Source organism: Mercurialis annua, linkage group LG1-X (genome assembly GCF_937616625.2).
Source record: "Mercurialis annua linkage group LG1-X, ddMerAnnu1.2, whole genome shotgun sequence".
NCBI lineage: Eukaryota > Viridiplantae > Streptophyta > Magnoliopsida > Malpighiales > Euphorbiaceae > Mercurialis > Mercurialis annua.
In genome coordinates, this window is record NC_065570.1 from 61,786,737 (window position 1) to 61,892,064 (window position 105,328).

At 33.1% G+C, this 105,328-nt stretch overlaps 13 protein-coding genes across 21 annotated transcripts; 9 read left to right on the top strand and 4 right to left on the bottom strand.

The window, feature by feature from the left end:
* Positions 1–2,319: 2,319 nt before the first annotated feature.
* Positions 2,320–7,422, top strand: LOC126660740 (pentatricopeptide repeat-containing protein At1g06710, mitochondrial). 4 transcript variants are annotated; one of them, XR_007635434.1, is made up of 4 exons: positions 2,320–4,938; positions 5,155–5,306; positions 6,105–6,307; positions 6,913–7,422. XR_007635434.1 is itself a non-coding variant. In XM_050354402.1 (2 exons), exons 1-2 carry the CDS (start codon positions 2,403–2,405, stop codon positions 6,147–6,149), a joined length of 2,949 nt encoding a protein of 982 aa, XP_050210359.1. In that variant the 5' UTR covers positions 2,320–2,402; the 3' UTR covers positions 6,150–6,454. The 4 variants fall into 4 exon arrangements, 1 of the variants encoding a protein (XP_050210359.1); XR_007635435.1 differs by having other exon boundaries at positions 2,320–4,928; XR_007635433.1 differs by having other exon boundaries at positions 2,320–5,306.
* A 4,461-nt stretch (positions 7,423–11,883) lies between these two features.
* On the top strand, positions 11,884–19,479 carry LOC126664315 (mitogen-activated protein kinase 9-like). The gene is made up of 11 exons (XM_050356657.2): positions 11,884–12,411; positions 13,444–13,852; positions 13,938–14,065; positions 14,215–14,274; positions 14,831–14,980; positions 15,847–16,002; positions 16,111–16,248; positions 16,338–16,411; positions 17,824–17,925; positions 18,006–18,228; positions 19,121–19,479. The coding sequence occupies exons 1-11, from the start codon at positions 12,112–12,114 to the stop codon at positions 19,196–19,198; spliced, it is 1,818 nt and encodes a 605-aa protein (XP_050212614.1). The 5' UTR covers positions 11,884–12,111; the 3' UTR covers positions 19,199–19,479.
* Positions 19,480–22,096: 2,617 nt separating this feature from the next.
* Positions 22,097–23,576, top strand: LOC126665801 (uncharacterized GPI-anchored protein At4g28100). Its single transcript, XM_050358719.2, has 2 exons — positions 22,097–22,758; positions 23,023–23,576. The coding sequence occupies exons 1-2, from the start codon at positions 22,144–22,146 to the stop codon at positions 23,320–23,322; spliced, it is 915 nt and encodes a 304-aa protein (XP_050214676.1). The 5' UTR covers positions 22,097–22,143; the 3' UTR covers positions 23,323–23,576.
* Positions 23,577–26,249: 2,673 nt separating this feature from the next.
* Positions 26,250–31,804, top strand: LOC126665733 (pre-mRNA-splicing factor SPF27 homolog). 2 transcript variants are annotated; one of them, XM_050358623.2, is made up of 7 exons: positions 26,250–26,559; positions 26,644–26,822; positions 27,575–27,658; positions 29,904–29,973; positions 30,068–30,201; positions 30,281–30,339; positions 30,493–30,758. In XM_050358623.2, exons 1-6 carry the CDS (start codon positions 26,305–26,307, stop codon positions 30,333–30,335), a joined length of 777 nt encoding a protein of 258 aa, XP_050214580.1. In that variant the 5' UTR covers positions 26,250–26,304; the 3' UTR covers positions 30,336–30,339; positions 30,493–30,758. The 2 variants fall into 2 exon arrangements, with proteins under 2 accessions (XP_050214580.1, XP_050214579.1); XM_050358622.2 differs by lacking the exon at positions 30,493–30,758 and adding an exon at positions 31,621–31,804 and having other exon boundaries at positions 26,251–26,559.
* Positions 31,805–33,183: 1,379 nt separating this feature from the next.
* On the bottom strand, positions 33,184–34,699 carry LOC126665645 (fatty acyl-CoA reductase 2, chloroplastic-like). Its single transcript, XM_050358494.2, has 2 exons — positions 34,245–34,699; positions 33,184–33,473 (listed from the first exon to the last, which is right to left on the bottom strand). The coding sequence occupies exons 1-2, from the start codon at positions 34,628–34,630 to the stop codon at positions 33,305–33,307; spliced, it is 555 nt and encodes a 184-aa protein (XP_050214451.1). The 5' UTR covers positions 34,631–34,699; the 3' UTR covers positions 33,184–33,304.
* Positions 34,700–38,737: 4,038 nt separating this feature from the next.
* Positions 38,738–46,011, bottom strand: LOC126665547 (peroxisome biogenesis protein 3-2-like). Its single transcript, XM_050358371.2, has 7 exons — positions 45,671–46,011; positions 45,029–45,190; positions 44,719–44,918; positions 44,455–44,585; positions 41,393–41,520; positions 40,564–40,791; positions 38,738–39,154 (listed from the first exon to the last, which is right to left on the bottom strand). The coding sequence occupies exons 1-7, from the start codon at positions 45,682–45,684 to the stop codon at positions 38,899–38,901; spliced, it is 1,119 nt and encodes a 372-aa protein (XP_050214328.1). The 5' UTR covers positions 45,685–46,011; the 3' UTR covers positions 38,738–38,898.
* A 4,063-nt stretch (positions 46,012–50,074) lies between these two features.
* Positions 50,075–50,723, top strand: LOC126674357 (uncharacterized). The gene is made up of 2 exons (XM_050368802.1): positions 50,075–50,276; positions 50,368–50,723. The coding sequence occupies exons 1-2, from the start codon at positions 50,075–50,077 to the stop codon at positions 50,721–50,723; spliced, it is 558 nt and encodes a 185-aa protein (XP_050224759.1).
* A 969-nt stretch (positions 50,724–51,692) lies between these two features.
* On the top strand, positions 51,693–53,940 carry LOC126656195 (guanine nucleotide-binding protein subunit beta-like protein). Its single transcript, XM_050350707.2, has 2 exons — positions 51,693–52,642; positions 53,671–53,940. Exons 1-2 carry the CDS (start codon positions 51,764–51,766, stop codon positions 53,770–53,772), a joined length of 981 nt encoding a protein of 326 aa, XP_050206664.1. The 5' UTR covers positions 51,693–51,763; the 3' UTR covers positions 53,773–53,940.
* A 1,833-nt stretch (positions 53,941–55,773) lies between these two features.
* Positions 55,774–64,731, top strand: LOC126659970 (uncharacterized). 2 transcript variants are annotated; one of them, XM_050353308.2, is made up of 9 exons: positions 55,774–56,316; positions 56,690–57,171; positions 57,709–57,908; positions 59,417–59,587; positions 61,060–61,374; positions 63,017–63,175; positions 63,241–63,390; positions 63,484–63,690; positions 63,999–64,731. In XM_050353308.2, exons 1-9 carry the CDS (start codon positions 55,917–55,919, stop codon positions 64,492–64,494), a joined length of 2,580 nt encoding a protein of 859 aa, XP_050209265.1. In that variant the 5' UTR covers positions 55,774–55,916; the 3' UTR covers positions 64,495–64,731. The 2 variants fall into 2 exon arrangements, with proteins under 2 accessions (XP_050209265.1, XP_050209268.1); XM_050353311.1 differs by having other exon boundaries at positions 56,217–56,316; positions 56,667–57,171.
* Positions 64,732–70,128: 5,397 nt separating this feature from the next.
* On the top strand, positions 70,129–74,759 carry LOC126665217 (alpha-dioxygenase 2). Of its 3 annotated transcripts, none has more exons than XM_050357940.2 (7): positions 70,129–70,265; positions 70,626–70,886; positions 72,618–72,892; positions 73,163–73,726; positions 73,798–74,000; positions 74,063–74,306; positions 74,390–74,759. In XM_050357940.2, the coding sequence occupies exons 1-7, from the start codon at positions 70,137–70,139 to the stop codon at positions 74,610–74,612; spliced, it is 1,899 nt and encodes a 632-aa protein (XP_050213897.1). In that variant the 5' UTR covers positions 70,129–70,136; the 3' UTR covers positions 74,613–74,759. The 3 variants fall into 3 exon arrangements, with proteins under 3 accessions (XP_050213897.1, XP_050213898.1, XP_050213899.1); XM_050357941.2 differs by having other exon boundaries at positions 72,618–72,889; XM_050357942.2 differs by lacking the exon at positions 70,626–70,886 and having other exon boundaries at positions 70,130–70,265.
* Positions 74,760–76,950: 2,191 nt separating this feature from the next.
* LOC126662784 (chaperone protein dnaJ A6, chloroplastic-like) lies at positions 76,951–82,883 on the top strand. Of its 2 annotated transcripts, none has more exons than XM_050356375.1 (8): positions 76,951–77,111; positions 77,436–77,612; positions 78,621–78,762; positions 78,905–78,962; positions 80,239–80,281; positions 81,541–81,589; positions 81,697–81,777; positions 81,877–82,883. In XM_050356375.1, the coding sequence occupies exons 2-8, from the start codon at positions 77,506–77,508 to the stop codon at positions 82,729–82,731; spliced, it is 1,335 nt and encodes a 444-aa protein (XP_050212332.1). In that variant the 5' UTR covers positions 76,951–77,111; positions 77,436–77,505; the 3' UTR covers positions 82,732–82,883. The 2 variants fall into 2 exon arrangements, with proteins under 2 accessions (XP_050212332.1, XP_050212331.1); XM_050356374.1 differs by having other exon boundaries at positions 77,473–77,612.
* A 9,725-nt stretch (positions 82,884–92,608) lies between these two features.
* On the bottom strand, positions 92,609–93,685 carry LOC126676692 (NDR1/HIN1-like protein 1). Its single transcript, XM_050370955.2, has one exon. It carries the CDS (start codon positions 93,454–93,456, stop codon positions 92,842–92,844), a length of 615 nt encoding a protein of 204 aa, XP_050226912.1. The 5' UTR covers positions 93,457–93,685; the 3' UTR covers positions 92,609–92,841.
* Positions 93,686–96,683: 2,998 nt separating this feature from the next.
* Positions 96,684–98,465, bottom strand: LOC126660346 (probable aspartyl protease At4g16563). Its single transcript, XM_050353811.2, has one exon. The coding sequence runs from the start codon at positions 98,194–98,196 to the stop codon at positions 96,850–96,852; it is 1,347 nt and encodes a 448-aa protein (XP_050209768.1). The 5' UTR covers positions 98,197–98,465; the 3' UTR covers positions 96,684–96,849.
* Positions 98,466–105,328: the final 6,863 nt, after the last annotated feature.

Sequence of the window (105,328 nt, forward strand, 5' to 3'; positions counted from 1 at the left end):
AACAGTTTTATTTTTTTAACTCAGTAACAATTTTATTTTGAATCACATCACATTCATAATCTCCTCCTCTTGTCTGAACGTTTTTTTTACTACATAAATGTGCAAACGTTTTATTTTATATAAGTTACATAATAGCTATGTTTTTCATTTAATATTGTACAACATCTCTTTTATTTTTCCCTATAAATTGAGCTTCCAATTTCATTTATAAGAACACATAAAAATATAGAAAGTTTCAAAGAAAGAACAAACAATGCATAGAGTGTTTCAGAGCTGTTGTCGCAATTAAGTGACAAGCAGTATTCCGGCTGTTTTATTTAAGGGGCGCCGCGGTTGATAGGCAGCTTTGCATCACCGAATTGTGCCGTAAAACGTCTAAATGAAAGCGACCTAGTCCGCGACTCACCCTCATCAAATTCAGTGATTCAGCAATTGTATCAATGATAAATTTTATTATATTGTCATTGTTAAATAAAATTGAAGAAAGTAGACTTATTCACCCTATTCTAAAATTTATTTATAAATATATTATAAACTTTTAAAAATAATACTTTCTATTTGACCAATTGAACATTTTTAATCGACTTTTATTTACAAAAATATTATCTATTTCCTTGTTCCACCATTGTAGTCGTTGCAAGCTTATTTTCATATGCTGACCCTGACTTTTGGACCTTTAATCACTAACGTCACTTAACTTCATTTTCGGCTTGTATACCTTATGAGCTTCGGTTTAACGATCAAGTAAACTCATTTTGTCTAAAAATGACTAAAATACCACGTAGACATCTATTTTCCGGATAGGTAAAAAGTGATAAACGATTGAAGCGTCCAATGATAGTTTTCAGAGAAAATATGTCCGGGTGATGAGCTATTTATTTGCTTGTTGGAATCTAAGCAAGATAAATCTGCGCATAGCTGTAAACTTAGAGGATCAAAACATAATTAGGTGTAAATAGCCCATTGAAATCCAAAAAGATTGTAGTCTAAGTCCAGAAATTGTACTAATTGCAATGTCTTAAAAGTTTATGGGCCAATTTGCAAGTTTGACGGACTGAAATTGACCATAACCAAACTTATAGAGTCATGGTAGCCTTTTTTGACACTTTCAGGCACCAAAATGCACTTTTAACACCTTTTTATTTAGCCATCAAATGTAAATCCGAATTTAATAAATTAAATTCTAATACTTAAAGGCTTATCACCTAAACAGTTTAAAACCTAGAAGACTCTAACTAAACCCTATACCTAATTCACCACTATATATTCAGCCTTAAGTCAGCTGAGTCAGAGGTCGGACCAGAAAGATAAAAATCACATATGCAAAACCCCCCTAGAAAAACCCTAAGTTGGACGAATTACACACACACACCACACATAAATCGCATTTCAATCCAGTCCTGAAAACACTAAGAACGTTTTGATTCTCCAAGAACACAGCCTCCACAGACTCGAAGCTGGATTCCGCATCCACTTTGTCAGCATACGAGCCAAGGATTCAGACAGATAATTTTGAGGACCCTTTAAATTAATCTCTTTGATTTTCCATCAATATGTATGTCATGATTGTCGTAATTATTGTAATTATGTGATTTAAGGTGTATGGTAGCTTATTTGCCAATTTTAGCCATAAAATTGTCATTTTAATTAAATTCGAAGTTTTATCAAAATCGCCATGAAACCGATGAATAAGCGTACTAATGACTGATTTAATGTGTTTAATATATTCAAATCCGAAAATCCAGTTGTGTAATTGGTTGACTTATAAAGTGGCTAAAAACTACTTCTATAATTCTCTCATTAGAAATTCTTATCATCTTATGTCGGTTTGGTTCAAAAACTTATTGTAACAGTTTCAAGGTATATCAATAAAATTACTAATTCCATAAAAAAAAAAGAATTACTCATTATATTCGGTACCCAGTTTTATAAAATATTTACAAAAATATCTCTTTTTATCCAGCGTTTACTCGCCGTAGATACACCATAAGTACACTATAAAAATATTATAAATATACCATAAATACCCTTATAACTACACCATAAAAACACCAACAAAATAAAAAAAATATACTAGAAAATGGTATTTTTGAAAATAAAAAGACAATTTAAAATATAAAAAAGGTACGCTATGTAATTATTTTAAAAAATGGAGATTGCTGTAATTAAAGTTTTAAAAAGGATGCCCTGAAAAAATTTCCACTTTAATTTTTGCGAATTTTTTGCAAATTGTTAACATAATTTTTATTTATAAAACGAAATAAAAACAATATAAAAATGTTTTTAAATTTAAACATTTCTGATTTCGGATATTTTCAATTCAATTTCGGGGCCAAATAGGGACCTAAATTCTGTCCTTCCATCCTCCTCTGGTTCTCCCAACCTTCAACCCGTCAAACAAAATGAGAAAAACATTATTATTCATTCCCGTTTCCCGCTACCATCCACTCAATAATTCTCCTCTTCGCCTTTTTTATTTAAACAAATTTCTTCTCAGTTTTAGTTCCACCGCTTCCTCTGATCATAACCTCCAAGGTCTAGTAGACGACCCGTTCGATAATTCTCCTACGAATTCTACTTCAATTCAGGAATTCTCCTTCTTACATCCTAACAATCATACAGGTAAGTCCCCCTCAACTGACCCTTTTTTAGTTGCCCAGGCCATTTTAACTAACCATGACGACTTTGGTGTCAATACCCAGAAATTTCTTAGGCAATTTAGACCAAATTTGAGCCACTCCTTTGTAGTTGATGTTTTGAATCATATGAAAAACTACCCTCATTTGGGCATCAAATTTTTCATCTGGGCCGGTAGGCAAATTGGCTATTCTCACACTCTTCAAGTCTACAATGCATTATTAGACATTATTGAAACTAGGAACAGTAGTGGTACTAGTACTGATGATAGAATTCCACACCATTTTTTGCTCGAAATTATGGACGAAGAAAGGGAAGTTCTCGGGAAGTTGCTTAACGTTTTGGTTCGCAGGTATTGTCAAAATGGTTTGTGGAATGCTGCTTTGGAAGAGTTAGGCAGGCTTAAGGATCTTGGTTATAAGGCGTCGGGGTTAACTTATAATGCTTTACTTCAAGTCTTTCTCAGAGTGGAACGGTTGGACACTGCTTATTTGGTTCACAGGGAGATGTCGGGCTTGGGATATAAAATGGACGGGTTTACTCTAGGTTTTTTTGCGCGTTCCCTTTGTAAAGCAGGCAAGTGGAGAGATGCGTTGACGTTAATTGAGAAAGATGAATATGTGCCTGATTCGGTGCTGTATACCAAGATGATATCTGGGTTATGTGAAGCTTCTCTTTTCGAAGAAGCTATGGATTTCTTAAATAGGATGCGGGCAAGTTCTTGTATTCCTAATGTTGTGACTTATAAGATTTTGCTTTGTGCGTGTTTGAATATGGGACAGCTTGGCAGGTGTAAAAGAATCTTAAATATGATGATTGGCGAAGGTTGTTATCCAAGTCCTAGAATATTTAATTCTCTTGTTCATGCTTATTGCAAATCAGGAGATTACTCTTATGCTTATAAGTTGCTTAAGAAAATGGAAAAATGTGGCTACAAGCCAGGTTATGTTGTCTACAATATATTGATTGGTGGTATTTGCGCCAATGAGCAATTGCCTAGCATGAATACCTTAGGGTTGGCTGAGAAAGCCTACGATGAAATGCTTGACATGGAAGTTGTATTGAATAAGGTCAATGTCTGCAATTTCACTCGGTGTCTCTGTTGCATTGGAAAATTTGAGAAGGCTTATAATGTAATTAAGGAAATGATGAGTAAGGGCTTTATACCTGATGCCAGCACATATTCTAAGGTCATCGGTTATCTGTGTAATTCATCTAAAGTAGAGAAGGCTTTTCAATTGTACCAAGAGATGAAAAGCAATGGTATCACTCCTGATGTTTATATATATACAACATTACTTGATTGTTTTTGTAAAGTTGGTTTAATAGAACAGGCTCGCAACTTGTTTAATGAAATGCAAAGAGATGATTGTGCTCCAACTGTGGTGACTTACACTGCTCTTATACATGCTTACCTTAAAATTAGGAAGTTATCCGATGCAAATGAAATTTTTGAGATGATGCTTACTAAAGGATGTGTGCCTAATGTTGTCACATATACGGCTTTAATTGATGGTCATTGTAAAGCTGGAGAGACTGAAAAAGCTTGCCAAATTTATGCAAGAATGAAGAATGATAAAGTGGATATTCCGGACGTTGATCTGTATTTCAGGATTGTTGATAGCGAATTCAAAGAACCAAATGTTTTTACTTATGGAGCTTTGATAGATGGTTTATGTAAAGCCCACAAAGTTAAAGAGGCGCATGACTTACTTGAAGCTATGTCAGTGGAAGGATGCGAGCCAAACCAGATCATATACGACGCTCTCATAGATGGATTCTGCAAGTTGGGCAAACTAGATGAGGCTCAAGAGGTGTTTACCAAGATGTTGGGCCATGGATATGCTCCAAATGTATATACTTACAGCTCTTTGATTGACAAGCTGTTCAAAGATAAAAGGCAAGATCTTGCAATAAAAGTGTTGTCCAAGATGCTGGAAAACTCATGTGCTCCCGATGTTGTTACTTACACTGCAATGATAGATGGTCTGTGTAAAGTTGCAAAGACAGATGAAGCCCACAAACTTATGCTTATGATGGAAGAAAAGGGGTGTTATCCCAATGTGGTGACTTATACTGCCATGATTGATGGCTTTGGCAAAGCAGGCAGAGTTGATAGATGCCTTGAGTTGTTCCAGCAAATGGCTTCTAAGGCCTGTGCTCCAAATTTTGTCACATATAAGGTTCTAATAGGCCATTGCTGTGCTGCTGGACTATTGGATGTGGCTCACCAATTTCTAGAAGAGATGAAACAAACATATTGGCCAAAGGACATTGGAATCTACAGAAAGGTCATTGAAGGTTTCAGCTATGAATTTATAGCTTCTTTTGGTCTTTTAGCTGAGATGAGTGAGAATAATTCAGTGCCAATGTTGCCTGTTTATAAACTCTTGATTGATAATTTTATCAAGGCTGGAAGATTGGAGATGGCCCTAGAGCTGCATGAAGAGCTCTCTTCATTTCCAGCTTCCTACTCTAGCACAACTATTTATTTGATTGAGAGCCTTACACTTGCAGGTAAGGTTGACAAGGCTTTTAAGTTGTATGCGGACATGGTTAGGAGGGAACATGTTCCAGAACTAAGCTTATTAGTTTGCCTTATCAAGGGGCTTCTTGGGGTCGGTAAGTGGGAAGAAGCATTGCAACTGTCAGACAGCATATGCCAAACGGTTTGTTTCTCTTGCTCTTATTTCTGTTATAAAAATCCTGGCACTGTAATTTTCTAATTCTTTTTAAAACAAGAGTGGATTTAGATAGTTAAATAAATTAACTGTTTATCTATCTATGGCACATGGAGACACATGTACGGTATATGTTTTGTGCTGTGCTTTTGATATTGCTTGTATCGGTGATCGTCACCAGTTACGGAGTCAGCAAATATTTAATTGATAATCATGTTAAAGACTAGCAATAACCAGATCAGGTTCTTGAACTAAGGGGGCTTAAGGTATGTGGGTTTTTTTAGGTCTAAGAAAGGAAATGTTTGGAGGTGCAGTATCTGTAGAATGTTTTGCTATATCCTCTCAGTATATTCAAATATTATCTGCCCTGCTCTTACTGTATCTTGCCAAGAAGTCTTTCTGACAAATATGCAAAGGACTATTATTAGGGCTTTAAGGGACATAACCTTAAGCTTAGATACCCCCTTGCCTATCTTTACATGAAGAAACAAGCTATTTCTAGTTTAAGATATGGTTTAATGATGTTGGATTTATTTATACTGCTAGTTCTGTCACGAGAACTTAGAGAAGGCTCAAATTCATAAACTAAATGATAAAACCAGGTTCAAATTCATAAACACTTTGACTACTTATGTACTAGTGATGAATTAGATTTTGTTTACTTACCCAAAGAATCAGAAGTTGGCAGTGCTGAAAGTTTAAGTTCTGTGTATAGTTTACATCTTTGTCGTCTAAAGCATCTATAATTTGGATTAACTTGTTAAATGTTATTGTGGAATGTAACAGGGTATTTATTGGGTCCAAGAAGAGCAGAAAATTGACGAAATTTAACTTTTTGCAAATTTAAGCTGTCTCAGTTTGGATAAAATAATTAATCGTGCATGACCAAGTGCTTTGGTTGAGGTTGGCTTGCATTTTTATCCAACCAGATGGATCAACACGTACATTTCAACCGCTGGATGTATAGGAGGCTACTCCTAATGCTGAATGTGAGACTATTCCTTTTTGATTGTTGACTTGGTGGACCTTGTTTGTGCTAGTATTATTAAATTTACCGTATTTGCTTTTATGATAAAACTGTTTGCTGAATTGGTTGTTTTCTTTTCTAAATTTGAAGTTGACATGACAATTACACATTGTGATTGGCTTGGGTTGGGGCTATTTTATGGGTATCTTTTTGTTTTGTGCATGGCATGCCTGATTTATCTCTGTTGCTTACATTAAGTGGTAATGTGCACGCTATTAGCTTAGGAGAAATGGTGACATTGTTCTATGGGCTTGTTCATGGATTTAAATTTTTCAGTTTGAAATTGCTTGGAGAAATGAATCACGGAAGTCGAAATATAAGACTATGATTTGTTGCTATAGCAACTGCAGTCTCAGTTTTTTTAATCTTTTTTGTTGGTTTTAAGTTACAAATAAAAACTAAGGAAACATACATATTTATAAATGAATTATCGAATGATACAATATTTGTTTTTAATGATGAAAACCCTTGTTATTCAAAATGTGATAATACTTGAACTCATATCCATGGAATTACTTGCGGATTTTTTTTAAATTTGGATGACAATTTGCAGTTTTTTCTGTTCAGGGAAACTTGGATACACATTAACATCTCAATCAACATGGTTAAGATGCTATGTAGCAGGTGGAGTGAACTAAAAGAAGATTAATAATGGAGGGTGAGTTGTTGGTGGGTTTGGAGGCATTGAAAGGAAAGAAGTATGCTTGTTCCCCACAGCTAGAAAAGCTGAGATGCTCCAGCGATTTGCTCGATGAGCAGCTAAACGCAGGCAATGAGATCGAAATAAAAGATGCTGCTCTGATTTGATGAATATCCGACAACTGCAGTCTGTACCTTAATACAGATTGCGCTGAATTTGACTGCTCTTGTTAGAGCATGTCTAAGTGCGAGTTCAGGGAAATTAAAATGAAGGATATGATGGATAGTATCATAGTAAGTTCAAGTCGGATGTTGCAGAGTAAAGATGCAACTACACGTCGACGCTCCTCACAAATTTTATCATTTGTATTTCGTGCTAATTTCCTTTGTAGCCGTTGTACCTCTTATTTTGCATTTTATCATTAGTTTCCACTGCCATCATCAGTTTTTTTTTTGTGTCTTCTACATATGGGCGACTGATTGTTTTTTTTTTTTTTCAAAGTCGAACTAAACTGCATTTATAAAAATGTAATTTTTTCAAACCAAATTTAATTGAAGTGATCAGTTTGGTTAATTTTTTTTTGGTTTGGTTTGTATTAACTTAATTGAAAACTTCTTTTGCTCAAAAGTAAATCAAGCTAAATTATCTGGATTTTCCTTTATTCTCAAATTGAATCGATCTAAATTTGCCAATTCATTTTGGTTATGCGCACCCCTATTTAGCGAAAAGATATATAAAAGTAACTTTAATATTTATACCACATCTTAATTTAATAACATTTGAATTGCAAATATGATCTTTATATTCTTGAAAGCTGAATTTCAAAAGGAAAATTTATATATTTATCTAAAATATAATTATATTAGCAAACACTAATATAACATCACCCGAAAATAATATCTTCCCCATACATGTCATCAACACTTAACCTTGCAAGAACAATGTGATTCTAAAATTTCTCATCAGCGTATAGGTGGACGGAGAATAAAACATTTTTAACATCACCCCCCATTGCCTTCCGAAAAATAATATCTTCCCCAACCGTCTGTGGTAAATCTTTGGTAGTTTGCTTCTCCAAGTAAATTTTATACATAGTTTGTATGATCATAGAAATTAGGCTTAATCACCAAAAAAACCCTCACCTTTTAGCCCCTTTTCTATTGCACCCTGACGTTGCAATTTTGTCAGTTGCACCCTAATTCGCACCTTTGGGTTTCAATTCCACCCTCAAAATTAAATTGAACTTTTTTTCACTCGGGAAAAATTCATAAAAACCCTTATAAAGTACTCGTTTGAACTCTTTTCCACATAAAAAGTTAAAAATAGATGACTTATTTTAACTTTTTTCAAATAAAAAAGAGATCAATTTAGTACTTGAGGGTGGAATTGAAAACCAAAGGTGCGAATTAGGGTGCAACTGACAAAATTGCAACGTCAGAGTGCATTTAAAAAGGGGCTAAAAGGTGGGAGTTTTTTTGGTGATTAAGCCTAGAAATTATCATATACTATTATTCATAAACAAACACTTTTCCCTTAACTATGTAAACAAAGCATTAATTAGCTGAGAAACAAACTATGATTAGTTATACTACTTTAAATGTGAAAATATCAAACTAATATGCAGTTTATTTTTAGTTTAGATAAGTTAGTTCACATTTTGTTTCTTTTCATAATTCCACACTTACATCATCCAATGTCATAACTTATCGGAACAAAGGATCACTTTACCCCCTGAACTTGGCACAAAGTATCAAAACCGTCCAAATTGCGAAAACCGGATCACTTTTACCCTGAACTTGGCAAAACCGGCTCAAAATCCCCCTCGATGCTGACGTGACAGTTAATTGGAGAGTGAATTTAATAAAAGTCATAATTAACTCTAATTAATCACACTTAAATACTAATTAATTTTAATTAAAATAAATAACATCAGAAATCTTTTTGAATCTTTTCCCCAACAAAAAATTTTCAATTTTTTTTAATTCCTTCAACAGATTGGCCGGAAATTTTTTCGGCCAATCCGTTTGAAAGAGAACAGACCCACCGGCGGGTCTGTTCATGACCCGCCGCCAACAGACCCTCCGGTGGGTCTGTTAACAACAGACCCACCAGTGGGTCTGTTTTGAACGATCCACCGCGCGATGGATCGTTAACGAGGAGCAGATCTGCTCCTCGCTTTTTCGAGGAGCAGATCTGCTCCTTGCTCCTCAGCCTGAGGAGCAATCCTCAGGCGAGGAGGAGGTATTCCTCCTCGCCAGAGGAAATTTTTAAAAAAAATTGGATTTTTTTGTAAAAATCTATATTTTTAATTAACATTAATTTGATATATAATGTTTTAAAATAAAAAGGATTTATTTGGCATTTTTTTAATTATTAGGTACTAATCTAAAATGAGTTAAAACAATTAGGATTATTTTAACTCTTTTGCTATTAAAAAACACCTAGGACTGGAGAGTGTATCTCACTCTCTTAGGTGAGAGTGGGGAGGGTGGTTTTTGTACTAAATTTGATAAGTTCAGGGTAAAAGTGATCCCGTTTTATTAATTTGGACATTTTTGATACTTTGTGCCAAGTTCAGGGGGTAAAATGATCCTTCGTTCTAACTTATCGTCAGTTAAGATTTTATAAGGGTTACGCATGCATTCATATACATTACTAAGAGTTTGTACGGCTAATAATCACCCACGGCCCCTGACTTTAGGGGTACCTTACGACAAACCCCCTGATAAAAAAAAAACGATCAGTAAACCCCCTAATCTTTATGGCGGCGCTCGCTAAACCCCCTAAACCCCAAATATGACGAAAATACCCCTGGCGCCGTTTTTTTCAGTCAACTGTCATTTTTTTGAAAAAAAAAAATCTGACGGCGCCACGTCAGCTGCCACGTCAGCAAAATACCATAAAAATTTTAAACACCCAAAATACCCCTAATTTAATTTAGAAAAAGACAAAAATAAAATAAATCAACCCAATCTAAACCATTTAATTAACCGACCCAACCACCGCCACCCGACCAACCCACCGCCCGACCACCGCCGGAAAATTTTCCGGTCATCTTCTACGAGATGACCGGAAAATTTTCCGGTCATACTCAGATCTGTTCTTGGAACAGATCCACCATGGATCTGTTCCAAGAACAGATCCGTCGCCGGATCTGTTCTTGAACAGATCCGGCGACGGATCTGTGCCGGATCTGTTCAAGAACATATCCACTCTAACCTCCATTGCCATACTGCTACCAATTTGACATATTATATAAGAATCTTCCATAGTTCTTCAAATCATTACAAGTTAAATTGACAGATTCAAGAATATTCAATACCAAAATGGATGCTAAGTCTATTATTTCTTCTTCATCTACGCTCACCAGTTCTTCATCACTTTGTCCATCTTTTAAGCCTCCTAATCTCAATAGCAGGTCTTCATCATAGAACTTATTATTAATTTCTTGTTTATCTTTTGTTTATGTTTCTTGATTTGCTAGAGTACTGATCACTTGTTATTGGGTTTTGGGTCATTACAGGAAGCTATTGGTTTTGCCTGTTAATGCTAATCCAAGGATCAGATGTAGATTTGGCGTTAATCAGACAAGTTTTAGCTTCTGGTAATAATGATCATTATTTATGCCGGATCTGTTCTTGAACAGATCCACGCCATGGATCTGTTCTTGAACAGATCCACGCCATGGATCTGTTCTTGGAACAGATCCATGGTGGATCTGTTCCAAAAACAGATCCATGGTGGATCTGTTCCAAGAACAGATCTGAGTATGGCCGGAAAATTTTCCGGTCATCTCGGAGAAGATGACCGGAAAATTTTCCGGCGGTGGTCGGGTGGCGGGTTGGTCGGGTGGCGGTGGTTGGGTCGTTTGTGTTTGGGTTGATTGAATTGTTTGGGTTAGATAAAGTTGAGTTGAGTTATTTTATTTAATTTTTAATTAAATATGGGGGTATTTTAGGTGTTTTAATTTTTTATGAATTTTCGATGACGTGTCAGCTGACGTGGCGCTGTCAGATTTTTTTTTTTTTTGAAAGTCAGTTGACCAAAAAAGACGGCGCCAGGGGTATTTTCGTCCAAAAGGGGTTTAGCGAGCGCCGCCACAAAGATTAGGGGGTTTACTGATCGTTTTTTTTATCAGGGGGTTTGTCGTAAGGTACCCCTAAAGTCAGGGGCCGTGGGTGATTATTAGCCAGTTTGTACATATATAATATAGGCTTAATCATTCAAAAACATCTTTTTTTTTTTATTTTTTTCGTTTGTGGCCAAAACTTTCAAAATCGTCAATTTTAAGCATATTTTTCCATTTTCAGTTTTAATTATATCCATTTTTCAAAATAAAGTGATTTTTTTTATATGCTCTTTATTTTTTTATATTATTTTAATTTGTCTTTTTACCGTCAATAATTTAAAATATGAAGTAATATAAAGGGTATATTTGAATTATTTTCGACTGTAATTCAAAAAAATGACTATAACTGAAAGTGAAAATTAAAAAACATATTAAAGTCGAGGGGTTTGAGAGTTTTGGTCATGCATGAAAAAAATCGAAAATATAGAATATTTTTTAAAGATTAAACTTATCACATACATTGAATATTGAAAAAAACAAGCTTTCAACTTGGTAGTAGTAGAGTATATGAATGCTCAATAAAAGATCAAAAATTCAAACCCCATGTCTAGGATTTAAACCTCAACGTACGAAAGTAAAATTATATTTTATAAATTATTTTAAAATCCGTAATCCGTAAACCGTCGGCCTCCGGCCGCCCACCTCAGAGTAAATTAGAATGAGGTAAAAAAATTAGAGTAAATTAAAATGAGGTAAAAAAATTTATTTTTGTCCAAAGTTTATGGATCCATCTGGTAAAGTTGTGAGAAGATTAAGTGTTAGAGTGCAATTTCTCCTAATTAAAATAAGAGTTAATAATCTATCCAAGTGAAGAGTAATATAAACTTTGGGAGACTTTAGATCATATGATTAAGCTGTAAGAGATCGAATCGAGACTAGAACTAAAGAATTTTATTTTTTGGTTAAGAATTAAACAAAAGAAATTGGAGGTTGACAAATGCAAGAAAAATAATATATTTTGAGTGGTTAGAATAGTTGATCGAAGAAAGCGAAATAAATGGGCGGCGGTACTCTCGTTGACGGTGTCCGTCGCTGGTTTCAACGCCGCAGCAACACTTCTGCATCATCGTCATCTTCTACTTCTCCATCTAATAACAATAACAATAATAATAATAATAATTTAATTAATAATAGTGGCGAGGCTGATATATCGGACAGTGAAAGGCAAAGCAAAGAAGTAGAGGAGAATAAGGTAACAACGGTTATTCCAGACATTGATTTATCTGCCTTAAACTCTATCAGAGTTCCTAAGAGACATACCATTTTTCCTATTGGCTCTATGGATCCTCACAAGAAGGTAATCTTTTTTTATTATTTCTCCCCATCATCTCTACTTTTTTATATCTTTATCTTATGATTTACAGTTGAAATGTTGTCATATAGTTTGAGAAAATTCTATGTAATGTACATGTATGTATGTCTTTAATTTTGAAGAATTGACTGTAAAATTTGATCTTCGAAGTTTTTTTTTTATGAGAAATGTGATTATAATATGTGGCTTTTAGCATTTCCTAAGATGCTCTGCTCTTTGTTTGAAGCAAAGGGTATACTCTAATGTTGATTTTTTGCTATGCTCACTGCTTGCTTCCCTCATCCATGACTGTTCATCATCGACGTTCTTGGTTGTTTTCCCCACTCGTATTTGTTTTATATACTTGTTTTTAGTTAAATTTTGTAGATTTTTTTTATCACTGCCGTATGTTTCAAAACGATCATAGATCTAAGTGTATTTGTTCTTCTATGGTGTTGATCGTAAAGAAAGCTTATTTTTCTTTTAAAGAAAGTATTAGTAATTCTTATCGTATGTAGTCCCGGGTGTTTATAAATTTTGAGTTGTGATGGATTATTGTTTTTATCTTTTTGAGGAGTATGTATTCATGGATTGCACTGTTTCATCTTTCGGATTCAGTTGATATTTTAGTTTTGATTTTAAATAATATCTATTTGGATCGTTATGTGTTGTATCATGTGCGTGGTGAATGAACTGCTTTTTTTTTCGGAATTAAGTTGATACTTGAGATGTTTTCCCCTGGGTTTCAAGGGGATACTGAAAACCTGTCCCTTTGTTATCCTCATATTGGGAAATTTGAAAGATCTGTCTGTGCTATGAATCCAGTTTTCGTTAGCACTAACAGAGCCTTAATGGATGATTTTTATTTTTACTTCTCTTCCAAAAATCTTTCCTTGCTGAATGTTTACTGATTGTGCAATTGGGTGAAAAATTTGGTGTCTTATTCCTTACGTGTTCTCTTTCCCCTGCATTACATATTTTTCTGCATAAGTTTGGTAGTGTAAAGTTAATTTTAAGAGACTACTGGCATTTACTCAGGGCACAGCTGAAGCAGACTTTTTCACCGAGTACGGAGAGGGAAGTCGATACCAAGTACAGGAAGTTGTTGGGAAAGGAAGTTATGGTGTTGTTGGCTCTGCAATTGATACTCACACGGGAGAAAGAGTTGCAATCAAGAAGATTAATGATGTTTTTGAACATGTTTCTGATGCCACTCGTATTTTGAGAGAAATTAAGCTCCTTCGGTTGCTACGTCATCCTGATATTGTAGAAATAAAGCATATCATGCTTCCTCCCTCACGTAGAGAATTCAGAGATATATATGTTGTTTTTGAGTTGATGGAATCTGATCTTCACCAAGTAATTAAAGCAAATGATGATCTTACTCCTGAGCATTATCAGTTTTTTTTGTACCAGCTTCTTCGTGGTCTAAAATATATACATACAGGTTGGGGTCCTTTTGTTTCCTCTTGGTACCCTTTTGCTTTTACGCCTCCAAAGATGGTCGATTCATTTTTCTTGATTCCTTGCAGCCAATGTTTTTCATCGAGATTTAAAGCCAAAAAATATTCTTGCCAATGCTGATTGCAAACTGAAGATTTGTGATTTTGGTCTTGCTCGAGTATCATTCAATGATGCCCCGTCAGCTATTTTTTGGACTGTATGTTGTCCTAACATGTTTTTTAATTGTGTTCTTTTATTGTCTTTTTTTTTATTGAAAAAAACTTAAAATCAATTAAGGAGCCTCATAAGCATAAGATACTAACTACCTTCTTTCTTTGGCCCTTTCCTTTTCCCAATTTCATGCAGGACTATGTGGCAACTAGGTGGTACCGCGCTCCTGAACTCTGTGGTTCTTTTTTCTCCAAAGTAAAGCTGCTATTTTATATTTAGCATTATAACCTTCTTACTCTCTTTTTAATTCTATTGCAATATTGCATGTATTTACTCTGATTGGGTGGGTCCTTATATCAGGGATCTCTTTGCTTTTGGTCATTTCTTCCCTTTTATTTATTAGTCTTAATTCGTTTCTCGTTGTTTAATTGAAAATTATCAAGGTAGCTCATGTGTGTTTGTTTGGTTAGAGAGAGAAAGAAGTCTGCTTATTGTTACATCTTCTTATACTTCTCCAATTTGCATAATTATAATCGTTTAAGAGGCATTTAGAAATTAGAAATATCATACTGTTATATTTATGTTATTGGATGTATCATAAGGCTTAAGAAATTGCTTCGTGTTTGATGAGCCATTGTACTCAAGCAATTTTGTTTTTTTAAGCTTGGTTATAAGAAGTCTAAGGTGTTTCAAACTCTACGACATCCATGCTGTTCCGTTCTTATCGAATTGCTTTCTTATTTATGTAAGACTTGCATTCAAATTTTGCTAGAAAAATGTGTAAATTCTGCAATATTTTCATTTTTTGCAGTATACTCCTGCTATTGATATATGGAGCATAGGATGTATATTTGCTGAAATGCTTACAGGAAAACCATTGTTTCCCGGGAAGAATGTGGTGCATCAATTGGATATCATGACTGATTTGCTTGGAACTCCTCCTCCTGAATCCACTGCAAGGGTTGGTAGTTCCTTCCTGCTAATTTCACTCTTTCATCAGCCAGTGTTTTTCTAGAATTCTTTTAGGGCCGTTAAATTTTAGTAAAAAATAACGTATCTTTTCCATTTGTTTCGTTAGTAATTGGAAAATCAGAGAATTTGATCCTTGAATAATTATGTTTGATTAATTCGAGGCTGACAAAATGTCGCTGGAATGCTTTAAGAGAAATATATACTCATGTATTGTTCAGGGGATATGTTTTGGTTCAAATCCCTTTTGTTGCCCCTATGTGATGTCACTAGTTGCTGGTTAGACAAGGGGGAGAGCGACCTCTTGTTGCATAACCTAGTTTATTTTCCTTCTCCATCAACCATGAAGATAAAATGGTGGGGGAAGTGGAGGTATTGGGATAATGCTTATGGATCTAGGGAAACTTCTGCATGGTTATAGTGCATGGTGGTGTGTAATCGTGGCTGTGTTATGCCTGTTGCAGTAGGGTGCTATTTGTGGTAGGGATTGTGGTTCTAATTGCAGTCTAAAGGAGGGGGTGCTGATAGTGGTGGTGATAGCATGTGTATCACATGATTATAAATTGTGCTAAAAGCATGTAAACTTTTTTAAAGAACAATTATTGACTATAAATTTTAGTTTTCCACTCCAAACAAATGTTCGTGTTATGGAACTGCATAAATTTTCCAGTTTTCATTTTTAAAAGGAAATATTGTTATCGCAATTGTATAGCCTTAAATTTTCTTTAGTCTTGAGTGTGTTGCGGTACTCTTTCCCATTTGTAGTCACGGGAGCATTGCTAACTGTTTTATGTTCTGCTTGTAACTTTTTTTTTTTGTGGTTTTTTGTTTATTGTTCCTCCTTTTTGTCATTCGCAGATTCGGAATGAAAAGGCAAGGAGGTACCTTAGTAGCATGCGTAAAAAACAACCAGTTCCGTTCTCACAAAAGTTCCCTAAAACAGATCCATTGGCTCTTAGACTACTTGAGCGCTTGCTTGCATTTGATCCTAAAGATCGTCCAACAGCTGAAGAAGTAAGCAAGATCCTTCAAAAATTGTGTTCTTATGATAATATATATCAGCAGAAATTCAGTAGCCCGGGAATCCTGATTCTTCCAAACATCATATGTCAATCCTTGCAGGCCCTAGCTGATTCTTACTTTCAGGGTTTGGCGAATGTTGACCGTGAGCCATCCACTAACCCTATTTCTAAACTGGAGTTTGAGTTTGAGAGAAGAAAATTGGCAAAAGATGACGTGCGGGAATTGATCTACAGAGAGGTATGGCTGTAGCACTTGATATGTGCTTTTATTGATATAATATTACTTTCGCACATCTTTTTGACCTCAATGGAATTTAATATAAGCAGATATTGGAGTACCATCCTCAGATGCTACAGGAGTACCTCCGTGGTGGGGAACAGACAAGCTTTATGTACCCAAGGTAGAGATTTGTCTATAATCGTGGAATGATATTAGATACTAACCTCAAAATTCAAATTAATTTTGAGTATTATCTGAATTTTAATTTTTTATATATTTAAATTTAAACCACCAGCGAAAAGAATTCTTCAATCTTTGGCAACCATTATCGAAAAGTCCAGAGTTCAATCTTTGGGAACCTCCATTTGGTTAATTAAAATATTTGAGCATAATGTGAGGTGTGCCTGTATGTTCGTTTGTTCATGCTTTAAGCTCAATGGGCATTTTGCATGCAGGGTGTGTTAAGATAATAAAACTATTGTTGGAGCCTCAGCCAACATATTTTGCTTTTGGGTGAATTGATTATTTGACAGTGTGAAATATACATTTTTTGTTTTTTTTCCTCTCCAAATTTTCTTTAGCTCTAGTTTTTACTTTTAGAAATGCTTGCAAGAGGAATGCTGTCCATCTGTCTGTCTGTCCCTTTCTCTTTTTATAATATATGCTGGGTTTAGCTTTTTGTTTTCACAGAGGAAGCTAACTGAAATAATATCTTTCTTTCTATTGCCAAATTTTGAATAGTTTTTGGTTTTTCAATCTTCAATATTAACAAAAGTATCTTTGGAAGGGAAATCCCGTCCTACCCTACTTTATAGGCCACATCCATACACCAATAGAGGATAAAAAGTTATTACAAATATTTGTTGGCATCTTTTATGTCCTTATGTGTAGATGGAGCGACGGACTAGATCATAGATGCTATACAGAAATGAGGCAATCATAGAATGAACTGGTAACATATATAGTTAATATAGTTGGTTATAGCCCATATTGATCATACGTAATTGAGGAGAAATTATTAGACACTTTCATCTTTAAATGTACATTCTGCATCTGCCACTGATTTCTGCAACAACATAAATAGAACAAAGAACTTGACAATTGGTTTTAATCTTACCAACTACTCCCTCCATTCCTAAATACAGGTGGTTTTAGAGTAACATACATAAATTAAGGAGATGATGAATACATAATAAAATTCTACACTGCCCTTGTTATTTGTTGCTCATTCAATTGATTATTTTTGTACATTCCAAAAAGAATTTAATTTTTTGGAAAGGAGAGAAAGAATAATGAGAAATATGGAAAGTTAAGAGAATATTGAAGCCTTGAAGGTATTCATTAAGTAATTTTTTCATAAATTAAGTGCTAGATTTAATCGAGGTTATTTTAGGTAAAAAAAATCATAATACATTAAATCACTAAAAATGTGTCATATAATATGCAATATATTAGAAACTCTAAAACAACATATAGTTAGGAATGGAGGGAGTAAGTGAGTAACTAACAATTGATTATAGTTATCAGCAAACCAAATCTTCTTCTATGTTGTGATGCAGTAATATTTTTGTTCCTATGTTATGTCAACTACAGTGGCGTCGATCGATTTAAGAGACAATTTGCACATCTTGAAGAGCTTAATGGAAAAGGTGAAAGAAGCACTCCTCTTCAAAGGCAGCACGCTTCCTTGCCTAGGTATGTTTTCCTCTGTAACACGGGGGGAAGTCGATACGAAAATTATTTTGAATCATGGATGACATTAAGGTTCTGTTCAGGGAACGTGTTCCTGCTCCCAAGGTGACTGCTGAGGAGAATAATGATTTTGAGCAGCGAACTGGATCTGTTGCAATAACTCTTCAAAGTCCTCAACAAACTAATGGTTCTGATACAGTGGCAGAGAATGGCCCTTCTAAACCTAACCCCAATAGAAGCCTGTTGAAGAGTGCAAGCATTAGCGCATCCAAATGTATCGGTGTGCAACCAAAAACAAATTTAGAGGTAATATACATCCATCTTATTTTCACAATTCTTATAGCTGCTAATTTCTGCCATTGGAACACCAATGGATTGCAGTTACATAATTTTCCTTTTTTCTTAAGAATTTGACGACTATAACCCTAATGTTGTATTAGGAAAATGAGATGACACGTCTCTGATTTGCATGCTAATCTCCCTCCGTCCACAAAAGACCTGCTTATTTGACTTGTACAGTTGGACACATATTAAGAAATTTAATTTATTTAATCAAAATTATACTAATTACCTATAGCACTCTTATTAAATAATTAATGCAATCGTCTTCCCAATGCATGTTTATTAAATAGTAATTCAAAATGATTCATAAAATACTCGTATAAATTTATTTTTAATATTGAAATTGTCAAAAATTATTAATTATTATTGTTATCAAACTCATAATTAATTTAATTTTGTAGACTAAAACTAACTCAATTGAGGTATTTTAGATATTTATCCTAATTTCAAACAATAGAAACAAACCTGTAATTTGAGACGCCTAAAATAGAAATCAGCCTATCTATTGTGGACGGAGGGCGTATTAGGTAAAATATCGGATTGTTGGATTGTATGAAAGTCCTGGTAGAGCATTTATTATTATGTATATATACCTCTATTTATTGCTTTGTGATAGCGAGCAAAAAAACGTAGTTATGCTAAACATCCAACCTTCATAAATTTTAATAAAAATTTGCTTTCATAAGCAAATTTAGCAACTATTCTGCAAACTGCAGACCCCAGGTGATTCAATTTTGGTACAAACCAAACTGACTGAATGTACACCCCTAGCTGTAAGAGCTTGTTGAATAAATGGAACTAAAATGTTAATATTATTCTTGCGGCGTTGTTTTACATTCTAGTTTTTTGTTTGCAGGAAGAGACGATTACTGAGTATGATGATGAGTCTGTGGATGAATTGTCGGAGAAAGTTGCAAATGTCCATACTGGATAGCTGATATTCGCGAGATTCAAATGGCATATTCTGTTAATTTATTCTTATTATTCATTCTACCATCTCAGGTAGAAGCTAAATCAAGAAGAAGAAGAGATTCTCTCTTGTTAATGCAACTCCAACTCTATTCTTTTGATACCTTTGGAGTCATTATGTTGCTTAATCATCCCTAGTTTTTGATCTTATTGTTTTTTCTATCATGTTATTGTAAATTAGTGAATGTGGAGGAATATCATATAATTATTGTAGTAAGCTTTAATAGGAGATCAAGACTTGTCTTATCTGGGTTTCTACAAATTATGCATTTTTCTTGTTAATTTGTTTTGGGGGAAGTTGCATATTCCGATTTGGAACAAGAATGACATTTCAGTTCTAATTTTTTGGTTTGGTATCTAAATATAAAAATTTAGTAATGACATAGGTTGCCATTAGGAATCGTTTTTAAGAAACAGATTGAATCCCAATACTTTAAAAAATTGGTATTTGGATTTTTGTTTTCTTTTTTATTATCCCTTATGAATATTAAAACTAAACTAACATTAATTTTTTATTTTTTAATGATATAAAATTAGATTAAATGTAATTAACGGGTTGGGACTTGGAATTAGGATGAGGACTTTGATCGGGATCGGGATTCAGGGTTGAGACTCTAATCAAGACTTGGGGTCGAAACTCGATTTGAAACTTTGGGTCGGAGTTAGAAATCGGGTCAAGTCAGGTTGATAATTGATTTGAGACTCGAGAATATAACTTCATACTCAGGATCGAGATTGGGAGTTGGGTTAGGTTTGTGACTCAATATTAGGACTTGGATCGATTTGGGGTTGAGACTTGGTTCGCTTCGGTTTGAGTTGAGACTCGATTTGATCTGGGTCATTTTTGGATGGGTCGGGATGCAGTTCGGTTTGGAGTCGGGACTTAGTTCGGTTTGGGTCAAGTGGGTTCGAATTTAAACTTAAATTGGAGTTATGGTCGGGGTTTGGAGAATTGGATCCATAGTTGAAACTCTAGTAAAAGTTAGTAATTTTTTAGTAATTAAATTCTATTTTTATATATAATAAACCATTTCTAAGACACCTCTTTTTTGGATAACAGAAAAGAAATAAAGGATTGAAGTGTCCAATGATAATTTTTAAAGACATTCGTCTAGACGATGAGCTAGTGATATGTTTGACAGTATCCAAGAGGACGAAATTGACATGTATAGGGGTGAGCATGGTTCGGTTCGGTTCGGTTTACTAAACTCCAAAACCAAACCATATTTTAAGGGAAAATATAAAAACCAAACCACGCCAAATATTTACGTAAAATTTCGGTTCGGTTAACCAAACGTTAGCATCGGTTTCGGTTCGGTTTGGTTCGGTTTGATTAATATAGATTTAGATAAATATTATATATAATTCTACGTAAAAATTAAAATTATACGTAATAATTTTTACTTATATGTGTGTATTAGTTTATATATTTTATTGTCATATATGTATCTATATACACATATTATATTTATACATAAATATTTCAATAAATAAATTTTATATTTATTTATCCATATATAAATATTAATAAAAATAATACTATTGTAAACTTCGGTTTTTCGGTCGGTTCGGTTAACCACTAGTTGAAACCAAACCAAAACCAAAAACCATACTTTTTTATAATTTGAAACCAAACCAATCCATTTTAACCAAACCAAAATTAATTTCGGGTTGGTTTGGATCGGATTAATGGTTTGGTTCGGTTTTTACTCACCCCTAGACATGTAGCCAAATTTGAAGGATTGAATCGCAGTTTGTCGCAAATAACTTATATAAATTCAAAAGAATTGTGGATAGAGATCTGAGAAATCAGACTAATCCCAATACATCCGATTTAGATTTTATACGAGTAAAACTAATAAAATAAAATTTATTTGTTATTTGTTATAAATTCAGGATTAGATGTCTGTTTATAACAATGATATTTGATGGTGAGGCAATCCAGATCTTTCCTTTGCAATGTATGTTTTCTTTTTATTTATGTGAAACGAAGCCTAACCATGCTTAATTAACTGGAACGCCGCATTAACGCGACAGAGATTGGTGACCGAGCATACTAATCTAAACCTCACTTTTTACGCACATTTTGCGTAAAATAGTCTAACCATGTTTACATAACCGGAATGAGAATCATATGTCAATTTTACTATTGCTTGTTTATATATTTTCTAATTCATTTCTAATCAATTACCATTTTATCATTATTTTTCAGGTTTATTTGATTAGAGATTCTGATCAATATTGTATATATAACATAATTTCTATTATTTGAGATATTTTAAAAAAATAATAAATTTAATAAAAGTAAATCTACGTGAGTTAAACCATATTCCAGAATTAGAATATTATAATTTCAATGCATAATTTTATGTATCTATAAGCGAGTGATGTATTTTATATCGGTTAAAAAATAGCTTTGGAAAAGGCAGAAAGCAATTCATATCTAATCCAAATTATAAATTGCTATAAGTTTGAGCAAACTTAATCTGGTTTAAAGGCCGCTCTACATAACATTAACATCGAAGGGTTGCTCCACGTCATTGTCATATTTTTTTTATCATATGTAATAATTTTGTAGTTGATTTTTTATCGTTAATATTTTATTATTTTTATCTATATAAATTAATTAATTTTAGAGATATTAATTTATTTAAAATATTGAATATATTATTGAAGTATCATTATTATATTAGTATATATTTTTTTAAAATTGAATTTAATATTAATAATAAACTGAAAGACTGCATTCAATTATATTTTTAATAATTAATTTTTTTAATGACATCACCATATAACACACACACAAAATAAAATAATTTAAAATTCAGAAAATAAATATTCTCCGAAACGGAAAAACCCAATCAATAGAAAAGCCATTACACTGAAGTGGTAAAGCATACACCACACCAAATGTTCCCTACCACTTTACTTTCTCTCTTCCTCTTGCCCTTTCTCACTTCGGGTCTATCGAACCCGGACCCGGAAACCATCGAAGCCTTCCTCCCGAAGGCATCACCGGCAGCAACAATTCCGGCATTCCCAGAACAATCCGACGTCGCAGGCTGTCCATTAAACATTCCCGATGAGCTTTTCCACAGCGTAAAATGGGCATGTGGAAATGGCAGAAGCGGGCAGCTAGAGAAAAGCAGATGCTGCCCGGTTCTCGCAGCTTGGCTATATGCTGCCTACTCCGCCACCGCTCTCGGGCGAGTACGAGCATCCCCGACGGCGTTGTCGGGTCAGTCTTATGAGCTACCAGTGCTGCCGGATGACTCGGAGACTTGTGTGGATGATTTGGGTAAGGCGTTGAGAGAGAGAGGGATAGAGTTGGGTCGAGCAAATGAAAGCTGTGATACTGTGTATTGTTATTGCGGAATTAGATTGCACCCATTGAGTTGTGCTCAAGCTTTTTATACTGATTCCAACGGAAAACTCGTCGGAGATAAAAGAATTCGGAAGTTGGAAAAAGATTGTTTGAGTCCTGCTCTACCCGCCTGCTCCAACTGCTTAAAAACCCTTCATTCGGTACTATTTCTTACTTATCTTCACATTTATTACAACCACTTAGTTGCATTCAGCGGCGTATTCAGAATTTTTTTATAAGATGGACAAGACTATATTTAAATTTTTAATTTCGGATTCATATTTTAAAAGAATTTAATATTTAATTGCCCACCATACGCTCTTCTTAGGTTTGTGCATGTCTGTCTGCAATACAACTATGATTCTAGTTCGATGAAAATGCTAAATTGTATTTTGTGTGATGATATTGTAATAATTGGATGGCAGCTTAACAAAAACTCAAGCAAATCAGACGAGAGGACCACAAAAATGCATAATAAAGATTGCCAGCTGATGGGTCTAACATGGCTTTTAGCAAAGAACACAACAGCTTATATTCACACAGTTTCCGCAGTATTAGGAGCTATCATGACGAACGGGGACGCCTCCTCTTGCGGTCTTGGTAGGGATGGATTGCCGCTGGCCGTTGATTCGTCTCAAATTCCAAATCATTCTTCGTCAATTGCCCACCAACTGCCTTTCATTTTAATTTTTTTGTTAAATGTCGTTCTCATTACAAGCTTTTAGACGTTGCTTGTTGTAGACTTGTAGTATGTTCTGTTCTGTGTTATGGCAAGAACAAGTTCAGTTGTGTTCTACTGTATGATAATGTATGGATTTGGGAGAATCACAAACACAGTAACTGTACTATTAAATCAGAAGTGGAGTTGGGTCCACCAGCATGTGATCAAAGGAGTGTTGGTCTTGTCTCGGAGAGACAATCTGTGGCTGTTTTTGTTTGGGTAAGGATTTTATTTCATTCACGGGATCCTTCATGCTAATCTACGCTCCTCTTTTGTTGTCCATTCCAATGTGTCAAAATTGATGCAAAGGGATACAAACGTAGCGTAAAATAAAGGGATATTTAAAATAAAAGTTAAAGTTTCACTTTTATAGTGATTTAATCCAACATTTAAAATGTTACGAAACAAATATCAGACTTTTTTATTTTTGCAATTTGTAGCCTCAACTGTTATCCGGCAACATTGTACATACGTGGCAAACATAGTAGATACATGTATTAGCTTATTAAATCAAACGATTCAAAAAAAATTCACATAAAATTATATTCTTTTGTGTTTTTGCATTTTTTAGCCTAAAAAAGAGACAAAACTGACTGGGGTTACAAGTTGCAAAAATAAGAAATGTTAGAATTTGTTTCGTAACGTTTTAAATATTGGAATTAAATTGCTATAAAATTGAAAAAAAAAAATTGCCAATGCCCTTAAAATAAACGCAGTATATTGTGGAAGGCTAATAATATATTTATCTTTAAATTATTGAAGATAAAGAGTGAAAATTAAAATAAAAAAAGGTCAACAAAAGGATTTTTTGATGAGTCACATAAATTGAATTATTTGGTGAGACATCAACGGTATAAGAGGCATGTAAGGGTATTTTTATTTGAAGAAAGGGTCGACGCGATTTAATTTTAATGTTCAAAACGTTATAAAACAAATTCCAACTTTTTTAGTTTTTGCATTTTTAGCCTCATTTTAATTTACAGGAAGAATTTGAAGCCAAAATTGGAGGGAAGACGAATTTAACGAGAAAAAAAATAGGTTTGATATGTTTGATTTTAAGTGTTTAGGTTAAATGAAGAAGAACAGTACCGTTCTGTTCAAAATCAAGTGGTTTGTTTTGATCAAAACGACACCGTTTCTTTAATTAATTTTTCTAAAAAAGAGTTGTGTTTAGAAGTCTTGTGGCCTTGTCCCTGACTTAACAATCTGGCATTTCATGTACGCAAAAATGGTAAGAAATCAAAATTGGGACTAAAAGATGCAAAAAAGAAGAAGAAGAAGGGATATTACGTATTTACCTCAAAAATTAAAAATAATTGTTTTTTTTATCTCAAAACAGAAAAATTGTAGAAAATACTCCAATTGTTTTTGAGATTTATGTTTTTTACTTTAAGTTTTAAAATAATTATGATTTTACTCTGTTATCATGTAGTTATCATTCACATTATCATCTCGTTATCATAATTTTTCTGTAATTTTTTTTCATGCAGGTATGATATTATCATACCATTATCATAATCTTATCATTTATTATCATGAAACCTTATCACTCTATTATCGTCATATTATCATCTCATTATCATAATTTTTCTGTAATTTTTTTTCATGTAGGTACCATATTATCATACTGTTATCACAAGCTTATCATTTTATTATTATAAAAACCTTATCATACTATTATCATACTATAATCATTATCGTTCATTGTATTATCATTAACTTTATCATAATCATATAATGTTATGATAACGATATGATAATACAGTAATATTCATATGATAATCAGACACCGTTTTTTATAAAAAAATTGGTTTTCTCAGCAATGTTATGATACTTACATGATAATGCAGTGATGATACTCATATGATAAACCGAAGCTGTTTTTTTTTTTTTGCAAAAAATTGATTTTTGTGTATAAAATTGTTTATAATGCAGATTTTTAGATCTAAAATGAGAAAATTTAAGAGTAATTTATTTAGAGCTAAAAATTAAAACAAATCATATTAATCACCACGAGTTTAGGAAAAATCGTTAAAATCAAATATGAAAAAAGGCGGAGTGATGAAGGAACAACGACAGAGCAATGAAGGAATGACGAAGAAGAAAAGAAAAAAAAATGGAAAAGAAAAGAAGCAAAAAAAATTGACGAAGAAAAAAAGAAATATAGAAGAAGGAGAAGAGAGATGAGAGAGAAAGAAAGAGAGGAAAATATGAAAAATAACAATTGCTACATGATTAGAGTAAAAAAAATATACTAAGAATAAAAAATTAATAAAGAGTATGTATATTTATAATATAAACATGTTTTAGGGTAAATTAATAAAAATATTAAAATGGTGAAGTATTTTCTCTAATTTTTTCTTATTGAGGCAAGATCTCAATGAGATATTTATCCTAATTTTTTCAAAAACAAAAGGTTAGGATTTATTTTTTTAACGTCGTGGACATTATGATTAAATTGCTACTAACATGAAATTTTGGAATTTGTTTCGTCAATACTCCTTTATAATAGAATAAATTACTCTAAAACCCCTCAAATTTGTCATAATTTATAGTTTAGTACCTCACGTTTAAAAATTAAATGATTTGGTACCTCACTTCCAATTCCATCAATAATTTGGGGCTTTTGTTAGTACCGTTAATATTTTAATATTCACTTAAATGATCTGATACCTCATTTTCAATTATGTAAACGATTTGATACCTCACTTTCAATTATATTAACGATTTGATATCTTATTTTCAAATGATTTAATACCTCACATTTAATTTCGTTAACGATTTTGTACTTATATTTAACAGAAGGTTGTAACTGTTTTCAAAATTAAAATTGAAATACCAAGTCGTTTGCTTTTCACACAAAAGGTACCAAAATATAAATTATGACAAATATGGAGGGCCTTAGAGTAATTTACTATTTATAATATCATTCGGTCTTGAATTAATTCTGTAACAAGAAAACCAGGCACTAACGTGAAATCTTGCAATGGCGGCAGCGACGGCTACAATCGGAAACGGAGAAATCCTTATGCTGGAGGCAGCACCGGATGTTTTGAAACCATGGTCGAACGCTTCAAATGCGGAAATGGTAGACGCCTTACCTTACATAGACGACGATTACGCAAACCCTAACGTAAAAGCAGAGGTAGATCGTCTTATTGAAGAAGAGATGCGCAGAAGCCATAAAAAACCCTCTGATTTCTTGAAAGACTTGCCTCCTTTACCTAATTTTACTTTCCAGGTACAAAACAAATACAGTAACAAAACTTTCCATTTTTCTTTTAGGGTTTAAGATTCATTATGAATATTCGATGTGAAATGGCAGGATTATCCTATGCTTGGTAAAGAATACGAGCGAGTGAGAGCTGGAAAGCCGCCCACAATGCTTGATTTTTCAAGATATTCTCATTTGGATTTGCCGCCGGCTAATAAAATCAACGACGAAACTGCTTGGAAACAAGCTCTGCAAAGAGGACAACGTCTGTTGCAACATCAAGTTATCAGGTCATTTTTTTTAATTTTAATTTTCTCCATTTCCTTTCGCTTGCCGTCGTTTTGGAATATAGCGAATGAATAACTGTATAGGTTGGAGCTTTGATACGTAACTTGATTAGAAAATTGTTGTTTAGAGTAGGTTTTCATGGACGGGTAGTGATTTACCAATTTAAGGGAAGTTCACTCCGTGTGAGGTATGGTCCAAAAGAATGGTCCACATGAACATGGTCTTGTTTATGAATTAGTTAAAGCATTTACTAGATGTCGAATTTTAGTTTTTCAAGCTTCATTTTGTTGTTTCATAGATTCTAGAAGCTTGCTCAGAATCTGTTTAGCATCAGGGACATAGAAATATACATCAATATAGATTCTCCTAACTTTGGAACTTTTTCCTTGACATTTTGATTCTTCATTATTTTGGATTTTTGAATGCTCATGTCGATGTGATGCTTATTTTCCTTCATGTTATGAACTTCTGATTTTCATTATCATTGAAACAGGTGTTTGATGGATTATGTTTGCTTAGTGCTTCTTGAACACTGCTTCGTACTCTCTCTACATTCTGTTCTAAACTTCTAATGGCCGTATCTCGGAATCTAGCTCCGAGTTTCCCTGTCTTATTTATTTTAGGCTTGTAACCTGATATTCTTATATCATTTTGAGCTCAGATGTCTAACCATCAGTTGTTACTCTGCAAGTAAAGCTGATTACCATGCCTATGTAATATATCACCTCTAATTAATTGAATGGGCCATTCGCAGGCTGGAAAATCTAGACTTGATGTCAAAGTATGCTCCGGATGTTTGGATACAGCACAACCGTAGATTAGACACTATGTTATCCAGGTATGTCTTAAAAAATGTTTTCATAGGGTATTCCCTTTGCATGAGTGTTCTTCTTTGTAAAAAGTGGGACCTGGTTATTTGTCTTTATTCCGTTTTCAATGGGTTACAGTCCTTCATTTTCTTCTAATAGGCTTCTATAAATTCTTTAACAAGTGATCAAAATGAGGATAATCAGGAGACAAATAATCTTTCTATCTTTAAGTTTCTATTGAAACTATTGAAAGTCCTTTTTGTCAGAATTTATTATTCAGGTCTGATAAAAATTGTTTTAATCTTGATGCATGGATTGATATTTATTTTTAGTCATGCTTAAAAGTTTATTTGGAGATTATTTTTTGTTATGGTGTGCTGCAACCATCTATCTTTAGGAAGTTGTTGAATGGTAGGATTACAGTGGTGCCTCAACTAACATAGTGCATTTTACCTTCTGCTGATTCTTTCACATAGAAAATGAGATGCATTTATGTATGTGGTTTTGTTTACTTAACATAACAAGGACTTCTAAGCAGAGGATTGACAAAAGGGAGTAACTTTATGTTTGAGAATTGCCTTATCAGAGAGTCAATGACATTTTCATTAGTCTTCACATATAATTATTTACTCTAAATATTATCGTGAATGGCAAACACTTAGAAAAGAATTCCCTTATGGTCTGCTTAATATGATTATGTCATTGATATAGCAAAAGGAATTAACTTATATTAGGAACATCACCAGCCTAGCCACCTAGTTCGATATAGACCTTGTCTGACCGTGATGGATTCTGTTTGTAAGGAAAGTAAGACCTAACTTTTTCAATTATCAGCTTACTCATTATCCTGCTTTTTTGGTTAAGTTTAATCATCTCTAGTTATTGGCATAGTTGTTAAAGGCGCGCATGAGGAGAGTGGTGCCTGAGACGCTAGCTTAAGAAGGCAACTTTTCAAAGGCACGCCAGAGGTGACATTTCTAGCCTTGGTGCCTCACCCGACGAAAGGGAGGGCTACTTCTCAAAGGCGTGCGCCTCTCCCGTGCCTTTGGCGTTTCAGGGCTTTTTTGATTTTGTTGTTATTTTTTCATCTAATGTTTACTCCATTTAAATTCTGATTCCACTCTTTTTAATATTCCGATTTCTTCTATTGTTCAATTTTTTGTTTCAATTTTTACTCCTTCTCTATTATATTGTCACTATTTTTTTAATCATTTTTTGTAGGATTTGTGATTTACCTTATTAGGTTTGTTTTTAATTTTATTGTATTTATTTTCAATTTTATTGGATTTACTTACTGTCAGCTTTTTAGCAATAAAATATATTGAGTCCGTCCCATTTTAGAAGTCCCACTTTCCATTCTGGGATGTCCCATTTCTACTTTTAGAGTAATTTTATATTAAATTTTTTACCTTTTTTCTATTCATATTGAAATAAATTCTATGGAGAACACTACTATTAATAGGGGTAAATTAGGGAATACATGCTTTCTATCTTTGTGTAGAGAATGAAGTTAAACTTCTAAAATGAAATGGAGGGAGTTATTTTTTATAAGAATACAACAATAAGCTTTTCTTAATTTATGTTGTTGTAAGTTAGACTTAAAATTTTAATTCTATATATTTTATGCTGATGAGTGGATTGCTTAACTAAGCACTTGTTTATTTTTTAGATGGAGTTTGTTGATCTTGATGATGATGATTGGTTTTTCCAAATTAAGATTTAGAAATATAATGATGGTACTATTTAGTTTGTAATTTAGGTGTTTGAATTTTTTAAACTACTTTAAGTTCATAGGGTTTGTGCATGTTTTGTAGTTTTACACTTAAAATGGATTTATATATGGCTTGTTATTTATTTTATGACTTATATAAATTCTATGGAGTGAAATTTTTTCTTCCGGCGCTTTTTTTCCGAAAGGCGCGCATCTCGCCTTGCGCCTCAAAGCGTCTTTCACCTTTATTAACTATCGGTGTTGGCATGGGTATAGTTGAAACAATATTGTTCACATCTTTAGACAAAAGAATAATCATAATGATAGCATTTTTCGTAATTATGTAGGTCATCAAAGGATGTCAATGTTTCTAACCACTTGCTTATCAGTGAGGCTTATGATAGTCCCTGATTCTAGGAACATAAATAACTGGCATGATTTAAATAATGAAAATAATAAAATAACTGAGATTTCTGCTTATATTCCTTTAGCTATCATCAAATTAAGTTTTAACTTATTGTTTATTCGCATTTATATTAAAACATTTATGTTCCCTTTTGTAGATTGCAAAAGTATGCTAAGGAGCAAAATGAACAAATAGAAACCGTGAATCGTGAAAGAAAATATCATCAGGTAATGTGCATATATTTGGTTTTATTTGTTGCGACTTATATGCTCCTTGGTTCATTTTTCTTTGACTCTCATATTTGTTAATTGGAAAAACCAGCAAAATACTGCATATGAGCTAAATGCTTTATCCATGCAATGGAAGGAGCTTTGCCTAAAAAATATAGAAATTCAAGCTGCTTGCAGTAAAATTGAATTGCAGATGGAGGAGTTGAAGAAAGAAGCTATCGAGAGGTTATCTACGTTTTTGTATTTGTGTATCTAACAAGAAATATGACGAGTGAGAAGCTAACTATTTTTTTTTCCTTTTTAGGGGATGGGATTTGGAAGCTAACATAGAGAATGGCTCTTTAATACGTCAAACGTGATAAGGTTTTTTACTTTTCTCCTTAGGCTCTGCATTTAATTGGGGATTGGATGTTTTGTGCTTTTCTTATTTCGAAAGTGTTAATTTTAAAATTTATATTTGAATTAATCAAGTACTAGTTGTGTTACGTTGACCAAATCATGGAAATTTTATTGAAGGAAGCAAACTTTCATGGTCGGACATCTATTTGAGAATAGTCAGGAATGAACATCATTATCTGGTGTCGAACGTTATTATTGTCTAGCGAATAACCTAGATAACTGCACCGGACATCAATTTAGAATACGAGTCCTTTAAAGTATGTTTAGTTCTTAAGTTTATTTTGCTCATCTTGTTTGCCGTGTATATTTTTGAATAATACTGTTTCATGAATCTTATTATTCACAAATAGAATGAGAAAATGAATGTTTAGTTCTTAAGTTTATTTTGCTCATCTTGTTTGCCGTGTATATTTTTGAACAATACTGTTTCATGAATCTTATTATTCACAAATAGAATGAGAAAATGAATGAAAAATTGAGATGGGATCTTGTAAAAATCTACATCAGATTCTACATCATATGGTTTTATACGGGAGACATTATGTGCTGTTCAAACATTGACCTTTTGTACTTCCTATTAGGGGTGTAACCGAGTCGAGCCGAGTCGAGTACTGAGAAGATTGAGATTGACTCGTTTAATTTCGAGTTAATTTATCGAGTATTTATCGAGTTTATCGAAAGCTCGCGAGTTTAACGAGTTTAATCGAGTCTTATTATTATTTAATAAATTTCAATAAAAATTTAATAAATTTCAATAAAAAATAAAAATTTAATAAAAATTTAAATACTATATTTCTTTTTATATATAAATAAATTTATATTACCTATTTTATGCATATTTCTTAACGAAAGATAAATGAATTAGATATTTAAGGTTTAAAATTAAAATAACATCATGTCAAATTAGCATAGAAATATATAAACGAGCTTACTCGCGAGCTTTCGAGTCGAGTATCACTGAGATTGAGATTGACTCGTTTATTAAACGAGCTTTGAAAATTCGAGTTCGAGTAAGCTTTATCAAGTCGGGTTTCGAGTAGCTCTCGAGCGAGCGAGATTGACTCAGTTACACCCCTACTTCCTATTATACAATATCACAGTTTGTCCTTGATATGAAAGTAGTTGTGCCAGCCAGGAAAAGAAATAAGCATAAATTTAGATGGAATTGTAGGAGTGTTATTTGGTGCATTTTCAATGGTTTATGAAAATACAATAGTAATTTGGATAATATGTTTCCATAAGCAGATTGGAAGAAGCAAACCTACTTCTTGGCAGATGTGCGGAAGAATTTATGATGTGATTAGATTTTGCCGTGTAATGCACTTTGCTTGAGATCAGGTTTACCTGAGAATTCTTTTGTATTTGATGAAAATTATTGCTGTATGATCCGTCGAAATCTCCTGGGAGATAAATATCTAGATTCTTGGTATTGTTCAGGGCTGTTTTTTTTTTTTTTGTAAAATTGTCTAATTCAGAGTTTACTTAGGAGTAGGGGTATGCATAAACTAAACCTAATCAACAAATTGAACAGAATCAAAATTATAAGAATGGTTCGGTTTGGATGATTTAAAGATTAAACTAATTGAGTAGATAACTAAAAGTTTTGTAAAAGAATTTATAGAAATATATGCTTGTATATTTCATTGTATGTATAATTCTATGTCAAAAAGAGAACAACTTTTTCACCTACATGGATTATTTGTATAAAAGCATATAATTTAAAGATTAAAATAATTGAGTAGATAACTAAAAGTTTTGTAAAAGAATTTATACAAATATATGCTTGTATATTTCATTGTATGTAATATGCATATCATAATTCTATATATCAAAAAAAGAGAACAATTAATTATCAAAAAAAAAAGAGAACAATTTTTTACACCGACATGGATTATGAATACTTTTGAATTGGCTTTATAATACAACATTTGCAATCTTTTAATTATAAGAGTACAACTCTTCTAATCAGAAGAATGCAAGTGTGCTAATTGAACAGAGCAACTTCTCAAAAGGGTTCCAAAATTTTTATATAGCAAAACCAATTCAAAATACAATACATCGTCTTCTGTTTCTTATTTTCCAAACCAAAAACTTATTGACTAATTCTTAAAAGTAAATGCCAATCTGGGTCTAGTTTGGATGGCTAAGGCATCTAAGTGTATCAAGAGGTTGTGAGTTCGAACCACGCCTCGGTAACTAACAAACTAACAATTGAGACTCGAAAGAGTCGATCACCATCTTTGACAAAAAAAAATTCTTAAAAGAAAATTACTCTAAGGCTCTCCACGTATGTCATAATTCACATTTTGGTACTTCTTGTTTGAAAATTAAACAATTTGATACTTTAGTTTTAATTTTACAAATATTTACAACCTTCTGTTAAATATATGTATCAAATCGCTAACGGAATTAAATATAAGGTACCAAATTGTTAACATAATTGAAAGTGAGTTACCAAATCGTTAACATAATTGAAAGTAAGGTACCAAATTGTTTGAAAGTAACTACCAAATTGTTAACGGAAAGCCTCTAACTATTGACAGAATTGAAAGTGAGGTATCAAATCGTTTGATTTTCAAACCAGAGATAGCAAAATATGAATTATGACAAATATGGGGGGCTTAAAATAATTTGGTAATTCTTAAGGATTGCAACTTGCAAATTTTGTTGGTTGTATCTTGAAAGTGTATTAACCTGTTCATTGAATTGTAGCGGGGGCAATTAATACGTAAAAGATAGTGTTTCCATAGGTCTCGAGGCAAGTTCCAGATTTTTATTCTAACAATTTTTAAGCGTTAACATTGGATATGAGAACCAAGACAAAACTGCTTTTTCTGTTATGAATCAATATTTTATCAAGCTGATGGAACAAACCTCACTCCTTGGAACAAAGTTTGCGAGATAAGTTTGCACTAAAAAGCAGAAGAACTCAAAGCACAGGCTGTTGATTGTCCCTCAAGACATGCTTTCTTAGGCCAGGAATATGAATATTTTTTATGTAATGATTCCAATCAATACTCTGAAAATCAAATCCAAACTCTTCCTTCTCCTCTTCACACATGCTTTCCATCAATTTCTGCAACTTGTTGCAATCAAACCTGCAAAGTAGTCTCTTTGGGTCACTGATTCTTTTTTACTCAAGGCAGGACTTCAAAATTTATTCAGAATCCTTACTTGTAGCGGAGAAAAATCGTGGTTACAAAAGACTTAAAAGATAACACACAGATAAAATAAAATTCTGTTAAGATTTACGATTAACGATAAACCATTAAAACAATAACATGAACGTGACATGACGGACAGATTCTACGCATTCTTATTTAAGCCGGTTTGATTAAACTCGAGAATAAAATCAGATATTTCCAGTTGTACATGTAGTTGTTTAGTACTTTTTTAAGAAAAATATTTTATAACCATCATTTTAACCTACCTTCTATAATCCTGCATTTCATTCGTCCAGTTCCATTCCAAAAATATATATGTCAAAAATTCAATTTTTAATCCATCAACTCTTTTAATACCATGTCATGCAGATTGAAAAGAAAGGTTATATAGCTTTTTTTTAATCATTTCAATTTGTTTTTCTATTTACCATCCATTTTTCTCATTTCATTCTCCTCTCTTCAGGGGCGGAGCTAGGGGATAAGATAGGTAGCCACTTTTTATACCGTAACTTTTTCAGCAAATTTTATTTGTTTTAATAGTCTCATCCCGTCATCTTCTCCGGTAACCAATTATTATTTTGCTTCTCTCTTTATGTTTTTTTTAATTTCTGATTCTGCTACTAATTACATGATAAATTATATTATAATAGTGAATTACGTGTTAAATTTATGATCTATGTAGAGCGAGAGAAAGCTTATGTGTACCTTGCTTCGTAGAAGCAGTACGGTTTATACGTAGTAGCCATATGTGTAGTATACTCCTTCAATTTCTGAATCAGTGTTTCAGCTTTTCGTGAATTTTTGAAGTACGTTGCCATAGGAGCGCGTTCTCGGCCTATATCTTTCTCCAAATGGATGGAAAATTCTTCCATATTTGAATACAACTTCAATGGTGTTTCGACATTGACTGGTGTACCTCTACCATAAGGATCAAAACGTGGTGATGATTTAAAGTGCTCATAAAATTGGCCGAACAGTTGCTCCAATGTCAATGGATTTACAATTGATGAAGCTACATGGTAGATGTTGACATTGGCTTCTTTTTTCTTGCCATGCTTTGCTATAGCTGCCAATATTGCATTAACCACCATGTCTGCTGGGACCTATAAAGAGTCACCATACAAAAGCAAACTAATAATCAACTTTTTTAAATGATTTTCGTGCAAACCGGCTCAAATTTATAAATAAATGACAATTTTAAGTAATGCAATCTTATATAACAAACATTAAAGTATGCCGTCTATTGGAATATACTTAAAATTCTTATTTGTATTAGAACTCTGTTTGTAAAGTATTTAGGTAAAAGATAAATGTATTTGAGTTATTTTTGATATGTATATGTGATGCATCACATAAATATCTATATGATCATAGATATATCTCGAAGGCATTGGGATACTATCGCTGACAAAATGGTGCACTGACGCGCCTTACACGCTTGGCGCACTAATGTGTCTAGCGATCTAATGCGCCTTACGCATGTGACACGTGTTGCTTTTTAGGTAGAAAGGTACAATATGTGAAAAAATAGTGGATAAAAAGAATCTACTCACCATTTTTTGGAAACATTTGGAGGGTTTAAAATTTATGTTTAATTTTAGTAGAGAAATTTAGGACAAACACTCAAATTCCTAACATATTTGTAGATTTTACCTCACGCATAAAAAGTTAACAAAAATACCCAATGTTTTTTAACATTTTATGTTTCTATTTTAAAAACTATTTTATTATTATAATACCTAAATATTCTAAAAAAAAATATTCAAAAATACTTCAAAAGCTGCATTTTTTACTCCTCTTGGTTTACGATACATAAGCTATCTTCTCTGAGTTCTTTCCCTTTCGATAATCACATAATTAACTTTCTGCATCAAATCCATGACTATTTCTTTTTCTCTTTGACTTTTTTCAACGGTTCCAGCATTCGTTCATTATTAGTTCGACGATAAGACTGTTGTATTTAAATCCAATGCTCAAGAGCCACTTCCAGCTGAAACGACAAAGAAAGGCGGCTGTGGCAGCAGTGGAACGGAATGCGACTGTGGCAGAACACTGAGCAGAAGCGACAGAACGGAAAGCAGCAACGGCAGAACGGAAAACAACAAATAGATAATAAATTGAGTTACTTTATTTTAGGTTTTCAATCATCTGATTATTTGATTGAACATCCAAATCACTGTGATGTTGGCTTTTATTACTCTTAATAAGATTCTTAGCTTGACACATGCAACTCATAAGTTGTAAATTTATGTCTAATTTATATTATTTTGCCTTTATCTCTTCATTAAATTCTTTCATTCTTTTTGTATTTTGTTACTTATTTTGTTGCTTTTGTTAATTTGTTTTTATTTTTATATTCTTTTAACAGTTGGGTATGCCTATGTACGTCCAAATTATAGTCTTTATTGGTTTCTTTTTTTTATTATCATTTTTTTTGCGAAAAATAACAATATATAAATATACATAAGAATGACCATCCCATTAAAAAAATAACAATTCTTTAAACAAATAATAATATGTATAGCAATTATAAGAGCCATTCAAATACACATTCATTTAACAAATTAAGATAAACTAAAGTTTAAATAATTTATTAAACAAACAGTAGAACAATTAAATAAACCGACGATATAAAAGATGAACAAAACACATACCATTAATAGAAATGGTATGATAATAATAGTATATTGTGGGTTTATTTCAAGATGTAGTAGCGTAGATTGAAAAACTATCCAAAAAGGGATCCCAACATAGCATGCCTGTTCATTTATTTTTTTAAATAAAATAGGAATTTAGTGAAATCATACTTGACGTTGTAGGAGTATTCCCGAGTTATCTATCGAGAATAGGAGTTAGAGGGGCCGATTGGAAGGCCCCTCTTATAAAATATGTTTTGTTAAAAAAAACTTAATTAATATGTAAGTCGTTATATGAATTAACTTATTGTTTTTAAATTGAATAATTATTTTTATGTCTATTGATAAGTGTTAAATAAAAATTAAACGGAAAAAATAATCACCTACACGGAGAAAAGAAACCATCCATATTGGGGAATTAATTTAATTGTGAAAGTCAGTAGCAGAAACTAATACTTAAATCTAATTTAATATGTATATTTTTTTTAGTGAGACGCCGAGAAAATTGTTCCAGAAAATGATAAAGAGTAATTATATAATTGCAGAATCATACACATAAAGCAAATATTTTGAGATAAGGAGAGGAAAATATTGTATGTACAACATCATATAGAAGTCAAATTAAACAACAAAAGCAATCAACCAAATTTTCAATGAAATGTAACCGACTGAAAGATGAGGCTTTTATCTATACTCTCACATTTGAAAAATATGCTTCCGACTTCCGATCAGTGTAACAACAAAACTAAAAAAGAAATATAAACAGTGCCAGCAATAAAGCGGTGACTGTTTCACGTTTCACCGTTGTATTCCGGCAACGGTTATTTTAAATATATAAATAACACATATACATTAAAATTGAAAAAGTTGGTTTTCTTTTCAAAATTTCGAAGAAAAAAAATCAACGCAATATATCTATTCAAATTTGAAATTAAGATTGTTAACTCCCAAATCTTAAACAAATCTAATAAAACTCACAATTCAATTGCCTAAAAAGATTAACCAATAAAATTCAAATGAAGAAATGATCAATGACTTCTACTGTGATGAAGATATTGTGATAAAAAGTGTGAAGTATAGAAAAATAAAAAAGTAAAATATTTGTAAAAGATAATATTGCGTATGATGGTTGAAATTATACTAAAGTAGTATGAATTTTTGATACTCTTTATAATTAGGAAAAATAACTTACAGCGACTTAATCACTTGATGGTTTGAGAAATTCCATTTCACCGTGTTTGAGATTTGCGGCCGACAATGGCAGTTTCATCCTTTGATGTGATGCTTGATGGGTGTGGAATGAGAAATTACATTTGCAGAGGCAGCGGTTACTTGTTTCATGAAACGGTTACCTATTTCTTTCTTTAAAGTTCATCCGTTCATGCTCACAAATTTCACAGTAACATACAACCAACACCAAGAAAATGTAACTTCTCAAGACTGATTATTTATTTTCTAAGCTAAAGTAATTGTTATCCCAAATGCCAAATGTTTTGATTGGAATGATAAAGCATTAGCTTCCATTTTTTTCTTTCATCTGTATGTGTTTCTTATAATGCGAACAATGTGTTTCAGGTTTGTCCATTTAGAAAGAACTGAATTTGAAGTATAATTTTATCATACAGTTAATGATAATATTACATAAAATAATTTATATAAAAATTATGAAAAAATTATGATAAATCTATGATAATATCATGATAAGGCTAAGATAAGATTATGATAAAACTATGATAATATTATAATAAGACTATGATAATGGTTTTTTTTTTTTTGAAAATTGATAATGTTATTTAATTCTGCATAAATTATATTAAAAAAATCTGATAAGATTATAATAAATTTCTGATAATATTATGATATAATTATATGATAAAAGTTATGATAAGATTGATAATATTGTGATAAATCTATAATAATATTATGATAAAATTGTGATAATAGTTTGATAAGGCTTTGATAATATTGTCATAAAGATATGACAATATTGTGATAAGGTTATAATAATATTATGATAATTTTATGATATGATTATAGTAAAATTATGATAAAATACGTAATATAATTTTATATTATACAGTTATGATAATATTATGATAAGGTCAATGATAATATTATGATAAGTTTATAATAATATATATTACAATACGCCTTGATATTATTTAAGTTTATGATAATATAATGGTACTATTATAAAAATATTATCTAATTTTGCATATATTATGTAAAAATTATGAAAAAAGATTATGCAAAAACTAAGATAAAATAATAAAAAATATAATATAAATAATAAAGTAATAATTTAGTAACATCATAATATATAATTACTATATATCTATTATAAATATATTTTATCAAAATTTAATTATCTTATTCAGTTCATATATATTTTAAATCCGCTATCAATATAATAAAATATTAAATAAATAGTAGCACAAATTTAAAATTAATAGAAACGTTTGATATTTTAATTAAAGAAAATTATAAACAAAAAAGAAACATGCGATATCGCAAATATGACGGATGCTTCAGCCATAGCTACAAAATATCCAACAAAAGAAATGATAAACAAGAAAAAACAGCTGTTTATTGAGTAAAGAATTACAAGTTGATGAGACAATGTTTTTAGTAAGTTTCTTTATTCCTTTTCCCTAGTTTGAATTTTGTAAAAGCACAGCTACAAATTGATTACAATGGTATAAAAAGGCTAAAAACATGATCTATTACGAGGTTGGCATACCCGCATAAAGGATGCTGAAGAATTGTTCAGCTTGTTGTACAGTCCGGATGATCTGGAGATACCGATTCTCACTCGGTTCTTCAAGCAGTAACGGGCAAATTTGTGCAACTCGCGGCACAACTCTTGCCAGTGGCATTCCTGATGTCAGGCTGCCACCACCCGACTCAGCTCCCAAATCATCCACAATTGCTTCCACGGCTACTTTCAATGATGTTTCCAACACCACCAGGAACTCAGCACTGCAACCCATGAAAATATACTAGTTTGAAGCAGCGTAAAAAGTCTTGTGGGTATCTTTAGGGGTATGCAAAAATCAAAAGGAACCTATAATATTTTTCGTTTTTTAACATTTTTTAAAAATAAGTTTTTTAGTTTTCAAAATTTTACAGTTTCAAAGGTAAGAGAGCAAGAAAAGTAAAAAAAATTATAAATTAATAGAACTAAGAAAAATTTAAATTGAATTTATTAAACCATTAGATCCCATAAAAATAAATATTTACTTATACTAAATTCAAAAGTAGTTTAAGGACTAATCTGAAATCTAATTTACTTAATCAACTCCTTTAACTTAGTTGACCAAGACAAAAAAATGAACGGAAGGGCTCAAATAATAACAAACAAAAGTGCAGGACCATATCATTTAATTTTCAAATAAGTCGGACGAAATTGTGAACTATCATACGTGAGAGGTGTCAACGTAATTTGCTCTTTATACATTTATTCTAAGTTGCACGGAAACGGAAACGGCGAAACGGATTTTTCCAAAATATAGGAAACAGAAACGTGGGGGGAAACGTGTAAATAGTAAATATATAGGGGTATAATTATAAATATTAAAAGTTATAAAATTATGTACTATATATATGTAGATATAAAAATTTATTTATAAAATTTTATTTTCATATAAATAAACTATTATAACAATTGATAAGATAAATTATTAGAATATCTAACAAATATAACATATCATTAAATTCCATAATAAAAAAGTCTATGATTTGAATATATAACAAATATAGCATATCAATATTCCATAATTATAAAAGTCTATGGATGATTGATAAGATACTTAACCTTTTTTAGGGTTTTCTTTAATTATTTAAGAATTTTTTTAAAATAGGAAACGAGTTTCCTTTAAGGAAACGAGTTTCCAATTTTTAGTATTTACAGAAACGGGCCCGAAACGTTTCCCAAGAGTTTCTGAGAGTTTCGGAAACGGAAACGTTTCTGAAACGGGGAAACTCACCCCACATAAGGTTTCCGTGCATCATATGTTAATACCTTATGTATTGTAGAAAATCAAAAAAGAAAAACAAAACAAACAGAACCAAAAAATATTCAGTTCAATTCAGTCTAAAATTTTGATAAAAAAAATTCCACGGTTGCATTTCACTCGGTTTGGTCTGAATGCACAGCCCTAGGTATCTTACATCAACTTTCAATAATTACCACAAAAAAACCAAGATTTGGGTGAGAAGATTGTCACAAACCGGTGTATGAGACCTTCTTGAAAGCATCACTACATCATATATTATATAATTATCTATGCAAATTAACTGTCACAATTTGTTTCAGTTCTCATATGTCATTTGCTAGTTGTTGTTCCTAGAATATAATTCTATATTCATGACTGGGATTGTAAACATACCTTGATATCACTGCTCGGGCCTCAGCCATAAGCTGTTCAAACTTTGTAGTATTAATATTAAGTGCATCATCACTGATGGAATCTATGGGTTGTTCATCAAACGTAGTATCGGCAGGCATCACATATTCTACCCAGTGATGCGGACTTCTCCTGCTCATTAACAAGTCGAGTATCTGCATAACTGTTTCATGGAGGGTTGTTGTGTTGAAGAAATCCCTCAACTGTTTTCTGCACAGATTAAGATCATAAAGATATAAACAAATTTTTATCATACAGGTTGGAATAAATGATCAAACATTGTTTTCATATGCATTCAGCAACAGAGTCTTAACAGCAGACTGATGGTTCCATGGTTTTCATGCGATTGATAAATTTCCAGCTAACATCAGATGTATCCGGCATTTTCTGCTTTGAAAAAATGTTCATTTCCATTTAACACTCCGACATTATTTCAATCCATCAGGACATACGTATTAAGTTTCCCTCTGAACTTGTACGCGATGGCCAATTAACAATAAAATTAACTTTTTGTCAATTAATCCTTTAAACTTTTAATTTTTATCAATTCAATAAAATGTATCAATTTTGAAAATAACTAGAAGAGACTAACTGACAATCAATTTGGACTAATTGATAAAAGAAATAACATGTTCAGGAAACTAATTGAAAAAAAAAAGTTAAGTTTGGTGTTAGTACTTGTTAGTACTTGTTAGTTGTTACATACAAGTTTAGGGGCAAACTAATATTTAAGACTAATTTTCCCGGTATAAAGAAGGATCATACAACTAAAACCTAGCACAGGCCAACTTTTCGAATAAGAGAACCTTACCCCTTGAAAACCTCTGCTGCTGCTAATTGGACATCAGAACTCAGTGCCTGGATGCCAACGTTAGCAAGAAAATCAGAACTAGCCAAAAACTTTTTCTGGCCATCTCTTTCAATAATATCGACATCCTCCTGTTTAAAGGAATTAAAACTGCTTTTAGATAAATGAGAAAACACACAGGACATGGATAACAAGCATTAACAAGATTACACAATAAAAAAAATCGGTTATGAGCATAAAATGATCACAGATCATAAAATACAACCCAGAAGTAACATATCATGCGCCTGATTTGGTGAGCATGATATATATTATCACTAGAGACTTGAAAACATATCTAAAAATTAATTGACTAGGCAAAAGTACAAGCATGAGAGTTAAAGTAAAAGGTTTAGCTCAAGAAAGCCTTAGTCCAATCGAAAACATCCCTTTTGAAATCCATAACTAAAAGGGGGGAGAGGAAATCCCAACTGGTCTTCGTAAACCAATAAAAATCCATAGTGCTAATGTGATCATTAACAACTGAAAATAAAACTTACTTTGGCATGACATTAGAACTTAAAATCAAGAGAGAGAAGATACAAAAATTTCTTGAAAATGGTATTTGCAGGAAAGCTAAATCATGAGAAGGAATATCCCCCATTAAAAAAGTGAATAACAAGACAATGAAAGAATATGTATGTGCGTGTGTGCGTGGACGTATTACTGTTACTGTTAGTTAATTTAGTCTGATTAGCACTTTGAAATGGTCTTACTCTAGAAATTGAACCCACGACCTTGGCAATTTGCTGCCCAGCGCTTATACTATTTGAGCCGTTGGTAAAAATGGTCTTTACTTCATAAACAGAAAATCAAGTATGCAAAGTTACATCACCTGATTAATCCCCCATTAACAATTTGAATACAGGACAATAAAAGAATATGCGTGTGCGTGTGGGTATGGGTATGGGTGTGGGTGTGGGTGTGGGTGTGGATGTATTACTGTTACGATTAGTTAATTTAGTCTGATTAGCAGTTTGAAATAGTCTTACTTCATAAACAGAAAATCAAGTATGCACACCTGATTAATCCAAGAGCTAGGAAAATGGATGTCACCATTTAATGTCATATTACTTCAATGAAAACCATTGGTCATCTCATCGGACAACCATGCTTGAAACTTAAAATTAAATTACGGATAATACAAACATGAACGTGGAATACTGAAATGCTCCATGGATGACAAGACTTTGAAATCAAAAGACCTAAAGGATTATCTAAACACCATGTACATTGTGTTCTACGGGTCCAATTTAGATGCAAGTTTACCATGCAACCGAAATGTGAAAGAAATACACATGTGAAAAAGAAGTCCATTTTACACCACAATGCCATTTGATCAAGGTAATAGGCATGTGTGGTATTCCAGATTAAGTATTGATCACTTGATTCTCAAATGAAAAATACCATATGGTTACGCATTTTCAATAAGCAGGAAGGCTTATCTCATATATACTCCATACAAAAAGAAAAATTTACGTGGAAGCATGCATAAATATATGTGCACAGAATGATAGTAGGAATGTTTAGAGACGAGCGGCAAATTTTCAAGATCTGTCCAACAGTCGATTAACAAAAAACCAGAGTCTAATTATTAATGGAATTAAAGTTTTGCGATTTTTTAATCCTTCAAGCGCTTAGTGTCGGAAAGAGGTGCTTCTACAGCGAAGGTGCCAATTCTAATCTAAAACAGCGGCTAGGAGAAGAGCGTCTAGACTTGCATACTAGTCAAATCTCAACATGCTTACGTTTTATATTGACTACTTCTGCATTCAGAAACACAAGGAAATCGGTAGATAAAAGAAAGTTGTATACATGACAATTTAATGACCAAGCAAGCATATTGCGAACTTGTAGGTGGACTATTGACGTCTTGAGGTTAGCATGCAGCCATTTCTTTACCTGTTGCTCAAATATACCTTAGCTAAGCAAGAAGGACATTGGTCTATAAGAAAGTAGGTCACATTGTACGTGTCAAATTACAATTGAAGCAATTTACAGAAGGCAAATGGAAGAAGCCCCTGCTTACCAGCCAGCCTAGCCATCATATATTCACAACCAGGAGGAAGGACAAAGGATCTCCTTTCTTTTATGTCCCTTCATTCTTTTTTTTTTTTGACTCTTTACAACTTTCCTCTCCTGTTTCTTCATGCATTACCATCTATTTTGTCTTAGTTGTGCAAATTTAAAATCGAACATAATCGGATTTTCCCTTCTTATCTATTCAATTTTAAAAGCTCTGAAGCCTAGATTAAACGACCCAACTTCATTATCGTTATGATATAACAATTTTTCCTATTATAACGTCAGCTAAACTCTTTAAAGTCTAAACCAAAGTGACTTTCCTTTCTCCTCGGGCTAAGGACGGACCAAACCCGTCCCATACATATTACACGAGCTTCTCCTACCAGACTTTCCTTTCATTTTACACTCTAAGGGTTGAACTAGAAAGTAAGAGCTAGGAATGCCATCTAGTCCTACATATACCTTTCACTTAACTAACAAAATATATCAACTATCAGGCTAACTGCATCGAATCCTCCAGATCCCCCACCCCTGCCCCCCCCCCCCCAAAAAAAAAGGGATAGGGGTAGCACATACTCCGTCATGGGTACTAGTGAAACAAAGGCACGGGCCATTGTTTGTATCAATTTGTTCATTTTAAGCCTACATTGATTGGCTTAAAATGCTAAACAAAGCAAATAACATCAATCCTTCAACAAAAATTGAATAATGAACTACATCTCACTACTACATTCAACAAATAATACATAAGCCCCCCCACTAGAGCATCAAAATTCCTAACCACTAGTGGAGAAATTTTGCAGAAAGCAGATCTCACATTAATTCACCTTTCCGACCAAAGTATAAAGTGTCCTTTTTACATTATTAAAACATCAATGCAAGCTATAATTACTGCAGAAAATTTTCTCTTTATGAGAAGAAACAAATTTATAGTGCCATCAATTATAACAAAAATATGCAAATATTTTGGAGACAGGAGCATAAAATGGAATGGTTCTTACAATATAGAGTGAGCTTCCAAGAAGACGTGCGGTATCAATATACAAATGTCTTCCAAGAATATTCACTTGCGTTCTGATGTACAGGCTCAATATTGTCATCGCCCACAAGGAAACCACCAGTCTTGTGAAACCTGCAAAAGCCACAACCATGAGATTCTGAAGAACCCACAATGTAAGTAGTAAACTTTTGAGAGAGACGAAAGAAACGTATAAAAACATAAACTCAGATGTCAGACATCACAAGGAAAAGCTGCAACAGTATACTTAGGATTTTGAGTCTGTCCCAGAGCTCAAGTTTTTCCAAGGGAGTCAAAGTGCTGGGCTGACCCTTGCCTTTCATCAATTTCTCAGTAAGCTGTGAAAGGTCCAACTCTTCTGCGATCCGGATGCTTAAATAACGCATTGCATGAGGCAACGTTGTTGTATCAGCTATTCTTTGAATGTTCTCGAAATGGGCTGCTACTCTATTGATCCGAAAAAACAAAGAGCACAAAATCCAAATTAAAATATCCCCCTTAAACAAAAAAGCGGAATCAACGCACAAGAACAAAAGAAAAGACTAGAAATCTTTAACTGAGCCTTGATGAGTTCTTCATGTTCGCGTTCATTTGCAAGCTCTTTCTCCAAATCTGCAAGCCTGCACTTGTGTGCATTGTATAATTTATACAGAAAATAACCCCCTCCTAAAACACCTGATGTAATTAAAAACTTTCTCCTATGCCTTCTCCAAAAACCCCTATGGAGTGAAAAGAGACGCAAAATCAGGAACCAGCAATTTAGAGAACACTAAGAAAAATGAACCAAAACCCCTGTAACAAAACATACATTGAAGCTAACCCTACATGAAACACATTCAAAAGAAAAGAAAAAAGAGGTAATGCAAGCAGTCAACAGCAAAAGTAGTGTTGCTAACTATGTAGCATGGACACTTCATTCAATCGTCATGTCCCGGAAATGTTTCGGACACTTGTGAAATTTCTTTTTTACAAAGGAAACTTTAGAATAACACCATTTAACAGTTTCCTGTGTCTGTGTCCGTGTCCGTACTACCTAGGTTTCTAACAAAGGTTTAAACTTAAAACAATTAGATATAGCAGACAGTCAGCATAAATTAGCCAAATCATGATAAATGAATAAACAGCAAACTACAGAAAAATAATAATTGAAAGAGATAGATACCCAGGTGAGAAATGAAGAAATAAAGCAAAATAATAACCTTAGAGGAAGCATTGTTGGTTCCTTTCACTTTGGGAAGCTATGCAAACCCTAGAAAGTACATAATTTAATCCTTGGTAGCATACAATTCCATTGCCACTATGAAAGAAAGCAATAATTGAAAATATATCATAAATATGCCTCTCTCCGATTCTAAAATTAATTAGTTGAAAGTGAATAAGTATGAGAGATTAGGGAATTAATCAAAGTATCCAGAGCAAGAGAACGTTGGATTAATTATGTTTGGAGAAGCAATAAATTCTGAGGGTTTAAAGAAAAAACAGAGAGAAAATGCGATTGAGGGTTTTATTATTTATAACAGTGACTAGAGATAAAAATTGAAGATTGACCCTTTTTTTGACTTCCTACTACTTTTGAAGTATCATCTTGTTAAACAACTTCACTTTTTTGGTAGTTTCTTTTCTATAACTAGTTTTGCATTACGTGCTATGCACGTGGCTCGTAACGTAACTCGTCAATGAATTTATTAGTAAATTTATTATAATTGTATCAATTTTTTATTTATAATTAATTTTAAATTAGTTAAGAATTTTTTTCAAAATAAATATAATATATTCGGTTATTAAATTTCTTTTTTCATACTGAATTTATTCTTCTTTTGGTTTTATAATAATCATAATTAAATAATTAACTTAATTTTATTAATAATATCTTTAAAAATAGTAAGATAGAAATTTAACTAATAATATATTGAGTAAATATAGTATTTTAATTTTGTAGTTAAATCAAACCAAAGGATAGATATTCCTACTAATTTGGAGATAAGTTAGTTATTTTTTACATACTAAAAACTAAATTGGAGATAATTTAGCTACCTATTCTAATTAGGACTTTAATTACAATAGTGATTAATTAAATAACTAAGTAGTTAATGACTATAAAATCTTTATTTAGTAGTAAATTGAAAAGGATTAGTCAGTAAATTTGTTTGTCCCTCCCCCCCATCCGTGCTTTTATATATAGTATAGATTAAACTTAATTTTTTCTTTTAAATTTTTATTTAGGCTTAATCACCAAAAAAAAGAACCCCACCTTTTAGCCCCTTTTCAAATGCACCCTGACATTACAATTTTGTCAGTTGCACCCTAATTCACACCTTTGGTCTTCAATTCCACCCTCAAGTACTAAATTGATCTCTTTTTTATTTGAAAAAAGTTAAAATAAGTCATCCATTTTTAACTTTTTATGTGGAAAAGAGTTCAAACGAGTACTTTATAAAGGTTTTTATGAATTTTTCCCGAGTGAAAAAAGTCCAATTTAATTTTGAGGGTGGAATTGAAACCCAAAAGTGCGAATTAGGATGCAACTGACAAAATTACAACGTCATGGTGCAACTGATAAAATTATAACGTCAGGGTACAACTGAAAAGGGGCTAAAAGGTGAGGGTTTTTTTTGGTGATTAAACCTTTTTATTTATTATCCTTTTAAAGTGATAATAGATGGATTTCAAATTCTAATAGTTTTATTTACTTGTTTTACTTATTTAAACACTTTAAAATGGAAGACATCTCCTGGTTGGGGACGAGATGAACTGCCCCATTGTTGTTATTCTTCGGTTCAAGATTTAAACATCTCGTTGGTTTTTAAGTGGAGTCATTTATAAGATGGTTTTGATCTTCTCTGAATTTTCTTTAATTCCTCTTTGATACGCCATGTATCTTATAAATTTTCCTCCTTCTATTACGAACGTGCATTTGTCGGGGTCATTTTCATACCGAATTTGTTGAGGACTTGCATTATCACCTGGAGATCCTTCGGGTGGTTTTCCTCACTCTTATTTTTTACTATTACGTCGTCTACATACACTTCCACTGTCTTCCTAATTTATTGTTCACCTATAATAAAGCTTCTATTGGTTTGGTCTTCCTCCTTCATGGGAATTTGGTTGTATCTTGTGGCAAATCCGCCAAACTATAAAGTTTGTAACATGCGGTGGCATCTACCCACTAGTCAATGTTGGATAGCGGGAAATAATTTTTGGGACAAGCTTTGTTGAGGTCCGTAAAATCCACATACATGCGGAACTTTCCATTTGCTTTTGTTACTATGACCACATTACTCAAGTGAAGGATGATACTATTTTATCTTGGCCAAGAAAAGAGTGGACCAAGGATCACATCCAAGCTAATGCTCTCAACCGGAAGGCTATTTGAGTGATTTTTTCTTCTTTGTATAGAGTAGAGCAAGGAAGGGTTCAACATTGCAAAACGGCTAAAGACGTGTGGAGGATTCTTGAGAACTACCATGAAGGAACGGTTCAAGTTAAGAACAAGAAGGTTGAGCTTCTCATTGGAGAATATGAAGCTTTCAAGAACAAACCAAATGAGAATGTCACTGATACCACCAATAGACTTCTTGCCATTTAAATAAGCAGTGTTTTTCAGAAATCTCTCAAAGAGTAAAGGAGCAGAGAGATAGTCTGGATAAGGTCCAAAGAGATGTTCAATTAGATCCCTTAAACGGTTACCTTCTTGCTGAAGAATGGGCCATGAACTACCATCTGAGATACTTGTTAAACTGTGAAGAAAGTCTCTTTAAACAGAAGTCCAGAATTCGGTGGTTAAATCTTGGGGACTCCAACACCAAGTTCTTCCACAACTCTATTAAGCATAAGAGGATTAAGAACAGTGTTTCTATCATTAAGCTTGATTATGGAGAGTGCATCAGTAATCAAGAAGACATACATAAAAAGATGACTAGATTTTATACTAATCTGTTCAATGACAATAATAATCATAGCAGAGTTAATATCAGCAGGGAGGAGTTTAGGAATAGGAATTGTCTTAAAGCTGATGACATAGCTGAGCTTAGCAAACCTGTTACTTAAGTTGAAGTCAAAAATGCCTTGTTCTCCATTGGAAGTGACAAAGATGCTGGCCCTGATGGCTTTAGCGGCCATTTCTTCAAGCATTCTTGGGAAGTCATTGAAAGTGATATTGTCAAAGCTATGAAGGAGGTCTTCCAGAATGGTAAGATTCTTAGAACTATAAATTCTACTTCCATTGCTCTTATTCCCAAAAGTTCTAATGCTGAAACTTTGGCTGATTTTAAACCTATAGCTTGCTGTAATGTCCTCTATAAAATCATTACCAAGATCATTGCCACTAGGCTCGGTCCCATTCTGTGTAGTCTTATCTCTGAAAACCAGTCAGCTTTCATTCCTAAAAGATCCATTGCCCATAATATTATGTTGGCCCATGATTTAGTTAGAAACTATCATAGAGATAATGGTACCCTTATATGTCTTCTTAAAATTGATCTTAGGAAGGCATATGACTCTATTGCTTGGGATTTCATTGAGGAAGTGCTTATTTATCTTGAGTTTCTTGATAGCTTTATCTGTCTTGTCATAAAATGCATTAGAACAACAAACTTCTATATTAATTGGAATGTGAATACTGGTGTTTTGTTTCAGTCAAATAAAGGTATTAGACAGGGGGATCCTATGCCCCCCCCACCCTCCTTTTTTGTGCTTTGCATGGAATACCTTTCCAGAATGCATAAAAATGTCAATTCTGATTTCAAGTATCATAAAAATTGTCACAAGCTTAAAATTAATCATCTTATGTTTGCTGATGAATTACTCCTCTTTGGTCATGGTGATATCAATTATGTGTTGTTTTTCTTTAACACTTTGAACTCCTTCAAGTCTATATTTGGCTTAAGTGTCAACCCTTATAAGAGTCAAGTTTTCTGTTGTAATGTGGATAACAATACTAAAAAAGAGATTATTCAGTCCTTGGATTTTGTTGAGGGCAGGTTACCTTTGAGATACCTTGGTATCCCTCTTATCACTTATAGGTTGTCTAAACATGATTGTAAAGGGATTATTGATAAAATAACTAGTATAATTTCTACATGGTAGAGTAATTTTTTATCTTATGCTGGTAGAGTCTAACTCATCCAATCCGTTCTTATGAGTATGCATGTCTTTTGGGCATCTAATCTGCTGTTCCCTAAAAGTTTTAACAAAGAGATTCAAAGTATTTGTGCTAGATTTCTTTGGGATGGAAAAGGTGAGGGTAGGTACAAGGCTCTTGTTGCATGGAAAGATATATCAAAGCTTAAAAAAGAGGGAGGTCTTGGCATTAAGGATATAGGTACCTGGAACAAGGCTGCTATTTGCAAGCATATATGGCACATTCTTAACAATTAAGGTCCTCTCTCAGGGAAGTGGACATCTTATAACAAGATCAAAAAGGGAGTTTCTAGGGTGTTAAGGCTAATAATGAGTCTAGCTGGATTTGAAGAGGTCTTCTTAAAATCAGACCTGATATTAAGAAGCTCACTGATTACAAAATTGGGAGGGGAGATTATAATGGCTTTTGGAATGACCCTTGGCTTCATGGGTGTTCCTTACTTGAGAAATTCTCAAGAGTCAAAATGAAGGATGCAAATGTCTCTAAGTCCTCTATTGCTGCTGATGTGTGGAGGAACAATAGATGGGCTTTACCTGACCCTATTGACACTCAAACCAGTGAAGTTTGGGAGTATATTAAAGGTAATTATACCCTTAATAGCAATCTTGATGCTATTGCTTGGAAAGTTGCGGCTGAGAACAAGTTCTATAGCAAAAACTTGGAATGTGCTAAAAAATATCTATCCTAATGTTAGTTGGCATAAGTTAGTTTGGAATAAAAACTCTGTGCCTAGACTTACCTTCATCCTTTGGCTAGCTTTGAAAAGAAAGATAAACACCAAGAGCAGATTGTTTAAATGGGGTGTGGTGCATGGTGAAGACTGTGTGTTGTGTTGTAAAGATAATGAAACCATTGACCACTGTCTTTACAAATGTGAGTTTGTTAGAAAAATCTGGGAAAATCTACTGCCTATTTGTAACTGTCCTGAAAATTTTTGCACTTGGAGGAGACTCATTCGCTGGTTTTGCATTAGAGCTTTAGGGAAAAATGCAGCTTCTACCCTCAGAAGGCTGATCCTAACTGCAAGTGTTTACTGTGTCTATAGAGCAAGGAACATGATGATCTTTGCTAATGAGGACCCTGATAATAAAAACTATTATCAGGAATATTAAAGTTGTGGTGTTGACTAAGGCTAACTATGTTAGTGAAAGCTCTCATATTTGCAATGATGTCTGTAGTCTGCAGAGATTATCTAGTTAGTGTCTTATGCTTAGTCAAATCTCCTGAGGCTTTTATAATGAGAGTTCTTGGCTTAAATTGTTGTGTAATTTCTTTTTGTACCTTGAGGCTTTTGTAACAGGGTCTATTGTTTTATTCCCTTCTGTTTCCTGCAGAACTCTGAGGCTTGTGTATCAAGTTCAATCAGCTGGTCTTTTCTTATTGTTTTTGGCTGTTTTGTTCCTCTGAGGCTTTTGCAACAGGGGTTCTTGTTAGTTAGCTGCTGCTGTTCAGGTTAGGAGAGGCTCTGAGGTTTTTGTAACAGAGTTCCTCTCCTTTTCTTTTGTTCTTTTTGGCCCCCTATTGGTTGTAATAGGGTTTGACTTTCTTTCCTCTATGTTTTTTCTCATTTAATTTTTATTAAATGAGCTTTTTTGGTTGCTATTCACCAAAAACAAAGTTTATAACATCTAATATTAATTTTTTTTTTAATTAATTCTTTTTTAAAAAATCAAATGAAACATTATATTAAAATAAAAGGAAAAAAATATGTATTTGTAACTATATTTTTTTTATTAATTGCAAGTAGTTTATTTATACTATTTTGATAATTTAACTTAGTTTATTTATACCATTTTGATAATTTAACCTTTCACTCTAGATTATTACAAATAATTAATTTTTAATTTAATAGAAATATATAGTTAATAATAAAGTAAATACTTTCAATTTTTAATTAATTAATTATTTAAGTAAAATAGAATTATATCTTTAATTATCAAAATTATTACTTTTTATATACCATCAACAAACCCAAACTACCCCAACAGCCCAGCCCACTCTCTGAAACCCTAAAATTATGAACAAAACGCAAAACCAAAAACCCTAATTTTGAGACTATATATACTCCGCATTCTCTCCATTTTTTCTCTCTAAACACTCTCTGCCTCTTTTTCACAGTTTAGCTCACAAAAAAGAAGAAGCCGACCTAACAATGGCAGACACTGTGGTTCTTCGAGGCACCATGAGAGCCCATACCGATCAAGTAACAGCGATCGCTACACCAATCGACAATTCAGATATGATTGTCACCGCCTCACGTGACAAATCCCTCATCCTCTGGAAACTAACCAAAGAGGACAAGACCTACGGTGTTCCTCAACGGAGATTAACCGGCCATTCTCATTTCGTCGAAGATGTAGTGCTCTCATCTGACGGTCAGTTCGCTCTCTCCGGCTCATGGGACGGCGAGCTCCGTCTCTGGGATCTCGCTGCTGGCGTCTCAGCTCGCCGCTTTGTGGGACATACCAAGGATGTCCTCTCTGTCGCCTTCTCAATTGACAATCGTCAAATTGTCTCGGCCTCCCGTGACCGTACGATTAAGCTTTGGAACACTTTGGGAGAATGCAAGTACACAATTCAGGACGGTGATGCTCACAGTGAATGGGTTAGCTGCGTGAGATTCAGCCCCAATACGCTTCAGCCGACTATTGTTTCGGCTTCTTGGGATCGGACTGTCAAGGTGTGGAACTTGACTAACTGCAAGTTGAGATGCACATTGGCTGGACACGGTGGGTATGTGAACACTGTGGCTGTGTCGCCTGACGGCTCGTTGTGTGCCAGTGGAGGGAAAGACGCTGTGATTTTGTTGTGGGATTTGGCTGAAGGGAAGAGACTGTATAGCTTGGAAGCAGGCTCTATTATTCATGCTTTGTGTTTCAGTCCTAATAGGTATTGGCTTTGTGCTGCTACTGAGAGTAGTATTAAGATTTGGGATTTGGAGAGTAAGAGTATTGTTGAGGATTTGAAGGTTGATCTTAAAGCCGAAGCGGAGAAATCTGATGCTGCCGCTACCACTGGTACAAAGAAGAAGGTATAATGCCAATTATTTTTTCTTTTTACATATAGAATTTGCTCCTCATTAATCTATTTTGTTTATGGGTTTGTTTGTTGAACTTGTTTGCTGTTAGATAGTGTACTTTATGTTAGTTTTCTGTTTATTTGCTAGATATTATTTGCAGATGCTTTGGTTTTCCAATTAGCTAATCGGTCACATCTTCTGTGTTATATTGTGTAAATGTATTTCTATGTTGCATCAGTGTTGGTGGAAAAAAATGAATCCATATGCTTGATCCCAATTAATGCTCAGCCAAGTTAATTTTAGTATCACCGAGTTGTATATATTTCGTTTGATAACTGAGTGTGTGTTCTGATTATGTCAGAATATGTATTTTTTGTGCATATCTGTTGTATACCTAGTTCAGTTTGCTATCAGTGTTTAATGATTTATGGTTCAACCATTTCTGTTTTGGAATTGGTTTAACTAAGCTCCAATTACGCCCACACTGGAAGTTTTTGACATAATGGCACTTGTTATATGGGGGCTTTCTTTTATGTATCTCTTGTAGAATGTTCTGAAAATAATTATGTGAATCAATGGTATAGAAATGTATAATTAAGATTGTTTAACTTAGCTTCAAGTACTTCCACATTTGAAGTTTTGGACATAATGGTACTTCTTCGTCGTTATATGGTGGCTTCCTTTTATGCATCTCTCTTAAAATGTTCTGAATACAATTATGCCAATCAATGGTATGGAAATGTACAATTCAGATAACTTCATGACCTTGAATGGACAATAGCTTGCTTTTTCATCTTCTGTTTCCTTGCTTTGCTCCGACTCTTCCATCTTAATTTATCTTGGAAATAGTTTAGCTGATTGTCATGATGTGTTCTTGCTGCTGCCTTCCAGATCTCTTTGGGAAGTTCCAATTTTTTTATGTTTGATTGTTCATTGTGAAACTGTAATGATGTAAATCTGATCATCATGCAGCTACTTTTTTTCTTCTGAAAGCTGGTTTTTATGAACTATACTGATAGTTTCCTTTCATTGATTTGCAGAATATTTACTGCACTAGTTTGAGCTGGAATGCAGATGGAAGCACCTTATTCAGCGGCTACACTGATGGTGTAATTCGAGTATGGGGAGTTGGCCGTTACTGAGAAACCATAGTGCAGATTTTTTTTGTAATGTTAAACAAATGCTGTTATTTTGGTAGTTGAATACTTTATTTAATATTTTGTTGACAGTATTGGAGTTTTGTTTTGTTGCTAAGCTGGATATGTTAAAGTTGCATAATCTGTGGCATTGAGTCTTATTTTGCTTTTGAATTTTGAGTTCAGATCTTTTGGATTTGTTTTTGATTGTATGTTGGATTTTAAGATTGGCAATTGTTTTCAATGGCTGTTTGCAGAAGCACCTTTTTACGGCAAATTAGTAATTTAAGTGGAATCCGAATATGGTTGGTCCTTGCACCTGTAAATTTGCATTTTTGATATAAATGTCATAATCATATACTTCCTCAGTTCTAATAGAGTTGTCCACTTTACCTTTATCATACAGTTTAAGAAAAGCAATTATTGTTTGTGGATTTTGTGAAATTTTACATACTTTTTTTGTCATACTCCTATTTAATATAGTACCCATTTGCAATTTACTTTCATTTTACTCATTAGTAGATTTTAAATAAGGGTAATATAAAAAAGTTAAGTGTAACAGTTAGTTACTTTTTGAAAGTGGACAAGTATTTTGGGACAATTTTTTTTTAAAGTGGACAACTCTATTAGGACGGAGGGAGTATTTAATTTGATTTTATTATGAAGAATATTTAATTTATATAATGCTGGGGATATAAAATTATTGTTTTAAATTCTTTTGCATGGAAATAATTATTTTAAAAAGTAAGATTAACTAGTACTTTCTTATATTTTAGAAGTTTCAATTCATTATTAAGAAAGCATTTATTATTATAATTTATTCATGTTTATCCTTATTATATTAGTGGTATTGGTATCTTCTATAATTGTTTTTAAGATGAATGGAAAATTGATGGAAAAAGAATTTTAAAATAAAATTATTTTAAGAATAGGAATAAAACTTTGAGATGAGATATTTTACAATAAAATGAAGGAAATTATTAAAAATAATAGAATGTCATAGTTAAGTTATAGTCAAATAAATGGTCAAATTATGCTTTTCAATTATATAGTGGATTTTTTGGAAAAGTTATAAATTTTGTTTAAAAATTAAATGTCTATTCTAAAAAAAAAATTAAAAAAATTAAATGTCTTTGAAAATTATAATTTGGTGTATAAATAAATATTTATGTTAATTTAGTGTTTGAACGGTTAAAAATATAATCTTAATATATTTTAAAATATTATATTTTCTCAATTTTTTTGTTTATATCGAAATTTTAAAATCGTCAATTTTAGTATTTTTTTTGAATTTTCACTTTTAATTATATTCATTTGTTAAAGTTGGGGAAAAAAAATACAACTGTGTTTTTTAAATTATTTATATTGTTGAAATGTAATTTTTTATTATTAAACTCCTTAAATATGAAGCAATATGAATGCCTTTTTTTAATATTTTTTTATTTCAATTTAAACAATAACTCTTTTTTTAAAATAATGAAAATTTCATTAAAGGAGAAATAAAAATACAACTTGATCAAATATTGAATATATCAATACATTCAAGAGGTACAATAATAGAACATCAGTAAAATAACAGAAAATCATATCTAATTTCTTTAATCGCATTAACAGAGCTTTTTGAATATGCAATTCGGCGATCCGTCCGCTCCACTCGAAGGTTATTTTAAACTACAAATCGACTATTTGGTCTTTAAATGAGTCCGATTGAGAGAATAGTAGAAATAAGTTTTCTACTGATAGCACTTCAGATGTACACTTTGTAGATAATTCCATAAGAAAATAGCAAAACCCATAAAGAGTAAGAGCTAGAACTCCATTAAAGAAGACAAAACATTCATAAAGGAAGAAAGAAAAATAATTACAGATCTCAGATCTGTAATTATTAACGTAAAATAAATTAAATACGAGATTTAAAAAAAAAACGAGAAGTTAGGGAGGTGATTTTGAATTAAATAATAGCCAAAATCACCTCCCTCTTGTTGCGGTTAGGGTTTCTGAAAAAAAAAAAAGAGTTTAGAATTTGAACAATAACTCAAAGTTGAAATTTAGGGGTGAGTTTTTTGCTCAAAAAAAGGGTTGAGACAACGGAATACATTAGGCTCATTTTTACACTTATCCCATAATAAAATAAACCCAAACTTTATACTATGCCTTCGGTAAACGACGACGATGAACTCCACACTGACGATGAAGGATACGATGACGATGGCTTCAACGAGGATTTGGAAGCCCTAAGGCGAGCCTGCACTTTAAGCGGCACAAATCCCGACGAGTTCAACACTGATTCTCCAGCACAGTTTGGAAAATATGACGACGGGGAAGATGAAGAGGAAGAGGAAGAAGAAGAGGATAACGATGACGATTTTGAACTGTTTAGGAATATAAAGAATAAGTATTCGATACCTATGAGCGTAAGTGATAACTTTAGAGAACCAATTTCTTTAGAGCCCTTATGCGCCCTTCTTCCTGATAATGATAATGGTGACGATGAGGACTTTGAGACTCTTTGCGCCGTGCGGCGGCGTTTTTCTGCTTATGAGAGCAACGGTAAGTTTTTTGGTTGTTTCTTATATTGTAAGATTTATTGTTCGTTTCCGGCGAGCCCTTTGTTTCCGATGAGTTGAAATAATTTAACTATTTCCTAACAAGACATTTGGCTGAATAGTAAGTAAAAATAGAATTCTGATTTTCGTCCATATATTGATAGGAAACTAAGGTTTAAGATTTAGGGTAGGGTTTAGGGTTTAAGAATTTAGTTTTGGGGCTTGTTTGGAATATATTTTTAGGATATTTGAATGCAATCGAATTTTTGGAAATTCATTTCATATTTGGCATGATTTTTTGTTTTGCTCTTTTGTGAATAATTTTTTTTTTCTTATGCTGAAACAATGCATAAGAAATTGTATGAATTTTATCGTAGATGCTTTGGGGAGAAGAACGGAGAATCTTGCAGAGAATCCAGAGGATGTATCCAATGTTGCATTAACGGATAGAAGGGCTTGTAAAGTGTTTCCAGATATTGAAGAAGATGATCATACGGCCAATTCATTAAATGATACTCAAGAGATGCAACAATCTGGATTAATAGTACACCAAACGTTGGATGAGAATAATGAGTTGTTGTGTTTGGGGCTGCAAGATTCTTCAAGTTTACCGAAGTCCGCGCATGTATTTCTTTATGCCATTAGGAGAAATCGGTCTTATCAGAAATTTTTGCAAAGTAAGTTAGCTCAAATTGAAGTAAGAATTGAGGAGAACAAGAAATTGAAGGAGCGTGTTAAGTTCTTAAGAGACTTTCAGGTATCATGTAGAAAATTAACTGGCCGAGCATTGGCACAAGGGAAGGATCCTCGTATTCAATTGATATCAGCAAGGCGAATAGTGAGCTCTAAAGATTCAAAGGTCATTATGTTTTTACTCATTATTTTTTTGTTAGCGAACTAACTTTTTTGTGTGCTGATATGTTATTGAACTATCTAGTTGTATGCTTGTTTGTCCTTACATAAGTAAACATTTAGCATGACCTCTAGTGTCCATCGCTAAAAGTGAATTTAAGAAACAACTTGAATATTGCTATCTTACTAGTATTTTGGTCTGTTTTAGGTTATTGGTGTTTATTGAGTGCCGATGAATTTTTGTGTGCTACTTCCAATGTTGATCAATTTGAGGCTGTCAATCTGTTTATACTTCCACTTTTTTATACCTGTGTCTCATCTCATATCTCTAGTATTTATGAGGTTGGTTTTTCATTCTGCGGTCAAGTATTGGGGACCAGTTCATGTTCCATTGCTGTCTTTAGATACTCGTGTGGTTACTAAGGTAGTTTAATCTTCCAGAGTTAGTTTGAGTAGGATTTTAAATTGCTTTAAATGACTATAGTATGTGTACCTTAAGATTTTTCATATATCCTTCACTAAAAAAAATATTTTTTTTTTCCAGATTAATGATAAAAAAGTCTCTGCAGTGTATGACGGCCCAGTGGAGAATGCACAAGTTGTGAACTATAGAGAAGCATTCAAAGATTATCCTCTTACATTGAAAAATAAGAAATGGACACATGAAGAAAAGGAAAATCTTAAAAAAGGAATAAGGCAACAGTTTCAAGAAATGGTGCTTCAGTTTTCTGTGGATCAACTGAGGTATGTTCAGTTATACTCAGATTGTATGTTACGTTTTAAAAACCAAAAGGTATTGGATCCAAGTCTCACCTGCATTGATAAAATTTTGAAACGTATCCCAATTTAGAGCATGCATCACATGCATTCACATATAACCAGTAGGGTTAAAAGTGCTCGCCTTATGTGCGAGCTTAAGCACAAATGTGAGGCACAAGTGGGACTGAAGGCTTTTGCATGTTAAAGCGACACCCCTTTTAATAAGGCGCACACTTTTTGGTTTAAGTGCAATTTTCCGACAAAGTGCAAAGCAATGTGCTTCTTTTATGTAAATGCGTTTTAATAATTTCTTAGGTACTTTTATTTCTTAAATATAAAAGGATACAATTATATTTCAAATTATGTACGTATCTTTAAATAAGAAAGTTGGCTTAAAGCACTATTGTTATTAGCAATAGAGTTTTGTGGCTTATGTTAAACCACTGACAAGGAACATCTTAACATTTGTCTTTCTATATGCTTCCTTCTTATTTGCATTTTAGTTCTGTGCAAGATATTTGATGCTGGTACTGTCTATTTTGTTCATAATTTATTTTATTTTATTTTCTATTTATCTATAGTTACTTTCAATTAATATATTTTCTTTGTGACCTAAAGAATTATGTCTTGATTGTCCTTTGTTTTTATACTTTTTTTTATGATGTATTCATTTCAAGTGATTCTAATATAAGTAAAATTGTAAAAGTGGAAAATATACACTCATTAAATTTGAAATCAAAATTTTATCTAAAGACTTTGTAAGTTTGATTCTCTTAATTTGTTCTTGGCTCAAAACTTTCAGCCATTCATGGTTCTTAATCCTGATATGTTTATTACTTTATTCGTACAAATAGAAAAAGAAAATTAAGAGTCAGAAGGACATATTAGTCTGTTTTGTGGATTGCAACACAATACAACTATAGAACAAATGGCAGGCCCTATATTCATTAATGGAAAACTCCTTTGCTAATAAGAACAAAATTCATCATTTTGCACCCACTCAAAAGATGAGCATGCTTTTTTTTTTTGAATTGTTGGCCTTATTATTGTATGCAAGAGGGCAGTTATCAAGTGTTAAAACATTATTGCGAATATCATTAAGCTGTTTTTGAAAAAAAAATGGAATGCGTATGCTTTCAAGATAACATTTCTCTCATGCATTTGAAATTGAAAACTTTTGTTCATAATGTACTGGTCAATAACCACCATAAGAGGTTTTAAAGGATTCTTCATGAGGGTGAAAATCAAGTTGACTCGAGTCTGCTTAAAATATTCTCCGGCTTACTTTAAAGTTATGCTTTCTGTTTGGGTAAATTTCACATTACCTTTGTGACTGTCGGTTTTTCACATCAACATGAAAATATATATTTATAGATATCTCTTAATTTGAAAATTTGGCATTCTTTTAAGAAACAACACCGACTTTTGACTGCATTACATGCTATATGTTTCTTATGATTTTGGTTTTTACTTGATTACATGTTATTTTGAAGTGGTTCAGAGGGATCTCTTGGATATGTGACTGATTGGGATAAGATTCTCCCGTCAATCCGAGATCTGGAAATTACACCGGAAAGATGTAGAGAGTTTCTTCCAAAGGTTAATTGGGATCAACTGGCTTCTTTGTATGTTGTCAATCGTACATGCGCAGAATGTGAAGCACAGTAAGTACTCTCTTTACTTACTAATTATACCATGCATGCTTATTTAGTTAAGCTTGTTTTTAGATAAGCTGTTTCAAGCAGTATATGTTGCTTCTCTTTAACAGGCTTTTTGTTAGATTGATTTTACTGAATTCCATAAACAGATTTTTTCCTACGCATTGCTATGGATGCAGCTTTGGGAACTCACTCATGAATGTATTTGGCAAACGACATTTTTGAAAAAAAAAATGAGACTTTGACATGGAAGGTTAAAATTAACTCCAATAATAAGAAGTTCAAAAGAAGATTAATTCATTAAAATTAACTCCAATAATAAGTCTTAAACACTTAAACACTCCAGGCGTGTCCCGGTGTTCCCTCCTTTCAATAGTAAAAACTGTCAGGACACTTATTTTGTCGTATCCCCGCTGTGTCCCCATGTCCCCCTTGCATATGGCACCTCCGAGAAGTGTTGGTGCTTATTATGTTGCAGGTGTCTTTTGGTAATTTCAGATTTATGCAAGGATAGCATTGCCTGCAGTAGAAGTCCAATTGTTTGTTTTATTATTGCGTGTATAAGAGTCCTATTTGGTTTAGAAGTTCCTCATTTAATAGTATTATGATTAGTTTAAATCTACAAATACTTTAGTTTATTATTGTGTTTCAGAGCATCTCAAATTCATTATTTCAGCAATCTTTTGCTAAAGAAGTTCTCTATTTTTTTTTTAATATCCCAGATCTGAATTTTAGGTAAAACTGATCTGTAATACAGTCCTGAACCTCCAATTACCAATAAAATAACCCTACATCAGCCTTGTCAAATCTGCCTGCATCACATGTCCGCTCCTATGTTACTAGGCTGTATTTCCTTCAGGTTGCTTAAAAATTATAGTTGCCAAGTAATTTACTAATAGTCATTGCATTTCTACATCCCATAGTGGTCAGAATCATAATGTCAAAAGACTCAAAACCAACACCTTATTCCCTCGGTGCAAATTATTTCAATGCATGAATAATTAGTTATTCTATCTACCCCCAGGACTTGCTTGGGGGCACATGTTTTACTGATACCATATGTCACTTGTTCTATTAAAGGTTTCTATATGCTGTTTCTGGTCTAAGTTTTGCACTTCTTGATTAATGGCTGCTAGATATTTATTGAACTGGTCCTGTGACTCCTGTCTCAATTTATGCTGTGCTTGACCAGTCTTTTGATGTTTATTGATTGTCAGTGAAGCATGCTTTCAATCAAGCCAACTTTGCAGATGTATATGACACACACTATCACATGCATTTACCATTGTTGGATATGAATAGAAGTGAAAGGATATGTAGGACCTGTAAATATCATATGCTTTATGCAAAAATAGTTCCGTTGATTACATCTGGAAAATGTCATCAGCACATTGTTTTAAATGTAATTCCTCACCATATAAACCTTGTTAATTTTATTTTTGCTACTTCTATCTTGATGTAAAATGTTGTCTCTGCAGGTGGTTGAATAGTGAAGATCCATTAGTCAATCATGGGAAATGGACTCCTGAAGAGGATAAGAAGTTATTGTTTATTGTCCAGAAAAAAAGGTTGACTAATTGGTTTGATATCTCTGTTTCACTGGGGAGAAATAGGACTCCATTTCAGTGCTTGGCACGTTTCCAGAGGAGTTTACATGCTGGAATAATTAGGAGTGATTGGACGAAGGAAGAAGATGCTCAACTTCACATTGCTGTAGAAACTTTTGGTGAAAATGATTGGCAGGCTGTTGCTTCTATTTTGAAAGGACGGACTGGCACTCAATGCTCCAATAGGTCAGTTCATCTTCCAAAACAATACTTCTGTGCAATCAATTTAAATAAGCCTTTAACTGATGATTCAAACATTTATTAGCTTTCCACTTTCCAGGATCATTCTTTTGATTCGTTGTTTTGTGGTTTTTAGCTGTTTCATGGTTGAGGTATTTAGGGCGTTCAGGAATCGCCTGGCTTAACCAACCATCAGGTTTGGGCGAGCTATTTTCCCATGCCCAATCTGAGGAAAGCTCGACAAATAAGTATTTCTATATTTTGGATGGACCAAGCCATGGCCATTTTCCTTTTAAAATGAAATATACGTTTTTTGTTTTTCCAATATTTTGATTCATATGGTGGGATGGTTTAGACAAAATGCCAGGACATATCTTTTTGGCTGGCCTTACCAAAGCTCTTATAGAATCTGTTTGCGACCCTTAGTTGGACAGGCCCTATGTAATTAATGGAAGTACTTGAAATTTGAGCAATTTAGGACTAGTTTGATTTAGACAGCTAGAATTGTTAATGGAGTATGATTAAAAAATAAAATGGCAGGAGAGTAGATTTCCATTTTTTGTTTCTTCTGCTGTTTATAGTTCTAGTCTGTCATGTTAAATAATGTAACCTGGCACTTTAGGCAAGAAACTTAAGGTTCAACAGGCATTGCACCTAGAGTTCGATTTCTTATTGCAGATCCACACAATGGCGTTATTGAGAAATCCCTGCATATGCTAGTGAAATATCCCTTAATGATATGATTCAAAAAGAGGATTCATAAAACAGGTTGTAATTTGAGGCTTGAGTGGCTTTTTCTATTCCTAAGAATTTGAGATTTGCTGCATTAGAACTGGAATATGCAATTAAATGGGATAAGAATATGATTAACGTTAAAGATATTACCCATTTTCTATTAGCCTTTTTTTAAATTCATGATTGTTTTGAAGATCTTTTCCCATCAAATATGGAGGTTAGATGTTAACTAGATGATGACTAGATTTTTTCTCAATTCGATACACGAGGTCATAATATAATGATGCGGTTGCAAAAAATGATATCCACCTTAGCAAAATCACATCAGTGAATGAGTGCCTCGTCAACATATGCATCGAATAGAGAAAAAATGAAACTTCTTGCATCAATTTAGACGTTTTAAAGTTCGTGATTAAATTGAGAAAACAAGTATAGTTTATGAATTTATTTAGCATTATCCCTGAATTTTACCCGAATTCCTTGAGACCCGGTCCCTTATTGGCTCAAGTTAAATCAGACGTGTTGAATGCTCTTTCAGTTTTTTTGTTAAATCAATTTGTTTATACTATTTATATGTAATAAATAATATAGTTTTCTGCTCCTAATAAAAGAAGAGGAAATTCTTTATTTATACAGGCTACCACGATCGACTCCTCCACTGTGACCAAACACTCCCTGCATATGCAAGTCTTTTATTTCGCTTTGCAGTTGCAAGTTTTCGACCTTCAGTAACCTTCATAACCTAATTACTTGTCAAGCTGATAAGTGGATTCCTCATGAAAATGATGATCTTTGGATTTGGATTCAGTTTGAAAATTTTCCTAGAATACTTTCTTTTAATCCATGTTTTTGGATAAATTTTAGCTGCTGTTTTTAGTAAAAGGACTCATGACAAATATATTATAACATGCAGATGGAAGAAAACATTAGACCCAAGTATTGTTAGAAAAGGCACATGGACTTTGGATGAGAGCAAACGCTTGAAAGTAGCTGTAATGCTTTTTGGCCCAAAAAATTGGAATAAAATTGCTCAGTTTGTGCCAGGCCGAACTGGGGCCAAATGCAGAGAAAGGTATGATGGAAGAATCTCAAAGGTGATTTCTTTGATATATATAATTTTAACTTCTTTTATGGCAGATGGGTTAATTGTCTAGATCCATTTTTGAAAAAGACTGGGTGGACCGAAGAAGAGGATTCAAGGTTAAAAGCAGCAGTTGAAGAATGCGGACACAGCTGGGCGAAGGTTGCAAAGTATCTCGTGCCACGAACGGATAGCGAGTGTTCAAGGTAATAAGTTTTAATTTATTATACTTTGATTTATTAATATTTTTCCAAGTTTCTTTGCCTACATTATGACCTGCATTTTGTGCACATGATCAGGAGGTGGAAAACTTTATTTCCCCATGAAGTTTACTTGCTACAAGAAGCTAGAAAAACGCTCAAAGCTGCACTTATAAGCAACTTTGTGGACCGTGAGTCTGAGCGGCCTGCACTTGGTCCTTGTGATTTTGTTCCTTTACGAATGATAGAATCAGCATCTGAACCTAAAAACATGAACAAATCCAGGAAACCTAAAAGGAAAGCCAGGTATATCATTCGGGTATTATACTTAATAGTGTCAAATGTTATCTTTTAATTTCTTTCTGTTTCTTTATTTTTTTGTCATTGAATGTATATTTGGTTTGCGACCTTGTTATTTTGCAGAGGGGCGATATCTAGAAAGGGTAAAAAGGATTTTACCTATATTTTCATTAACATCAGTGGTTTGTTGTATATAACTTAAAGATTTTGAGATGCATTGTCCTGTTGAGCAATAGTTGTATATTCCAGTGTCGGTAGGTCCAGGCTTATTAGTTCAATTTGTGATGTATTTTTGTGACATTTTCTTTCCGCAGCTCTTCAAAGAGGCACAGATTTAAAGAAGGATTGCATGTGGAAGACCTGAGAAGAGACGATGACACTGAGGTCAGTGAGAATATTATTCAGTGTTATGCCAATGATGGAACATCAGGTGAAGAGAATCATATGTTATCTCTCGGTCATCTGGATCCAAATGTCATAGCAGTAACCAACAGTGAGCTGGATGATGCGGTTGGGCAGTGCCAGATCAGTAAGTTACCTCTGCAATCAGCTAATTCTGTATTGTCGAGTAAGGATAACAAGGCTTGCAACGTAACATCAAAAGTTAGAAGCAATGATTGTTCCACTTCCAAGACAAACAATGATGAGGATAATGTTACACTTGCTTCCTTTATTGCTTCAGTTAGTCGTCGACGCAAAAGGTCAAAAGTTGGAAGCGAGTCTTATTCGAACAACAATGACGATAATGATACACTTGTTTCCTTCCTTCAAAATAAATCAAAGAAGAAAACAAAATTGTCGAATTGTTAATCAGAATTTTGCATGGCTACTGAGGTGCTTAGAGGTGAGATTTTATTGTTTTTTCTCTTAATGATTATCTTTTAGGCCCTTTCTTTTTGTTTTTGCATTCCCAGTTTTGTGAATCTTAGTGAACATAACCAGGCGTAGTCTACAATTCCATCTCTTGTTTAGAGAACAATCTTGTGTATCATCCACATTGTTAATATGATTTCGAAGTTTTGGCTAAAATGAAATTGATTTGTTTTATTTTTTATTATCTAGCACCTGTGATGCATATAAACTTTGCAAAATTTGTGTTCCGGATATTGAAACTCTTGGAAATTCATAGGAAATGGTTTATGCCATTTCGGTAACTAACGAATATTAGACACATTTACTTAAAAATAAGATCTAAATATCCACAAATAAAAAAACTAATTAGCTTTATACAATCTTTATTATTCATATTATCCATAAAAATCTATCCTTTTAGTTTTATTGGATTTTATAACATATTTATAACGTTTGTAAAATGGCAATTTTAACTATAACTATTTTAGATAATTTATTATTTGTTAAGAATTTAAATTGAGTATATTTAAATAGTTTTTTTATTAATTATTATAAGTATACATATAAAATTTGATACATGTTAATTAGTTGGTTGAAAAAGAAAACGGCAGTGTGTTCAAATTGTTTGTCTTAGTGAAAAATAACAGAAGTTTTATACATAATTTTTTTTCTTTTTCTATTACCCCTTGGATTTTTTTACATTTCACCATTACTTTTAGTTTTTTTTTTAAGCTGGTTCTTTTGAATGTTAAATTTTTTTAACATTTTCTTTGATTGTTTTTATTTATTTTTTGCTCGTAATTTTTCTTTGTATCACGACTAGCCATTTAGAAATGAATGATAATGCATTGTAATGAACCGGTGTTTATGATTAGTATATCGATGTTCGGACACAATCTAATTCTGAATCACACTGAGATCAGACCACCACTCTTGAATTGATGTCCAAAGTATTTTGTATGTATTTCCAGTTGCCGTTTTCTTCTGTAATTACATACAACAGTCAAATAGATGTCACACGTCTCAAAGATAAGAAAATATATCTAATCTTGTTTGCATATCAACAGTTATAGGCCTAATTATTTAAAAAACTCCCACCTTGTAATATTTTTTCGTTTATACCCTCACGTAGGAAAAAATTCATTTGTACCCTTTTTTTGATTTTTCATTTTCATCTCTACCTAAAGAGCTAATTTGACCTCTTTTCATTTGAACAAATATTCAAAATGATGCTTTATATTTAGTTTATATTTTAATTAAACATTAATATTATTAGTCATTTATAATGTTTTCATCCTTTAATTAATTTAATTGTCAAAAATTTAAATTTTAGAGTAGAAATGAAAATGAAAAATTAAAAAAATGGTACAAATGAACTTTTTCCTACGTGAGGGTATAAACGAAAAAATATTATAAGGTGAGGGTTTTTTAAGTAATTAGGCCACAGTTATATGATCATGTTGGCCCTATTTATTGAATGTAATGCTAAGATCAAGTATTAATAGATTAATGAAGATAAGAGTTAGTGGTAAAACAAATCCTAACGTTTCACTTCTTTTGCAATTTAAACTTAAAGATTAAAATATTACAAAATAAATCCTAACTTTTCCAATTTTTGTAAATTGTACCTTAAATCGTTTTCCGGCCATTATTTGCTTATAAGACAACCATCTTATTGGCATATTAAATCCTAACATTTTAAAATTTTGCAAATAAAATCCTAACATTTCGCATTTTTGCAACTTCTAGCCTAAAAAAGATGACCAAGTGGCTGGAATTAGAACTTGGCTATAATATGTAAAAATTAAAAAGGTTATGATTTGTTTCGTAAAATTTTAAATGTTAGGCTTAAATCGCTAAAAAACTAAAATGTTGGAATTTGTTTCGCCAATACTCCTTAAGATAATTATATTAATTTATAATTCAAACGCCTAGAAATTTTAAGACTGTCATAAAAAAATTAATTCAGTATTTATCAACATGGTTGCCATGAGGCTGAGCGAACTGGGCACCCCCACAACCTTTTATGCTTTCAAATATTCTTTTTTTTTTAAATTGTCCATATAGTTAAAATTGTTAGCTTCAAGAAAATAACTTATTTATTAAATTATAAATATAAAAACTAATATAATTCTATTTATTAAGTATAAATTAATTAATACCTTCATTTATTATATAAAATAGGCTTAAATGACCAAAAATTATCAACTTTCGCGTGTTTTTACTATTTGCGTAATCTTTTAATTTTGATAAAAAAATACATGAACTTTCAAAATTTTGCATTTAAGAGCACGTGTGTGTTTTCTTTGAAAAATAGTGCAATTTTACATCCAAAATGTCGCCGTTGTAATATAAAATATTGTCGTTTTACATCAAAAATGGTGTCGGTGTCTTTAATTGTAAAATTTTAAAAGTTCGTATATTTTTTTTATTAAAATTAAAAAATTATGTTAAATACCAAAAACACATAAAAGTTGTTGATTGTTGGTGCATTTAAGCTTATAAAATATTTATAAAGGTACACATTTTACTTTGTTAATTCGCATATTGTATAAAGTGATCTGATTGGAAGAATAAATTTGAAATATGAGTGTTAAGATCATGTGAAATTTTTACTCTTATTTTCAAACACATTCTTGGAGTTGCCTAAGAAATAATAATTCCAACTGAAATCTAATATGCATGATCACTTCAATTGACAAATAGTTAATAACTAGATGGTCTGCTCTAGTGATGGGGCTCTCTCATGAAGTGGAGGTTTTGGGTTCAAATCTCCACATTCACATATTAAGAGATTTATCTTTTAAGGGATACACATAGAGTTCCAGTGATAATACGGTGACATTAAATTTCTAACTACAATAGACCTGGCAATTCGTGTATGCGGGTCATAAACGGGTCAAACCCGTTTAGACACGAACACGATTAGTCTAAACACGAACACGACACGATTATTAATCGGGTTTGATATATAAAACCCAAACACGACACGGATATTATACGGGTTACACGACACGACACGTATAAACACATTTATCTAAACGTGTCAATGTATCAACCCGTTTAAAGTGACACGTTTAAACCCGTTTAATTATTTAACTACTTTTTTTAATTTATTTAATATAATATTAAAAGAATTATTAATAAATTTTAAGATAAATACTATTTTAATTGTATATAATACAAATAATTTAATTAAAATTAAGAATTTAATAACATTTAAATTATAAAAATAAATAATTAAAACTAATTAACCGTGTTTAATCGGGTTAGGCGTGTATAACCCATTTAAATACGAAATTAACTGTGTCATAAACGGGTTGACCCGATTATGACCCAAACCCATTTACATCAAACCCAAACCCGTTTAATTTCGTGTCGTGTCGTATCATTTAATCGAATCATGTCTAAAATTGCCAGGTCTAAACTACAACAACTAAAACTCTAACAATCTATTTACATACAGTAGACCCTCTAATAATTAATACTCAATAAATTAATAATTTTAATAATTAATAATTTTTTTATCCACCATGTATATTAATTATCAGAGGGTCGAGTATATATGGCAAAAAAAAATAGGAACAATTTCAGAGTAATTGTTTGCTCACGTTATTTTTACAATAAATTAATAAAGTCTAATGATAAACAAATTCAAGATTATTCATTAAATTATTAATAATTAAAGATTTTTTTACTGTAATATTTATTAAATTATTATAAAAATAATATGATATAACCGTTGTATATGAGATAATTTTTTTTTAATTTTAAGTCAAACCGCATCCCAAACAATTATACAACGCATAAAAAGAGTATTAATTGAATGAAACTCTTTGATTCTCAATATGTGAAGTAAAGTCCAAAGATGAGAGATCATGTTATTTAATACAACAAAAAGAATTTGGGTTGCATAACAAAATATTATTAATTGCACAACAACGAACATCTAACGCCCCCCTAAATAAGAGTCGTAGGGGAAGTTCCCAACTGTTCAAGCATTTAATTGAAGGCATGGTAAACCATTTTGTTCATTATTTTTCTGCTTTACCCACTTTTAGTCCATGCACTTTCATTTTTTATATGGTATTATATTTTCCTATTAATATGTCTATTAATTTATACTGATTGTAAGTGAGACTGACATTTTTTTATTTCGATTTAAATTTCAGTATTTTTTATTTAGAGCAAATTACTTTAAAGCCCCCCACGTTTGTCATAATTCACAGTTTGGTACCTCTTGTTTGAAAATCAAATGATTTGATACTTCAGTTTTGATTTTTTAAACTATAAAGTCCTTCTGTTAGTTCTGTTAATAATTTGATATTTACTTTCAAACGATTTGGTACCTCAGCTTCAATTATATAAACGATTTAGTACCTCACGTTTAATTATTTTAACGATTTGGTATCTCATTTTCAAACGTTTAGCAAATGATTTGGTATCTCACGTTTCATTCCGTTAACAATTTGGTACCTATATTTAACATAAGGGCCTTATAGTTTACAAAATCAAAACCGAGGTACCAAATCGTTTGATTTTTAAACAAAGGGTCACCAAACTGTGAATTATGACAAACATGAGGGGCCTTAGAGTAATTTGCTCTTTTATTTATAAAGATTGACTTATTTATCGTTTTTAAAAAATAAACTTTCTGAGGATTAAATTAATAATCAAAGATTTAAAATTCAATCAATATAATAAATTCATGATAAGTTTAAATATATTTCAACTAAAAAATATTTAAATATAATATTGCAATTTCTTGAATTAAGTCGATACTGAATTTATAAAACAAAACTAAGTAGAATTAAATTATCAGAGCACGATACCGTTTTCATATATGAAGTGTAATAGCCGAAATAAAATAGAGCTCAATCTGTTTTTAAGAATTTAATAATAAATTCATATGAACCTTTAGTTATTTAATTTAATATGTTTAAGAATTTTATGGTAAGAGACTATGATCCAACTACTCGATACAACGATCTATTAGATCGTGTCCTGCGGCATCGCGATGCAATCATATCACATCTCAACTGGGTATGTATATTTTTAGGCTTTCACAGTTTTGATTTATATATTCATAATGATACCATGAGTGCTTTAGGGCGCCCTCAAGATATGTTTTCAGAACCGAAATGGAAACCAAGCGTTTCGTGGTTCAAAAGTGCGGAATCTCGTCTCAATCATCATTTGTCAGGACTATTCGGAGTAATATTTAAATTTAAATATCCCATAAAATAATGAGTATATGCATTATTTATTGAACATTAATTTAAGAATATAGTCTAAATATTTATTATGAATAAATAATAAGAGATTACAAGTGAAACAATGAAGTATTTTAGTTAATAGAATCTTATTAGATAAAAGAAATTAATAAAAAAAAATGAGAAATATAAGAATTAAAGTACAATTTTAATATTATTGGTGCATGAACAACTTTTGTTACAGAAGGACCTGATTTAATTGAAAAGGAAAGTCCAGGTACTAGATCTTTAAAAACAAAAAGCATAGGGATTTAATATTAAAGTAATTAAAGTACATGAACAACAGAATGTTTGATATATATGTAAAGCAAAGCAAAATGGTTTGTCATGTTGTCATGCTTTATTCTCACTAAAACCTCGTCCATGGCTTTCTCTTTCGTCTCTTTTTCTTTTGTTCATCCTCAACTCCAGAATATTGTCTCTAAATTCACTCTCTTTGACACCATCTTGTTCTATGTGAGTATCTTTTTCTTAATTCATATCTTTTTCTTAATTCCGGCAATTTATTAATAAAATTCCGCCAGTTTATGCCTATATGGCGCTCGGGTTTTAATATGAAATTTCAAATTTGGGAGAACATGAAAAATGACTTGGTAAAATGGTGTTAGATGTCCCCGGTTTGTATGATTGATGTGTAGCTACGTAAGGAAATTAAAGCACAAACCGGCTGTCACGTAGGTATAAATTGACACTATTTTGTAGATATTTGTCTAAAAGTATACTATAATTAGTTACGTTTTGAAGCTTGGTATCCAAATTGCAAAAATGAAAAAGTACGGTTACCGGAAATAAAACTAAGAGTAAATGTTATGGTAGGGTATACATTTGGTGGACAAGCTAGGATTATGGCCGAGGCTACCAGTAATAGTGGGAGTAATATATTTGGGTATTAGAAGGCATCTACATCAACGCTACAATCTTTTACATGTTGGAGGAGTGGATGGTCACAAATATGACATCCAACAATTTTCTTATCGAACGGCCGACGGCAAATTTAATCACCCCTCCCATCACACCATTGGCAGCCAAGGAACTTTTTTTGGTCGCAACATGCCTCCTTCAACTTCCCCTTACTGGGTAATTTTCTATTCTTCTTTTAAATCAATCGTCCTTTTATGTTCTTTATCATCCAAAAAATGAAAGGCCAACCCATCTTTATGTCCCTGTAATTTCATCTTTTTGTTTATCTGCTTCTCCTTCAAAGTTTTGTATTCATTAGGTCCGCGTATTTGTGAATTTTTCGACAGATTATCACATATGTGTTCAGATGCCATTACTGTTATTACGTGAAAAAAATGATTAAGTGAATTTGAGTTAACAACTTAAGTTTTTTTAATTCAATCGGTCTCTATATATTTAAATTTTCGTTTTATTTGATATTTGTACTTCCGAATTTTTGTTTATCTAGTCCTTGTACTTTTAAATATTTATTTATCTTCAAATTCGGCCAAACGCGCGTTTCACGGCGAGTGTAGTACAAACGCCTTTATCATCCAAAAAAGGACTTAGAAATTTAAAATAAATTAAGTACAAGCCACAAGGACTAGATAAAGATAATTTTTTTTTAAAAAAAAAACAGATAAACAAAAATATGAAAATACATGGGTCTTAAGATGTGTTTCACCAAAATAAAACCTTTCTATATAATGTTGACTTAATGGTGAAACAAATCCAAACCTCCACGACTTGTTGCAATTTTATCTAAATTTTTAAACTTTTATGATAATAGCCAAACTGTATTTTTCAGTTATAATAATAGCTAAATTGCTGGCCAAACTTGTTAGCCTGATTAATGCGCCTTAAAATTAAAGCACTTTTATGGCCCTTCGTCGAGTATGTTTTTAGAGTTTCTTTCTCAGGATGTGCCTTTATCTTCACCGGTGGATTGACATACTTATTGTAAATTTTTGTATGCGATTCCTGTTGTTCGTTACTAGTGAGTGTAGCATTGATTAGTTATATATATAGTCTTGATTTTCAATTAGACAATTAAGCTACTATTGCAATGGAAAAAATAGAGTTTGTCTATTATCATAAAATTTTAAAAGTTTGTATTAAATTGCAACAAATAGTAAAAGTTTGAATGTTTTTTCACCATTTTTTTTATAATGTTTGATTCTAACAATTTTCTTTCTAATTTTTTCAATTGTATCTAAATATTGTACATTCATCAATTCTATCATCATTTCATTTTGATTAATATCTTTGAATTGCAAGTCGGGTTAAAATAAGAAAAAAGATTCTTTTATTTTTTATTAACCTCTGTATCTACATATTTATAGAATTATTTTAAGACAAAGTTTTTAGCAAACATCTATAAAAAGTTTACCTAGTAAATTGAGGTTAAAAAGGTAAATTTATTATTTGGACTTTAAGAATAATGATAATATATAAACTTAAATGAAAATAAACTATAAACTATAAAGTTTTTGTAATTTAAATATGAACTATTAATATTTAGAATTTTCAAATGTAATTTTTATTTTTTTATAATTCAAATCACCGATCAATTAATGCTGACTTGGAATGTTGAAACTAAAAGTGATTTTAATATTCACATCAACAATAATTAGTTGAATTATTAAAATTGTAATTTGAACCATAAAAGAGAGAATTTTTTTAGTTAGTTTTTTTTTATACTAAACTCTTATAACATTTTTTTTTTTTAACAAAAACTCTTATAACATTTGAGTTATAACTCATTGATGGTTTATTAATAAACTAATATTATTCGGTATTATTAGAATTGTTGTTTTTTTCCTCAAAATATTATTAGAATTTGTTACTATGCTTGTTTTGGGCATGCAGTTGTTAGATCCTCACCCAACAGTGGTGGCAAACAAGCTTTTAACAAGGAAGAAGTTTATAGACAATGGGAAGCAATTCAACATGATAGCCTGCTCATGGATCCAATTCATGGTTCATGACTGGATTGACCATATGGAGGATACGCAACAGGTCGAAATTAGAGCACCGGATGACCAGTGTCCATTAAAATCCTTCAAATTTTATAAGACAAAGAAAGTTGGAACAGATGGACCACATGTCAACACTGGATGTCTGAATACAAGAACTCCGTGGTGGTAATTACATCATCATAATAATAATTGATGTTTAATTAGAGTATGATGTAGTACTCCTGATGTATATAGTGGCGGAGCCACTCACGAGCAGGTCTGTGCGACTGTCCTGGTCGGAATTGATCAGACACGCAAATTTCTTTAAAAAGAATATTGTGTTTCAGAGTTCCGCTTTGGTTGATATGAAGAATTCGTTGATTAGAGTTTTCACCTTTAAAGTTCGCCCTCTAACAATATTTTCTGGCTGTGTGCCCCTGTATGTATATGATGCAGGGACGGGAGTGTAGTATATGGGAACAATGAAGATGGAATGAGAAGAGTGAGGACATTTAAAGATGGGAAGTTAAAGATTGGAAAAGATGGGCTTCTTCAACATAATCACAAAGGCATTCCTATTTCTGGAGATGTCAGGAATTGCTGGGCGGGGTTTTCCCTTTTACAAGCCTTATTTGTCAAAGAGCACAATGCTGTATGTGACATGCTTCAGGAACATTATCAAGAATTTGACGACGAAAAGCTGTATCGCCACGCGAGATTGGTGACTTCTGCTGTGATAGCCAAAATTCATACCATTGATTGGACTGTAGAGCTCCTAAAAACGAATACTCTGCTTGCAGGAATGAGGATCAACTGGTATGGATTTCTTGGGAAGAAAGTAAAGGATTTGTTTGGGCACTTTTGTGGACCTACGTTCAGTGGACTCGTGGGTCTTAGAAAGCCGAGAGATCACGGAGTGCCTTATTCATTGACGGAAGAGTTTACGAGCGTCTACAGAATGCATTCTCTTTTACCTGATAAACTCATCCTGAAAGACCTCCAAACCCAAGTCCCACAGGAGTACTTCTCTTTCTAATTTCTTGTTCCGTTTCATCTTCTTTTGTTTGAGCCCCTAACTAATTGTCTTGTAGGGTGGCTATGGAGGAAATGGCTGGAAAAGAAGGGGAGAAAAGATTGTCCGAAATCGGATTTGAGCAAATGTTAGTATCGATGGGACATCAAGCATGTGGAGCTATCGCCTTATGGAACTACCCTTCTTGGATGAGAAACCTCGTTCCTCATGACATCGATGGAGAAGACAGACCGGATCCTGTCGATATGGCTGCCTTGGAAAGTAAGTATGGAATTCACTTCTCATAATCAATTCATCCTCATAATATTCTCTGTTTTGATTAGTCTACAGAGACCGGGAGAGAGGAGTGGGTCGGTACAACGAATTCCGAAGGAACTTGCTCATGATTCCTATCACCAAATGGGAAGATTTAACAGATGACCAACAAGCCATAGAAGCTCTTCGTCAAGTATATGGAAATGATGTCGAAAAGCTGGATTTGCTGATTGGTCTCCATGCAGAAAAGAAAATCAAAGGCTTTGCCATCAGTGAGACCGCTTTCTTTATATTTCTACTCATTGCATCCAGGTACCAACTAACTCAATCCAACTATCAAATACACTTGCATTACGTACATTCATCTAAACTACTTCACACTCACCGATATTCAGGAGACTCGAGGCTGACCGTTTCTTCACCACCAATTTCAACTCCCAAACGTACACAGACAAGGGGCTACAATGGGTTAACGACACAGAGAGCTTCAAAGATGTGATGGACCGCCATTTTCCCGGCATGGCCCAGAAATGGATGAGATGTTCAAGTGCGTTCGCTGTTTGGGATTCAGATCCAGATCCCAAAAACTATATTCCTTTATACCTTAGACCTGCTTAATCTAAATCATTTATATCACAGCCGTTTTGCAGTTGTTAGCTCAGATGTTTGAGTTATGCTAAATGAAATTTGAAGACTACTATATATACGGATGTATCCAAGTATCTCGAATAACGCAAAAACCATCAACTTTTGAATTTTTTTCAATTGCACCTCGACGTAAAAAAATGCTCAATTATACCCTATTTCGTATGTATGACTTTTAATTGTATCCTAAATTGAATATTTTAATCAATTTTATTAGTATAAGGATGAAAACATTCAATACAACTAATTATAAGAACAAAATCATATTCTTTTCTATTTGGACAAATTCAAACAAGTTTTTTAACTTTTAAAAATATTCAAATAAATTATAAGTAAAATTTTAATCATATTTATAATAATTTTTTTTTTAAAAATTAATAAATCAAAAACTGACATGTCAATGCTTTCAAATCCACCACCGTATTTTTTTGGACCTGCCGTCTTCTTATACTCTTTGGAGGTCTCGTACTCCTTCCATGGAGGACGAGCAGTCCATGGAAGAGGGTGACGAGTTTGACGACAAGGGTTTGACAAAAGGCGGTGGTGGGTCCGAGTAAGACAGTGGCAGATTCAGAAGTGTTTTAATGATTATTTTTTAAAATTTGTGGAGATTTTTTTTTGTATTTATAACATTAGTGAAAATTTAAAATATATGCTAAATATAAAGATTTTTTTTAAATGTTATCCAATAAAAAAGAGGTAAATTAGATGATTTAAGGTATATTTTAAAGTCAAACATACAAAATATGGTATAATCGGCCTTTTTTTATGTCGGGTGCAATTGAAAAAATATATTAAAGGTTGATAATTTTTGAATAATTAGTCATTAAAGGCACCATCATTACGTCATCTGCTTTTATAGTAATGAAATATTGGCATGATTGAATCCTATAAGAAAAGAGATTCACGAATATATTTCGAAGTAGGAAAGAGATTCCTACTTTGTAGCGTAATATTCTCTTTTGGAGAAATTTTTAGATAGACTCAGTCTACCACGTCATCCATACACTAAATCTATTATATTATGACACGTCATTAAAATAATGGCACTATCGTAATATTCCTATTCAAAAGTGTAAATAAGTAATAAACAAAATTACGATAGTGCCATTATTTTAATGACGTGTCATAATGTGATAGGTTAGTCCACAGATGACATGGTAAACTGAGTCTACCTAAAAATCTCTCTCTCTTTTTATACTTTTTTCTGTATTTAGGGAGAAATTCTAAATATGAATGTCTTTTTATTTTAGTCTTTACCCTCATTTAAGAGGGTACCTTCAATAGATTTTGAAGATCTTATCTTTATATTCTAGTATCGTACTCTCTCCGTTCCATTCTAATTGAATATATTTTTTTATTTTAGGTGTCTCATTCTAATTGACAATTACTATTTATAAAGTACTCCTTCCGTTCTTTTTTAATTGTCCATTTAGCAAAAAAAAATTATCTACAAATAATTGTCCATTTAGAAATCTCATGTGATATTAGCTACTTATCTTCAAAGTTTACCCATCCCTAATAAATGACTCTACGTTTTAATTTAAAAGGCATTTATTAACTAATAGGGCTATATTAGTATTTTTTTTTTATATATTAAGACAAAAGAAACACTATCTTGGTATGTGCAATATTGGCTAAATGGACAACTAAAAAAGAACGGAGGTAGTACTTTTCATACTACTTTTCTCTTTTTATCCTCTTCAATTAATGCATTTATAAAGTATATTTTAAAAAGTTGTGATGCATTTAATGTAATTTGAGGATATAAAAGTAATGTTACTAAAATTTCTTAAATAATGTGCAATTGAAATTTTCTCAATTAGAATGGGACGGAGAGAGTAGTTGACTCTGGATTCAATCTTTTATCGAGATTCTCTCTAGGAATCGGTCTTCTTAATTATTTGGTTGACCCCTTGAATGATCTGTTCATTATCTTTATCGGACGACACCTATGCGTATTTGTCTTTAGGCTGGCAAATCCTTTACAAATTCGTTCATGCTGATACATGTCGTCTGTTTATTTCAGGACGAGTTTTGAGATAGGCTTCGGTTGGCTTAATCTTGTTAAACTATATAAGTCGTGTTTTCACCAATAAATTTTTAAATTTTAAAAACTATATTTATTTCCATATATTTTAATTTATTTAGATTACTTATTTAATTATTTAAATATAATTTTTTTTATTAACAAAAGTCATTTAAATTATTTGAGTTCTCAATAAATATAAATTATTTATTAATATTTTCATAAAATTGGTTTAAATAAAATAAAATAAAATCTATATATAAAAGAAAACTCTAGTGATTTTTATATGTGATAAATCACCACACCAAGGCTAGTTAATAATTGTAGGAGAAAGCGGCCGTTTTGTGCTAAGTATTAGCCTCTCGTCTTCCACAATCCGCCCACCTGACCTGACCCGACCTTTGTTTCCTTTTTCTCTCTTCAGCATCGGACTCAGCAACCAGGTTCGTTTCTCTGGTGCTCGGTCCTGTAAATATGCATACATAGTTGTTGGGAATTGCTTCAATTTTCACTTTAATTTCATTTTGCAAGTCTTTTTGCAGCTCTTTCCATTTTTTGTTTTGGCTTTCAGAAGCAACGCCAACTTCTTCTCACTTGTTCAATGCCAAAATTGAATAAATAAAGAAGAGGGTTTTTTTAATGGTTAAATTTGCTGAATTTTAACCCATAAATTACTCTTCTTTTTTTGTTCCTTTCTTGAGGAACTTTGGTTGTAACTGAATTTTGGATGTGTAATAGTTGTTTTAAGGTTTTCTTGAGCTTTACAGGCAGTTTGAAGAAGAGCTTGTTTATGTTTGTTTTTAGGCTGTCTGATTTTCATTTCTGAAAATCTATTGGATGGCCATTCTACCGTGTGGAAATACATCAGTTGCTCAGTGGGGCATTCGACCTCAGTTCGTGCTTAGATCCTATATCCACAATAGGATAGTCGCCTCTCATTATGGGTAACCTCCTCCTTCTCTTTTCTTGTAAATTTTCTATCCCAAATTGATAGGCATAGAAAAGAACTTGAAGAATGATATCCACTATTGTTTTGTTGTTGGTAGTTAATACTCCCACCGTCCAAATTGAGATGCAGTTTAGGACAAGTCTTAAGAAATTTAGTTTATATATACACAATGAGTTCATTATGAAATATACCACAAGAAAAATGAAAATGCTACCTAATACCTATCAATTTGGGATAGAAAGAGAATATTTCTTTTGTGGGATAACTATATTGTTGACATCTTTTAATAGTTGAATTAATCTGAACGAAAGAAATTGAATTTCATCACCTCTTCTATACTTGTTTCTTATTGCCTTGTTGCAACAAGCTATCTTCCTCTGTATGTTAATGCATTCTATCATTTGGTCCTACAATAAGCTGTGAGCTAAGTGTCGGTGTTCACACATTTGATTCTTTTTGAGACATAGATGTAAAAAGTTTATATATATGATATTAGCACCTATTGAAGAGATAGTATATTTGGACTTGCTGTATCCCTACTGCTCACCTTTCCTTTATATGCAGCAAGTGGCCCATTTCCAGATGAAAATATTGTTTGATCCAAAGCAATGGTTGTGAATGTTCAGATCTTAGGTTGTGGACAACACATTCTTTTGACATACTCTATTAAAAAATACATTTATGGAACGTTGAAGGACAATGATGTTTCTTAGTTCTCTTTTCTAGTTCATTTAATAACTACAAATCAGAATTTATGTTTAAAATATTGAAATTAATGGCTAGTGTTCCTGCTTGTTGATTAAAATATGGGTTTCTAGATGATTCATTTTGTTCAGGTCTTCTATTCTTAGTTCATATATCTGAAAGCTATATGCATCTTTCAACAGATTTTTGCCCCCGAAAATGAGCATTTTTCTGATTCACATCATAGAATACTATGAACAATTTTCAATTGTAATTTGGAGTGAATCAAACTCAGTGCATATAAAATTTATTTGTGCAGCCTTAATAGCAAGACAAGCTGTTTGTCGGCCCCGAGTTCGAGCCTATTTTCTCGGGATTCCTTCCCAATATTATTTAATGCTGGGCCTTCTCAAAAATCATACCGTCGCAAGGGATCACGATTTATAGTTCGAGCAGATGCTGTGAGTTTAAAAAACTTTTTCTCAGGCTTCACAATTATAAAAGCAGTATCAGCTGTCTGACTTATTTGCTTCATATCTTTACTTTGTTAATGCATGCTTGATTTCGTTGTTGAGATCCTAAATCATGTTTTCCGACTTACAGGATTACTATTCTGTGCTTGGGGTGTCAAAAACTGCAAGTAAATCTGAAATTAAAAGCGGTATGTCGAACTACTATCATATGTTGGTCAATGTAAATTAATTGTGTCTTTGATATTTTCTTTTGTGTGAAGCCTACAGTTTTAATATAGTCAATGCACAAATAGTTTCATATTTCTCCTAGCTCTACCATTTTAGAGTTTATGTATATCAAACAGAAATAAATTTGAGAGAAGAAACAATATTTTCTATATAAAGAATAAACAAGTATCCCTAGTCTCTCTCTCTTTCTCTCTCTCTCTAAGCTCAAATCATGTTAGGGATTTCAGCAAGAACATACCTAGGAAGAGTGCCCATCTGCTGAAAACCGTAGAGTAGATAGGAAAATGATTTTATTATATAACACATGTATAAGATAGAATTGATCTTTGAATCCCCTAGTAATCTTCTTTCACCTAAAAATGCCAATAATAAATAATCTTTTTGGCCTCATTTTTTGTTCAGCAACCTTGAATTTATCTTATGAATTCCACAAATTTCTTGAGCATTAAATAATTCAAGAAAAATATCAAATGGTTTGTTTCAAATGTTCTTAAAGCCAGAAATATTGGCAATTGAAAAACAAATTAAGGAAAGACCTGCTAATACGGTAGCTAGAAATGTCTATTTGTGTACAGAGCACGGGTAGGTGACATTGTGCTGCTGCTGCTGCACCAGATTATGTTGGCGTTTCAAGTTTCTGATTTGAGGGATCTGTTAGATGGAAGAATGGTACTAGGAAGATTAAAATTGAATTACATGATAGCAAATAAACAAAACCTTCTTCGATCTGAGAAGAATGATTTTAGTACTGTACACTTAAAAATGAATGATTACAAAACAGTTTGTGCTTGATCTTACACCCTTTAATCTGTTAACTTATGTAGAATTCTAGAACATCTCTTAATGAGCTTGACAATTAGGTACTAATTGGAGCTATTGGACAATCTCTAGCATTTTGAATAGGATCTATATCAATATTAGATGACAACTGTTTGGCCAATTACTTCATTACTTAGAGTGACGTTGTTACAGTAACCAGACATCTAGTTTGATTAGGATATCTTTCATCTATAAAAATAAAATATAGAACTTTAAGTAGGAAGTCTTTGCTGGGATTTTAAGCCATTTATATTGGAGAATTCTGATCTCTTTGTTCCTCATTCCTATAAGACATATATGGTGCCTTTGTGGATTTTAAATGAATGATTCATTTAGCTTGGCATGACAACTGCATGGCTGAACGGGCCGTGAGATGATTCTTCTTTATTAACTCTTTTTTTACTTATTGGTTTGCAGCATATCGGAAGCTTGCTAGGAGTTATCATCCAGATGTAAACAAGTAAGTTAGCTTTTATATGAGCATGGCCCTCCCTTTGTCGCCTCTATTATACTTGTTTCTTTTCTTAGCCTGTTAAATTGTGCTTTTCTGCTAGAATTTGATGTAGGCTAGGTGTAGGCTATTGTGGACAGCTGTAATAAAACAGTTGTAACAACAAAGTTCCTATCTTTTAGCTTAAGAATTATGTTAATTTGTTTCTATTAATTAGCAAATAATTATAAATTTCATACTTATTTAGGAAGTAGTTCTATGTTAGAAGGTACAAATAAACCCTACAAGTTCTTTTAGAAAGAGCACATAAGTTCTTTTAGTTATTTTTTTTTTGCCATTTGGGCCCTTGGCGTTTTAAATAGTGCAAGTAAACCCCTACGCTTGAAAAAACCCACAAAAATAACCAAAAACGTTGAGGGGCTAAGTAGCAAAGACATAAACGAAAAAGGGCTTATGTGCTCTTTTTGAAAAACTTAAAAGCGTATTTTTGCACCATTTAAAAATGTTGATGGCCCAAGTGGCAAAGAAATAACTAAAAGGGCTTATGTGCTCTTTCTAAAAATTTAAAGGGGATTTTTTTATGCCTTTGGCCTAGTTTTATTTATTTCTTACTTACAGTTGGTATTATATGTTTTATATTTAGAATAAGACTCTTTTAGATTAATTTGATGACGATGATATTGGATTTAGATGAATGTGATAATTGCAAGCCTTTGCAATTTGGTCTTGCTCACTTTCACGGTTCACCACTTAGATGCCCGCCCTTCCCTTCTCTCTAACCAGCAAGCAGCCTGAAATTTTCCCAGTTGTTTGTGATTTTTTATATGAGGAAAACTTAGCTTACTCAAAGGCAAATGGACTTGGAGTAGGATCGTTGGACTGAATTAAAAACTGTAGAAATCTGCTGTTATGCTAAGGAGGTAAGACAAATAGGATATTTGGACATGGCTTATGATCTGTTCAAGAAACTGAAAAGTGCTTCAGCTGTTTAAGCTATGTTAAAAGACAGGTTAAAGGCACTAAAGAACTTGACAAATAATTCAGAGGAAACTTCCATGACCCTAAATTTACTTAGACCAGAGAGTTCAATATGTTGCACTACAAATTGAGTTGCATTGATTAAGAGTACTACTTATTGCAATCCTTCTATGATGGTTGGTGGTATTACTATCATCTTTAATTTTTACAGAAGGCGTGCCTTTTAAGGTTTGTATATTGTTGAACGGTTTTAGTTGTGTTATTTGAAATATATTTGATTCTTGGTGCAGAGAGGCTGGGGCTGAAGAGAAGTTTAAAGAAATTAGTAATGCATACGAGGTAAAAATATATTTTTATGGTAATCCTGTTTAGTGAAGAATCTGAACCATGCTAATTTTGATGGCCACCATCTGTATGATTGATGCAACAATATATTTTTCCTGCAGGTTTTATCAGATGATGAGAAACGATCTTTGTATGACAAGTATGGCGAGGCGGGACTCAAAGGTGCTGGTATGGGCATGGGGGTAAGTTTGTCTTTTTTTTTGCTTTTGAAACAGATGATCAACAAGACCATGGCTTTTAGATCTTAATCTATTGATTTTCTCTTCTCATGTGAATACCAGGATTTTAGCAATCCTTTTGATTTGTTTGAGTCGCTGTTTGAGGGCATGGGAGGGATGGGTGGCATGGGCATGGGAGGCAGAGGTTCTCGGAGTAGAGCAGTAGATGGGCAGGATGAATACTACAATCTTGTTTTAACATTTAAAGAAGCAGTTTTTGGAATTGAAAAAGAGATTGAGATATCCAGACTTGAGACATGCGCAACTTGTGATGGTTCGGGGGCGAAAGCTGGGACAAAGGCATCCAAATGCAGCACGTGCGGTGGACAAGGGCAGGTTGTCTCATCAGCAAGGACTCCGTTAGGCGTGTTCCAACAGGTAATGAGCTGTTCTTCATGCGGTGGAACTGGAGAAACATTTACTCCTTGCAACGCATGTTCTGGGGATGGAAGAGTAAGAAGGACGAAGCGTATCAGTCTGAAAGTGCCGGCTGGCGTGGACTCTGGAAGTCGTTTGAGGGTGCGATCCGAAGGGAATGCTGGAAGGAGAGGTGGGTCGGCTGGTGACCTGTTTGTGATCATTGATGTGATCCCAGATCCTATCCTAAAACGGGATGATACCAACATCTTGTACACGTGCAAAGTGTCGTACATAGATGCAATTTTGGGGACGAGGATTAAGGTCCCAACGGTGGATGGAATGGTCGATCTGAAGATTCCTGCAGGAACCCAGCCCAACACCACACTTGTAATGGCAAAGAAAGGAGTCCCTGTTCTAAACAAAAGCAACATGCGAGGAGATCAATTAGTTCGCGTTCAAGTTGAAATTCCTAAACGGTTGAACACCCAAGAAAGAAAGCTGATTGAGGAGCTTTCCGATCTAAGCAAAGGTAAAACAGCCAGCAAGATAACAGCATAAATTAAACTTCAACTGCTACTTTTTTATTCTCAGCTTGCTTAATTAATTATTCTTTTGGCTAGACATTAACTTTTCTGCTGCATTTCTCTTGTTACATAATCAATAGAATTTTGCAACTTATATATCTTATAGCCTCTACTATTTCGTTCCAATATTCTTACCAACTCATTTAAATATGGTGATTTGTTTAAAAATGTTATGTACTGTTTTTTTTTTAAGAAATAACTTCCATCTCATGCAGGATATGATAGTATAATGATTTTTTTTTGAGAATATAATGAATGTTTATTTTGTCGGATATCATTTGTGATTTGACTGTGGCACCGTTTGGATTGAGGATTTTTAAAATCCATGGATTTTAGCAAAATCGATGGATTTCAAATCAATGGAATTTAAATCCATAAATTTTAAAATTCCATCGTTTGGATTGAATATAAAATCAATGGATTTTTAATATTATTTATGGAAAATAATAAATAGTATAACAATCCATCATCTATAAAAAATGGTGGATTTGGACTTTCCCACCTAGTAGATGGGAAATCAAAACCCTAAAAAATGATGGATTGTAGAAAATGAGGGAATTTATAAATCCATGGATTCTATTAATTTTTTTCTAAGCAAACGATAGATTTTTTCCAAATCCATGGATTGTTTAAAATTTATCGTTTAGAATCCATCAATTCAAACGGTGACTGTTGTGTATTATTAGTACAAGTTACTAAGCAAGCTTATTTGTTGCCATATCAGACACCTTCTTTAATCGGCTATCCACACAGATCATCCAAAATTGAATTGCGGATATTACATGTTATATGCCTTTTATGTTAATTTTTGCAAAATACTCATTAAAATTTGGTTTACACGCGGACATAATTCTTAATTGTTCTTTTCAAATTTACGATATTTTATGCATTCTTTTTTATTTTCTTTCTAATAACCATTGTAATCATCACTAAACCTTCTCTTTTTAATGGAAATGGACCAGAACATTTTTATTATTCAAATTCAATTCATTTTATATTTTGATTCTATCAAGCAATCTAACATCTAAAATATATCATAAATTTTATAATTAATGCTCATCTAGAAATTACATGTAGTTTTCTTTTTATTTTATTTTAGTATTATATTATAGCTATAATAATTAAAAAGAATTAGCATAATTCATTTTATTTGCAGGATTTTCATAATTCTAAAATAATTTAGACTTTTTTTTCTATAAACACTTGTCTTTATTTGTAGACATTAATTCTCATTATTTAAGCACAAATTTTTATTTTTAGACACTTATATGTTATAATGAAACACTTGTCATTTTATATTTTTGGTTTATTCTTAGGTCAAATTTTAGTACTCCCTCTATTCCATAAAGATAGAAAAAATAGCTACTTTTTCCTATAAAGATAAAAATAGTGTTAATTAATATAAAATTATTAAAATACACTTAGAATTTATTAATATCAATATTAATTGATTTATAGTTCTAATGTACGATTTTAAATATATGAAATTTTATTGGACAATATTTATGTAGCGGTTTTGGTTTAAATCGTCTTTTACTTTCTTTCTTTTTAGTTTAATAAGATGGATCACTTTAACTTTAATTTGTTGTTTTACTTAAAGATGTTGGGTTGTGGAGTTTTTGTTGATAAATATATCTTTTCTCTTGTTATTAAAATTAATAGTAGACCAAACAATTTGAGACTTGTATGATGGTTCATGATATAATATTATTTAGGATTTTGACATGAATGAGTTTTGATGAGCGAAGAATATGACATTTTACCGAAGTTTCACAATTTATAAAAAATCTGTAAATAAAAACTCAAGCAACTAATGAGCAACCGCAAAATAACCAATGGGCAACCAAGCAACTAATAAACAACCAAAAAAAGCAATTAAAAAATAACTACCGAACACCTAAAGAGTAACTATGTAGCAACCAAGACACGACTGAAATTATATGAACATCAAAACATTTTACGTAGAAATATTAACACTTGTGAAATTTAGATGTTGATAAGAAATTTTGGACAATTAAATCATAATATTTCCTCTTTTAAAAAAAAAATAATTAGTCGAGGATAAAAAATAATAGTGTAAACGTGAAAGGAAAAATAAAAGATAAATATTAAATCACCATTTGCATTTATGTCATTTTAGTTATTTTTTAAACTCCATTTTGAGTAAAAAAAAAACAATAAAAATATAACATTAAAAGGTTAATCTAATAACAGAAAATAAAAATAAAAAATATAAGTTCAATTTATATAGTAATTAAATTTGTCTTCAATTTATAAATACAATAATTTAATATATTTTATAGCTTATGTAGTTATTGGATGTTATAAAGTTAAATAAAATTAAACAGAAAAAATATTAAAATAATTTATTTAACAATATTTATAATAATATAATTATACAAAAAAATTAAAATATTTATTTTATTAAGAATAATTTAAAAAAGTATTTTCTTACGTTAATATTATGTAGATAAATGTTATATATCTTATATTTTTTTATTATGTATATAAATCTGAATATTTAAATTTAGACTGGTACAAACAATTTTAATTGGTTTATAATAACAATTTGTACACGATAAATAAATGGTTAAAAACATAAATGGACAAAAAGTAAGTCTTTAATGGGTAAAGAATAAAGGCCTAATTACTTAAAAAAATCCCACCTTGTAATATTTTTTCGTTTATACCCCGACCTAGAAAAAAATTCATTTGTACCCTTTTTTTGATTTTTCGTTTTCAACTGTACCCCAAAATTTTATTTTTTGATAATTTATTTAATTAAAGGATGAAAACATTAAAAATAATTAAATAGAAAGATTATATCATCTTTTTTCTGTTTGAAAAATACGAATAAGTCCTGCAACTTTAAAAATGTTTAAATAAATCCAACAAAACAATTATATTTAAATTTTTATTAAAAAACTAAATAAATTAAAAACATTTCCGACAAACTATCGTACTCTTTCAATTTATACACCGCTATGGATTTTTTTACAAATTTTTTTTTTAATTTTTTCCGGGTCCCTCGAAAGGAGGAGCGACCCGCTCTTCCTCCATGGAGGAGGAGCACAGATCTGCTCCTCCTTCATGGAAGGAGGAGCGATCTGCTCCTCATTGACAGCAAGGAGGAGCAGATCGCTGGGAGGAGGAGTGATCTGCTCCTCCTTGACAGCAAGGAGGAGCAGATCGCTCCTCCTTGACAGTAAGGAGGAGCGATCTGCTCCTCCTTCCTCCTCCTTCGGATGGAGAATTCGATAGTTTTTTTATAAAAAAAATTATATAATTTTACGGTTTTGTGTTTAAAAATTATTTATAGATAATATAAATTTAATAATTATTATAATTTTAATTTTATAAAGAAAAAGGTATTTTTGTATTAATAATAACATTAAAGTCTAATTAGAATATAGGTTAAAAAATGAAGGACTATTTTAAACTTTTTTTCAAAGAAAAAAAGTTCAATTTAGTGTTTTAGGGTAGAGTTGAAAACGAAAAATCAAAAAAAAGAGTACAAATGAATTTTTTTCCTGCGTCGGGATATAAACGAAAAAATATTATAAGATGGGTTTTTTTAAGTAATTAGGCCAAGAATAAATAAAGATAGAGTACATTTGTATATCTAATATAGAGGACAGGTCACTAGTAAGAGGTATGCTAATTATTTTCTAGATCTTGACATATTAGTGTTGTGTTTTAATCAATATAAAAGACATAAAAATATTAATATAAAATTCATATGCAATACAATATCTATATTTTAATTATACGATGAATTGTAACAGTAAAAAGTATATACATATGGTGGAATGAGTGCAGTCAATATAAAAAGAGTATTCATGTAAAGCTAAGAATTTGAAAAGTGTATATATGCTAATACTTATAATAAATTAAGTATATGTGTAAAAATTCCAATTGAATTTTCTTGAGACTCTCACAATTTACTTAAAATTTTAAAAACATTTATAAAAATAGGTGTTGATTTTTTTATTTATAAAAATATTGAGTTAATTTAAAAATATTTATAAAAATATTAAAAAAATAAAAAATATTTACAAAAATAAGGTATGTATATTGTTATATAATTTCAGTATATTTAAAATTTATGAACCAGAGAATTTGAAAATAATATTTGGTTTAACGTTTGTATAATTTTATAATAGAGTCAGGCTTTTTGATTGATGATTAAATCTGCAAAACAGGGTAGATGGTCAATCAAACAATAGTTGAGTTCAAGCACGTATTTTTCTGTATTCAATGTAATTGTGTTTGTAGACATATCTCATGATGTCTTTATAGTGAGCGTGGTGAATACCTATTAGAGTTTGAATGTGAACATGATTCCTATTTTGTTGTATAAATCTGAATAAGAAAAGGACTCCTTATTCAATAAGAGTCCTATTTAGGAGTATCTTTTATCAGATAGAAATATGTTTCTAAGAAAGAAAGTGATTCCGGAAGATCTGGCTTTCTAGAATCTTTATTCAGTTTTCGTGTGATCAGGTCCTTTGACGACGCGTTTTGAACATGGTTTTGGATCTTATCGAATCCTATGGACATGGCCTTGCTAGAGATTCGGGCGAATTCTCTTAAGTAGTCTTTAGCCACGGCGAGAGCTCTGAGACTCGGACGTTGTCAGCTTTGGGCGAGTCCTTGGATTCGCTAACTACTCGGTTCATTATATTTGTTTTAAAATTCGGTTTTCATCATTTCAATATACTTTTCGGTATATTGATAATATTTTTTATATATATCTCCATATGTATAATTTTAATATATTGTTAGTTTATTTATTAGTATACGATGTGGTATAATGTTAGTATAATTTTTATTTATTACTAATAAAATTTTGATACGTTTTGATGTGTACACTCTTGGTATAGTGTTATATACTTTTAGTTTATATACATTACGCACTGTAATTTACTATATGGAATTATAACAATAGTATATATACCGTATTTTGGTAACTATTTTTTAGTTATTCAATTTTTTGTAAATATTTTTAAATCAACTCGGTATTTTTGTAAATGAAAAAAGGTTACACCAACTTTTATAATTATAATTATTTTTTTGTTTAATGGTGTAATTTCCTCAATTTTCTTTACATTCATGTCTCATAAAAAGGTTTTTTTTTTAAATAAATACCCGTATTATATGTAGTAAAATATTTTAAATACTACAAGTTGATCGATGTTATTGTAAAAGTATTGTTTAACTTTTCAAAAAATTATGCTTTTATTAAAATTATTATTGAAATATGGTTTTCAAAAAAATTCTTTACTTTTGATTTATCAGTTTGCTTTCGGCCGTTTGCTTGTAATTTTAATTCGGACATTATAAATTTTGTAGATTACATTTAAGTTTTAGATAATTTTTCTCAACAGTAAACATTTAATAAAAATATTTTTGTTTAGTTTATTATCAGTTTCCTTTTAGTATAATAAACTTTTAATTATACACCGTTAAACAGTATGTACTTGGCATTTTTAAAAAATAAAAATAATAATACACACACAATCAGTTACACATCACCCAACACATCATTAAAAAAAATCTTAAAATCTAAACATCCAAAATAAACTAAAAAGCTGGAAACTAAAACCACCACCTCTATGTGCCGCCACGGCCATCCAGGTAGCTACCATCGCCACTTGAACCTGGCGTCACCACCCAGTTTGAGCTTGTTGTTGTTGCTGGTTGGATGGAGGTATTTTTGACGCTTGATGGTCACACACATGTCATTTTCGTTCGCTATTACACGTCGTTGCTCGAGAGGCTGTTGCATTCGGCGATATGTTTATGGTGAAAGGCCGAGTTTGACCTGGTTCCCAGTTGAAGACTTAGTGGTTACATGTGGAAAGTTTATGGAAGAAACTGTCACTGCTGGTCACGCACAAGTCGTTTCTATTCGTTGTTGCACGCCATCAATGAAGTAGTTAACAAGCGGCAGATCATCTAGTCTGTCACTAATTAGCGAGATAGCGCTAATTAGCGATATATTTGTATATCCATCACTAATTATTCTAGGAAAATATTAGCGTCATGTGTGGCCCCATATTTTGAGACGGATCTGTCGCCAAATGTTGGCGCTATATTCGCGCCTCCTTTAACGACGGAATCTATCACTGGTCTGCAAAGAATTTAGTGTTGAACATTGAGTTTGTCGTAAAATCGGTCGTTAAAACGTTGTTTTTTAGTAGTGGTTGTTGTCGATGATTTCAGGGGAATGACAACGACACTAGGTGGATTCAAACGGCGGCGGCGGCAATTTGGGTAGCGGCAACGACATGTAGAAATGGTGGCTAGGATTTCTAGATTTCGTGTTTTAAAAGTATTTTGTGTTTTTGATTTTTACTATATTTTAATAAAATATCAGGTGATGTGAAGCTGATTGTGTGTGATTTTTTTTCAAAAAATATCATGTTAGCAATATTTAATAGTATTAACTAAAATATGGATGGAAGAAGTATAATGGCCTCCAAATTAAAACTTATGGAGTTTACTGACCGAAATAGAAACTCAAAGAGTTTATGGACTGAGAGCCGAAAGTCAAGGATCGAGTGACTATTAGACAATTCGTCTAGAAAATAATATAAAAAATTAATAATTCTTTTATTAAATAATTTTCAAACGTATAATTTTTTTTTTCTGTTAGGTTAGAGTACATATATAGTAGGTAGCCACCCACTTCAAATATTAGCAATTTGGCGAGGCAAGTAAAGGTGGCAGAGGTAAATCATCCCGTTTTAGAAAATTAATTTACCTTTTGTTAAAGTAGAATGAAAGGTGCATTATGAGTTCTATTTTATTCAATCCTAATATTATTACTTACACATTACTCCTTAACAAAACATTGCTTTCATGATTTCGCCTATGTAGTTTATAACCTGCGTTTCACCTAACAACAAAAGGTGAACTAATTTATGGGGTTCATGATTAAAAATCCTTCTTACTCAAATAAAGTTGAAATTTAGTTTATCAATATAAATAAATCAAAATACCAAGGCCAAATTGAGATGATTTAAAAAAACTTAGGAACTTTTAGAATCAATTATACCATAAAACTACTGGTGCTCTTGTAGTACAGTGGTAATAGCCACATACATCTTGTTAAGAGGTTTCGTGTTCGAGTCTCATTCTCACTCCCTAATTATCGAAAAAATAAATTATACCATAAAATTACCCATTTAATTAGTATATGAGATAATTATTGTTTACCTCTATCTGAAATATTACTCATATAATTTTTAAGAAAATCAATTTTTTTTTTGAAATTTGATCAATTTTATTATTTTCCTCTTGGTCAAAGGATGTGATTGTTAAAAATTAAGTTCAATATTTTTTTTTTTGAAAAAGTATATAAAATCGTTAGAAGTATTAAAAAGAAAAGGCTAATCCCCTGAAAAACCCCTCACCTTTCACTCCCCCTTCATTTGCACCCTCACCTTTCAAAATCTTCAATTTTATCCAAATTTCCACCTTTCATTTTCAATTGCACCCTAAAAATATTAAATTAGCTCTTTTTCACTATAAAAAAGTTCAAATCGATAATTTATATTTTAATCCATATTCTAAATAGTTCTTAATGTTTAAATTTCAACAATAAAACCATATTTGCTAAAATTTTGAAAGTTAAATTTTTTTATATAAAATATAAATCAATTTAAAATATCATTAAATATGGTTTTGTTGTTGAAATTTAAACATTAAGGACTATTTAGAACATGAATTAAAATATAAAATATCGATTTCAACTTTTTTTAATGACAAAAGCTCAATTTAATATTTTTAGGGTGCAATTGAAAATGAAAGGTGATAATTTGGGTAAAATAAAAAAAATTTGAAAGGTGAGGGTGCAAACGAAGGGGGATTGAAAGGAGGGGGATTTTTATGGGGTTAAGCCAAAAGAAAATAGAGGACATAAATGACAAAAGAGGAAAACAATAGATGTGATCAAATACGAGGGAAGAAACAATTGAATTTTTAAAAGTCATAAAAATAATATTATTTTGAACCTAAACTAAAAGATAAATAGTTATCACAATATAAATGTATAAATAAATATCTTGTTCCTCCCTTTAATCAGGAAATTTATTGTTTGTATTACACATGTTATAATTTGTTTATTATTGAAATAAAACAAATTAATAATAGAAAACATTACATTTAAAAGATATAATAAGACTTTTAATATATAAAAGAACTTTTTAGGGAGGAAGTATTAGGTATCGCATAGTGTTCCTTTAACGTCATTTTTTATTTCATCATGACACAAATCGATTCACCCAACCCACCAAATTTTGAGTGATAAATTATCAAATTTATGGGTTCTGAGAATGCTTCAGCAATATGTATATCTATAAGTGCATGTCTTTTCAAATTTAAGCAAAGTTTTAATTGTTAATTTACAGGTGAGGTGAGGTTAGCCCAGGGACCTACTCTCACTATATATATCCAGAGGGCGGGGTTCGACCTTCTCTTTGACAGCCAGTGGGCTGTTTAAAAAATGAATAATTCTGCTAACCCTTGCTAACACCTATCCTATTATAATTCTACCTTTGATAAAAAAATTGTTAATTTGATAATATCAAGAAATTTATGAAGTTAATAAAAACTTATAAGATAAAGATGATAGAATACTATCTCAGGCACTTCTAATATATATATGACGTAGTAAAAGTTTTATCATTATTATTTAACACTTAAATCATATTGTCGCATATTTTTATTATGTTAATATTTAGTCATTTCGTCCAATTTTTCTGTTAGTGAACTATGTAATATAACTTAATTAAATAATGAAATTTTAATTTAGTCCTTAAATTTAAATATATTTTATGAGATCTAATTAGTTTAATGAATTCAATTTATTTTTTCTATTTTTATTGATTTTTATCTTAATTCTTTAACTTTTCTTACTTTTAAAAATTGAAAACAAAATACTAAAAACTTCATTGTTAAAAAAATTGAAAATATGAATAAATAAAAATAAAAAATTAAATTTATTAAGTCATTAAATCTCATAAAAATATAATATTTTACTTAAAATTATATTAAAAATAAATTTAAGTAGTAAAATAAAATACAATTTTAAAATTAAAACTATTGACTTATAAGTTGATTAACATAAAAAATAAATGAAAAATTTAAAGTATTAATAAAAACATAAATAAAGAACTATATTATATAATTTCTGATAGAAGAAATGAAATGTAAATTATAATAAATATCAAAATAATTTACTAAAATATTATTAATAAATATTAGACTTTACACGATCAAAAAAAAAAAAAAATATTAGACTTTACCTATTAATTCTGGCCGTTCACAATAATTACAATAAAAAAAAATAAAAAAATAAACAAGGTCTTTTCATATAAGTAAAAATCAATTTGAAACGAGCGAATATCCTCCCAATATAAACAAAAACCGGTTTGAAATGAGCAGATAACTTTTTATTTTAAAATATTAGTTGAATTATTAAAATATTACAAACTAAATGCTGGTGATCGTTTTATTAAAAATGTACACTTCTGTAACCACAAAACCTTATTACCTTCAATTCTTATTTATGGTGGTCTGATTAATTGATGAAACAGATAAAACAGAAAAGATAAAAACAATAGAGATAAGAATTTAATTGTCCAAATCATGAACAAGGCCCTACACTTCAACCTCTTTCCTGTCAAAAACAAATCCCATTTTCTTTCTTTATCATTGTCTATGCTATTTTCTAAGAAACAAATCTTTCATTGTGATTAATAAGAAAGTGACCAAACAATTTTCTGCTCAAAAGAAGCAGTTATTAGAATATAAAATTAACAAAAAAAAAGTTGTCAATTAGGAAGTTGATAAAAATAAGTTGTCAATTAGAAACAATTATTTAACGCAACGATCGTGCCACGCTATTAATGCAACGTTTACGATGCCAAGATATTTAGCCAAATATCATTAAAAAACCTAGCAAAGTCACTAAAAGCATAATACGTAACCACTTTGGAACGTATTAAAGTTCGACAATCAACTTGTAAATAGAGAAAAATTAATATGGTAACTTGCAAAATCAATTACCAGTGGGTAGCTAGCTGGGAGCAACTTCGACAGAGCAATCCAAAACAAACTGATACTTGATCCCTACGCCATGGCCAAAAGTGATGTAAGCAGGACAATTGACGTTGATACGATACCTTCGAGAGATCCAGGAGCCAACCTTCCATTTGAGGGTGCCATCCACCTTGATATTGACGAGAACTGCACCCGCATTGAGGTCCTGGCTCAGAGCAGAACCTAGATAAGGGGACACAGGCACAGAGTTGCCATAAAGGAAAGGGGACCAAACAGTGATATCTTTATGGCCCTCGTAACTCCTAGGCAACTGAGTGGCGAGGGTTATCTGTTGGTTCCGATAGGATCCGTAGATATCAAGCTTTTCGTAGTAAATCCCAATCCTCTCGTTGGGATTTTTAGTAGATAGAGTTAGCTGAAGATTTGAAGTCAGCAAATTAGTTCCGGTCGAAAAACTCAAGGCATTGACAGTAGCATCCTGGAGGATGAATTTAGGCTTCTGAGGCTGGAGAATCACCCATACAAGGAAGATTACCACCAGGATTATCACAATAATACCGATAACCCCCCACAATATTCTCCGGTACACTTCCTTCTTATCGTCGTGGTGGTCGCACTTTTTCTCGCACATGATGTTTCTCTCTAGTTTATAGATGTGGCAATGTAATCACATATATAATAAGTGAAGTGATGATAAGTTAGAATTTTGGAGCTAGTAAATTTTCCCTTTTTTATGTATTCATGTGTTAGCATAATTATGTATTCAAGTAGTATAGTTTTAAAAGTAGGTATATAAAAATGCAATTTTTGGGTGGTGGGAAATGGAGGCATATGGGTTTATTTTGGGGTTAAAACCTTATCTTGAATGATGGCCTTCGCTTCAATCAAAATGTAAATTTTGGGTTGCAGTTAGGGAGCACTTTTACTTTATGCGTACGTAGTTTCTTACTCCAAATATTGTAATTAGGGATCTTGCAACGTTTTAATTTGATTTAGTTTAATGCGGTTGACCGGTCGCTATTTAGTTGCTGTTAAGGGACATTAATTGTAAGGTAAGATGAGCTTCTTTTCCTTTAATACCAAGAAAGTAGTAATTAATTTATGAACACAATTCTTCCAAGAAAATACCAAGGCAACGGAAAATTCCCACAGCCTCAGTCGTGCCACGCCAGGTTATTTTATTTTTTTCACTAAACACATTAATTAACTATTTCAGTAGTAATTAATTAATCATTCTTACATTATGATGTAAAATGTATAAAAATCAATCAAGTTCAAACACTAATTTGCTTATATAAATATCTAGATTAAAGAAATAAGTATACTGTTTCTTAAGTTTATGTAATATAGAAAATATTTAAACAGACTCGCATTTTAAATTCAGTTTTTTACTCTCTTTATCAATTGCAAGAATACCTTTTAGTTTGAAATATTATGTTTTAATTTAGAAAGTTTATTGCCATTGTATATCTAAACTTTCACGTCTTTTATCGATTGCGACCAAATGTTAAAAATATCCTCCGACAAACAAAAAAGAATTATTATGACAAAAAATCAATTATTTTGGTAGTTTAGTGTCAATTAATAAATGACATAAATTTTTGAATTTAAAAATTGGAACGTAAAGGCATGCCCGGCCTTAGGCATAGGCCTTAGGGCCACAAATATTAGAGGGCCCCATATTTATATGGAGTCTATTAAAAAAATAAATGTTATATAAATATTTTTTGATGTTTTATTAATCTTTTGTGGGATGGATGTAATTTTTAGTTTAAAATTTAATTAGATATTCTAGTAATTAGAAAATAAATTTTAAAGGGTCCCTTTTTGGTGATAGGTGTTGTAGTTTATTAATTAAACTCTTTAGTATTAACTAGTAATACAAATGAAAATTATATATAAAAGAGTAGATTACACTGAATATATATTTTTTTTAAATATATTTTTACAAAGAAATGTTATGAAAATCTACTAACAATTTACCGAACATACATTTACTAAAAATCTATCAACGATCTACAACAAAAATATCAAAAATTTACCGAGAGTGTACCTTTATAAAAATAAAGTAAAAAGAACGTGTTTTGTGAAAAGAATTAAAAAAAACTTATTTTTACAAATAAGTTTACGAATAGATATTTTTATAAAAAAATAATTAAAAATTGTAATAAACTTTTTAAATTAAAACATTATTGTAAAATTATAAGTAAAAGACGCAAATGTTTTTGAATTTATAAAATGGTTTGACAAATATTTACTCCATATATCCCAAAATAGTAGATCTTTTGGATAAAAACAAATAAATTATTTAGAAAAAAATTGTACATACTTTTAAAGGACAAATACAACTTTAAATCTTTTAAGTATTTACCAAAAATAAAAGTGGACAAAAATTTGAAATGCCAAAACTAGTAAGTTAACGCATCGAGTTTGGCTTGGGTCTGAACTTGAGATCGGGTTTGATGTCAAGTCTCAGGTTCAATTTGATTTGGGTTAAGACTCAGGTTGATTCAGGTCAGCTTGATCCAATTGACGTCAAAACTCGGGATTTGTTCGACTCGATTTGTGTCGGTAGGTGGTTTATGTCGAGTTCGAATTGAGGACGTCGGTTTGGATTTGTTTTAGGTCGAGAGACTCGAATTTGGGTCGGGGTTCTTTTCGAGGTTGGGACTCGGTTTGAAGTTAGGACTTGAGTTTGGTTCGGGGTCAATCAGGTTGGTTTAGTTTGGGATTGGGACTCAGGTTCGTGGCTCTGAGAACTTGGGGTCAGGGTTGGTTCTCGATTCAGGTCGGGTTTGAGTCTGGGCTCAAATTGGAGTTAGGATGGGAATTTGCAAAGTATCCATGATCGAACTAGGGTCAAAATTTACAATCTTTTAGACTTTTAGTAATTAAATTATATTTCCATATATAATAAAACATATAAATCTATTAAGAAATCTCATTTTATTATCATCATGGTACCAAATCAAAACTTAAAAAATTCTAAATTAAATTTTTATGAATAAAATTCCATTTTCTACTAAGAGCTTATGCTAGAAGAAAAACACAGTCGGCCTCTTTATTCTATCGGAACTGTCCAACATTAAATGCACTGTTTAGATAGAAGGTTTCTGAAATCAATACATTTTCTAAATCTATGTAAAATATATATTCAGTTGGAATTAATATAGGATCTATGAATTTATAAGTAAATTAAGTTTCGTTAAAATTTATGACTTTTTCTCATTCTTTCTCAAAATTGTCGGTTTACGGTTCAAGGAACATTGGAACCGGCCTTGAACTGCTCCTTGGACTTTTTCAGGCGGTTCTAAAAATAATTTTATAAATTAAATTTTAATACTCGAAAATAAATTAAAATTAAACTTAAACTTAAGAAAAAAAAGATTAACTATACTTAAAATATTTTTTAATTTAATTTGCCATAAATTTTGATAATTAATTATATGTATAATCATATATTGTTATCGAAGGAAAATAAGATTAATGGTTATTATTTAAAAGGAATAACAGATTTTAATAACTGAAATTGTATATTTGGTAGGATATAATTATATACTAATAATATAAATATGATAGGATATATTAACAATTATATATATAGTAGATAATTTAAAATATGTTCCTTAAAAATTCTAGTTCGGAACATAAAACACTGGTTCCAATTCTAAAAATGAGGAACCTGCCCGCAATCAATCTCCCTTCAGTTCCGAGATGGTTCATGGTTTAACCCTACCTATGGTTACTTGTAATTCTTAACATTAACGGGAAGAATAGAAATCACGACTTTAGAAGAATGATGTCTAGTGGTTGGGCTATAGTTTATTGGTATGCATTTTTGCTCATTCAAACGGCTTCAAAATATATTTTCTATAAAATAAGTAAAAAGGAAAATCATCCAATGTATCCTTAAAAGTTTTGTATGAAATTTATAAATTTATAAAATAACAATTTTATACTGCCAGATAGCTGATAGCTTGCTGATTTTATTGAAAGATTGAGCGAGTTGGTTGATGGAGCAATCCTAATGAGATGGTTTGCAAGACTCTTTGTTGAAGCCTAACCTCTCGTTCTTCAAATCATACTCCACATGAAAATTCTGCATCTGAAAATTCCCCAGTATAATGCCTGGCCCGCTTGCCTCACTCTCCCCATCACTCGCAGTCGCCACCACAGTCAAGCAAGCCACCTCCCTGCCTCCAACAAACGCAAAATAGTTCTCCAAAGGCAGTTCCGCATCAGCACCGCCCTTAAAATGAAGGGTCACCTCCGGTAGCTCCAGCTTTTTAGCTCCAGAAACATTGAAACAAGGCCTTAACCCGCTCAGTTCTTCCACCATCACAGCTCTTCCATAATGCTTCACTTGAGAAATGAACTCACTGCTCACCATCTCAAAGGCCTCGCTGGACATGTATGTGAACGTCGTCCCCGAGTCAATGATGGTTCCACCGTTGCCATCTTTATCCGGCGACAGATACTTGTAGGGGATCTTCACACTGCGGCCGCCAATGCTGATATGCCGGAGACTGATGTAGTAGTAGACAGAGAATGCCGGCTTGTCTTCGACTTTGGGGTTCTTAACTAAAGGCGTGTACTTGAATGCGGGAGTTTTCTTATCAGATTCGGATTCCAAATCCAGAACCAGAGAGCTGCTCTCTGTGGTGTCGTCGAATTTATGAGAGATTAAGCAGTAAGAGAACTTGGTGAGACCAAGTTGCGTGGGAAGAGAAGAAGGACCGCGGCCAAAACCGGCTATCCCTGCGGGTTGGCGGGAAGAGAAAACGGAACAACCGACAACAAAGTTTGGGACCGTTAGGCCTCGGAGACGGAGAGTCTCTGATAGCGCAATGCCTCCGGTGGTCCCTGAACCGTAGAGGATAAGATAAGGTGGGCAGATCTGGGAGCAAGTGGTAGCAGAATCACAGTGTTTACACTGTAAATCAGATTGGTGAATCCAAGAGCATTTGGGATTGTTGCATCCGATGATCTTGGAAGATGAGGAATGCTTGGGGATAAAAGGTGAGTTAGACGAGGAGAAGGAACAGTTATTGCAGCGGTAGCGGAGGGTGCACGGAAACCAGACAAAGCTACTGCCAGTGTCCAAGACAAAAGGCAGAGTTTGAGGTGGAGTTCCGAAGCTGAGGGATACGGAGTAGCCTCCATAGCTGTGTGAAAACACTGGAGTTGTATGGGGACTCTTCAGGTGGCGAGCTCTAGCTAGGGAGGTGGTGACTAGATAGTTTAGATTTTGCACGGGATCTTGAGATGGGGTTTCATATGACCAAGAATGTGACAATGGTACGGCAGTTGAGGAAACTAATGGAGATATAAAAACAATAGAATAGAGCAGGTAAACAGAAACAGAAACCATGGTGTTGGTTTCTTCTTGTTTTACTAGTGAGTTTGAGGGAAGGACAGGGAAGTAATGCTTAATGAGCTGTTGAACTCTCCAACTGTAATCATTAACAACATACTCTTTAATGGTCGGCACTTGTCAGCGTTTGCACATGAAATGTCTTTTCTTTTTCATATGTAATGTATGGGACCTTAGATAGCACATGTTCGGTCTCCCAGCTCTTTACCCTGTGCTAATGCACTTACATATTTAGCATGAGAAAAATCTAGTTGAAAACGTCCATCATTTAAGGTTGCCTTTGCTTTGCTGGTCTGCAAAGGGCAAGCATTAGACCGAAGAAATTACATAAACTACCTCAGGAATATTTTATGCATTAATGCTTAGTATTCTGCGGTTCATGAATTCAATAAAAACGACATCTGAATCTTTGCAAGCCGGACATATACTGATATAACTAACACGGTTCCTGGTCTACAATCATCAGAGCATTGCGCATTACACCCATGACAAAATAAGCAAAAATTTCAATTCAGCACAATATATTTTTTTATAGTACTCAGGCCATAGTTGATTATGGGATGAGTGGCTGCAGGGGATGAGCTCTTAGACTTCCCAAGTCAAGATTCTCATCAACTTCCCCACCAATTCTTCTGCAATCAACCAATCATAATTCCAGATTCAAAATCCATGAAAGGGGATCATTTTGATGGTAAGGGAACTGACAATAATATATTATTTCTTCAAAATGTCAATACCTGAATAATATATATTGATAGAAATGATAGAAATGTTTTCCCTGCCGTTTCATTCAAACTGGGCAACTATATATACAGCTTACAGAGAGGAACCTTAGGCTATAATTATGCTAATCTTAAGGCTACAAATATGCTTATAATATCACAAGGATATATAATCATTAAACTAGAATATACAGATGCTATAAATAAAAGATTATTTACATATTCTAATACACCCCGGTAGTCGAAACGGGAGGTTGTCGAACGTTGAGACTATCACGAAAATCATCAAACAGTTGCAGCGGAAGTCCCTTAGTAAAGATGTCAGCAATTTGATAGCGTGAAGGGACATGTAGAACACGTACTTGTCCACGAGCAACTTTTTCTCGTACGAAATGTATATCCATCTCAATGTGCTTAGTGCGTTGATGCTGAACTGGATTGCCAGAAAGGTATATCGTACTAATATTGTCACAATAGACCAAAGTTGCCTTTGTAACTGGACAATGTAGCTCCAGAAGTAAGTTTCGAAGCCAACAAGATTCTGATACAACATTAGCCACCCCGCGGTATTCGGCCTCAGCGCTAGACCGAGAAAGTGTAGGTTGACGTTTCGCAGACCATGAAATCAGATTATCACCAAGATATACACAATAGCCAGAAGTTGATCGTCGGGTGTCTGGACAACCACCCCAATCGGCATCAGTGTAAGAGATTAGCTTGTTTGTGGTTGAAGGGAAGAGATGGAGTCCAAAATCTATAGTGCCTGATGGATACGCAGTTGACCCCAGTACATATAGTCAAATGAGTATAGTAGACAGCAGATACCAAACAGCTGTCATTAGTCAGTAGACGCAGATCCTAGCTGATATGATCTTGGGAATCCGGAAAGATTGGGATTGACTTAAATCCCTATTTTCCAGCATGAGTCCGAATTAAACACAATCACAAGAAGATGACCTCGAGTCAATTACTGAGAAAGGATTCTATATAAGTAGACCGAAGACCAAAGGTAAACCCTAATTCATTCTCTTAAAACTACGTCATTTATCATTGAACCTTACTAGGTATCTGACTTAGGCATCGGAGTGTGGTCGGACACAATGTCCGACTCATTCTAACCTGTGTTCGTGATCTCAGGTTGATAAGAGAAGATCCTATCATTCGCAGAACCATCATTTGGCGCCGTCTGTGGGAAACGATTTGTTCTTTCCTAAAAATCAACTAATTTTGGTTCTACGAGCTGAAACAAACTCATGGACAACCATGATGAACCACCACCACCTGGAGTCGGAGTCAGAGATAGAGAGATGGCCGGAGGCAGCAATCCAACTCTGTTAGCAAGAACAGACGGAATGGTCTTTCCCCTTCACCCACCTCCGACGGGAGCCGCGGGAACGACGGGTCCTTTGAGGACAAACACGGGAATCCCAGTGGGAATCGGAGCCGCAAGTGCGAGCATCACACCACCGGTTTCCATACCCGGGTCAACAGCAGGGCTGATGGGCAGAGGAGCGCAACTACCCGGAACTAGTCAGGTATTCCCTCCTTGGAATTATTATACACCGCAGAATATGTATTATCCATCACCCCTGTATAATCAAAACGCAGCAAGTTGGCCACAGACGTATACCCCATGGGGTAGCCAGTACCACCAGGGATATCAAAGACCCACCGCACCGATTCCTTTTCCGTCCCTAGACGCAGAAGGAACCGTCACAGCGGTAACAGCTGGATACATTCCACCATATGTACCACCAGGAGCCCAGCTACCACCGCTTTACCATGAGGCGGTGCTGAAGAGCTTTAACGACTTCCAAGATAGGCTGATTGGAATCGCGAAAGAAAAAACGGTAGAAGCAGATAAAGCACCAGCTCAGAGGAAGCAACAATCGGAACCAATCCCAAGAAGGCAAGACAAAGACGCACGGAAAGATAAAGAAACGGCCCCCCGGCGTGTTCTTACTGCTCCACTCCCAGGAGACGTGGGAAAAGAAAAAGAGAGGAACGACGCACAGCAAGGCGAGAAAACAAGGGATGGAGAAGTTCCGAAGAAGCAGAGAGAATACGTAGACCTGGAGAAGGAAGAGGGAGAAGGCAGACGGAAGGAACGAGACGCAGAAAGCCACTCTTCAAACAGAAGAAGGGCAGTTGGGGAGAAGAACACTCTAGATGAGAAGATTAAGCATGCGATGAGGAAGTACCAGAAGGATAGCTACGAAGACGATGAAGGAGGAGATGATTTTTCACCACTGAAAAGGGAGGTATTAGACGTGAGATTCCCTTCTCGTTTCAAGCTGCCTGCGTTCGAGCCCTTCGATGGGACCGGAGACCCAAAAAGCCATATTTCAAAATTCAAAACGATAATGTTACTTCAGGATGTTTCAGATCCGATGTTGTGCAGAGTATTCCCCGCCACCCTCAAGGGATCAGCGCAGAAATGGTACCTCGGACTGAAGTCCAATACCATCGGAACGTTTGCAGAATTGGCAACGGCATTCAAAGGGCGTTTCCGCACAAACATCCCGCTGCAGAAGAACTCAAGTGACTTACGGAAGTGCAGACAAGGTGAAGGCGAGACGTTGAAAAACTTTGTAGAGAGATTCAATAAGGAAGCAGTCCAGATAGAGCACCTAAACCATGATACAGCCATAGAAGCCATGAAGATGGGAACTAGGTTCGAACGACTGAGAGACAAGATCTTAATGAAAAAGCCTTCCACTTTCCAAGAATTGATGGAAATAGCACATAAATATGTGGAACTGGATGAAGCAAGAAGAACGCTGACAAAGCAGTACGAAGAGGATAAACCGGAGAGATACCGCAGTAGAGGAGGAGACGACAGGGCACAGAGATTTGGAAGAGGAAACAAGCCATTTGACTTCACGCCTTTGAATAGAGCACCAGTGGAAATATTCAGTTGGATGAAGAACAATAGGGTCATGTACAATGCACCCAGGAAGTTACACCCAGACAAAGAGAGAGATAAGAGCAAGTATTGCAGATTCCATGAAGGATATGGCCACGACACAGATAGGTGCTGGGACTTGAAGCGGGAGATAGAACAGCTGATCCAGTCAGGAGTGTTGAAGAAGTTTGTACGTGCAGAAGGAAGTACAGAAAAAAGGAAACCAGAACATATGGAAAAGGAAGAGGCAAACAAAAGATTCAAAGAACCTATGGGCGTAATCAACATGATAGAAGGAGGGGAGCCCTATTCGAAAGCACAGAAGAAGAAGATACGTAAAGGCGTGTACTCGATAAGCACCAGAGCATCCGCAGACGAGCTACCGTTGGTCACCTTTGGACCGGAAGACGGAAGACATGTGCAGGAACCGCACAACGATGCGCTAGTAATCAGAGCATTGATTAACAATTTTAGAGTGATGAGGATCCTAGTGGACGAAGGAAGCGCGGTTAACCTCCTTACTTTGCAAGTCTTCAGGGGGATAAGGGGATCAGTAACGGATCTCAGGCAGGTTTCTGTGCCGTTGGTTGGCTTAGGAGGAAAGCCTATCAGGCCAGAAGGGATGGTAGAGCTGGAGATAATTCTGGGAGAAGCAGAAGAAGGACCACTGAAGACCATGACAGCAGTTTTCAACGTGGTAGATATCCCGTTGGCATACAACGCCATTTTGGGAAGACCTTTCCTATACCAGTGTGGTGCGGTAACCAGCATCAGATGGCTGACACTTAAAATTCCGGACGAAGAAGGGATTGTAACTGTGAAAGGAAGCCAGTTAGCCGCACGTGAATGCAACTTGATCACCGAAGAAAAAGGCGAAAGTCTGAACATCGAAGCGTTTCCTGAAGATCCAGAAGAAGAAGAAGGAGATAGGAACGCCCCAGTAGGAAACATGAGGGAATTCCAAATCACCCAGAAGAAAACAGTAATGATCGGGACAGAAATACCAGAGGCCGTGGCCGTAGAAATCAAGAGTGTATTGCAGAAGAACGGGGACACCTTTGCCGCAGAGGCCTCTGAAGTGGTAGGAATAGACCCAGCGATAGCTTCTCATAAATTGACTGTTTACAAAGAGGCCAAACCGGTAGTACAGAAGAAGAGACGTTTCGCAGAAGATCGAAGGAAGGTCATAGAGGAAGAAGTCAGGAAGTTGGAGGCAGCCAAGTTTATAAGGGAGGTGATGTACCCGGAATGGGTTGCTAACGTCGTCCTGGTGAAAAAAGCAAATGGAGGATACCGCATGTGCGTAGATTTTACGGATTTAAACAAAGCATGCCCAAAGGACAGCTATCCGCTACCGAATATTGACCAGCTGGTAGATTCAACAGCTTGCTATCAGCTGTATAGTCTCGCAGACGCTAAACAGGGTTATCATCAGATACCAATGAACGAAGCAGATCAGGAGAAGACAACTTTTACTACCGACTTGGGAACGTATTGTTACAACGTCATGCCATTTGGGCTGAAGAACGCTGGAGCAACGTACCAACGACTGGTGAACTTCATGTTTAAGGATCAACTAGGAAGAAACATAGAGGTCTATGTGGACGACTTGATCATAAAGAGCAGCACACCCGAAGAGCACGCCAAGGACCTGGAAGAAACTTTTGCGGTACTAAACAAATTTAACATGAAGTTAAATCCGGAGAAGTGCGCGTTCGGCATTAAAGCCGGGAAGTTCCTGGGGTACTTAGTAAGTCAGAGAGGCATAGAGGCAAACCCAGAAAAGATTCAAGCCATCCTAGACATGGTAGCACCGCGGAGCATCAGAGAAGTCCAAAAACTAAACGGAAGGGTAACAGCGTTGGGGCGATTTGTCTCTTCGTCCGCAAAGAGATGTCTCCCCTTTTTCAAGCAACTGCGCAACATGAAGAAGTTCGAATGGAATGAGGAATGTCAGAAAGCTTTCGAGGAATTGAAAGTCTTTTTGACCAGCCCACCGTTACTCAGTCGCCCAAAAGCAGGAGAAATTTTGTACCTATACCTATCAGCAGGTAAAGAAACAATCGCGTCAGTACTAGTAAGAGAGGAAGAAGAAGAGCAGCTGCCTATTTACTACTCCAGCAGAACGTTGAAAGGCGCAGAGATAAATTACCCGACAATTGACAAGTTGGCATTAATGGTGGTAGTAGCAGCGAAGAAGCTACGGCCATATTTTCAAGGGCATACGGTTATCATACGCACTAATCAACCTTTGAGGAAGGCATTGCAAAGACCAGAAACGTCGGGAAGGATGGTCAGCTGGTCCGTCCAGTTAGGAGAACATGATATACGATATGAGCCGCGGAAAACGTTGAAGGCGCAGGCACTTGCAGACTTTGTGGTAGAGATGACGGAGAAACCAGACACTGAAGAACCCGGAGAAGCAGTTACTTGGAACCTCTATGTAGATGGAGCATCTAATGACCTCGGAGCAGGAGCAGGAGTTGTCTTGGAGGGACCAATGGGAATAACAATCGAGTACGCAGTACATTTGACGTTCAAAGCTACCAATAACATGGCAGGTATGGTATCAATCTATCGTTTAGATATACATACCATTTATTGCAATAAACTAATAGTACTGCAGAATACGAAGCTCTCATAACAGGACTGTCAATTGCGAAAGCAATGAAAACCGAAGTCCTACGAGTCCATAGCGACTCCCAGTTAGTCACAGGACAAATAGGAGGACAGTTCCAAGCAAAGGAGGCCAAGATGGCGAAATATATGGAGAAAGCGAAAGAACTTTTGAATGACATAGAGAGATTTGGAGGAGAATGGGAAATCTGCCCCATACCCAGAGAAGAGAACACGGCCGCGGACGCAATCGCCAAAGCAGCAGCTGCAAAGAGCCAACGTTTCATGGAGATGAAAATGACAGAGGAGCGTTCGACTTCTTCCGTAGACACGGAGGAAGAAGTATTACCCATAGAGGAGGTAGACACCTGGATGCAGAGACTATTGGCATACCTAACAGAAGGCATTCTACCAGAGCAAACCGCTGAAGCCGCAAAAGTAGTTCGACAGTCAGCGTCATACTCAGTCCTAGAAGGAGTACTCTACAGGGCATCAGCTACGCACCCATGGTCTCGATGCTTGACCAAGACAGAGGGTCTATACGTTCTGCAGGAAATCCATGAGGGGATCTGCGGAGCCCATGAGGCGTCCGCAGCCCTGGTTAGGAAAGCATCTTTACAAGGATTCTACTGGCTGTCAATGAAGAAGGACGCAGAGGACCTAGTACTTAAGTGTGATAAGTGCCAAAAGTTTGGCGCAGTAATACGAACGCCCGCATCTGAGCAACACCCTATCGGTAGTCCATGGCCATTCATGACTTGGGGCGTGGATATACTGGGACCCTTCCCCCCAGCGCGGGGACAAGTAAAGTTCATCGTGGTAGCCGTAGATCATTTCACCAAATGGGTGGAGGTAGAGCCAATGAAGACTATCACTACGGAGAAGA

Coding starts and splice junctions, on each gene's coding strand:
- LOC126660740 (XM_050354402.1), top strand. CDS start 2,403: ATGAGAAAAACATTATTATTCATTCCCGTTTCCCGCTACCATCCACTC. Junction 5,307..6,104: donor CAGACAGCATATGCCAAACG/GTTTGTTTCTCT, acceptor GGAATGTAACAG/GGTATTTATTGGGTCCAAGA.
- LOC126664315 (XM_050356657.2), top strand. CDS start 12,112: ATGGGCGGCGGTACTCTCGTTGACGGTGTCCGTCGCTGGTTTCAACGC. Junction 14,066..14,214: donor CGTCAGCTATTTTTTGGACT/GTATGTTGTCCT, acceptor AATTTCATGCAG/GACTATGTGGCAACTAGGTG. Junction 14,275..14,830: donor GTGGTTCTTTTTTCTCCAAA/GTAAAGCTGCTA, acceptor CATTTTTTGCAG/TATACTCCTGCTATTGATAT.
- LOC126665801 (XM_050358719.2), top strand. CDS start 22,144: ATGTTCCCTACCACTTTACTTTCTCTCTTCCTCTTGCCCTTTCTCACT. Junction 22,759..23,022: donor GCTTAAAAACCCTTCATTCG/GTACTATTTCTT, acceptor ATTGGATGGCAG/CTTAACAAAAACTCAAGCAA.
- LOC126665733 (XM_050358623.2), top strand. CDS start 26,305: ATGGCGGCAGCGACGGCTACAATCGGAAACGGAGAAATCCTTATGCTG. Junction 26,560..26,643: donor TACCTAATTTTACTTTCCAG/GTACAAAACAAA, acceptor GTGAAATGGCAG/GATTATCCTATGCTTGGTAA. Junction 29,974..30,067: donor GTGAAAGAAAATATCATCAG/GTAATGTGCATA, acceptor TGGAAAAACCAG/CAAAATACTGCATATGAGCT.
- LOC126665645 (XM_050358494.2), bottom strand. CDS start 34,630: ATGGTGGTTAATGCAATATTGGCAGCTATAGCAAAGCATGGCAAGAAA. Junction 33,474..34,244: donor TACTGCTTCTACGAAGCAAG/GTACACATAAGC, acceptor ACTACTTTGCAG/GTTTGATTGCAACAAGTTGC.
- LOC126665547 (XM_050358371.2), bottom strand. Junction 44,586..44,718: donor GGACAGACTCAAAATCCTAA/GTATACTGTTGC, acceptor TGGCTTTTGCAG/GTTTCACAAGACTGGTGGTT. Junction 39,155..40,563: donor GCCCGAGCAGTGATATCAAG/GTATGTTTACAA, acceptor CATGGGTTGCAG/TGCTGAGTTCCTGGTGGTGT.
- LOC126674357 (XM_050368802.1), top strand. CDS start 50,075: ATGAAGGATGCAAATGTCTCTAAGTCCTCTATTGCTGCTGATGTGTGG. Junction 50,277..50,367: donor CTATAGCAAAAACTTGGAAT/GTGCTAAAAAAT, acceptor TCCTTTGGCTAG/CTTTGAAAAGAAAGATAAAC.
- LOC126656195 (XM_050350707.2), top strand. CDS start 51,764: ATGGCAGACACTGTGGTTCTTCGAGGCACCATGAGAGCCCATACCGAT. Junction 52,643..53,670: donor CCACTGGTACAAAGAAGAAG/GTATAATGCCAA, acceptor ATTGATTTGCAG/AATATTTACTGCACTAGTTT.
- LOC126659970 (XM_050353308.2), top strand. CDS start 55,917: ATGCCTTCGGTAAACGACGACGATGAACTCCACACTGACGATGAAGGA. Junction 57,172..57,708: donor TGAGCTCTAAAGATTCAAAG/GTCATTATGTTT, acceptor TTTTTTTTCCAG/ATTAATGATAAAAAAGTCTC. Junction 61,375..63,016: donor GGCACTCAATGCTCCAATAG/GTCAGTTCATCT, acceptor TATAACATGCAG/ATGGAAGAAAACATTAGACC.
- LOC126665217 (XM_050357940.2), top strand. CDS start 70,137: ATGTTGTCATGCTTTATTCTCACTAAAACCTCGTCCATGGCTTTCTCT. Junction 74,001..74,062: donor CGATATGGCTGCCTTGGAAA/GTAAGTATGGAA, acceptor TGTTTTGATTAG/TCTACAGAGACCGGGAGAGA. Junction 74,307..74,389: donor TTTCTACTCATTGCATCCAG/GTACCAACTAAC, acceptor ACCGATATTCAG/GAGACTCGAGGCTGACCGTT.
- LOC126662784 (XM_050356375.1), top strand. CDS start 77,506: ATGGCCATTCTACCGTGTGGAAATACATCAGTTGCTCAGTGGGGCATT. Junction 81,590..81,696: donor AAATTAGTAATGCATACGAG/GTAAAAATATAT, acceptor TTTTTCCTGCAG/GTTTTATCAGATGATGAGAA. Junction 81,778..81,876: donor GTGCTGGTATGGGCATGGGG/GTAAGTTTGTCT, acceptor TGTGAATACCAG/GATTTTAGCAATCCTTTTGA.
- LOC126676692 (XM_050370955.2), bottom strand. CDS start 93,456: ATGTGCGAGAAAAAGTGCGACCACCACGACGATAAGAAGGAAGTGTAC.
- LOC126660346 (XM_050353811.2), bottom strand. CDS start 98,196: ATGGTTTCTGTTTCTGTTTACCTGCTCTATTCTATTGTTTTTATATCT.